The sequence below is a fragment of the Rutidosis leptorrhynchoides genome, chromosome 2, assembly GCF_046630445.1.
Source record: "Rutidosis leptorrhynchoides isolate AG116_Rl617_1_P2 chromosome 2, CSIRO_AGI_Rlap_v1, whole genome shotgun sequence".
Classification (NCBI taxonomy): domain Eukaryota; kingdom Viridiplantae; phylum Streptophyta; class Magnoliopsida; order Asterales; family Asteraceae; genus Rutidosis; species Rutidosis leptorrhynchoides.
The window spans coordinates 390225405-390369583 of record NC_092334.1 but is presented as its reverse complement, the minus strand read 5'-3'; positions in this window follow the sequence as shown (position 1 = coordinate 390369583).

Here is a 144179-nt window from a genome sequence, read left to right as displayed (position 1 = left end):
ATCGATTTCATTGCGAGGTATTTGACCTCTATATGATATGTTTTGTAAACATTGCATTCTTTTGAAAAGGCACACCATAAATGAATATTTAAATCAAAGGTTTTCGACATCTGATGATATCTACATATAGACAATCACCGTAAATAATAGTTTACAATGGTACTTCTGTTGACAATGCAGTCAAAATAAGATACATGGTGATGATTTGGTGAATGCAACGTTTCCTTGAAAAATATGCCATGTAAGACTCCATGCACATAGCTTGTCTAACATATAAGCAAACAGCGGAAGACTTCTAGGGAACCTGAGAATAAACATGCTAACAAGTGTCAACACAAAGGTTTGTGAGTTCACAGTTTTAATGTTTTGCATAATCTGTACATAAAGGTGGATCACAAGATTTCAGTTGTTTCATCCAGAAACGTTTATCAAAATTTTCTACAAGATTGAGCAGCGTGGTAACTAAACTTTAACGACTATATAATAAGTACCCCTGTTTTAACATACATGCAACCAACATGTACAATACACGCAAACCAACGTGTACTAAACTCAAATAGCATACGTCTGTTTAATAGTTCAGGCAAGGGTTTCTGTACCTGGAACAGACATGGATGTCAAGCCCTATAGATCCATATATAACTACTCGAGCCCACCAGTTCTTATAACCGGCAGTTACTAGTTACCAAAGCTAAGGGATTTTCGATTCAAACTCGGTGTAGAATTTAGTATGTACTTGTATCCATTGTGTTTGAAATAAAGTGCATGTATTCTCAGCCCAAAAATATAGATTGCAAAAGCAATTAAAAGGGGAGCAAATGAAACTCACCTTAGCAGTACATAAAGTTGTTCACCAAAATGTGATCGAAACTCGGAATACCAAATAACCGTAGATCTCAACCTAGAGAGCATATGTTGGTCAATAAATATCTACCAAGCTATGTCTGGTCATAGTGTATCATAATCCTAATGCTCGAGATCGACATACAAAAGTTATCCAAAGTTGTTTCAAAAAGTCAATTTTGACAATAGTTCAACAAAACGAGACGTGCTTTATATAAGAATTCATTTACTCGGCTGGTAATATTTAAAAATCCATTTTATCAATCTCGTAAACAAGTTGTTTAAATCTTAACTGCAGATTCAAAAGCAATTTCAATTAACGTCAATCATAATTCAGTTGATCATATCTTTTAATCCGTTCATCGAAACTATTCGATATCTAAATGAAAAGTTATTGATTTTTCGTCAGCTTTCCAAAAACATGTATATCATATACCTTTTACTAGTAATATATGTATTTAATTCGTGATTCATTATAAACTGTTTAACGATGAAATTTAGTATACAAGCATGCATAAACATATATACTCGAGCACTAGACATGGATACACAATTAATATATAAAAGATAAGATATGAATGCTCACGTATCAATATTGTGATTCAATATTACAGGAAAGTAAGTAGACACAACGGAGATGATAAACACTAGGTTTGACTTGCAAATAGTACCCATGAATATTACCCATAACCTTCATAGCTATAACCCAAAGTTTCCTTAGCTCTATCCCGCTTGAAAACCTATTTTGAAAGTGACACGCTTATGACCTCGTCGTAGTATTTTTTGTATAATACTAATTAATATTACTACTAATATTTCTAATAATAATATTAGAATTAATAATAATAATAATAATAATAATAATAATAATAATAATAATAATAATAATAATAATAATAATAATAATAATAATAATAATAATAATAATAATAATAATAATAATATAAATAATAATAATATAAATATAGAGAGTAGAGATACAGATGTGTGTGAAAAACATTCGCAGAAAACTAGAGAATTTATAGTACATTTGCTGAAACTGAACCCCATGCGATCGCATGGGTTTTATGCCTATTTCTCATGCGATCGCATGGCCCCAAAATCCAGCTCACAATTTTTTAACTTTTATCTTGTCGACATATTTTTATATAATATATTTAATTTAAATAATTAATTATATATTATATTAAATTCACGTGCATAGTTGACTTGTAATTTTTATTCCGATAAGTTGTACGTCATCACTCGACTCATGTCCCGGTTCCTGTTTCTCGAACGCATTTTCGTACGCTTAGAAAACTTGCATTTTACGTTTCGTGTCACGTACCTTTGTCAAAATATAGCCTTAAATTATCCCTAAACTATACTACTCAAAGTATATATTAAACTTTCGAGTGTTTTGGTCATTTACTTCTATAAATCATTGTCTCGCTATTTGTTAATATATATATAATAATAATTCGTTTTATGACCAGTTTAATATTATATTTTATATATTTTCAATATTAATATATACGTTTTAAAATACATATCACAAGTTATTCATATATCTAATTCCAACAGTTAATATTCCTTATTATTGTATGTCTCCAAATTACGTTATTTAAACAAACACTTTACCATTTATTTCGAATATCGTTAAAAATGAACGATTTCCCAAATCAACGTGGACCTCACAACAAAGACTCGTAATAATATCATAATCTTTAAGGGACTCGATAAATATCTTTTAATTCAATCGTTTGGCATAATCTTTTAACTTCGTAGTTAAATATATCAATCAGATATTCAAACCAATAAGGTTAATGCACAGTATTTTTTTTTTATAACACTTTGTTACGTTTTCAAGTTATAGTATATATATGTATCTATTAACATATATTTGTTCGCGAATCGTTGAGAACAATCGAAGGGTATTTGAATAGTTCAAGAATTTTAGGATTCAACTTCATAGACTTTGCTTATCGTGTCAGAAACGTTAAAGATTAAGTTTAAATTTGGTCAGAAATTTTCGGGTCATCACAGTACCTCCCCGTTAAAGAAATTTCGTCCCGAAATTTGAGTGAGGTCGTCATGGCTAACAATAAAAATGTTTTAATGACGAATATGTGTTGATAAATAGAATTTTTATCACCGTTGAATAATATGGATAAAAAAAATTCAATTACTCGAAGCGTATGAGGGAAGTTATCGTAATAGAGTGAAATGGAGAATAGAGATTCGTCTTATCTCTTGAGGTGGTAACGATTGATTTCTGGAATTTAAGGAATAGAAAATCTTCATAATTTAAATAAGATTTGATTCTTCAGAATTTAAGAAAATTAGGATTTCCTTTGATTAAATGCGTAATCTGCCTCGATTGCTATGTCTGATATTTTACTATAAATTGACCTCTTCCGTTTCATTTATTTTCATCACTCCTATAATCTTCTTCCCTATTTCATACTTACAAAAGATTTATGAAAATGCTTCATCCAGTTCTGATTCTTGATATTTTCTTGGCTATCATATCATTCATTCTTCTTTTTCATCTGCCACCAAAGGAGGTTATTTTCTTCTACTATTACCTTGGGGTTATATTGTTTTTCATTCTCCCGTGTCTTTATATTGCTATACGCATTGATATACACGGTTTGTAATTTCGGGATTGTTTTCGGGCTTTATATTTTTCATTATATTTCGGAGCTTCATGCTTTCGTTTTCTCTTCCCGACTTTAAGTCAAGCGAATAATGGTCCAGAATTCGTAGGTATGAATTTCGGAATGAACATAATTAATATACTAAGAAAGAAATGGTAATGGCACAATTTGACTTGTCAAATTACCAGAATACCTCGAAAAAGACCGAATCATCAAGAAAAATATTTTCTTGATATGTTTAGAGGTTAAATAGAATGAAAGAGTTATGTAACATGGTTCATGATGAGGGTATGATCTGTGAACCTTTATCACATTCCATTAGAAACTCAGCATGACTTACTGTAATATAATCACGTTGATCAAGTGTCATTATATTATACTAACTCATGCGTCAATTCCCAACATTACTTCAAAAACATCCATTTTTTGAAATTTTCATAAATTAGAAACTAAAATAGTTTCTTTTATGATGTAACACAGATAGCATGAAGAGATAAATAATTTCGGATGATAATAGTTATGAAGATATCTTCAGAAATATCGAAGATATTTATAATAAAAGATATGATAATATCTTAGAATTTCTAATATCGAAGGATGATGAAGAAGATTTGTTCGTAAAGTATTTTGAGTCAGGAGCAAGGTATTCGTTAATGACTTCAGCAGATACTGAATCATTTGTATTCTTTGAAGGCAGGTTTAGTCTTTGTGATTTGTCCACAGCCTCCTTCATGGTCTGCTCAATCCGTTTTCAGTTCCAAACCTTCTCTTTTTCTCAGCTTTACCACCATACTATTCTTTATCATCAAACTTTTGACTGTTAAGGTCGTTTACAGTTTTTGCTGCTTCATCAGCATTTTTCAAAAAAAATCGGAGAACTAGTTTCGCAGTTTGGGTGTTTTTCAGAAACTTCACCTTCGAAGTAAATAAGTCTAGGAGATAGAAATTATATGTATATATATAACTGTTGGCGTAGAATTGCTGCGAAATTCGAAATACTTATTACTTATTCCCGGTAGTTGGTATGGCAATTACCGTTACAAGATGTGGATGAGTACATGATAGGGTTTCAATGAACAATTATAATGGTTTTTCAAAGAGACTTTAAGTCACAGATTAATGAATTTGCTGGTACATTTACTGTTAATGTGGTGGAACATAAAAGGTTCCCAGTAACAAAAACGTATATGCCAAAGTTACAAGTCAGAAAGGTCGTCGTTGACTGGTTGAACGGTTGATAATACTGGATACTTTGAAAAGGAATTGCAAGGTTATTTTCGGTAAAAACAATGCTAATGGATCTTGCACAGATTTAAAGTCAAAGTATAGCTTTGAAAGATGTAGAGATCTAAGAATAATGTCACCGGTTCAGAGTTATGACTTGGATTCTGATCCGTCAATATCAGAATATGTAATTGAATTTGTATGAAAACAATTGTATATCATTGTGAGCATTGTTAATAATTTTTGAATCAAAGTTGAAGAATGTACAGTGTAACATATTAATTGCGAACTTATATATTTCCCGGGTATTACCTACCCGTTAAAGATTTCACAATTAATACTTTGTACAAAAGAATTTTTATTACCGTCTTTATGAAAATATATGTATGTATATTTTCTTCAGATTTAACACAAATTTAATGAGTTAATATCATATTAAGCTCATTTAATTTTTGGCTGGATTAAAAATGAATAATCTCTAAAACATTAAAGATTTCATAATCTTCGTGGAGTATTTTACTAATGTAATCAATACTTCATTATTCAGCTTTATTGATATTTCCTCAGTGAATCATGTTGGTGCTTATGGAACTCTTGCTAACTTCGCAAGGTAAAAATGATGTTTTCTGGAAAGTTTCGAGTATATCGAAAATGAAAATGTAAAATCAATTATGTAATTGAATAATACACTTGGTTTAATATGAAATGAAATTCATTAAGTTGAAACAGAGATTGTAGTTAACAATGGTTAAGTTGTTAAGGAAGGATGTACATCATTGCATATTAGTAATATGAACTAACCGAGTAGTACCTACCAGTTAAGATTCACACGTAATAGCTTAGTACGAAAAGATTTATTTTGATTTCAAAATTCATATATATTAAATATACATAAAATTTCTTCAGGGGAAATGAGTTAATACTTCATCGGTTGTTGTTGCTGGTATTTCTTGGTAACTACGGTGCGTATGACGTTGATGCTCGTGGAACAGATTGTGAAGTTGAGGTTTACGATGCGAATATTGTTGGTGGTGGTAATGGTACTGTTGGTGTTGTTGTCGGTGGTACTTTTGATGCCGGTGATACTGCTGGTGCTTGTAACCTTTACACCATATTCTCCAAAGCCACTACCCGAACGCGAAGCTCGTTGACTTCTTCTACTACACTGGGATGATTGGCGGTTCGGACGAGTGGATGAATAAGATCCAGAATTTGAGATAGTATATTATGGTGACGAGATACTCTGGAAATGAGAGAGAAAATGGTGTCTCGAACAGGTTCGCCGGTAAGTGTTTCAGGTTCTTCGCCAAGAGGGCAATGTGGTGGATGGAAGGGATCGCCTTCTTCTTGTCTTCAATAATTAAGTAGGCTACGAACCCATCCCCAATTCATCCAGAATAGATGATGGCTAATTGGTTGATCCATTCCGGTTACACTGTCTTCGGAATTCAGGTGAATATCCATATCAGAATAGCTGTCAGAGTTTAAGGAATTTGAACTAGATACGGGATCCATCTTGTATAATTAGGGAGATGATTTTTGATATGAATTAGATTACAGAATTTAGTTTGGTATTCTTCAATACATAAATTACATATGTATATATAATACCAAATTCCATAAATCATGGAGAAATTTTCGGAAGATGTCAGGAAAAGTTTACAGTAACAGATACGCTAAGATATGAATTTTGTCTATACACTATTCATGCAATCAATGTAGTAAAATGTGTCTAGACTAGGAATGATAAGCAGGTAATTTCTGACAAAAAATGATAAGCAAAACTTTTGACATGCAGACACGGTCGAAGTCCAGACTTACTAATGCATCCTAACAACTATCAGTTAGACACACTCATGCAAGACCTGGTTCGCTAGGACCAACGCTCTGATACCAACTGTGACGATCGCTCCAAATTCATATGGATGAACACATCATTCATCGATTTCATTGCGAGGTATTTGACCTCGATATGATACGTTTTGTAAACATTGCATTCTTTTGAAAAGGCACACCATAAATGAATATTTAAATCAAAGGTTTTCGACATCTGATGATATCTACATATAGACAATCACCGTAAATAATAGTTTACAATGGTACTTCCGTTGACAATACAGTCAAAATAAGATACATGGTGATGATTTGGTGAATGCAACGTTTCCTTGAAAAATATGCCATGTAAGACTCCATGCACATAGCTTGTCTAACATATAAGCAAACAGCAGAAGACTTCTAGGGAACCTGAGAATAAACATGCTAACAAGTGTCAACACAAAGGTTTGTGAGTTCATAGTTTTAATGTTTTGCATAATCTGTACATAAAGGTGGATCACAAGATTTCAGTCTTTTCATCCGGAAACGTTTATCAAAAAATTCTACAAGATTGAGCACCCTGGTAACTAAACTTTAACATCTATATAATAAGTACCCCTGTTTTAACATACATGCAACCAACATGTACAATACACGCAAACCAACGTGTACTAATTAATATTACTACTAATATTTCTAATAATAATATTAGAATTAATAATAATAATAATAATAATAATAATAATAATAATAATAATAATAATAATAATAATAATAATAATAATAATATAAATATAGAGAGTAGAGATACAGATGTGTGTGAAAAACATTCGCAGAAAACTGGAGAATTTATAGTACATTTGCTGAAACTGAACCCCATGCGATCGCATGGGTTTTATGCCTATTTTTATGCGATCGCATGGCCCCAAAATCCAGCTCATAATTTTTTAACTTTTAGCTTGTCGACATATTTTTATATAATATATATAATATATTTAATTTAAATAATTAATTATATATTATATTAAATTCACGTGCATAGTTGACTTGTAATTTTTGTTCCGATAAGTCGTACTTCATCACTCGACTCATGTCCCGGTTCCGGTTTCTCGAACGCATTTTCGTACGCTTAGAAAACTTGCATTTTACGTTTCGTGTCACGTACCTTTTTCAAAATATAGCCTTAAATTATACCTAAACTATACTACTCAAAGTATATATTAAACTTTCGAGTGTTTTGGTCATTTACTTCTATAAATCATTGTCTCGCTATTTGTTAATATATATATAATAACAATTCGTTTTATGACCAGTTTAATATTATATTTTATATATTTTCAATATTAATATATACGTTTTAAAATACATATCACAAGTTATTCATATATCTAATTCCAACAGTTAATATTCCTTATTATTGTATGTCTCCAAATTACGTTATTTAAACAAACACTTTACCATTTATTTCGAATATCGTTAAAAATGAACGATTTCTCAAATCAACGTGGACCTCACAACAGTGACTCGTAATAATATCATAATCTTTAAGGGACTCAATAAATATCTTTTAATTCAATCGTTTGACATAATCTTTTAACTCCGTAGTTAAATATATCAATCAGATAATCAAACCAATAAGGTTAATGCACAGTATTTTTTTTATAACACTTTGTTACGTTTTCAAGTTATAGTATATATATGTATCTATTTACATATATTTGTTCGCGAATCGTTGAAAACAATCGAAGGGTATTTGAATAGTTCAAGAATTTTAGGATTCAACTTCATAGACTTTACTTATCGTGTCGGAAACGTTAAAGATTAAGTTTAAATTTGGTCAGAAATTTTCGGGTCATCACATATATATATATATATATATATATATATATATATATATATATATATATATATATATATATATATATATATATATATATAGTGGTAGGATCAAGAGGGAAGTAACCAATCGGGGGGAAGCGGGGGAAGTAAAAACTTTTTTTTTTCGTTTTTTGAAAAAACTTTGTTCACGAACATTATAGATGGGATGAAAATATGAACATTTAGTAGAGACGCTTTGTGATAAATGTTTTTTTTTTGCGGGAAAACGCTCGAAGAAGTAATATATAACAATTATCGTATTTTTCGAGCGTATGTTGAGGTTTTAGCTATTGGGGTTTAGATATTAGGGTTTAGATATTAGGGTTTATAGGGTTTAGATATTAGGGTTTAGAAATTTAGGGTTTAGGGTTTAGATTTAGGGGTTAGATTTAGGATTTAGATTGAGTTTTTAACACGAACGGTTTAGAGTTTAGGGTTTAGGGTTTAGGGTTTGGTGTTTTGGGTTTATGGAATAAACCCAAAACACCAAACCCTAAACCCTAAACCCTAAACTCTAAATCGGGCTAAATTTTACTTCACAAAACATGAAGAAAAAAAACGTTCATATTCTTCACGAACAATATTATCTTGAATGTTATTTTTGTCGATCGTTTTTCCGCCTAAATAATAACATTCCTCATGAAGTGTCTCTTCTAAATGTTCATATTTTCGTGTGATCTTGATGCCGGAAAAAAAAATTCCAAAAAAAACGAAAAAAAAAAAATATATTTCTTCCCCCCGTTTTCCTCCGATTGGTTACTTCCCCATTGATCCTGCCCCCATATATATATATATATATATATATTCGACTTAAACAAACCGGATATAACATGGTATTTGTAGTTGTGTAAACTACTGGTTTTAATTCTATTGAAAAGTCTCTTTCCAAGTTCGATGATGGACCGTTCTTTTTAGGTTAGTTTAGCCTGGTAAGCAACATAAACCATAACTAGATTCTAATTTATTCGCTACTGTTTTAAGATTATATATAGCGTGTATGTGTATTGTGTAATGTGACGTAATGTACAGGTTGATATAGCATATGCTCCATTCATCGAAAGGTATCAACCATTCAACCATACTTGCTAGATGTAAGGAATTATGATATTAAAGTAAGCAGACAAGGACTTGCAGCATGGATTGGTAGACCAAGACATTTTGTTTATGAAAAATGCATTTTTTAAGGTAATCGCAATGCAATTTGTTATGCTATAAGAATAGTCAATCTTCACTTAAGACTAATTTTCTTTGTTAACTCATTAGAGCACTTTGACCTTTCACTAAAACAAACTGTCACACACTTTTAGATATAACAATTTATTAGGTTGTACACCACTTAGGCTTTACAAATTTGATTAGTTTGAATTATCATAATTGACCAGTTTTACTTAGAAATTTTGACTAATTTGTTGACCAATTTGGATAGTGTATAGAAAAAAATGCAATTTCATTTTAAAGTAGTTGCAATCCAGTTTGTTGTGCTATAATAATAGTCAATCTTGATTTCCGAATTATTATGTTTATTAAGCCATTTTACCAGTTTGACTATGCATATTTTAGCACCTTGACTTACCATATTTAATCACTTTTACCTAGCATACTTGACCTCTTTGATTTACCATCTTTGACCGCTTTGAGTTAGGTTATTTGACCAACTTGAACAGTGTATAGAAAAACAGGTGATTTATTGTTCATAGAGCTACAATGTAATTTGTTATGCTATAATTTGTTATAGCTGGTTAACCTATAAGGTTAAGAATATGTAGGATTTCGGTTATACATAATCTAAATCATGTAAAATGAAGTATCTTGAAAAGGAACAGATGAAATGAAGAAAAACTAACCCAAAGTGTACTTTAATCCATAATGCCACTTAACCTCCTAAATGGTTTACTTTTAGCTATATATTAGTTGTTTAATATCTTCTTAAATTGTGTTTTATTTGACCTGTTATGACTAATATGTGTATTTGTTTTATACTTCCAGCTTGGCCTATGTAGATGGCTTTTGTTCTATATACCAAATCAAATATGTATACTTACTTGATAATATGTTTTACAAAGAACTTAAAGAGTACCTAAGAATCTATGATATACTTATAAATGGATGGCTGGTGATGTATGATGCAACTGGTATACGATTGCATGCTGGCCACAAAGCAGAGGTTAGTCTATAGTAATTCATGCTAATGTCAGCTAATATTTGTAGGATTTGATCAATTTTTCATATACTATATGATATATCATAGGTTATAATAGTAAGTTAGTAGCTGATAAATTGATTATAAGTATGTTACAATTTTTAAGTTTGCAAATTTTCAGGTTCTGAATCAAATTGTATAAGTACTTCACGCTGAACATCCATTGGCTGAGTACGTGAACTTCTTGGTCACACTACCAGTGGTGATTCTAGGATCAAAACCCAATGGGGTCCCAAAAATTTATTCGATAACTTTCTTGCACAAATATTGAATGTGTCGGGTCAAATCAGGCCGGGTCGGCTCGCACCCAAAACATAAACATAAAATTCAATAATACTCGCAAAATATAAGGTTGTTCATATTAAGTAGCAATTAATGGCATATACAGTAGCAATTTTAAACCAACAATGACCTATACAAAATTGCAGTTCCCCTGACTTTTTAAAAAAATAAGTTAGATAGTTATGAGATTAGAGATTCATATACAATAACTATTACAAATATATTTACTACTACACATACATCTTACTTGTATCATATAATGAATTCACTATAAGTACTCACAATAAAACATGTATATCTTAACATAAAAAATTACACATTATTTGTCATAAAATAAGTTTGATAGTAAATTTAACAATTATATTTATTTTTAGACATACATTACAAATTCTGGTGGTAGAATTTTGCATTATGTCATGTTATATATATTACGTTTTTGTTTTCATTATATATTTGAAAATATTATAAGATTTCTTAGATATCCAATAGATATTGATTAGCTCACTTAATCCACTGGATATAAATATAGATGGATGAACTAAAATTAAATGAATATGGAAATAAATATGAATGAATAAAAACTAAATGAATATGGATATGGCCTCACGCTCTCACACGATCCATATCTGATCCATTGACATCCCTAGAATGAAGGAAGAAGATAGAACCGTAAGAAATTTTGATGTGGAAGAAAGTAAAAAAAATTGGAATTGGACATGGTTTGTTTATTTTTATATCTATTATATTCAATTGCTCATACTATAAAATTATAAGTGGGTTAATTTCAAATATTTTAGTAGTCTAAACTATTAAACTATAACCTCAAAAAATTTATGGGATCCCATTATTATATTTAGTGGTGTCCTATATAAAAAATAAATAAAAATTTTGTGATAAATTTCGAAAACTAGTGGTTTCACGGGACCCCGCTGGGTTAACTTAAAGCCGCCACTGAACACTACTCTGGTTCGTTTTAATGTATCTTATTTTATTATTATTATTTTTTATAAACAGCCAAAATGGTAATAGTCAAGTGGGTTATGGCAGCAAGTGAACACAAGTTGGGTCAGGGTTGTTCTTACTCCATTTTTTCAACGTTTTATAACTGAAATTGTTATGATTATAAACTGTATAATGAAAGTACAATGTTTCTTAAGTGGATAAAGCAATTGTGGTTTTAAACACTCACTGAATAAACGTTAGGTACACCTTTTGATCCATTTCATTATTGACAAAGGTGTCACATTTTACACGTTTGACCTGTTTATTAATCAAGTCAACCGCTTTTTAAGAAATGGGTCGGATTTTTTCATTGGAATAAACGTTGTCAATGGTGCTTGACTCATTCCATGTTCAACCGCTATATAATTTTTGCATGTGTACCCTATTATACACGTCTTTAACCTACAACTTTTGATATAATATTATTTTTAATTTTAATAAAACTGAACTTCTTCTTTGCATTTACGTTCTACGCTTGCTATTTGGTTGTTCATCAGGTATTTTTTTTTTTTTCCATCTGACTTAGGGTTTCTTAGTTGCTTGATATTCTTTTCTTCTGATAAGATTTAGGATTTTTTTTTTTTTTTTTTTTTTTTTTTTTTGTTTGTCTTCAATGGTTGTTTATTTGGAGTATTTGGCTTCAATGGTTGTTTAAATATTGTAGTGTCGTTTTAACTAGCTGAGCTATCTTCCATTGAATGAATAAATACAATGTGAATGATCCTTCCTCAACTATTCTTTATGATTAGCTAGCGATGGCAGAACAGGCGGTCCCAGTGGATTTGTTGCATGTCAAAATAATAATAATAATAATAATAATAATAATAATAATAATAATAATAATAATAATATTAATAATAATAATAATAATAATAATAATAATAATAATAATAATAATAATAATAATAATAATAATAATAATAATAATAATAATAATAATAATAATAATAATAATAATAATAATAATGTTGGTTGAATGTTGGTTAATAAACTAAACGACAAACTTAAGTATGATGATTAACCAAAGAATATGTTTTGATGATGACACACACATATGCATAAGTGACGACTGACATCTTAACATAAAACACGCAAGGTCACTAATCCATACTTTATCTTGCAAACGACCAAGTCAAACATAGGTTAAAGAATGAAATTAAAAGTTCAGCTAAACACACGGTCAAGGTACGGTCGACCGCATAGTCAACCGTGAAACCCCAAACTGAATTGCAAGGCAGTTTTATGAAAACAAGTTGCACGGTCGCCACCACGATCAACCGCAGTGCGACCACAGTTTTCTCTGTTACCGATTTTGACCAAATAAAGTTTGACTAGTTCCCGACATCTATAATTCATGAAACCTTTCTCAACATGCTTAGAATAGATGCCCTGCCCTCTCCATACTCAATTGAGTTTTGGTCATAAAAACACTAATTGTGGTTAATTACGTCTAATGACATCTTAATGACAAATTAACCAAGATTAGGCATAACACATAAGTGTTAATCAACAACTTGTGATCTTAATTCTTATCTAAATATCCTTAGTATGATCATCAAGTACCAATACACTTAAGCCAATGTCACTAGAACAATAATTGCTATTAGAAATGACTTAGTGATTAATTAAGACTAAATAAAGAACAATGCTCTCAAGGTTAACTAGTAATGAATTGTAATCCTAAAACACACTTAGATATATTTTGGATGATCACCAAGTTCCAACTAGAGATTGCTCTTCCCTTGTGCATGTATTGGACATTAATGTGTGCTTACACATTAATCAAGCAATATGTTATATTGCAATTAAACTTGTTAAAAGCTTGAATTATAAGTTGTGTAAGTATCTATATGATTGGTATCAGAGCGGTTGCTCAAATCATTGCTCTATAAACGATTTCGAAAGCGTTAAAATTTGTTTTGTGCAAAAACTTGAGTCAACGATTCTCGAATCAACTCAAACTATGGGATACTTGGAAGAATTGGTGAAAGAAGCATCAATCTTTGATAAGATTAATATTGATGTGTGGAAATTAAGATTTGAGTCTTATCTCAAATCCAAGGATTACTACTTGTGGAGAATAATCAAAGTAGGAGACTTTGTACCACAAGCTAGTTCAAGACTAGTGAAGTCAATATTTTAAAACAATGATGTTTTGAAACAATTTGATGCAATTTCACTACTTCATGAAATTCTTCCTAGTGAAGAAAGATTAAAAATAATTTCATGTGAAAGTGCAAAAGAATGTTGGGATTCACTATGTTCACAAGAAGAAGAAAACTCTAGGAGTTTAAAGGGTAAACGAATAGGGAAGGATTTGGAAAATGTTGATGATTCTCAAGCAAAAGGTTTGAATGGAAATGAAGACTTTTGCTTCATGAGTTCTTGGAATGATTTGGATCAAGATGGTCAAAGTGAAGAAGAGGTTGAATCTCCTTTCAAGGAAGATGATGTCTCAAGCATGGATTGTAATGAGGTACATGTATTCTATCCTTCTAATTATGAAGAATTGTTAGATGATATAACAACCCTCATATTTCCATGCCTGAATTGACTAATTTGACTATAGGGTTGTTATCCATACGTAATATATAATTAAATTCGACGTTGATCAAATATTTATTTTTAGTCGACACATTCTGTTAACTAAAGTTTACACTAATTATATAAAATAACTTTAGTTAATATTAATGTGTATTATATTTAAAACTATATGTAACATAATTATTAATTAAATGATAAGTTATTTTAATCAATATATATATATATTTTTAGCTTATAAAAAAAATAAAAATAAAAAGAAATAAGATTTTTTTCATAAATTAAATAATGAGCCCATGAATTTTGAATAAATATTTTCAAAAACAAAAACTTATTAAAAATATTTTTAACATGTTTTTATTATTTTGTCAAAATTGGCACCTTTATTTTATTTTTTTTTCTTTTCACCAACCATTTTTTACCTATAAATACATGGCTCCTCATTTATTTTTTCTTGCCAAACACAAAAACTTAAGTTATTCTCTCAAAACCTTGAAGAAAATTTGAGGTACTTTCTATTTTTATTAATTTTTTTCAATATTGTCATTTATATTTATATTTATTGTATATTCTTTGTAAAATTCGAAATTAATTATGTTTATATGTTATAATTAGTATTATAAGTGTTATGATGCATAAAAATAATTTTGATAATTTATGGAATATTATTTATAATTAAATACGAATTATGTAGTGTTTAAACGTAAAAACAATGTAAAATTTGTAATAAATACTTTTAACCAAAAATAAAATACATATAATTTTTTTCTGAGTTTTTAAAACTTATATAGATCTGAAAAAATTATAAAAATAATTACTTGGGTCGAATTGGTATATATTATATAATTAAACTCTATTATTATGTAATTTGAAGGTAAATTAAGAATAAATATAAAATAATAAAAAATATTTTTTTAAATATTTTTCTACAGGTTATTAGACTAATAGAAACTTATAAAAATTATAAAAATAATTATTTGGATTTATTTAGTAATTACGTAGAATTAAAATTGTTTTGTGAATACATTAAGGGTAAAAACAAAAATAAATACAAAAATATAATAAAAACGTTTTCTTAAATTTTTTTACTAATCTATATGATTAACTAAGACTATAAAAATTATGTATGTAATTTTTAGATATTTAATTTATTATTTAGACATTTTTGAATAATGTTCGAATAATAAAACACTATTATTTTTGAAGTAATTTAGGTATTTATTTAAAGGTAATTATATTTAATATATATAAGACATACTAACGTATAATAACTAAATATTAAATAAAACTTAGGTTATATTATCACATATATAATTATTAAGTACATTAATAATTCGTTGTGTGTATACACTTAAAGTGAAGGTTAATCAAAGATAATGTATAATTCATGTGAACTTCATCGCTACTCACGGTCGTAAGTGAATGATGTCTAGGTTGCCATTTATGGGTAAGCTTGTGGATCTCGAATGCCATGACTTAGATTCTGGTCATGAATCCTGGGCTCCCGGTTACATCTGGTCATTCCTGACTTATTTGATAGCAACGAAGTTTAAATAAAGTTATACAACGTCTTGCTAAAGATTAACCCGAACTTTCTAAAATTGGAAAATTACTATAAGTGGAAACTTTTCATAAATAGTAACCTTCCGAAAATGGAAATTATTTAGTGAACCATTACTATCAATATAGTACTATATACTATTGTCTGTTAGGCAATGTCTGATCATACGTTCTATCTCTAGGTTGAGATCTCGGTCACGTCCTTCCGTTCAATTCTTTCGTGGAATACTCTTTTGTGCTACTAAGGTGATTTTCATAGCCCCACTTTTACCGTTTACTTAACTATTTATAACTTTTGAGGTGAGACACATGCTTGCTTTATAACTGTTTTACACTTAGACACAAGTACTAAATTGTTAACTATGCTGTCATGCTTTGATTCATGCTAAATCCCCACCGTAATATTGTCAATTGCTACGTTTAAATGCAAACTTAATTATTGTGAGTAGGCCTATTGAGAGTAACGTCTCTAACCATTCGACCGTTGGTCTTTGGTTACATAATAATGATTCCACGACACTGACAGTACAAGGTGTCATAGGGTAAACTTGTTTAGTAGCGATATTACAAAATGCAGCAACACTTTTAGATTGATATTTCTATATCAATCAACTTTAAACTAAATCTTGTGGTCTAAAACTTTGGATATTATTTATAAACCTGTAAATTTTACTCAACCTTTTTGGTTGACACTTTAAGCATGTTTTGTCTCAGGTGATGATTGAGCTAGCTATTTGCAACTTTGTGATGATAGATTTGATGCTTGCATGGAGTCCACATCGCATATTATATTTTAGTTCATAAACATTTATTTTACGTTTTAATACTGCTTCCGCTGTTTTATTAACAAAGGTTTTATTTAAAAAGTCTCATATAGAGTCGTTCTCGTTTATACAACTGTGTTATGATATGATTGGTCACAATTACCCCTGGTCCATTTTGTGGGGTGTGACAGATTGGTATCAGAGCAGGCTGATGTAGAGAACCAGGATTGCATCTTATGTGTGCCTTATACAATTAGGCACCTTAGCAATGTAGGACTACAACTTCCTTTGACTATAGTGCCTTTAATTGTTGCCTTTAACTGTTAAATGCTACACTATACTTTAGAAACTTTACTTATCTTAGAATGCCGAGCCAATCTAAGAAGTCTGCTCATTCTCCTAAGTAGTTTTCAATTCCGCCACCACATTTAAATGCGACACCGTTCTCGACATTCCTATGTCATTTATCATGGTTTTGTGTATTACATATGTATTACATGAAATATTATCCATGAATTTTTGAAACTCCTATATTTGTTACTATTCATACTCAAACGTATATAACTCCCTGTTATATCACGTACCTATATGCTTTATCCCTTTATGCATCAGTTTGCAAACCGAAAAATGTCATTGAGTTATCGAGAATCTCAAAGACATTATAATGTCATCACTACTCATATTCATTACTTTTATACCTTTTATTTCTCGTTATTGAATTTTCTTGACGGATGGCGTCTACGAAACTCTAGAATGGAAGGGTTTGGATTACCGATTTAAAGGATCCTATAGCTCAAGCCCCTAGACCTGAATAGGCCATTACGAATTAAAAGTCTTTAATCGAAAGATTATCAGATTACATACTTATCATTTTATGATCTCGACACGTCATACTGCTATTATTGGATTATAGACACATCATATCTTATTATATCTTATCATATCTATCTTAATAAACTTTGTCTAACACTTTTCCTAAATTTCCTCCGTAAATTACGGAAATCTTTTTGCTATATATACGTATATCAAGAAGACAAATATATCATTCAATATTCAACACTCATCTCATAACAAAAACCCTTATTCCGATCAGATAATATGGATTTCTCACATGATTCCTCGAACTCCTCGAGCTCCAATGGCAGTGTAACCGGAATGAACCAACCAATTAGTCATCATCTATTTTGGATGAATTGGGGATGGGTTCGTAGTAAACTTAATCAATGGAGACAAGAAGAAGGTGATCCCTTCCACCAACCGAATTCACCTCTTGGTGAAGAACCAGAAGCACTTACCGGTGAACCCGCTCGGAACACTATTTTCACCCTCATTTCCAGGGTATCCAGTCACGAATATATAATATCTAAAATTCTAGATCTTATTCATCCACTTGTCCGAACCGCCAATCACCCCGGAATAATAGAAGAAGTCAATGAGCTTCGCGCATGAGTGGTGGATCTGGAGAATATGGTGCGAAACCTACGAGCACCAGCAGCAGCACCAGCAGCATAACCAGCATCACCACCAGTACCAACAGCATCACCACCAACAACATCAGCTTCACCAACAAAAAACACCATAATCTGTACCTCGGATATCAACATCATACGCCCCATAGATACCAAGGAATATTAGTAATAATGAGTTAAGATGTATTGACTCATTCTTCCTGAAAATTATATATATATATATATATATATATATATATATATATATATATATATATATATATATATATATATATATATATATATATATATATGGTTTGGAACAATAATAAATCTTTTCATATTAAGCTATTACGTGTGAATCTTAAATAGTATGTACTACTTGGTTAATTCATATCACTAATATGCTATGATATACATTCCTCGTTAATCACTGCTTCATCACAATAAACTCCATTTCATAATAAACTAAGTGTATTATTCAAATACATGTTTGGTTTTACACTTTCATTTTCGATGTACTCAAAACTCTTTAGAAAACATCATTCGTGCCTTGTGAATTTCACAAGAATTCCATGAGCATCAACATCATATACCGAGGTATATCAATAACAACGAACGATGGAGTATTGATTCATAACTTCATTAAAGAAAGATTCTGCGATGATTATGTAATCTCTCAAGTTTTGAAGATTATTTATTCTCGCTTCAACCGCAAATCAAATGATTTTAATAGTATATTAACTCATTAAATCTATATTATACGTGAAGAATACATATATGAACGTATATCTTCATAAAGATTGTAATTAAAAATCCTTTTGTACAAACTGTTAATTGTGAAAATATTTTAACGGGTAGGTAAAACCCGAGAAATATTTATATCTCACATCAATATCTTACATTGTATATTCTTCAAATTCTGATTCAATAATTAGTAACTATACTACTTACATCCACATATGTATCCGTTCACTAAAGAACAACCATTTTCATACAAATTTAATTACCTATTCTGATTTGGATATATCGGAATCCAAGTAAAGCTTTAGCAAGTGTAATCTTCCTAAATATCACTACATTCATGAATTATATTCATTTGTATTCTATGATGAATTATCACATCAAACCACCGAAATTATCGTTCATTACTTTTGAAATCAACAACGCCTATTCATCAACCATTAGATCCGTTGACGATTACAATCAGCGTTTAATCATCTAAAAATGAAATTTCTTGAAACCATCTCGGATTGATAACCGATGAATCAAATATGGCTGCATTAAATGCAGAGGAAACAGCAAAATTGTAGATGGTCTCAATGGCCAAAAGTTTGATAATAAAGAATGGTACGTTGGAAAAGTTCAAAAGAAAATTTGGAACTGAAAAACGGATTGAGCTAACCATGGAGGAGACCAAGGACAAATACAAGGACCAAACCCTATATTCAAAGAATCCAAGTAATTCTGGATCCGATGAAATCTTTAGAGAATATCTTGCTCCGAAGTTATGTTAAAAGCTTGCGGAAAATTTTTCTTCATCAACCTTCGAACTTAGAAATTCCAAAATGTCGTTATAAATATCCTCTATATTTCTGAAGATATTTTCATAACGATTCTTGTCCACAATTAAGTATCTCTTTGCGATATCTTTATAAAGGAAACTGTTTTAGTTTCTATATTCAGTAAAATTCAAGTTTAAATTATAAATGTTTTGAAGAAATGTTGGAAATTGAAGCATGAGTTAGTATAATATAATGACGTCAGGCCAACGTGATTATATTACAGTAAGTCATGCTAAATTTTTAATGGAAGATGATGATTCATAGACTTTATAATCATTATTTGCCATGTTACACGACTCTTACATTCTACTTAATCTCTGAACATATCAAGAACATATATTCTTGATAGTTCTATCCTCAGTAATTCTGGTAATTTACCAAATCAAATCGTGATATTACGCTTAGAACATTAGGTTCATTCGAAACTTCATACCTACAAATTCTGGACCATTACTCGCTTAACTTAGAGTCGAGAGTAGAATAAAAAGGTAAAGAGCTCCGACATATAAGGGAAAATACAAAGCCCGATAACAACACGGAAATTACAAATCGTGTATATCAATGCGTATAGCAACATAAAGACACGGGAGAATTAAAAACACTATAACCCCAAGAGCATAGTAGAAGTAAACAGATTCCTCTGGTGGTAAAAGAAAAAGAAGCATGACTGCATATATGGTCAATATAATAACAAATATCAATACGGGATTGAGCATATTAACAAATCTTTTGGAAGTATGAATCTAGGAAGAAAGTATAGAAGTGGTGAAGATAATGAAACGGAAGAAGCTAATTTATAGCAAAATTCTAGACACAACAATCAAGGCAATTTTAATTTCCTTAATTATCGGAGAATCAAATCTTATACAGATTATAAAGATTTCCTTTAAATCCCTTGAATTCCGGAAATCACCTTTAATTATGTCAAAAGTTAAGGCAAACTGATATTTCCTTATTTCAAACTTTTAAGATAACTTCATTTATACTCTTCCTATAATCGAATCGTTTTATCCATATTACCCAATGTTGATAAAACAATATTTTCAACTCATATTCATCATTCTTGTTGTAAAGAATGACAATCTCTATCAAATTTCACGACTATGATTTTCATGAACTCCTTTCTATTTTGTCTACCCTAGCGTGGTGGCATAAACGCTCAAGGTTTAAATGAGCTCGATATTATTCATAACACATTTTATATATCCAATTTACTGAAATGACTTGTATAACATCATCATTTTGAATGACACCGCATTAATAATAAAATGCACTTCGTAGAAGAACTTGTAGAAATTATGGTTTGTATGATTTTAATTCTTGAAACAGAACAATATTCTATCCGTTGGAATTCACGCAAGGCCCCGAGCATACCTGGGAACGTGAAAACCAAATAAAACGTAAATATCCTCGTCTATGTACGAACAACACTGATTAATGGCAACAACTAAATTTCGGGACGAAATTTCTTTTAACGGGTAGGTACTATAACAACCCTCATATTTCCATGCCTGAATTGACTAATTTGACTATAGGGTTGTTATCCATACGTAATATATAATTAAATTCGACGTTGATCAAATATTTATTTTTAGTCGACACGTTCTGTTAACTAAAGTTTACACTAATTATATAAAATAACTTTAGTTAATATTAATGTGTATTATATTTAAAACTATATGTAACATAATTATTAATTAAATGATAAGTTATTTTAATCATTATATATATATTTTTAGCTTATAAAAAAAATAAAAATAAAAAGAAATAAGATTTTTTTTATAAATTAAATAATGAGCCCATGAATTTTGACTAAATATTTTCAAAAACAAAAACTTATTAAAAATATTTTTAACATGTTTTTATTATTTTGTCAAAATTGGCACCTTTATTTTATTATTTTTTTTTCTTTTCACCAACCATTTTTTACCTATAAATACATGGCTCCTCATTCATTTTTTCTTGCCAAACACAAAAACTTAAGTTATTCTCTCAAAACCTTGAAGAAAATTTGAGGTACTTTCTATTTTTATTAATTTTTTTTTATTTTGTCATTTATATTTATATTTATTGTATATTCTTTGTAAAATTCAAAATTAATTATGTTTATATGTTATAATTAGTATTATAAGTGTTATGATGCATAAAAATAACTTTGATAATTTATGGAATATTATTTATAATTAAATACGAATTATGTAGTGTTTAAATGTAAAAACAATATAAAATTCGTAATAAATACTTTTAACCAAAAATAAAATATATATAATTTTTTTCTGAGTTTTTAAAACTTATATAGATCTGAAAAAATTATAAAAATAATTACTTGGGTCGAATTGGTATTTATTATATAATTAAACTCTATTATTATATAATTTGAAGGTAAATTAAGAATAAATATAAAATAATAAAAAATATTTTTTTAAATATTTTTCTACAGGTTATTAGACTGATAGAAACTTATAAAAATTATAAAAATAATTATTTGGATTTATTTAGTAATTACGTAGAATTAAAATTGTTTTGTGAATACATTAAGGGTAAAAACCAAAATAAATACAAAAATATAATAAAAACATTTTCTTAAATTTTTTTACTAATCTATATGATTAACTAAGACTATAAAAATTATGTATGTAATTTTTAGATATTTAATTTATTATTTAGACATTTTTGAATAATGTTCGATTAATAAAACACTATTATTTTTGAAGTAATTTAGGTATTTATTTAAAGGTAATTATATTTAATATATATAAGACATACTAAGGTATAATAACTAAATATTAAATAAAACTTAGGTTATATTATCACATATATAATTATTAAGTACATTAATAATTCGTTGTGTGTATACACCTAAAGTGAAAGTTAATCAAAGATAATGTATAATTCATGTGAACTTCATCGCTACTCACGGTCGTAAGTGAATGATGTCTAGGTTGCCATTTATGGGTAAGCTTGTGGATCTCGAATGCCATGACTTAGATTCTGGTCAAGAATCCTGGACTCCCGGTTACATCTGGTCATTCCTGACTTATTTGATAGCAACGAAGTTTAAATAAAGTTATACAACGTCTTGCTAAAGATTAACCCGAACTTTCTAAAATTGGAAAATTACTATAAGTGGAAACTTTTCATAAATTGTAACCTTCCGAAAATGGAAATTATTTAGTGAACCATTACTATCAATATAGTACTATATACTATTGTCTGTTAGGCAATGTCTGATCATACGTTCTATCTCTAGGTTGAGATCTCGGTCACGTCCTTCCGTTCAATTCTTTCATGGAATACTCTTTTGTGCTACTAAGGTGATTTTCATAGCCCCACTTTTACCGTTTACTTAACTATTTATAACTTTTGAGGTGAGACACATGCTTGCTTTATAACTGTTTTACACTTAGACACAAGTACTAAATTGTTAACTATGCTGTCATGCTTTGATTCATGCTAAATCCCTACCGTAATATCGTCAATTGCTACGTTTAAATGCAAACTTAATTATTGTGAGTAGGCCTATTGAGAGTAACGTCTCTAACCATTCGACCGTTGGTCTTTGGTTACATAATAATGATTCCACGACACTGACAGTACAAGGTGTCATAGGGTAAACTTGTTTAGTAGCGATATTACAAAATGCAGCAACATTTTTAGATTGATATTTCTATATCAATCAACTTTAAACTAAATCTTGTGGTCTAAAACTTTGGATATTATTTATAAACCTGTGAATTTCACTCAACCTTTTTGGTTGATACTTTAAGCATGTTTTGTCTCAGGTGATGATTGAGCTAGCTATTTGCAACTTTGTGTTGATAGATTTGATGCTTGCATGGAGTCCACATCGCATATTATATTTTAGTTCATAAACATTTATTTTACGTTTTAATACTACTTCCGCTGTTTTATTAACAAAGGTTTTATTTAAAAAGTCTCATATAGAGTCGTTCTCGTTTATACAACTGTGTTATGATATGATTGGTCACAATTACCCCTGGTCCATTTTGGGAGGTGTGACAGATGATTACAAGACTATTAAATTTGTGTATGATAGTATTCGTGACAAAGTAAAACTTTTAGAGAAAGAATTACACAATGTTAGACAACTTAACAAAACCTTAATTGACGAAAACAACGCTTTGAAAAGAAAATTTGAAAGTATGATTATTTGTGATTCATCAAGAGGTAAACGTGAAATGAATATATGTCACGACTCTAGGAAACACAAATCTTGTAATCAAAGTCCATTGTCTATTATTAGAAAAATTGAGAATATGGGAAAAATGGACCAAGCTAGCAATTCTATGGTAGGGATAAGTCAAGGATTGGGTAATCTTAAAATCAATCAAAATCAATGATCAAAATGCTAATGAGAATAACCTTCTCAAAAAGACTTTATATTAATGAAAGGTTTTTCTTACAAATGCAAAATTGTTGTTGAAAAATGATTTTAAAAGGTTAGTGGAGGAGGCTTACTTTCTTTAGGATTGTGTGTTTATGTGGAACTATGTATTGCATGCTAAATACAAGATTGATGCATTTTGTGTATACTATGTGAATAATTGAATATATATATATATATATATATATATATATATATATATATATGTGTGTGTGTGTGTGTGTGTGTGTGTGTGTGTATACACATATAGATATATATATATATATATATATATATATATATATATATATATATATATATATATATATATATATATATACACACACACACACACATATAGATATATTATATTACGTGTCATTGATGATTAAACATCGGGAGGATGTAATCATTCAATGTTAGGAAAAGAAAACTTGTCCTCGAGTATTCTATAGAACCTAAGAATCGTAAAAACGCGTTCAAAGAAAGAAGAAGTGAAGAAATAAGTGATCAGAAGGATCCACGGCAGCACCACGGCTGACTGTATACCTGACCGCAGATTCCTGTCCTGTACGCGTAAAAATTCCTGCACTGCTAACACCAAGGTCGACCGTGCTACGACCGTGCGTGGTCTGATTCTGTTTTAAATTAAACTAAACCCTCACTTTTATTTCTTTTCCACCCACTTCAAAACACACACTTTCACACGGCTGAGGAGATCGACCGCACGAAGAAGAACGCTCATTCCTTCAATCTCAATTCCTACTTTCGGTATGATTAATCCTTGCTTTCCTAGCATTCAATTGTGTTTGTATGATGAATTAGGGTTATGAAGAAACCCTAAATAGAATGAATCAAAACTTAAATTAATGCAAACAATCAAAATTGTTCTTGAAGAACAACTTGAAAATGATTGTAGTAGTACTTATCTATGCGTTAATTTAACATTGAATGATTATAGGGTTCATTATACATCTAGGTTAGATTTTCATAGAATCATTGTTCATATGATATGAATGACATTGTTGCTAATTGAGTGTAATAATGTTGAATGTCAAAACATGTGTTGATGTTGATCTCAAAAGTCTAGAACACATATGAACTTTGTGAAAATCTTAATCTAGTTGCAAACTCATTGACACTAATGAAGAGTGAAAATGTGAAGAATATTAACATCAAAACTTCTAAGTATTGATGATAATTAAAGTTTGCAAAACTTGTTGCCTACAATTGAATTATACACTTTGAACTAATTTAAAGTATCATCGTGTAGAAAATGGCGAGAGGAAAAGGCAAGACCGTTGTAGCAAAAAGAAAAGACTCATATGATCCACCATCTGATCTTAAAGAGAGAATTGCCTACAACATTGAATTTCTGACAGGCAGAAAAATTGCCAAAGGGAGAAGAGTTGCTCACACTGAAATGCCTAAACTGGTAAAGCAGTTTGAAAAACTCAAATGGAAATCCTTTCTCACTCTAAACGGTCCTATCCATCCCTCACTCATTCGAGAATTTTACACTAATTTTAACTTTGTGAATGATGAAGTATTCTTCAATCTTCTGGGCGTTAATTATCGTTATTCACTTAAGGATTTTGGGATCATGTTGGATATTCCCACTGAGGGAGAAAAATTCTACAACATGCACCATGATCTTTCGAATCTTCATGACTTCATTTCAGACAAAACTCCTCTAATCGATACACTGTGCAAGAATGATGCTCCAAGAGCCGAAATTGAGAAATCTGGTGTACAAGGAAAACACCTTCGTCATGAGTATGACACTTGGAACAAAATCATCATCCACAACATCTATTGCAAATCTGGTAATCACTCAAATGTCCATGTCACTCAATTTGCTCTGATGTGGTGCTTAGAAAATGACATCAAAGTAAACATGGCATATCTCATAGCATCGAGGATGAACGGAACTATTACGGAAACCACTCGTTCATTACCCTACGGACTAGATCTCAATAAAGTGTTTGACTATTTGGGTGTCACAAGTGATAACTTTCATCAACCTACACTTGCCATATTCAAAGGACCAAAAACCTCATAAGTAACCACCCGAAAACGAAAAAGGATGTCAAGTGAAGCAGGGACCAGTAGAGAAAATACTGTGATACCTGACAGTGAAGAGGAAGAAGCTGATGAACAAGAGTGTAAAATAATGGCAAAGATGGACAAAATCTACAAGGAACAAATTAAGAACCTCAAAAAGGAGTAAAAAACAATGAAGATGATGAAAGGGATAATAAAGAAGTTAACCTACAAGACAAGCGATACGGAGGATGAAAATTCAAGTGAATCAATCTAGGAATTCCTTGAAGAAGGATAATTGTGGTAAGGAATGTGTAAGACAGTTATGCTATGACTCTATGGTTGAATGTAGACAAAACGCATTCGAATATTGTAATGCCTTAATCTTACTCAAAAATACGAAAGATTAAATAACAAAAAAATGTGTTGCAGATAACATGCGGTCGCAGGCACGGCTGACCGTGACAGTGACCGCAGATTGACTGTAATTCATTCAAGGTTTATTAAATACACACCAATAGCAAATCAATACCACTAACTTACAAACAATATCCAAAAGCAATCAAATTTAACTCCTTCTTTAAAGTTCTTGAACAAAACAATTACTCAAAATGGATGAAAATCCTTTACTCAAGATTCTTTAAATTGAGAAATCTCAAAGAACATCTTGCACCCCAAAACAATCAACTCTTCAAAACCCTTTATCTTCTTAAACTCCAAACATCACTCAAATCTCAAAATGATAAAAGTTCTCAACAAAGTTCCATGTGATGAAAAGAAGAACTCTCAAGATGATTCAAGAGACATCTAAGAAGAACATGAATTGTTCTACGACTATCCTACTCTTCAAAAAGAGTTTGATAAAATTGGATGGGGATCATTTCTCTCACTCAAAACCTACACCTTTCCCTCTCTTGTCAAACAATTCTATTCAAAGTTTGAATTTACCTCTAACAAAAAGGTGAAATTTACCCTGTTTGATCAAGAACATGTGATGACACTCAAGCGATTTGGCTACATCCTTAGAGTGCCAACTAAAGGAGTTGAGTTTTATTACGAAGAATCATATACAACTCCTTCCCAAGTTCATTCCAAGAAGAGCACTAACCTCACTATTCATTGATCTCGAACTCAAACTGAGCACTCTCTGTCAAAAAGGCATCTTTGACAGTGATATTCGAGCAGAATATGGAACGTGCAAATCGATCATAAGTCACAACATTTTCTTCAGAAAAGAAGGTGACGATCAAATGTCCGCAACTGAACTTGGACTCATGTGGTGTCTAACCAAGTCCATACTAGTAAATCTTGCCTTTATAATGGCTTCAAGGATGCAAGATCTCAAAAAAGATCTTACGCAACCTTATCCCTATGGTCACCGCTTGACGTTCTTGTTCAAGCATCTAGACGCACTAAACCTCACATCTTCTACAGGAAACAAATGCACCATCACCCATGCTTAATTCCATCAAGATGTGTTCAAGCATTCTAGGAGGACTAATTTACTGTACTTTCCATGCATATTTTCATATATGCATCACTATGTTTCGTGCTTGCTTTGAATAAAATGTGTGCTTGTTATGTTTTAATAAATGTTTTTCCAACGTACACAATTTAAGGAGGAGTTTTGCTCTAAGGGCGAGCTTACTTCTAGGGGGAGCTAACCTTTTTGCTTCGACAAAAGGGGGAAGAAAGATGGATACAAGTGATTGTTAACACTTGCGTATTTATAGCAAAATGTCCCTCATCACTTGTATGTTTGTCATCATCAAAAAGGGGGAGAATGTTGGTTGAATGTTGGTTAATAAACTAAACGACAAACTTAATTATGATGATTAACCAAAGAATATGTTTTGATGATGACACACACATATGCATAAGTGACGACTGACATCTTAACATAAAACACGCAAGGTCACTAATCCATACTTTATCTTGCAAACGACCAACTCAAACATAGGTTAAAGAATAAAATTAAAAGTTCAGCTAAACACACGGTCGAGGTACGGTCGACCGCATAGTCAACCGTGAAACCCCAAACTGATTTGCAACGCAGTTTTATGAAAACAAGTTGCACGGTTGCCACCACGGTCAACCGCAGTGCGACCGCAGTTTTCTCGGTTACCGATTTTGACCAAATAAAGTTTGACTAGTTCCCGACATCTATATTTCATGAAACTTTTCTCAACATACTTAGAATAGATGCCCTCTCCATACTCAATTGAGTTTTGGTCATAAAAACACTAATTGTGGATAATTACGTCTAATGACATCTTAATGACAAATTAACCAAGATTAGGCATAACACATAAGTGTTAATCAACAACTTGTGATCTTAATTCTTATCTAGATATCCTTAGTATGATCATCAGGTACCAACACACTTAAGCCAATGTCACTAGAACAATAATTGCTATTAGAAATGACTTAGTGATTAATTAAGACTAAATGAGGAACAATGCTGTCAAGGTTAACTAGTAATGACTTGTAATCCTAAAACACACTTAGATATATTTAGGATGGTCACCAAGTCCCAACTAGAGATTGCTCTTCCCTTGTGCATGTGTTGGACATTAATGTGTGCTTACACATTAATCAAGCAATATGTTATATTGCAATTAAACTTGTTAAAAGCTTGAATTATAAGTTGTGTAAGTATCTATATGATTGATCCTAGAATAACTATCTCTTGCTATGTGAGTATTACTTGTTACTTGACAATATGCTTAATACTCATAAACTTGTCAACTTGATTAATATGTTTGCTATGTGCTCACTAGTTAGGATTCAAGTAACTAACCTACTCCAATAAATTAAGTGTAAAATGGTTCACAATGAAATCATAGTCAATTGTCTATTTGGTCTATTCTAAGTAACTAATTGTGATTTCTTATTCAAGAATGACTTAACTTTAATGTCTCTACATACTTCATGATTATCTTTTAGAGACATCACTCAATTAATCTCTACCTAAACTCAAATGGAACATGATTTGTGATTAATTGAAACTAGGAAGTTAATGACATAGTGACTAGTCTTTAGAATTGAACCAAAGGCATTAATTTGACTAACTAAGTCTTGACCAAACTGAGATTTCCCAAAATATCAATCAAGACACTTCTCCAAGAATATTGGGTTTGCTACTTTTGGAATGTTAAGTCACTTTCATACAATAGGACCAAATCTCACACACTTAATGCATATAGTACTTGTATAGGATGTTTGGTTTCTTTTGCAGGTGCTAGAAGGAGTAAAGGTGCCAAAATATGGTGTTCAAATTTGATTCAAACGGCTATACAACGAATACCAAATTTGGACTGGAGCACGCACGGTCGCACCACCGCCGTCCGTGCAGGCAACCGTGTGTCAACGGCTATTTTTTTAATCCCACTATAAAAGCAAACATTAAAGAGCATTTGAAGTTAACCCTCTTGCATATTTCAAAGGCACATTTCCAGATATCACAAGGGTTCTAATTACTACTCAAATGTGATCAAGCAAGAGAAGATTCTATGATCTTAGAGATATAGAATTTGGTTGTTGTAAACTTACTAATCAAAATCATTAATCTTGTGAGTTTACTTAGTGTAATGTATGTCCTAGTGTTATCTTAGGATCATCATTGCAAAGTGTATAAGTCTTGTAACTTCAATTAGTAGAAGCATAGGCTAGCTTAGTGATCTGCTTCCTTAAAGGGACTTAGAAAGTTGATTAATCTTATTTGGAGATTAATACTTGTCCAAGTTGAAGACAAGTTGATCTAGGTTAGAATTGATCTTTCAAAGGGATAGAAAGATTAGGTTTGTTTTCTACCAAAGAAGTTGAAGACTTGTAAATCGGATCTCCACCGGGTTTGAAGAAAAGTGCTTAGTGAAGCAACAAATCCCGATTAGTGAAATCGGGGAGTGGATTAAGGTGGATAAGTTAACATCCACCCGAACCACTATATGTAGCGACCCGGCAAAATCGTCATTGACGGCATCGTCTACTTAGGTCCCGTTACGTGGTCATAAGTCTTTAAAACAATGTTTGACCAAAAGTATGTCGCATTCATTTCAAAAGTAAAGATGTTTCAAGGTTTACAAAGTAGTTCGACAACTAGTTACATTACAAAGTTTAAAGTACAACTGAAACATATGCGACACAATTTAAAAGTAGAAAAAAGACGCTCCACGTATGCATGTATACTCGACATCCAAGCAAGTATCAAAAGTAATGAGCGGAAGCATGTATCACAAAACGTTCAAGGACCTGAGAAAAACATAGAAATCTATCAACGAAAACGTTGGTGAAATCATAGGTTTAAGTAAGTAAGTACAAGTGAACCACAAGATTTATATCATTGAAATAATAGTTAACTGTGACGACCCGGAAATTTCCGACCAAATTTAAGCTTAATCTTTATAGGATTCCGACACGAAAAGCAAAGTCTGTAAAGTTGAGTCTCAAAATCTTTGAAATAGTTTACATGAATTCATTTACCCTCTGACGGTGCCCGATGATTCACGAACAATTATGTGTAAATAAATATGTAAATATAAATATATATAAATATAAGTATATATATAATAATTGGAATTAATAAAATACACTTTAACCAATTGGAATTTAAAAATGTAAAAATAATATATAAAATAAATAAGTTGTAATTAAAATGAATATGTATATGATTTCAATAAACAATTATTATTATATTGTAATGTATGAATAATAAATATTCAACATACGTTATTATATATTACAAAATTGATAATAGGTAATATTAATATAATCAGTTGAGTACAGATTAATAATATAATTGTTATAGTTACTGTCATAAATATTATTACTATTAATACTAATAACAATGTTAGTATTATTAATATTATTATTTTAACTATATAACATATAAATATGAAATTTGAGATGCAGAAATTGTTATTACTTTCATAATTATTATTAAAATAGATATTAATAACAACATTCACATCAGTATTATGAAAGATACTATTTTAATAAAATATATAGATATGAAATTTGACACATGTAACTTATTACACTTAAGTTATTACTTGTATTGTCATTAGATATTATTATCATCAAAAATCATTATTTTTTTTTACCATTAATAATATTATCAATATCATTTTATGGTTATTAACATAATTACTATTAATTATTATTACTATTAGTATTAAGTATTATTAATAAAATTATTAGCATTATTAGTATTATTGAATGTATTATTATTATTATTATTACAAATATTATTATTAATAATATTATTATTATTATTAGCTATTATTGTTATATATCAATAACAATATTATTATTAACAGATTTATATATATTAAAGATTTATAGCTTGAATAAATTATAAAAATAGATATAAGGTACAAGAAAGAGTTCGATTACATCATGTAACTGTATTAGATTTTTGTCTGTGTCCCTTAAGTTGCTAACAAATTGAAATCGGGTATAGAAATAAAACAAAAGCAGTTATCCATTGATATCCTCTCTTTATTTTTATTTTTATTATTATTATTATTATTATTATTATTATTATTATTATTATTATTATTATTATTATTATTATTATTATTATTATTATTATTATTATTATTATAAACTTAAAAGTATTAAAACTAACAAAAAATTAGCGGGAAGCCTAGAGATAATCTGGGCCCCCACACCTCTAGCAATAGCAAAACCTATCCTAGTAAAAATATGAGCAGCAGCACCGACACCAATATCTTGCGCCATCGAACTCTTCTGAACCCGCTTTAGCAAAGAAACAGCCTCCTTCTCTAATTCCCCAAGAGAAGAAAATGAGAAAGGAATGAAACCATAACCAATGGCCTGACAGCTAGATTCGTACTTGACCCTCTTTCGACAAGCCACATCAACCACAGCACGTCCAGGGACAAAGTCAGAAAGCCCAGACTGTGTCAAAGGAGAAGACCCTGTCAAAAAATTATTATTATTATTATTATTATTATTATTATTATTATTATTATTATTATTATTATTATTATTATTATTATTTATTTTTTTTGTTTCCTGACTACCTGTTATGGCGTCGACCAGTTCATCATATATAAAACGATCGATACCCTTTGTCTTTGAAAAATTAATCGACTTCTCCATCCTCTATATCCATTAAAAACTTCCAGTGATTTATATTATATAACAGCGTAATAAATATTTTTTTTTAAACTAGTCGATACCCCTGCTTCTGAATATGAATTATCATAGCTCAATTCTGAATCGAATGTCAAAAATTTTAAATGCAGTTGTCTTAGAAATTAAATACTTAATCTACCTACAAAATCTCACACTCCAATTCTTTTTCATGATTTCTAATTTCTGAGTCAAAATTTCCATTTAAAAAGTCAAACAATTTGATTATGAGGAAATTCGAACTTGTTAAGGTGTTTTGGATTAAATTGATAATCCAGAGAGTTTCTAGGATTGATTTAGAACTAATTTTATTCAGGAAATATGAACTAAAACGTTTGAAAAATTCGAAATTGATTTTAAGTTCAACGTGTTCTTCAGCCGTTTTTATTTTTATTTTATTTTTTTCATTCTGTTAATTCAAACATCACAAGTAGTTAACCATCGATCCTATTTCGTTTATTTATCCTAAAATTTAGTACTTGATTCATAAATAATGGATTTGATTGTTGGGGTGGTTTCTCTGGTCGACTAATGTTCAAGGATGATGAACAAATGAAACAGACTATAGTTATTTAGAACTAGGAGTAGAACAGAAAACGAGCTTCAGCCCAACGGTTTAGAGTGTTGATAGGTGTTCAAGAGGTCACGGGTTCGAGCCCGGTTCGGGGCATTCTTTTTATTAAAGCTTCTAAGGTAGTTCTTGTTATTAAAAATTTTATTTATTTATTAGTATTGTCATTATTATTATTATTATTATTATTATTATTATTATTATTATTATTATTATTATTATTATTATTATTATTATTATTATTATTATTATTATTATTATTATTATTATTATTATTATTGTTATTATTATTGTTATTATGTTAGTTATTATTAATATTAAAGAAATGAATATTAATATAGTTTAGGATATTAACATCTTTATTATTATTATTATTATTGCTATTATTATTATTATTATTATTAATATTATCATTTTATGAATTAATAAAAATAAGTATCACTATTTTTTATTTTTTATTTTTATTATTATTATTATTATTATTATTATTATTATTATTTTTATTATTATTATTATTATTATTATTATTATTATTATTATTATTATTATTATTACTAAGTATTATGAATATTATTATTATTACTACTATTAACATTATTATTAGTATTATCGTCATTATTACTTTTAACATTAAAATTATTATCTTTAACATTATTATTATTAATATTATTATTATTATTATTATTATTATTATTATCAAAATCTATATTATTATTAGAATTATCAAAAGTATCAATATTATTATTATTATTATTATCATTATTACTCTCATATTAACAATATTATTATAACAAATAAATATTTTCTATATAAGAGTATATCATTTACAACTACCTCAATACATCTAATTATATATTAAGATTATTTATATAAATATTTACATATAACCAATTGTTGATTTTTTTGATATAATACTAATCATATGTATATATATAAAACTATATAAACATTAACTATATTAAATATATACAAATTAAATATATAAGATATATAATTTAGGATATAATATATAAATTTGTTCGATTACAATTATGTATATTAATAAATATATAAATGATATAGGTTCGTGAATCCGAAGTCAACCCTACACATGTTAAATGACGTCATATGTATTTTTACTACAAAATACAGTATGGTGAGTTTCATTACTCCCTTTTTATATATATTTTTGGGCTGAGAATACATGCGCTGTTTTTTAAATGTTTTACGAAATAGGCACAAGTACTAAAACTAATTCTATGTGGGTTTAAACCAGAAATATACCCTTAGCTTGGTAACATTAAACTACTTGTCTATGTACGGTAGGCGCGAATCCTAAAGATAGATCTATTGGGCCTGACAAACCCCATCCTGACTATGGGATGCTTTAGTACTTCGAGGTTATTCTAAACACACCTGATCTGGTGTACTTCAGAGGGTAAAACATGAATGTTAAGGCTTGTTACCGGGTGCCTATAACTTATAGAATACTTTTATACACTTGCGAGTGTACATATATTTATAAATGGAAATCTTGTAGTCTATTAATATACTGAAATGATTGTTATGATAAACCTATGAACTCACCAACCTTTTGGTTGACACTTTTAAGCATGTTTATTCTCAGGTATGAAAGAAATCTTCCGCTGTACATTTGCTCATTTTAGAGATATTACTTGGAGTCATTCATGGCATATTTAGGTTAGTACCTCGCAATGGGACCAAATGTTGATGAATTCGTCCAGATGGATTAGGACGGGTTGTTTCATGTGGTATCAGAGCGGTGGTCTTAGCGAACCAGGTCTTGCATTAGTGTGTCTAACTGGTAGTTGTTAGGATGCATTAATGAGTCTGGACTTCGATCTAGTAGTTGTTAGAATATATTACTAAGTCTGGACTTGAACCTGGTCTGCATGTCAAAAGTTTTACTTACCATTCCTTGTCGAAAAATATCTACCTATCATTTTCAGTCTCGACACGTCTTATTGCAATTATTGCATAGATGGTGTACAGACAATTCATATCCCATCACATTAGACCTTGTCTGACACGTTTCCTTAATTTCCTCCGTAATCCACGGGATCTTTGGAAGTATGTATAGATATTCTATATAATTTGAATATCATCTGATATCCAAAAATCATTTCGTATCGAAAATCCTTTAGCTGATCGTGTCAGATGGATCCTGTACTAAATTCGAATTCATATAATCCCGAAGGCGATTCTGAAGACTCTGAAGGTAGTGTGACCGAAGTGCCCCAACTGGTTAACTGCACTTCTTTCTAGAGGAGATGGGGATGGGTTCGAGACATACTCACTCGCTGGAGAAATGAAGAGGGAGAACCCTACCGTGAACCAAATTTACCTCCCGACATCGGAGAACTTAACGCACTCACCGGTTAACCAATACGCAATACCGTTTTTACACTCTTTGCCAGAATATTCCGCCTCGAAGAACGCATTCATAGAGTTATGTTGGTGATTCAACCTCTACTCCTGACTACTAATCAAATAGGATTAGTAGAAGAAGTCAGGGAGCTTCATGCTAGGTTTGAAGAAAGAATGGAGTATCTAGAAAGTACAGTACACAATTTGGAAGATAGACTTACGTCAACAACATCAGCATCAACAGCCCAAGTACCACCGACAGCAACATCCGCATCACCAGCCTTGACATCACAATCTATATCTCGAGCATAAGCATCATTCTACATATCGCTCTATATCATTAATCTACGTTCTGCATAACATTTTACATCAATTATCTTCGTTCGACATGGCGATTATGTAATCTCTAATGTTTTAGAGATTATATATTCTTATTCTAACGGTAAATCAAATGAGTCTAATATCATATTGACTCATTAAATCCATAATTACATCTGAAGAAAATATATATGTAAGTATATTTTCATAAAGATTGTAATTAAAAATTCTTTCGTACAAACTGTTAATGGTAAAAATATTTTAACGGGTAGGTAATACCCGAGGAATATTTAGATTTCACATTAATAAGTTACACTGTACATTCTTCAACTCAGATTCAGCAATCATTAACTATACTGCTCAAATCCACACATGTACATATCCGTTCACCAAAGAACAACTATTTTCATTCAAATTCAATTTCATATTTGGATTTTGACCTATCAGAATCCAACAAGTGGCATAATGAAGAAAACATTGGACAAAAATATAATTTGTTAGAAACAAACAAATTAACTATGAGAAATTTTGTTAAGAATCCACGCTAACAAAATCCTAGCTAACTGTTCCTAACTAACTGTTAATTCCTTATTACATTTTAATTATCGCAATTTATTTATCGCAATTTTAATTCTCGCAATTTTATTTATTGTCATTTACATACTGTTATTTATTTTACGCACTTTATTTATCGTCATTTAAATACTGTTATTTATTTTACACACTTTACATATCGTCGGATAAATCGGGACACATGTACACAATACGTCGGATTAATTCTAAGACAATAAGTTGTACAATGGGTCATGATACGTCGATTAATTCTAAGATTATATATTGAACTATATACGTACTACTAACTGTGGACTACTAACATTGGACTACTAATATTGGACAATTAAAACGTATTAAAATATTGATTATAATATATGAAACTAAACATTTCTTCAAGTTTGCCACTTGATTTCATCTTAAAGAATCTTTTGTATCTTGACGATTACAATCTGCATTAAAATCCTTCGAAATTCTTGAAACACCTCGGATTGATAACCAATGATTCAGTTATGATGACTTTGAATGCTGATGAAGCAGCAAAACTATAGATGGTCTTAATGGTCAAAAGTTTGATGATAAAGAAAAGAGTGTTGGAAACACTTAATAGAAAATTGATACTGAAAAACGGATTATGCAAGACTATGAAGGAGGTTGTGGACAAATCACCAGGGTTAAACCTGTATTTAATGAATCCAGATGATTCTGTATCTGATGAACTCTTTAGCGAATATCTCGCTCATTATTTATTCTAAATCCTTGCGAAAGGATTTTCTTCATCAACCTTCAATCTTAGAAATTCCAAAATATCGTCATAAATATCTTCGATATTTCTGAAGATATATGCATATATATTCTTGTCCGAAATTATCTATCTCCTCGTGCTATCTATGTTACATCATAAAAGAAACTATTTTGGTTTCTATCATTCTGTAAAATTTGAGTTTAAATTATGAATGTTTCTAGAGTATTGTTGGGAATTGAAGCATGAGTTAGTATAATATAATGACGCTCGGCCAACGTGGTTATATTATAGTAGGTCATGCTAAATTTCTAATGTAACGTGATGATGATTCACAGACCTTCTCCTCATCATGTGCCATGTTACGCGACTCTTTCATTTACTTAACTTCTGAACATATCAAGAAGGTATACTCTTGATAGTTCTATCCTTAATGATTCTGGTAAATTGACAAATCAAATCGTACCATTACGTTTATTCTTGTTTAGAACATCAAGTTCATTCGAAACTCCATGCTTTACGAATTCTGGACCGTTACTCGCTTTAATAGAGGTCGAAAAGATAATAAAAAAGGCAAAGAGCTCCAAAAATATAAGAGAAAATATAAAGCCCAATAACAACACAGAAATTACAAACCGTGTATATCAATGTTAATCGCAACATAAAGACACGGGAGAATTAAAAACACTATAACCCCAAGGGCGAAGTAGAAGAAAACAGATTCCTCCAGTATAAGTTGGAAAAGGAGAATGATTGTTGCAATAGTAAGGATAAGGACAAGGATTAGAACTGAATTAAGCATTTTCACAATCTTTTGAAATTGGGAATTTAGTATAGGAGTGATAAAAGTAATGAAACGGAAACGGTTAATTTATAGTGAAATATCTGATAAAGAGATCGAGGCAGATAATCGCATTTAATTAAAGAGATTTTATTCACCAAAGAATCAAATCTTTCAGATCTCGACGATTTTCTCTAAATCCCTTGAATTCCGGAAATCAACCATGACTACGTCAAAAGTTAAGACGAATCTCTAATTCTTTATTTCAATCTTTTGTGATAGCATCACTCGTACTCTTCGACTAATCGAATTATCTTATCCATATTACCCAACAGCAATAAAACTTTATTTATCAACTCGTGTGCGTCATGAAAACATACTTATTGTCAGCCATAACCATCCCAATCAAATTTCGGGATGAAATTTCTTTAACGGGTAGGTACTGTAACGACCCGGAAATTTCCGACCAAATTTAAGCTTAATCTTTATAGGATTCCGACACGAAAAGCAAAGTCTGTAAAGTTGAGTCTCAAAATCTTTGAAATAGTTTACATGAATTCATTTACCCTCTGACGGTGCCCGATGATTCACGAACAATTATGTGTAAATAAATATGTAAATATAAATATATATAAATATAAGTATATATATAATAATTGGAATTAATAAAATACACTTTAACCAATTGGAATTTAAAAATGTAAAGATAATATATAAAATAAATAAGTTGTAATTAAAATGAATATGTATATGATTTCAATAAACAAATATTATTATATTGTAATGTATGAATAATAAATATTCAACATACGTTATTATATATTACAAAATTGATAATAGGTAATATTAATATAATCAGTTGAGTACAGATTAATAATATAATTGTTATAGTTACTGTCATAAATATTATTACTATTAATACTAATAACAATGTTAGTATTATTAATATTATTATTTTAACTATATAACATATAAATATGAAATTTGAGATGCAGAAATTGTTATTACTTTCATAATTATTATTAAAATAGATATTAATAACAACATTCACATCAGTATTATGAAAGATACTATTTTAATAAAATATATAGAGATGAAATTTGACACATGTAACTTATTACACTTAAGTTATTACTTGTATTGTCATTAGATATTATTATCATCAAAAATCATTATTTTTTTTACCATTAATAATATTATCAATATCATTTTATGGTTATTAACATAATTACTATTAATTATTATTACTATTAGTATTAAGTATTATTAATAAAATTATTAGCATTATTAGTATTATTGAATGTATTATTATTATTATTTTTACAAATATTATTATTAATATTATTATTATTATTATTAGCTATTATTGTTATATATCAATAACAATATTATTATTAACAGATTTATATATATTAAAGATTTATAGCCTGAATAAATTATAAAAATAGATATAAGGTACAAGAAGGAGTTCGATTACATCATGTAACTGTATTAGATTTTTGTCTGTGTCCCTTAATTTGTTAACAAATTGAAATCAGGTATAGAACTAAAACAAAAGCAGTTATCCATCGATATCCTCTCTTTATTTTTATTATTATTATTATTATTATTATATTTTTTTTTGTTTCCTGACTACCTTGTCGACCAGTTCATCATATATAAAACGATCGATACCCTTTGTCTTTGAAATATTAATCGACTTCTCCATCCTCTATATCCATTAAAAACTTCCAGTGATTAATATTATATAACAGCGTAATAAATTTTTTTTTTAAAACTAGTCGATACCCCTGCTTCTGAATATGAATTATCATAGCTCGATTCTGAATCGAATGTCAAAAATTTTAAATGCAGTTGTCTTAGAAATCAAATACTTAATCTACCTACAAAATCTCACACTCCAATTCTTTTTCATGATTTCTAATTTCTGAGTCAAAATTTCCATTTAAAAAGTCAAACGATTTGATTATGAGGAAATTCGAACTTGTTAAGGTGTTTTGAATTAAATTGATAATCCAGAGAGTTTCTAGGATTGATTTAGAACTAATTTTATTCAGGAAATATGAACTAAAATGTTTGAAAAATTTGAAATTGATTTTAAGTTCAACGTGTTCTTCAGTCGTTTTTATTTTTATTTTATTTTTTTTCATTCTATTAATTCAAACATCACAATTAGTTAACCATCGATCCTATTTCGTTTATTTATCCTAAAATTTAGTACTTGATTCGTAAATAATGGATTTGATTGTTGGGGTGGTTTCTCTGGTCGACTAATGTTCAAGGATGATGAACAAATGAAATAGACTATAGTTATTTAGAACTAGGAGTATAACAGAATACGGGCTTCAGCCCAACGGTTTAAAGTGTTGATAGGTGTTCAAGAGGTCACGGGTTCGAGCCCGGTTCGGGGCATTCTTTTTATTAAAGCTTCTAAGGTAGTTCTTGTTATTAAAAATTTTATTTATTTATTAGTATTGTCATTATTATTATTATTATTATTATTATTATTATTATTATTATTATTATTATTGTTATTATGTTAGTTATTGTTAATATTAAAGAAATGATTATTAATATAGTTTAGGATATTAACATCTTTATTATTATTATTATTATTATTATTATTATTATTATTATTATTATTATTATTATTATTATTATTATTATTATCATTTTATGAATTAATAAAAATAAGTATCACTATTATTTTTATTATTATTATTATTATTATTATTATTATTATTATTATTATTATTATTATTACTAAGTATTACGAATATTATTATTATTACTACTATTAACATTATTATTAGTATTATCGTCATTATTACTTTTAACATTAAAATTATTATCTTTAACATTATTATTATTAATATTATTATTATTATTATCATCAAAATCTATATTATTATTAGAATTATCAAAAGTATCAATATTATTATTATTATTATTATTATTATCATTATTACTCTCATATTAACAATATTATTATAACAAATAAATATTTTCTATATAAGAGTATATCATTTACAACAACCTCAATACATCTAATTATATATTAAGATTATTTATATAAATATTTACATATAACCAATTGTTGATTTTTTTGATATAATACTAATCATATGTATATATATAATACTATATAAACATTGACTATATTAAATATATACAAATTAAATATATAAGATATATAATTTAGGATATAATATATAAATTTGTTCGATTACAATTATGTATATTAATAAATATACAAATGATATAGGTTCGTGAATCCGAGGTCAACCCTACACTTGTTAAATGACGTCATATGTATTTTTGATACAAAATACAGTATGGTGAGTTTCATTACTCCCTTTTTATATATATTTTTGGGCTGAGAATACATGCGCTGTTTTATAAATGTTTTACGAAATAGGCACAAGTACTAAAACTAATTCTATGTGGGTTTAAACCAGAAATATACCCTTAGCTTGGTAACATTAAACTATTTGTCTATCTACGGTAGGCGCTAATCCTAAAGATAGATATATTAGGCCTGACAAACCCCATCCTGACTATGGGATGCTTTAGTACTTCGAGGTTATTTTAAACACACCTGATCTGGTGTACTTCAGAGGGTAAAACATGAACGTTAAGGCTTGTTACCGGGTGCCTACAACTTATATAATACTTTTATACACTTGCGAGTGTACATATATTTATAAACGGAAATCTTGTGGTCTATTAATATACTGAAATGATTGTTATGAAAAACCTATGAATTCACCAACCTTTTGGTTGACACTTTTAAGCATGTTTATTCTCAGGTATGAAAGAAATCTTCCACTGTGCATTTGCTCATTTTAGAGATATTACTTGGAGTCATTCATGGCATATTTAGGTCAGTACCTCGCAATGGGAGCAAATGTTGATGAATTCGTCCAGATGGATTAGGACGGGTTGTTACATTAACCATTCCAAAAATTATTATCACGAGCACTCAATTATCAAGGCTTAACATTCCTTCCATAGAACCCCATCACAATAGTGTTAGAACATACACTGTTTCTCAAAAATATATTTCATTCGTAGACAGTAGCGAACCATCTGAATGAGGGTTTGTCAAACCCATATGGATCCATACAACATATGTTCTCGCTTACACCCGGAAAGTGTAACTAATGATAATCGAATTGAAGATTTTGTTCTAAACTCGTATGTAGAATGTTTGTTTTCATGTACTTGTGTTCACTTAGTAAAAGAAATGTTTATGTTTTCTCATCCCAAATGTAAGTTCAAAAGAGTAAAAGTGGGACTATGATCTCACCTTGAGTGCACGCATGTAAAAGTACTTCAACAAGTAAACGTGTGCAAGGACGAATGCTAGTCTTGACCTAAACAAATAGGTTTGTATCAATATCGGTAAACACGGTCGGTCAAAGTGTTCAATTAGTCCTATGGCTCATTACGACTCAATTACTATAGCATGTGAGTCAAGTTGTCACGTTTCATGCAAGACACAAGTATAAAAGCATGTTAGAACGATTGTACAAAGTCAACTTTGGTCGGGTTAAAGTCAACGAAAAAGTCAACACGTTCGGGTCGGGTCTCGAACTATTTTTCTGAGGGTTTTAATCATATATGAGAATGTTAGAACAAGTTACATGTGAATCGAAGGTGCGTAGCATAGCAAACATTTTTCGTAAAATGGCAAAACAAAACAGTCACGGGCAGTGCAACTGGACGGCGTCCAGATTTGCTGGACGGCATCCAACATTGAAGGACTGGACGGCGTCCAAGAATCTGGATGGCGTCCAGATTGGTATACAGGTCTGCTATGCTGCAAACATACAAGTGCACGAACCAAAACTTAATAAACACAATTTATGATCCGAAAACACTTAAAACATGAATCTTATATCATCGGAAAGGTATTTTGACGAGGAAAACAACTAAGCATATTTCATCAATCACTTTGACACTTACAACAACTAAAATCACATTGAATGCTCAACATTTATTACATTCAAGTTCATAAATGCGGTTTGGTGATTCGGGAACTTACTACCTACATACAATACGCCGTTTCGTAGGTAATCAAGCATACAATCCAACTAAACACTTACCAACAACAATTCATGGCATTTAATGCATCAAATGTTCACATTTAATTCTACCAAACCCTAACTAACATCACCAAAATCAATAATCAAGTTTATGAAGTTTTCTAAAACAACCTACACATCAAATTGAAGCTAGTGATAATAGTAACACAATTAAAATATGAACTTTTAACATCTAACAACTTTTGAGCAACTAAATCTCAAGAACAACACACCAAACTTTAAGTTCATGCTAGTTACTTCAAAACAACAAGATCGAGCATACAAATCATATATTCATGTTAGACTTGAGCCATAGACACTAATTAACACTTTTATAAGTTAAAAACATCAAGAACACAAAATCTAGTAATTTTAGAAAGTTACCCAAATGTAATGAAATCGGTATGGAATCGAAGAGGAAGATGCAAGGATTCCAAACATGTAATTTGTTTTGCAAAACACTTGCTAGATCGGATTTGGATGATGATTCTTTGGTTTTGATTTTGAGAGAAAAAGTTAAAGTAGTGAAGAGAAAGAGATGAAATGAATGGATGAGAGGAGGTTTGACTCTTTGACCTAGTAACATCTTTGGTCATTTGGCAAGTCTAGTCCCTCAAGTTTCATTCGGATGCGTGAATTACCTAAACGAGATAATTTAAAACGGGTATTAACGAAAAGTGTTATAAATACATAACGGACTTTAAAATAGTCTAACGGAAAATGCGGGATGTTACATTACCTACTCCTTAAAAGAAATTTTGTCCCGAAATTTAAGTAGGCGTAGTAGTTGTTGTTACTTTCTCGAGACCTTGTGTTTCCGAATTCGCGAATAATTGAGGGTATTTCTTTTGCATTTGATCTTGCCTTTCCCAAGTAAACTCGGGTCCCTTTTTGGCGTTCCAACGGACCTTGACAATTGGAATTCGGCTTTGTTTTAACATTTTGACGGAGGTGTCCACAATTTCAACCGGTTCCTCCACGAAATGAAGTTTGTCATCAATGGTAAGCTCCTCGAGAGGGATGACGATATCGGGTTCGGCAAGGCACTTTTTCAAGTTGGATACATGGAAAGTAGGATGAACGGAGCTCAATTGAGGTGGAAGATCTAAACGATAAGCAACGGTTCCAACATGCTCCAAGATTTCAAAAGGACCAATATACCGCGGATTTAGCTTCCCGCGTTTCCCGAAACGGATTACACCTTTCCAAGGTGCGACTTTTAACATTACGCGGTCATCGACTTGAAATTCGAGGTTATTGCATCGTTTGTCGGTATAGCTCTTTTGATGACTACAGCCGTCCTAAGCCTATCTCGGATTTGAATGATCTTCTCGGTTGTTTCATGAATGAGTTCGGGTCCGGTGATTTGTGTGTCGCCTACTTCGGCCCAACAAAGAGGTGAACGACATTTTCGGCCATATAAAGCTTCGAATGGTGCGGCGTTAATACTCGCGTGATAACTATTGTTTTAGGAGAATTCGGCAAGAGGCAAGTGCTTATCCCAAGCTTTTCCAAAGTCGGTAACACAAGCTCGTAGCATGTCTTCCAAAGTTTGAATTGTGCGTTTGCTTTGTCCGTCGGTTTGTGGATGATATGCGGTGCTCATGTCTAAACGCGTTCCCAACGCTTCTTGTAAGGTACGCCAAAATCTAGAGACAAAACGACCATCTCGGTCGGAAATAATCGATAAGGGTACACATGACGGGCTACGATTTCTTTAATGTAAAGTTGTGTGAGTTTCTCCATGTTGTCGGTTTCCTTCATGGCTAGAAAGTGCGCGGATTTGGTGAGACTGTCAACAATAACCTAAATAGTATCATAACCGCCAACCATCTTTGGTAGTTTGGTGATAAAATCCATCGTTATCCTTTCCCACTTTCATTGCGAGATTTCGGGTTGTTGAAGTAGTTCGGACGGTCTTTGATGTTCGGCTTTGACTTTAGAGCAAGTTAGGCATTTTCTAACGTAAGTAGCAACGTCTCTTTTAATGTTCGGCCACCAATATTGTTCCTTGAGGTCGTGGTACATCTTATTGGCACCGGGGTGAATCGAATATCTTGACTTATGGGCTTCGTCTAAAATAAGGCTTCGCAAGTCCCCAAAACTAGGTACCTAAATTCTTCCGGCAAAATATCGGAGTCCGGTTTCCTTAACTTCGAATCGAGAGATGAGGACGTTCAAGTGTTCGAGAGAGATGTTTTCATCCTTGAGAGCCTCGTCTTGGGCTACATGAATTTGACTATTGAGGTTGGTGTGAATGGTGATGTTTAAAGCTCGGACACGAAGAGGCACCACTCTTTCTTTTCGACTTAAGGCATCGGCTACTACGTTTGCCTTCCCGAGATGGTAACGAAGCTCACAATCATAATCGTTTAAAGTTTCAATCCACCGTCGTTGTCTCATGTTTAGTTGCTTTTGATCGAATATGTGTTGGAGGCTTTTGTGATCGGTGAAGATGGTACTTTTGGTTCCATAAAGATAGTGTCTCCACATTTTAAGTGCGAAGACAACGGCTCCGAGTTCGAGATCATGTGTCGTGTAGTTTCGTTCATGAATTTTGAGTTGTCGAGAGGCATAAGCAATGACTTTCTTTCGTTGCATCAATACGCACCCAAAACCATTTTCGAGGCATCGCAATATACAACAAAATCATCATTGCCTTCAGGAAGTGACAAGATAGGAGCGGTGGTTAGCTTTGTCTTCAAGATTTGAAATGCGGATTCTTTTTCGGTTGCCCAAATGAATTTCTTTTCCTTGTGAGTTAACGCGGTTAGAGGACGAGTAACCAAAGAGAAATCCTTGATGAATCTACGATAGTATCCGGCGAGACCCAAAAATTGACGAATGTGAGTAGGAGTAGTAGGAGTCTCCCATTTACTAATGGCTTCGATTTTCGTGGGATCGACTTTAATACCTTGATCACTTACAACATGACCAAGAAATTGAACTTCCTTCAACCAAAATTCACACTTGGAGAATTTGGCATAGAGTCGTTCTTGTCTCTAGAGTTCAAGCACAAGTCGAAGATGTTGTTCATGCTCTTCTTCGCTTTTAGAATAGACCAAGATATCATCGATGAATACAATAACAAATTTGTCAAGATACGGTTTGCACACGCAGTTCATAAGATCCATGAACACTGCCGATGCGTTAGTGAGACCAAATGGCATAACAATAAATTCATAACTACCATAACGAGTCCGGAAAGCGGTTTTGGAGACATCTTCCCCCTTAACCCTTAATTGATGATAACCCGAGGGTATATCGATTTTCGAATATACACGAGATCCTTGTAGTTGATCAAAGAGGTCATCGATGCGAGGAAGAGGATATCGGTTCTTAACCGTCAATTTGTTTAGTTCACGATAATCGATGCACATTCGTAGGGATCCATCTTTCTTTTTAACAAACAAAATCGGAGCGCCCCATGGTGAGTGGCTAGGTTGGATGAAACCACGGTCAAGTAGTTCTTGGATTTGACTTTGTAATTCTTTCATTTCGGATGGAGCAAGTCTATACGGCACACGTGCTATGGGTGCGGCTCCCGGAATAAGATCGATTTGGAATTCAACCGGTCAATGAGGTGGAAGACCCGGCAATTCGTCGGGAAATACATCGGAAAAGTCACTAACAATTGGCACATCATCGATATGCTTCTCATCGAACTCAACTTTCTTAACATGGGCAAGGATCGCAAAACAACCCTTACGGAGTAGTTTTCTAACTTTAAGGCAAGAAACGAGGTTGAGTCCGGAGCAACTCTTATCGCCATAAACAATCAAGGGTTCACCATTCTCGATAGGAATTCGGATTGCGTTAAGATCACAAAGGATGTGAGATTTCGTTTTGGCTAACCAATTCATACCGATTATTACAACGAAACTTCCTAGTTCCATGGGTATCAAGTCAATTTCAAACTCATTACCCAAAATGTTTAACGTACACCCCCGGTAATATGTGTCGGCACTCAATAGTTTCCCGTTAGCTACTTCAATGGTATAAGTGGTATCTAGTGGAAGTGGTGGAGTGCTAAAAGAATGAGTCAAAGTCTTGGATATAAAACTCTTATCGGCACCCGAATCGAATAAACAAGTAACATAAGTGTTGTTGAGAAGAAACGTACCCGTGACTAATTCATTATCATCTCGGGCTTCCTTGGTGTTGATGTTGAAAGCTCGGCCGCGCGTATTGGGGTTATCTTTCTTCTTCGGGCATGCATTTCTATAATGGCCCGTTTGGCCACATTCGTAACAAGTGACCGTCTTTGGTGCATTGGGCCCCTTTCGAGAGACGGGGGAGACACTTTTATATTCGTTGGCTTTATGACCAACTCCTTGGCACCGATGGCAAATTAACTTGCCAGATTCACCAAAGTGATGCTTGTTGCATTTGTTGTAAAGAGGTAGGTTTTCGGCATAACCCTTTTTGCCGTCGGAGGTGAAAGGCTTCTTGGCAAAGTTGTTGTTGCTTGATTGGGGGGCTTCCCATTTTCTTTTGTTGTTACCTGACTTATCCTCGGATTTAGGTGCCGGCACTACAATTTCGTCCACCGTTTCTATCAATTTGCGGGCCATGTTCAAAGCTTCTTGGTGATTAGCGGGTTTGGATGACATTACCCTGTGTTTGATGCTCTTTGGAAGACCATCCATGTAAAGTTCAACCCTTAGAGATTCGGGGTTCACTAGGTTTGGGCACATCAAGGCTAGTTCGGAAAATCGTTGATTATAGGCCTTGAGATCGTTTCCGACCGCTTTCAAAGTTCTTAGCTCTTGTTCGAGCCTTCGGGTTTCTTCACGAGGGAAGTATTCGACGATCATCTTTTCCCTTAAGTCGGCCTAAGAGAGGGCGTGAGCTTCATCGGTGCCCACCGATTGTGCATAGGTGTTCCACCATGTGAGGGCGACACCGGCGAAAGTGTGAGTGGAGTATTTGACCTTATCTTAGTCGCGACAACCGCTTATGCTAAAAACGGCATCCGTTTGTTCAAACCATCGAGTAAGAGTAACCGGTCCCCCGGTCCCATCAAAAGTATGAGGTTTGCACCCCATGAAGGCTTTGTAGGAGCACCCTTCGCTTGAGTTACCGGCTCCTTGTTGTTGTGGTTGTTGTTGTTGGAGGAGTGACCGGCCATGGCCGCATCACGGCGGTGGCTATCTATAACAACCCTCACTTTTCCATTCTGAATTTACTAATTTACCCTTAGGGTTTCTTTGTCTGATCCTGTATACTGTCACTAGGGTTGTTACTGAGATATTAAATGCTCGTAAAATATAAACCTAAACCCTAACCATAATTCATGGCATAAAACCCTAAACATTTATTAATATTATAAGCTTAACCCTAATTAGTAATCAATACTATAAACCTTAATTATTCAAAACCCTAACCCTAAATAGTAACTCATTATATAAACCCTAATTAAAAAAAAAATTATTTAAGTACATGAAGTATTAATAATATGTATATATATGAAACTTATATTAACTTTGTTAATAATGAAAGTGTTACATAACTAACTTAGTAAAAAAAAAAAAAAAAAAAAATAAGTAATGTGTCACAACTATAGATAATAAAAACTATAAGTTGATAATTTAAAAATAAAAGTTTAATATTGTTAATTACCAAAAATATAAATAAATATGTATAAAATTCTTAATTAATAATTAAATAAAAAATAAAAGTGGAATCCTAACAATTCTAGAATAATCCTAATCTTATCTAAAAAAAAAAAAATTTATATATATATGCTTATCTAAAAGTCACGGCTAAAAAAAAAGGGAAAGTACTTGTTTAGCTTTTCTAGGAAGATAAAATTTAAATATTTGACCATGTGTTTTTTTTAACAAACTTAAAAATCTATCCACCAAAAACTCGGCATCTATGCTGCATTTTTTATTTTTATTTAATTTATTTTAACAAGTTCTATCCTATAAATACTAGTACATACATAATTTTTTTTAAAAACACTTATCACTTATTCTCTCAAGAAAAAGACGTATCAAGTTGGAGGTATCTCCCATCCATCAATTTTTTTTTATTATTTTCGGTCTTATATTTTATTTTTATTTTTTTTATGCCGAGTATTTTATTTTTTTTTTGTTTCTGTTTTAAATTCGTAACAAATTGGAACACCAAATTAAGATTAACAAGAGTATAATACAATTAGTATTGTGTTATGAAATGTATTAAAATTATTTTTTTAATTAAATATTCTGAGTTTATTTAAATACAATTTAAAAAAAACGAATTTTTAGATATATACGATTGAATATTCAGAATTAAATTCAAAATAATTATAAAAATAATTTCTACAGGTTTTATAATTATAATATGATGTATTAGTAATCAAAAATAATTTTTGTGGAATTTGGGAATATTTAATTCGAATTAATAAAAATATATTGTATTATATGTATCGAATAACATGCAAAAATTAAAATTAATTGTTATAAATACTTATAATTTGTTATGATAATTTTTACAGATGTTATAAGAAATATAAAAATTATTGGATGAGAAAAATTATTTAAGATAACATTTTATAAATTTATTCAATAATTAGTTGTTTTAAACTGATTAAATATGTAAAAACGAATTTAATTTAAGTACAAATATTCATATCAGTTATTTTTGATTAGAAACTATTTGTAACAGTAGTAGTACTTCTAAAAATAATTATAATAAATTTTGTAATATTAATTATATTTAAATACGAATTAAGTAGTAATTAAACACAAAAACTATGTGAGATTCGTAATAAATATTAAACATAAATAAAAATAATTATAAATTTTTTTCTGATATTATTATACTTAGATAAAGCTGCGAAAATTATTAAAAAATATATATAGGTCGATCTAGTAATTAAATAGAAATTGTTTGTGTTTAATTGTAAACCGAGAAGGAAAAGAAAAAGAAATACAAAATAATTACCAAAGTGTATTAAATCTGTTAATATAAAATTTTTATATAATCAATAGGATGTATAGGTACTGTAAAAATTATAAAAATTTATTTTAAATTAATTTATCTTATTTATTCAATTATAAGCCTAATTTAATGGTTAAATGAGAAGATAATATTAAATAAATAATATATTTATATAAAATTTGTATTTATAATTTTTTAATATATTTTCAGAATATAGAACCTATAAAAAAATATAAAAGTTTTTAATTAGGTCGAATTAATAATTAATAACTAATTAACCTTGATTAAAATGAATCGAATATGTATATATAAAGAAAATACGAAAGAAATATAAAAATGAGCTATATTTATATTTATAAAATTTTACACAGTTTATAATACTTAAATAAACTTATAAAAATTTTATTTATATTTATTTGGTATTTATTGTAATTAAAAACGAATTTAAGGAAATAAATAATAAGTATAATGTTTATAATATAAGTTAATAATAATAATAATACATTATTAATAAATACTTATATTATAACTTATTAAAATACATTAGTTATTATATAATAATTAAAAGTTAATAATAATTAATAATACTAACCATAGTAATACATTAATAATGAATAATTATAATGTAACTGTTAATACTTTATTATAAGTATGATTTAAAAATGAATAATATGTCATTAATAAATAAGTATAATATAACTTATAATATAATAATATGACTTAAACCTAAAGTGAAGGTTAATCAAAAGATAACGTACAAGTCATGCGAATTTCACCGCTACTTACGGTCGTAAGTGAATGATGTCTAGGTTGCCATTTATGGGTAAGTTTGTGGATCTCGAATGCCATGACTTAGATTCTGGTCAAGAGTCCTGGGCTCCCGGTTACATCTGGTCATTCCTGACTTATTTGATAGCAACGAAGTTTGAGTAAAGTTGTACAACATCTTAAGAAAGATTATAACCCGAACTTCCTAAATTTGAAAACTTACTATAAATGGAAACTTTTCAAAAATAGTAACTTTTCGAAAATAGAACTCTTTTAGAAAACCGTTATCATTAGTATGGTTACTATACTTATGTCTATTAGACAATATCTGATCATGCATTCTATCTCTAGGTTGAGATCTCGATCACGTTCGTCCGTTCAATCCTCTCATTTGTGGAATATCTCTTCTGTGCTATTTAAGGTGATTTCATAGCCCCATTTTCTTTTACTGTTTTTATATATTTTGGGGTGAGACACATGCTATCTTTTAAATGTTTTACATGTTAGACACAAGTACAAAATCTTAAAATGCCATGTTATATGCTTAAGTCATATTAAATTCCCCTTAGAGTAATATCGTTAATTGCTATGTTTAGTGAGTTTGCTTATTATGAATAGCGCTGTTGAGGGTAACGCCTCTGTCCATTAACCTATGGTTGTGGACACATAATAATGATTTGGGGCCAGAAAGAGCCTTGGGGTTACCGTTTAGTCTCGATATTACAATTCGGCATATATTTTAAAGATTGATATGATGAATGTCAGTCTACTTTATTGAATTCTTGTGGTCTTAACAATTCATGAATAATTATAAACCTATGATATCACTCAACCTTTGTGTTGACTTTTTAAAGCATGTTTTGTCTCAGGTAATTAAGCTGCTGATAATATGGATTGCTAGCTTTACATGGAGTCTGCATAATATCATCATTTATTTTAGTTTCATATAATACATTGTTATTTCAATGTAAAGACAATATTTACTTCCGCTGCAAATAAAGAAGTTTACTTTTATAAAACGTCTCATATAGAGTCGTTCTCGTTTATGTACAATACTTGTTTTGATATAATTGGTCACAAATACCCCCGGCCCTATTTGGGGGTGTAACACTATCATCCGTTGAAGGGCTTGTTCGGGAGTCTCATGGCGTGGCACACGGCGAGGAGGCATTGTTCCTTCAAAACACAAGAATATCGTTGATTAGTATTCTTAATAATATTAACCGTGATTTGGAATGAGGATAAAGAGAAAATTTTCCTTGACTCGCCTTAAATTCTTTATGTCATAATGTCGTAACGTTCATATGAGTCACCGTAATATAATCCCGGAAATTATATTACCCTAATTCATATGTGCATTCGACATCATTTCGTATAGTAAAGGTGGCGGGTCAATCAAATTAAACAACGTGAGATTAAGATGAAATAAGAGTAGATATGAGTAGAAACGTTCGAGTATAAATGCACAAGTAGTCAAGTAATTCCTACTTCAAGTCTATATGCCAGTTGTAGTCTAGACTCACTAATGTACCCTATGACTCGGGGTTGACACCAATGAACTCTAAATCCCTATAACCTACGCTCTGATACCATCTGTAGCGACCCGGCAATATCGTCATTGACGGTGCCGTCTACTTAGGTCCCGTTACGTGGTTATAAGTCTTTAAAACAACATTTGACCAAAAGTATGTCGCATTTATTTCAAAAGTAAAGATGTTTCGAGGTTTACAAAGTAGTTCGACAACTAGTTACATTACAAAGTTTAAAGTACAATTGAAATATATGCGACACAATTTAAAAGTAGCCAAAAGACGCTCCACGTATGCATGTATACTCGACATCCAAGCAAGTATCAAAAGTAATGAGCGGAAGCATGTATCACAAAACGTTCATGGACCTGAGAAAAACATAGAAATCTGTCAACGTAAACGTTGGTGAAATCATAGGTTTAAGTAAGTAAGTACAAGTGAGCCACAAGATTTATATCATTGAAATAATAGTTAACCATTCCAAAAATTGTTATCACGAGCACCCAATTATCAAGGCTTAACATTCCTTCCATAGAACCCCATCACAATAGTGTTAGAACATACACTGTTTCTCGAAAATATATTTCATTCGTAGACGGTAGCGAACCGTCTGAATGAGGGTTTGTCAAACCCATATGGATCCATAAAACATAAGTTCTTGCTTACACCCGGCAAGTGTAACTAATGATAATCGAATTGAGGATTTTGTTCTAAACTCGTATGTAGAATGTTTGTTTTCCTGTACTTGCGTTCACTTAGTAAAAGAAACGTTTATGTTTTCTCATCCCAAATGTAAGTTCAAAAGAGTAAAAGTGGGACTATGATCTTACCTTGAGTGCACGTATATAAAAGTACTTCAACCACTAAACGTGTGCAAGGACGAATGCTAGTCTTGACCTAAACAAATAGGTTTGTATCAATATCGGTAACCACGGTCGGTCAAAGTGTTCAATTAGTCCTATGGCTCGTTACGACTCGATTACTATAGCATGTGAGTCAAGTTGTCACGTTTCATGCAAGACACAAGTATAAAAGCATGTTAGAACGATTGCATAAACATTTGGTTAAGTTTGATTAAAAGTCAACTTTGGTCGGGTCAAAGTCAACGAAAAAGTCAACACGTTCGGGTCGGGTCTCGAACTATTTTTCTGAGGTTTTTAATCATATATGAGCATGTTAGAACAAGTTACATGTGAATTGAAGGTGCGTAGCATAGCAAACATTTTTCGTAAAATGGCAAAACAAAACAGTCACTGGCAGTGCAACTGGACGGTGTCCAGATTTGCTGGACGGCGTCCAGCATTGAAGGACTGGACGGTGTCCAAGAATCTGGACGGCTTCCAGATTGGTATACAGGTCTGCTATGCTACAAACACACAAGTGCACGAACCAAAACTCAACTAAACACAATTTATGATCCGAAAACACTTAAAACATGTATCTTATATCATCGGAAAGGTATTTTGACGAGGAAAAAAACTAAGCATATTTCATCAATCACTTTGACACTTACAACAACTAAAATCACATTGAATGCTCAACATTTATTACATTCAAGTTCATAAATGCGGTTTGATGATTCGGGAACTTACTACCTACATACAATACGCCGTTTCGTAGGTAATCAAGCATACAATCCAACTAAACACTTACCAACAACAATTCATGGCATTTAATGCATCAAATGTTCACATTTAATTCTACCAAATCTTAACCAACATCACCAAAATCAATAATCAAGTTTATGAAATTTTCTAAAATAACCTACACATCAAATTGAAGCTAGTGATACTAGTAACACAATTAAAACATGAACTTTTAACATCTAACAACTTTTGAGCAACTAAATCTCAAGAACAACACACCAAACTTTAAGTTCATGCTAGTTACTTCAAAACAACAAGATCGAGCATACAAATCATATATTCATGTTAGACTTGAGCCATAGACACTAATTAACACTTTTATAAGTTAAAAACATCAAGAACACAAAATCTAGTGATTTTAGAAAGTTACCCAAATGTAATGAAATCGGTATGGAATCGAAGAGGAAGATGCAAGGATTCCAAATATGTAATTTGTTTTCAAAACTCTTGCTAGATCGGATTTGGATGATGATTCTTTGGTTTTGATTTTGAGAGAAAAAGTTGAAGTAGTAAAGAGAAAGAGATGAAATGAATGGATGAGAGGAGGTTTGACTCTTTGACCTAGTAACATCTTTGGTCATTTGGCAAGTCTAGTCCCTCAAGTTTCATTCGGGTGCGTGAATTACCTAAACGAGATAATTTAAAACGCGTATTAACGTAAAGTTTTATAAATACATAACGGACTTTAAAATAGTCTAACGGAAAAAGGCGGGATGTTACACTATAAATCCTTGTGTCTATGTTCTTTACATTACTTCATTTATCATTTTGAACATATACACTACACATATCAAGTTTGAGTTGAATTGGTTGATCAAAGTTAATCGAATTTGGTGATCAGTCGAAAAGTTATTAAAAATGTATTAAGTAACTATTCACCCCCCTTCTAGTTACTTACAATTGGTATCAGAGCGGTTGCTAAAATCATTGCTCTATAAACGATTGCGAAAGCGTCAAAATTCGTTTTGTGCAAAAACTTGAGTCAACAATTCTCGGATCAACTCAAACTATGAGATACTTGGAAGAATTGGTGAAAGAAGCACCAATCTTTGATAAGATGAATATTGATGTGTGGAAATTAAGATTTGAGTCTTATCTCAAATCCAAAGATTACTACTTGTGGAGAATAATCAAAGTAGGAGAGTTTGTACCACAAGCTAGTTCAAGACTAGTGAAGTCAACATTTCAAAACAATGATGTTTTGAAACAATTTGATGCAATTTCACTATTTCATGGAATTCTTCCTAGTGAAGAAAGATTAAAAATAATTTCATGTGAAAGTGCAAAAGAATGTTGGGATTCACTATGTTCACAAGAAGAAGAAAGCTCTAGGAGTTTAAAGGGTAAACGAATAGGGAAGGATTTGGAAAACGTTGGTGATTCTCAAGCAAAAGGTTTGAATGGTAAACAAATAGAGTTTTTATGTGTGACTAATTTGACTTTTCTCAAGGCTATTTTGGAGCTTTTCATGTTTGTTTTATTAGCCCGTTTCTTAAACTTTGAGCCTGCTATGACATATAGAGGTGTCAAGATGGGTGCTTTAATGGTTAGAGGAGTTGAAGAACTTGCAGATGTTGTTACAGTAACTATGGGTCGAAAGGTACCCGCTGATTATTGTATAAAATAGCACGGGAAAAGTAATTCTAATTAGCTATAAGTGTAGTTATTCTATTTACCAATTACTCGCTTCGTGTATGCTTACTGTCGACAGTTTCTCTCTGACTTCTTTCTATTTGCACTGTGTATGTGGTAGCATTTATACTAAAAGTGGTCATTTTTACCCATTAACTTTTGAAGGATGACAATGTGGGTTATGGTTTTTCACAGTATCTCACGTGACTCAAGTACAAAAATTAGCTGAAAGAGAATGAGCTTTGTTCTTGGTATTCGGATAAATCTTCGGACACATATGTATTTAGTTTTTGAGGCAGTTGATCACACTAGCAAAATGGTGTGATCTAATTGACAACAATTATTATTTTGTTAATTTTATATTTATTTATTAATAAGGTTTATTCATTTGTGCGACTAATTTGCTTTAAGTTATATCTAATAGATCATTTTTGCTTCTCAATGTTATATTAAAATGTTCTTTTTCTTTTGCAAAGAGTAGAAAGTGAAGTTTGGCCTTTCACAAAATGAGAGATTACCATTGGTAGCAACTTGGGCGGGTCGGCGATTTGTGTAAAGTGTCGAGCCTAAGTTGGTTTCAGCATTTGTATAAAAGTTTACTACATAGGTACATATTGTTCAAAATGTACTCGAGATTACTATAAACTTTTTTCGATTCAAGTATAATTACAATTGGCATTATAATTCAACACATAATCACAACTAAACTTTTGCTATACACGATTTATCAACTGAAAGTTGCATTCGTGCAGAACGGTCAATAATAAGGTAGACTCAAAACTTCAAATAGTTTTTACGGCATGAATATTTGAGGTTTTAAGGGCCAGTCGGGTCATTTGAGTAACGGGACAAAACATGTTTGAGCTGACTCATCTACCATCGTTGCCTATTTGACGCTATTTATAATCCGTAAAAAGAACTAGAACTAAAAGATTACTTTGTAGTTACCTTTTTGTGTATCTATCTTTTAGTGACCAAGCTTTGGTAGTTTGTTTTTTGGTTATTTGGTTTTGAGTGGTTTTGAGTGCTTAGTAATAATAAATCCACTTACATGTATAAATGTACTATTTCTAAAATTTATCCTTCACTTATACTTGTATTATGTATGTAGGTAATAAAAAGTTAGTCGAATGTGGATACTTATATTGTGGGAAAACAAAACCAAGGTATTAAGTACTTATTTTTTTTACTTAGGATTTGACAAAAAGAAAACATTCAATTTCTTAAAAGTTGTGTTGTTGCACAGCAAATGGGGCATTCGGGCTTTTAAATGATATAACGTTATGTTTATATCATGCACAACGATACTTGAGATATTGACTTTAACATACCGTTAAATAATATAACATTTTACTTTTCAATTTAGTATGATTAGGAGTCCTCATGCAACGGACTCTTAAATCTAGTGTGTGTGTATATATATATATATATATATATATATATATATATATATATATATATATATATATATAATAATAATAATAATAATAATAATAATAATAATACTTCTGATTTAGAAAAGGAAAACAATTTTATTGTTCATCATGGTACGAGCTTAGTATTCTGAAGAATGTCGAAGTTACAAAACATACAACGATCCGTTTGGTGTTTGTCTCACATTTCCCATATCGTTTGGGAGGTAAAGGGGAGGGGGTTTTACTTGACCTTGCCCTTGCCCTTGGATCGGTTTCAAGGTTTCCTTCCGGGTAGTGATGGGGGCGGGGTTATTATCGCTGCATCGACATAGTCGAAACGGGAGATGATCGCAACGGGTGATTTAGTCCCCCTCGGGTGATCCCAATCGCTGTTCTAAAATAAAAAAAAAAAAAAAAAAAAAAGCTACTCTTTAATAAGGAAGGAAACAACAATTGTATACAAATTTTTTTTTTTTTTTTTTTTTTTTTTTTTTTTTTGAAAGGCAAGGTTAGTTGTTAGTTGTTAGACTCGAACCTGGGTCATTCTCGAATCCATGAAACATGTATACAAATTTATTTAATCGGTGCTTTTTTAATCCTCATCATATTACTCGGTGGCAATTCATGATCCGAATTTAATGGAGTCTCAAAAAATATTTTCAGTACTAATTATATTTAAATGTTATTATAGTGGTTTTACAGTTAAATTGAGTAGTGTTTTATAAAATTTAAAAAGTATTTTTTACTAAAAAAATTTGAATTATTAGTTTTCGTGACCTCATGGCGTAATATGTGAAGTCGTTACTAAATTATTACTCTGTAATTAATTCACAAATCACATTAGCATTGAAAAAATTTACTAATTAAATGGTGCCATGCCTTCGACATATAACTTTATTTTTCTATATAATATAATATAATTAATCCTTTATATCGTAAAACTCATGGGTGGGGTTAGTGGTCATTTGCACAATGCAAAAACGACAATAGTACCAAACCCCTTTCACACTGATTTTACATTCTCCCCCCAAACTATAACTAACTTACAAAAATTAAACCAAATTTCAGGGGGTTAAAATGTAAATTCTTGAAATTAAAATAAAAAATTCACCCAAACACTTCGACAGCCCGTATCTTCCTCCCCGCTCCGAGTTAAATTCCACCGACCGCATCGTTAAACTTGAAATATTTTTATGAACAAAACGAGACTAACTACATTCGAAACGGACACTTTTAAAAAATGATAAACACAACGACAGCCTGTATTTTCGCGCTCGCCTCGAGTTAAATTTTTTCTACAGCAGCGTCATACTCGAAATAATTTTATGAACAAAACGAAAAAAAACTCGTTCGAAACGGACACTTTTTAAAAAACGTTAAACACAACGACATCACGTATCTTCCTCCTCGCCGCGAGTTAAATTTTTTCAACCGCACCGTTAGACTCGAAATAATTTTATCAACAACACGAAACTAACTACGTTCGAACCGGACAGATTTTAAAAAACAGTGAAGACGACGACACTTACAACGGCGCTTAACACATGGCCTGTTTTCTCTTCTGTAAATACATAAAGTTACGTTATATATGAACACGTAGGCTGAACGCCCCCGCCGCATCGCGCGACCTGGCCCGGACTAGTTAATAATATTCGTAATTTTTAATCCAAATAAGTAAACATAATTTGTGTTCATCCTTTATATATCAGAACATGCCAGTATTAAAAATAGATAAATATTACTCCTTCCGTCCCATATTAATAGTTCAATATTCTATTTTGGAATGTCCCAAATTAATAGTCCACTTCCATAAATAGAAAAGAATAAGAAACTAATTTTTTTGAAGCAATTTTTTGGCATCAGTATATCAACGACCCTCATCATTTGCACGTAACACACACGTTCGGGCGGAAACCCGAACCCGATCGATGGTACCCGGGAACACATCCATTCGGGCAGTGTTCCGGGGAGAGGTCCGTGAACGAATCCGGTAAAACATCTCTATAGAGTCAATATATAACATCATTATTGGTGTTCAATTGGTTTAAAGATAATAATGTCATCCCTAAGGATCGAACTCATGATCTCTCCCTATCACATGACACATAGTACATGGAAGATCAAACTTAAGTTCTATTATGCCCTTAATATATGTGGATATGATTAAAGGAGAAAAAAAATGTAAGAGTAAAACTGAAAAGTAACAAGAAAGTACAGTACTTTTATAACATTTTTTAAAACTGTATGTTTTTTTTTTTCCAATAGACTATTAATATAGGACGGAGTAAGTATTATCTTAATGTAAGTACCTCACTCAAAATAAGTGTTATGGTACCGCTTTAGTATGGTAACAATACAGCACAATAACGATATCAGAAATCCGATAACTGATGTTCATTCACCTCTAGTGAGTAGTTTAAGTAAACACTTAGCTAAAGTTTAGTAAAAATAAACATCATAGTATTTTCTATTGGATTTAACTCGAAAGTGGTGCTCTGTTAAACGCAAAGGTAAGAAAAAGAAAAAAAAAAAAAAAAAAAAAAAAAAAAGCCTAAAGGTGTACTCCGTAGTGATATTGACTAGAATCGTAGGCACACTACTCCGTAGTGATATTGACTAGAATCGTAGGCTCATAGTGTGGGTAGGAGAGAGTGGGCTAGCCGGCTAGGTGGGGTTAGTTTGAGGTGGATCAAAAAGGACGTGACCTTTCCGAACCCATCGGCACGTACCCGCAAAACCCCAAAGTGGATTTATTTAATTTATTACTTTTCAAAATTAGAATTAAATTAAAATAACATACGAGTAAATGAATATATACTGTAGAGACCAAATGATCCTCACGAAAATCATAAAACGACAAACGTCCTACCCTGCCCACCTTGTCCCCCACCCCAGCAGATCCGAGAAATCCGTTGATAAGTCCCTCCTACTGTAGCCTACCACCCCCTTTTGATACGCGCGTCAACTCCACGTCATTCTTTGTTTCTAATTTTCTATTGATTGGTTTAGTCTATTTTTTTATTTTTATATATATGTTTAATGTTTAATTTGTTTATTTATATTTATACTTATTTATGTTTATAAAAACAATCAATTCTTAATTTGTTTACTTAAACAAAAAAGTAAACTAGGAAAAAAAAAAAACCAAAAAAAATAATAATAATGTATATTGAATAGGAGTAGCATAACTTTAATTTTAATTTCAATTTTAAGTTAATAGGAAGGTAAATAAATGAAGACAAAATTACGCTCATCGTCCCTGAACTTGTATTCAACCTTCTCAAGTCATTCTTAAAATTTTTTCTTTGCTAGCGTAGTGCCTGAACTAGTACTTTATACCTCCGATCAACCCTCCGTCGATATCCCGTCTAATTTTTCTGTTATCTCATCCCATGCCATGTGCAAGACACATGAGGGTATTTTAGTCTTTCTATCAATTTTTGGTGTCCCCTTTTATCTTTATCTTTAACAAAACCTTTAACCAAATACTTTTAAATCAAAACCAAATCAATCTAATCTAATCTAATCTAAATTAAAGTAAAAAATAAATAAATCAAAACTTTAAGTAATTTGAAAAGAAAAAAAAAAGCATGAATTAAACCCATATAAAGATTCATATATCCTTAAACATATATCAAAACACTCTTTTATGTTGTACGAATCATTCTCAATACTTGTATATATCAAGATTCAAGATTTGTATAATCAGTAGAAATAAAGATGAAAAAAAAAAACTCTTTTCAACAATTCAGTTGCAAAATTTTTGTTACGGTGTAGAAACTAGTGCACAAAGATTAATTGCCTGGAGAAATCAACCATGATGTTACCCATATCTTCAACCATGATGCTACTGTTCCAAGAAATCAAAAACCTGATTGCTTCTAATTTTACAAATCCACCATGGTTCGTAATTTCAAGAATCAAACACATGATGTTACCTATATCTTCAAAAATTTAATAGGGATACCAACACAAAGTTAATCTGCTTCTGATTTTCGTTAGATCCTCGTTCATCCGATTCTGATTTTCGTTAGATCTGGAGGTGAAAGGAGACAGTGGTGGTGGGTTTGATTTTGTACTTTGGTGGGTTTGAGATCTGAACAGGAACCGAAAGTGGGTTTGATTTTGTACTTTGGTGAGTTTGATTTTGGTGGGTTTGATTTTTTTTTTTTTGATTTACTTGCTTTTGATTTGGAAAGATAGAAAGTGGGTTTAATTTAGATTTTTTAAAGATGAAGGTGGTAGGTTGATGCTGATGAAGGTGTTGAATGGATGAAGATGACACTCCATGATGAAGATGATGAATGGATGAGGATGGGGATTGTTGTGACGACCCGAAAATTTTCGACCAAATTTAAAAACTTAATTCGTATTTGATTTCGACACGATGAGCAAAGTCAGTAATGTTGAGTAACAAAGTTGTAAACTATATTCATAATATCATTTGACCTTTGACTACTCCCGATGATTCACGAACAAATTATTTGTAATTAAATAGGTAATTAAAAATATATATTTATATAAGTGTAAATGATAATTAAAAATAATAAAAAATGGATTAATCAATTGAAATTAAAAATACAAATTAATTAAGTTGTTAGTAAAAAGAATCTATATATAGATATATGATTTTTGGTACCTAATTAGTATCATATGTATATATATATATATATATATAAATGATATAGATATTACATGATGGAAATGATAATATTTAATTCCATGATGAAGTAACATAATATTTTAAATAATGATATATATACTTATAAACATAAAACAATTATATTTTTATACATAATATAATTAATGTTCAAACACATATTATATAATGATATATATTAAATGTAAATATTCATTATAGGTTAATTGTAATATTAATATATTAAATATAATTATAAGTTAAAAATATAGATGTTATAGTAATATTGTTATTACTTTCATTATTACTATTAATATTAATATCAATATTAGTACTATTAATATTATAAGTATTATTGTTATAATTATAACTAAAAGGTTATGATTATAAAAATAAAAACATTAAATATAAATATTATTATAAGAATAATTAAAACCATAATTTTAATTATTATTATTATGATTATTATTATTATTATTAATATTAATATTTTGAAAAATTAAGATCTTACTAAAGAATACAATTTAAATGAATTATTAGTTATAATGTACAAAATTATCATTTTTATTAAACATCATTAATAGTGAAATCATTCTTATTATTAGTACTATTTCGATTATTAACATTATTATTTCTATAGTATTAGTAGTATTTTCTTTTATTATTATTTTTTTGTAATATTAGTATTTTAATATATTTATATTTATTAATTTTTAATATTAATTATATATAAATATAAATCGGATAAAGGAACCAGTTTGTTATCTGTTCCTATCAGCATCGTAATTCTTTATTCTTCTATATACCTGTGATCAATTGTCGATTGCTATCAGCCAAATCTGGAACAATTTGTACAGCTGCATCAATTATTCGATTTCACTACATAATACATTATATTTTCATTTGAAAAATAAAACAAAAATATATACTCCCGCTCTGTTCGTAAACCTGAATAATCAATAGATCATTTTTGAAACAATCATCAAATTCTATTAATGCAGAAGTATTAGGAATCATCCAATTGATCTGTCTGTAAGTTTTCATTCCTTAATTTCTCAAATTGCTCATGAATTTTGAAGTCAAACTTAAATTTCAAAAAGTCAATATTTGTGTTCATCTTAAAATTCGAATTCATATTGATGTTTCAGGATCAATTTATGATTCAGAAAGTTTCTATTAATGATTTGTAACGCAATTCATGTTGTAATTATAATCTAAAACTCTCTAAATTTCAAAATTCAATTTAGTGTTCAAGGTGTTCTTGATAGGGATTAACAATAGCTTGAAATCAAATAAATTTTCAAAATTTAAAAATGCAATGGTGTTAGGGATCATTCATGTAAACTAAATGCAGAATATCAAACTCCAAATCATTATATCGAATTCTAATTTGAGAGTCAAAGTTTTGGTTTTTAAAAGTCAACTAAAGTTCTTCAATTAAATTCGTGTTATCTATTATGATTCCAGTTAAATTGACGGTTGATAATGTTTCTAGGGGTGATTTTAAACACAATTCGTGTTATAAATATTGTCTAAAACTTTCACAAAAATGAAATCATTTTTTTCTCTCTTTAAAACTTGCGACACAGCAGCAGCAGTCTTGTTGCTTTAATATTATTATTATTTTTCTTCCTCAATTCAATTAATCGCGATTATAATAAATTTATGTATCAAGTTCATTGTTAATTCAAACAATGTTTGTGTTATGATTTTCGAGTGATTTGATTTTGACAAAATGAAGAAGAAACATTCAGATAGTAATTCGGTTTATATATATGTAGATGGATATTAATTCAGATAAAATGAATTGGAGTGATGGTTTGAGTTGTTTTCGGGTATTCAAGAGGTCTTGGGTTCGAGCCCGGGTGGAGGCGTTTTCTTTTTTAAAAGAATTTTTGAGGTAGTTCTCCATTTTAAAATTTATTATTATTACTATTATTATTATTATTATTATTATTAATTGTTAATATTATTTTTGTTATTGTTATTATTGGTATTATAATTACTATTTGCTAGTATTATTATTAAGTATGGTGAACCTTAGAATTATTGTTATGATTATCATTATTAGTTATTATTATTATTACAAGTATTATAATTATTATTGTTGGTAATACTAAAATAAGTGTTAGTTATTATTATGAATATAATACAATTATAAATAATATTATTATCATTTGGTTATCAAGTAACATCATTAAATATTATTAGTATTAGTAATATTGATATAAGTATTATTATGATTAGGATATTATCATTATTATCATTAAGTATCAGAATTATTATTATTATTATTAAGTATTACGAATATTAGTTATTGCTGTTATTATTACTAATATAAGTATTAGTTAACATTTGTTATTATTATTATAACCCTAGTTACAATTATAATAATAATAATAATTATTATTATTGTTATTATTAATATTATTATCAAAATAAGTATTATTATTAAGTAATATGATTATCATTATTAATGAGATTTCTATTACTATTATTATAAGTATCAATATTAACAAAATCATTATTAGTATTATTATTAGTAAAATTATTATTATTATTAGTAAATTGTTATTATTATCAAAACTATCTTTTTAAATAAATGAATATTTTGTGCATAAAATATACTTATTACATATATTATAATTATATTAATATTTTACATAACTATATATATCAAACCTATTAATATTATTTATATAAATACTTATATATAACAAACTATTGATTTTTAAATATAACACTAAACAATTATATATATAAATATGGATATATTAAAATACCTATATAAATATTAATCATTTTGAATATATACACAAATTAAACATATATATAATATATAAATTAGGATATAATAAATAAATTTTGTTCAGTACGATTATATGTTTTAATATATATATATACAAATGGTATAGGTTCGTGAATCCGAGGCCAACCCTATACTTGTTCAATGTCGTTCTATGTATTTTTACTACAAAATACAGTATGGTGAGTTCATTTGATTCCCTTTTACTCTTTACATTTTTGGGACTGAGAATACATGCTCTGTTTTTATAACTGTTTTGTTAAATGCTTTTAAAATATATTTTGAACTGCGAATACATGAAATACTTTTATAACTGTTTTACAAAATAGACACAAGTAATCGAAACTACATTCTATGGTTGAATTATCGAAATCGAATGATGGTGAATTTATCATGTCCAAAGTTTTTCCGGAATGATGGCGAATTTATCATGTCCGAAGTTTTTCCGGAATGATGGCAAATTTATCATGTCCGAAGTTTTTCCGGAATGATGGCAAATTTATCATGTCCGAAATTGTCCCGAAATGATGAGGATATTCTATATGAAATTTGTTAAGGTCGATTACCAGGTGTTCAATTCATATGAATGAATTTTATGCATAATGGTTATGGGAAATGGGAATACTAAATCTGGTGGTCTATTAAAATGATGAATTTTATTGTTTACGATAAACCTATGAACTCACCAACCTTTTGGTTGACACTTTAAAGCATGTTTATTCTCAAGTTTTAAAAAAATCTTCCGATGTGCATTAGCTCATCTTAAGGATATTACTTGGAGTCATTCATGGCATATTTTGAAAGTCGTTGCATTCGAGTCGTTGAGTTCATCAAGATTATTATTAAGTCAATTATAGTTGGATGTATTATGAAATGGTATGCATGCCGTCAACTTTCAATGTAAAGAAAGTTTGTCTTTTAAAATCGAATGCAATGTTTGTAAAATGTATCATATAGAGGTCAATTACCTCGCGACGTAATCAACTATTGTGAATCGTTTATATTGTATATGAACGGGTCCTTTCAGTTGGTATCAGAGCGGTGGTCTTAGCGAACCAGGTCTGCATTAGTGTGTCTAACTGATAAGTCGTTAGGATGCATTAGTGAGTCTGGACTTCGACCGTGTCTGCATGTCAAAAGTTTTGCTTATCATTTTTGTCAAAAATTGTCTGCTTATCATTCTTAGTCTAGACACATCTTATTGCATTGATTGCATGAATAGTGTATAGACAAAATTCATATCTTAGCGTATCTGCTAAATCATATCTTAGTGTATCTGTTACTGTAAACTTTGTCTGACATATCCCGTAAATTCCTCGTAATTTATGAAACCTTTTACTCTCTCTCTATATATATAGATATTCTATATAGTTATAATATCATCCAATATTTGAAAATCATTTTATATCGAAAATCCTTTATTCAATCGTACAAAATGGAATTCGTCATTAGTTTAAGCCACTCGGATTCCGAAATGGAATCCCACTCAAGCTTCGAAAGCAGTGTGATCGGAATGGATAAACCAATTAGCCATCATCTATTCTGGATGAATTAGGGATGGGTCCGTAGCCTCCTCAATCATTGAAGACAAGAGGAAGGTGATCCTTTCCATCCACCACATTGCCCTCTTGGTGAAGAACCAGAAGCACTTACCAGCGAACCTGTCCGAAACACCATTTTCTCTCTCATTTTCAGAGTATCTCGTCACGATTACATACTACGTCAAATTCTAGATTTTATTTATTCGCTCGTCCGAACCGACAATCACCCCAGTGTAATAGAAGAAGTCAATAAGCTTCGCGCTCGGGTAGTGGCTTTGGAGAATATGGTGCAAAGGTTACAAACACCAGCAGCAGCACCAGCAGCATAAACAATACCACCAACAGCAACATCTGCATCCCGCACCTCAACATTACAATCAGTACCTCGAACATCAATGTCATACGCACCATAGATACGAAGGAGTACCAACAACAATGAACGATGAAGTATTAATCCATAACTTCATTGAAGAAATATTCTGTGAAGAATATATGTGGTTTCTAAAAGTTTTAGAGATTAATTATTCTAGCTCAAACCAAAAAGCAAATGAAATTAATATTATATTAACTCATTAAATCCATGATTACATCTGAAGAAAATATATATGTATATATGTTTTCATAAAGATTGTAATTAAAAATTCTTTTGTACAAACTGTTAATGGTGAAAATATTTTAACGGGTAGGTAATTGATAATGCTAAAAACGAACATATATTTCATAGCATTATTCCCCAAGAAAGACAAGCTTTTAGTTGCAATTGTTCTATTTACAAGTGATATTCGTTTAAATATTAAAAGGTGAAGACAAAAGACAGATTCGACGAATTGAAGACGCAAACGACCAAAAAGCTCAAAAGTACAAAATACAATCAAAGAGGTTCCAATTATTGATAAGAAACGTCTCGAAATTACAAGAGTACAAGATTCAAAACGCAAAGTACAAGATATTAAATTGTACGCAAGGACGTTCGAAAATCCGGAACTAGGACCAGAGTCAACTCTCAACGCTCGACGCAACGGACTAAAAATTACAAGTCAACTATGCACATGAATATAATATAATATATAAATAATTCTTAAAAATTATATATATATTATATTATTATTTAAAATCGTCGGCAAACAAAGAGTCAAGGTTGAATGAGCTGTAAAAACGAACTCCGCGACTTGCGGAGTTCGAAGGCTAAAAGAACCGCGACTCGCGGAGCCCCAAAAAATGAAAATGCCTATAAAAGCCAACGCAGTTCGACGAATTTTAATATCAATATATAATCAATCTCTCTATATCTATACGTAAATATTTATATTTATATTTTAATTTTAATTTTAATTTTAATTTTAATCCTAATAATAAGGGTATGTTAGCGAATGTTGTAAGGGTGTAAGTCGAAATTCTGTCCGTGTAGCGCTACGTTATTTTTAATCATTGTAAGTTATGTTCAACCTTTTTAATTTAATGTCTCGTAGCTAAGTTATTATTATGCTTATTTAAAACGAAGTAATCATGATGTTGGGCTAATTACTAAAATTGGGTAATTGGACTTTGTACCATAATTGGGGTTTGGACAAAAGAACGACACTTGTGGAAATTAGACTATGGGCTATTAATGGGCTTTATATTTGTTTAACTAAATGATAGTTTGTTAATTTTAATATAAAGATTTACAATTGGACGTACCTATAAATAACCATATACACTCAATCGGACACGATGGGCGGGGTATTTATATGTACGAATAATCGTTCATTTAACCGGACACGGGAATGGATTAATAGTCACTAGAATTATTAAAACAGGGGTGAAATTATGTACAAGGACACTTGGCATAATTGATAACAAAGTATTAAAACCTTGGGTTACACTCAGTCGACATCCTGGTGTAATTATTAAACAAAGTATTAAAATCTTGTTACAGTTTAAGTCCCCAATTAGTTGGAATATTTAACTTCGGGTATAAGGATAATTTGACGAGGACACTCGCACTTTATATTTATGACTGATGGACTGTTATGGACAAAAACCAGATGGACATATTAAATAATCCAGGACAAAGGACAATTAACCCATGGGCATAAAACTAAAATCAACACGTCAAACATCATGATTACGGAAGTTTAAATAAGCATAATTCTTTTATTTCATATTTAATTTCCTTTATTTTATATTTAATTGCACTTCTAATTATCGCATTTTTATTGTTATTGTATTTAATTGCACTTTTAATTATCGTACTTTTTAATTATCGCAAGTTTATCTTATCGCACTTTTATTATTCGCAATTTCATTATCGTTATTTACTTTATGCTTTAAATTAAGTCTTTTATTTATTTAATATTTTACATTTTGTTTTAACTACGACTAAAGTTTTAAAATCGACAAACCGGTCATTAAACGGTAAAAACCCCCTTTATAATAATAATATTACTTATATATATATTTGTATTTTTATAAAATTAAACTAATATAGCGTTAAACTTTGATTAAAAGATTTTCCCTGTGGAACGAACCGGACTTACTAAAAACTACACTACTGTACGATTAGGTACACTGCCTATAAGTGTTGTAGCAAGGTTTAAGTATATCCATTCTCTAAATAAATAAATATCTTGTGTAAAATTGTATCGTATTTAATAGTATTTCCTTGTAAAATTTAATAGCTATTTTATATACACCTCGCATAACATCAAGTTATTTTTGGCGCCGCTGCCGGGGAACATCTAGCTTAAAAGCCGAAAGCGCAACGCTAATATATATAAAAAAAAATTCTTATTAAGTTTTAATTAGTTTTTGTAAAATATATACTTTTTAAAATTTTAAAAATTAAAAAAATTAAAAACCGAAAAAATATATATATATAAATCTATTTTTAAGATTTTTTTTAAATTATAAAGTATTTCTATTTTTATTTTAGTTTTTAAAACATAAGTTTTTATTTAATTTATATAAATATTTTATATATTTATTAAAACAGAAAATTTAAACAGAAAAATAAAAAAAATAAAACAAAATATAAACCTGTCAAACGAAAGCTCCTGATCTGAAATTTGATGCCCCGCGACTCGCGGAGTTTCCAGCTTCGAGCACCGCAACTCGCGGAGCCGTCTGACACGGGCCACACAGAAACCCTAACAGCATTTATTACGGTGTAATTATTTATTATTATTATTATTAACCCTAATTACTTAATTATTATTATAAATAGTTTTAAAATTTTAAAATAAATTGTATTTTAAATTTTAATTAGTTTAATTAGTTTATAAAATTAATAGTTTTATAAATTAAATAATATAAAAATAATATTTTTATAAAAATTGTAATTTTCACAACTTTTAGTATATTTTTATATTTTGTCCCTTTTTAATTGTTTTAGCGTAATATTTGTATTTTTCGCTAGTTTTTAGTTTTAAACTTAGTTTTTGCCATAGTTATATTTTTATTTCTAGATTTTTAGGCTTTGCCGTAAAATCTCTTAAGTGCTTTTTCTTTAGACTAAGATTTAGGTGCTTTAGAATTTTGCGACGCCTTTTTAAGTTTTAGTTTCTTTTTAAGTTATTGCCATTTGGGATATAGTTTTACTTGTAAGCTTTAATATTTTTAGACACCTTTTACCTATGTATCAATTATCATTCCAATTAGTAATCTCAATTTGCGATTATAATTTTAAGTTAGTGATAGTAATAAGGTTGGGTTAGTCGAGTGTTTTTAAGTTCTATAAGTCACTCTTTTTCTTTCTTATTTTTATTTTTCGATCTTTTTCCGACACGCTCTTTTTCTTTCTTATTTCTCGCTATTCTAGTTTTTAGAACATAGATTTTTTATTCTACTTCTTATCTAAATTTCTTAAAATTACGAAAATTTATTTTAAGTGGTTAAATTGATAGACATCAAAATTTTCTGGTTCGTAGTAATAGTTGGATTTGTACGTGGACCGGGTTATTGGAGCCAAACAGTCCTCAATTATATTGAGACTAAACGAATCTTGCCCCTCTGCTGCATCTTTTGGCTATTCGAAACGTGGGCAAAATCAGAAAAGTCTATTAATTGGATAACTTATATAATTTTTCTTTCCTTTTTAAAAACTAATAGGATATTCAGTGAATGCACCGAGCAAGACGTTCACCACCTTTTGTACGTTCACCACCTGTAACTAGATCAAGACATTTAGCAAATATTACCGCCGTTGATTTTTCTTTAGAATCATCATCCAGTCGACCAAGTACTCCAGTTCAAATTTCCGATAATCCATTTTTTGAACCCGACCTCACAATTGAGAATCCAAAGAATATTCAGGGATGATTCATAGATCCTGAACCACTAAACTTTCCTCCGGAACTACCAATCATTCAAACAGAGATTGTTGAGGAACGAACCATTAAATCAGAATCCTCTAGTGATTCCGATTCAACAAATTCAATTATGGAGAATCTGGAACCTTTAAGTATGGAAGACCGAATGAGAGCTAAACGCACTGGCCAAGGTCACGCAATTACTCATCCTGACATTAATGCGCCAGATTATGAAATCAAAGGACAAATTCTACACATGGTGACTAATCAATGCCAATCTAGTGGTGCGCCGAAGGAAGATCCAAATGAACATCTTCGTACCTTTAATAGGATCTGCACTCTATTTAAAATAAGAGAAGTTGAGGATGAACAGATATATCTCATGTTATTTCTCTGGACTTTAAAGGGAGAAGCCAAAGATTGGTTGGAATCGTTACCTGAAGGGGCGATTGATACATGGGATGTTTTAGTTGAAAAATTTCTTAAACAATTCTTTCCTGCATCTAAAGCCGTAAGACTTCAAGGAAAATTGTTACGTTCACACAGAAGCCAAATGAAACTCTATATGAGGCGTGGACAAGATTTGGAAAGTTATTAAGAGGATGTCCGCAACATGGTTTAGATACCTGTCAAATAGTACAAATATTCTACCAAGGATGCGACATCACTACAAGGAAAGACATCGATATAGCAGCTGGTGGTTCTATTATGAAGAAAACCGAAACTGATGCTTATAAAATTATTGATAACACTGCTTCCCACTCACATAAGTGGCACCAAGAAAAAGATATCGTTAGATCATCTAAAGCAGCTAGAGCCGATTCTAGCCATGACTTAGATTCCATTTTCGCAAAGATAGATGCTGTCGAGAGACGAATGGAAAAGATGACTAAAGATATACACTCAATACGAATTAGTTGTGAGCAGTGTGGAGGACCACATTTGACAAAAAATTGTCTCAGTATTGAACTAACAATGGAACAAAGAGAGAATATTTCATACATAAACCAAAGGCCTGGAAATAATTATCAGAATAATTATCAACCGCCAAGACCGATTTACAATCAAAACCAGAACTATAACCGAAATATTCCATACAACAACCAACAAGGTCCTAGCAATCAACAAGTGTCCAACAATAATTACAATCAGCAAAGACCTAATTTTCAAAACAAACCACCACAACCAGATGATAAAAAGCCGAATTTAGAAGATATGATGACGAAGCTAGTTGAAACTCAAACGCAGTTTTTCACATCTCAGAAACAAACTAATGAACAAAATGCTCAAGCATTTAGAAATCAACAAGCTTCTATTCAAAATCTGGAACAAGAAGTAAGTAACCTAGCAAGATTAATAGGTGAAAGAAAACCGAGAAGTTTACCTAGTGATACAAATGCAAACCCCCGGAATGAAACAGCTAAAGCCATTACCACAAGAAGTGGTACAACACTTAAACCACCTAAAATACCTGTAAATTCTGATGAAGCTATTCCTACTCCACAAGAACCACAACCTGAACAAGATAAGGAAAAAGAACTGGTAGTTGAAAAGGTTAATGAAGATAACACAGTTAAGGCTAAACCTTATGTTAAACCATACCAACCACCACTTCCTTACCCGAGTAAAATGAAGAAAGAGAAACTTGAAGCCGAGCAATCCAAATTCTTGGATATGTTTAAACAAATAAATGTAAATCTTCCTTTCATAGATGTGATTTCAGGAATGCCTAGATATGCTAAATTCTTGAAAGATCTAATCTCAAATAGAAAGAAAATGGAAGAACTCTCGGCCGTTACTATGAATGCTAATTGTTCAGCAGTGCTGTTGAATAAGATACCAGAAAAACTATCTGATCCAGGAAGTTTCACAATTCCATGTTTTCTGGGTAGTCTAAGTTCAATAGAAGCATTGGCAGACTTAGGTGCTAGTATAAATCTAATGCCGTATTCACTATACGTTAAACTAGACCTTGGAGAATTGAAACCAACAAGAATAAGCATACAACTAGCCGATAGATCAATAAAATATCTTAGAGGGATAATGGAGAACATGCTAGTTAAAGTTGGTACTTTAGTATTTCCAGTAGATTTTGTTGTTCTGGACATGGAAGAAGATTCTCAAGTTCCTCTCATATTAGGAAGACCATTCTTAAACACGGCTAAAGTAATGATAGACGTGTTCGGTAAGAAATTGACCCTAAGTATAGAGGACGAGAGTGTTACCTTTTCAGTTGATAGAGCAATGCAATAACCGCAATCTGCAGATGATACATGTTATTATATTCAAACTATAGATGCACATGCAGAATTATTAGAAGAATTTCCAGAATTACAAGGAACAGGAGAATGTTCTTTAGGAGAAGGTAATGAACCAATTGATGAAGTTGAAATGTTAGCTACACTTATAGCTAATGGATATGAACCAATAACAGAAGAAATTCAAATGCTAAAAGAAGAAGACAGATATCGATATAAATCATCGATAGAAGAACCACCGAAATTAGAGTTAAAGCCACTTCCAAACCATTTGGAATACGCTTATTTACATGGTGAATCTAAATTACCTGTAATAATATCGTCTTCTCTTACTGAAAATGAGAAATCACAACTCATTTCTGTGTTGAAAGCTCATAAACCAGCCATTGCATGGAAGATTCATGATATTAAAGGAATAAGTCCTTCGTATTGCACACATAAAATCCTTATGGAAGAAGGTCATAAAACGTATGTGCAACGCCAACGAAGACTAAATCCTAATATGCAAGATGTAGTTAAAAAAGAAATTATTAAACTGCTAGATGCAGGTTTAATTTATCCAATTTCTGATAGTCCATGGGTAAGCCAGTTTAATGCGTGCCTAAGAAGGGTGGCATGACTGTCATTACAAATGAAAAAAATGAGCTTATTCCTACTAGGACTGTAACAGGATGGTGTGTATGTATTGATTATAGAAAATTAAATGACGCCACCAGAAAAGATCACTTTCCCTTACCTTTCATTGATCAAATGTTGGAAAGATTAGCCGGAAATAGTTATTATTGTTTTCTTGATGGATTTTCCGGATATTTTCAAATTCCAATAGCACCCGAAGATCAAGAGAAAACCACATTCACATGCCCTTATGGTACTTTTGCTTACAAACGCATGCCATTTGGACTTTGCAACGCCCCTGCAATCTTTCAAAGGTGCATGATGGTGATTTTTCACGACATGATAGAAGAATGCATGGAAGTTTTCATGGATGACTTTTCAGTCTTCGGTGATACATTTGAATCATGTCTAGTTAATCTGGAACGAATGCTTATTAAATGCGAACAATCAAATCTAGTTCTTAATTGGGAGAAATGCCATTTCATGGTTAAAGAAGGCATCGTTCTTGGACATAAAATCTCAAAGGAAGGAATTGAAGTGGATAGAGCTAAAGTAGATGTAATTGCTAAACTTCCACATCCCACCAATGTTAGAGGAGTTAGGAGTTTTCTAGGGCATGCCGGTTTTTACCGACGTTTCATAAAAGACTTTTCTAAAATTGCCACTCCTATGAATAAACTCCTAGAAAAGGATGCTCCATTCATCTTTTCAGATGAATGTATCAAATCTTTTAATATTCTTAAAGAGAAACTCACTAATGCGCCGATCATGATAACACCAAATTGGAATCTACCGTTTGAACTAATGTGCGATGCAAGTGATTTTGTAATGGGAGCCGTTTTAGGACAAAGGATTGAAAAACGATTTCAACCTATATATTATGCTAGTAAGACGTTACAAGGAGCACAAACAAATTATACAACTACTGAAAAAGAACTCCTTGCTATTGTCTTTGCTTTTGACAAATTTCGATCATATCTCGTTCTAGCTAAAACGGTGGTCTATACCGACCATTCTGCTCTTAGATACCTATTTTCAAAACAAGATGCTAAACCAAGATTAATCCGTTGGATCTTACTCTTACAAGAGTTCGATATTGAAATCCGAGATAAAAGAGGAGTAGAAAATCTCGCCGCTGATCATCTTTCTCGTCTTGAAAATCCTGAATTAGAAGTTCTAAATGAATCGGCCATACAAGACAACTTTCCTGATGAATATCTATTGAAGATAGATTATAATGAAATTCCATGGTTTGCAGACTATGCAAACTACTTAGTTTGCGGATTCCTTGAAAAAGGATTGTCGTACCAAAAACGAAAGAAATTCTTCAGTGATATAAAACACTATTTCTGGGAAGATCCACATTTGTTTAAAAGTTGTCCCGATGGAATAATACGCCGATGTGTATTTGGAAATGAAGCTAGTAAAATCTTAAACCATTGTCACACAGGACCAACAGGAGGGCATTATGGGCCTCAATTAACAGCAAGAAAAGTTTATGAAGCTGGATTCTATTGGCCTACAATTTACAAAGACGCACACCTTCTTTGCAATTCCTGTGATGCTTGTCAAAGGACCGGAAAAATAAGTCAACGTGATGAAATGCCACAAAATGTCATTCAAGTATGTGAAGTATTTGACATTTGGGGTATTGACTTTATGGGTCCATTTTCAAAATCTCATAATAATCTCTACATTCTCGTTGCCATTGATTATGTATCTAAATGGACGGAAGCACAAGCTCTCCCAACTAATGATGCACGAGTTGTAGTCAACTTTTTAAAACGTCTTTTTGCAAGGTTTGGAACACCGAAAGCTTTAATAGGTGATCGGGGTACTCATTTCTGTAATAATCAACTTGAGAAAGTTCTTAAAAGATATGGAGTAACTCATAAAATCTTCACTGCTTATCATCCACAAACAAGTGGACAAGTTGAAAATACCAACCGAGCTTTAAAACGTATTCTAGAGAAAACCGTAGGATCAAATCTGAAGGAATGGTCCATTAAGTTGGAGGATGCACTCTGGGCTTTTAGAACAGCCTACAAAACTCCAATTGGAACCACACCTTTTAGACTCGTTTACGGAAAAGCATGTCATCTTCAAGTAGAAATTGAACACAAAGAATTTTGGGCTTTGAAGACATGTAATCTTGATTTACATGAAGCTGGACGTCTACGATTAAGTCAACTAAACGAATTAGAAGAATTAAGACATGAAGCATACGAAAATTCGTTAATCTATAAAGAAAAAACGAAGAAATGGCATGATAAAAGAATCAGAAGTTTAAAAGAATTTAAAGAAGGAGACAGAGTTCTTCTTTTCAATTCACGATTCAAGCTATTTCCTGGAAAATTGAAATCAAGATGGTCTGGACCATTCATAGTCAAAAGAGTTTTCCCATACGGAACGATAGAATTAATAAATTCAAATGGGATTGAATTTAAAGTTAATGGTCACAGAGTTAAACACTACATAGATAGTCCAATGGAAGTCGACAATGAAGTTAATCATAATTTCGATACCACAGCTAACTAAGTGTGGGGAGAATCAAGTCTTTAAAGGATAATATGTATTTCTGTTAAAGTTAGATTGTCTGTTTTCGTGTAGTTTTCGAAAATGGAACCCGAATGGTCTTTCCCTAGCAGACCCTAAAGAACTAGTCTTCTCCCCCCATTCTGAATTTTTATTTTTTTTAGGTTTTTACGAAATGAAGACTGCCTGTGAACGAAACCATGGTCTAATGCTACACGCTTTGATCACTAAACGTAATAATGACACACTTCCGAGTGAAATAGTATCAGTAATCAGAAAAAGATTGGACGGAGTAAGAAAAGAATCCAGATGCGAAGATAATAAGTTACAATTTGGTAAAGGAAAATCAAAATCCGCAGCGAAAAGAAGAGCACGACACCTTGAAAGATGTCACAAATGCGGAAAATGGTCACATGGAGGTAAATGTTCAAATAATCAAACCTATTCAAATACCGAATTTGTTACTTTATGCAGAGACGGACCGTTCATATGTTTAGAAGAAAAAACACTGAATGCTCGAGGTTACGCCTATGTAGCCATGAAAAACCAATTAAACCGACTATCTTATGAATGAGATAGATCATATAACTAAGAATACTATCTCACAGGTAAGTCTGTACAGTTTTTATTTTTATTTTTAACCTTTTGATAATAAACGCTAATTTATTCGCTATAAAGTATTAAATTGGTATTGAATAAAATTAGGTTTGGCGACCGAAATTATTGATATCATTCAAAAATTTATTACATCACTGCGAAATTTAACGTTTATTCTTAAGGTATAAATATCTTTAATCAATCAACCCAAAATATTTCAAAAATTCGTCATGAGTTAAAATAGGTTATGGAACCGAAATTACTTTACCGAAAAGAGGGGCGCATATTTTTGATAATATTTGATTGATTAAAGTGGGATAAAAAGCCAAAAAGATTTTTAATTTTATTTTTACCATTTTAAAATTAATATATAAATCTTAAATTAATATTGTGAACTCTGTAAAATCAATATATTTAAGTTTGTCGATATTTGAAAAATTAATATTTTTAATATAAGTTTGTATGTATAAAAACAAAAATATAATATAAAGTTTGGTGTGAATTTTTAATATTATGCATTTTTAATTAAGTTTGGTGTAAATTTTTAATTTTATGCATTTTTAAATTTAAGTTGGAGTGAATTTAAAAACAAAAATTTACTTTATTTCGTTAAGTTAAAAATATGATTTTTAAAATTCATTGTAAGTTGAAGACTAGGTCTTTGAACCGAAATTGCTTTATCCGAGGGAGGGACGAGAACTTTTATTATCATTATTTTTAATCTTATTGAATTAAAGTATGCCAAAAACATTAAAAAAACCCAAAAATCTTAGCTTTTAAAACAATCACTACAAAAAGACAAATTTTAAAATTTTGTCGAAGGACGGACTAGGACATCGATCCGAAACGACCTCGTCATAAATAACAAGGGAAACAAAATTTTAAAATTAATTACTTAATTGTTTTAATTAGTATAAGATGTTTAAAAAAAAATACAAACTCTGCGACTCGCGGAGTTTGAAGGGTCAAACACCGCGACTCACGGAGGGACCAAAACCCAGAAAAAAAATAAAAATGTAATCAGCTCAGTCCACACACCACAAAAATAAAAATACTGCGAAATAACACCCGAAAAAACCCGAGAAAACACTCCCAAATTCACAATTTTTCACCGTTAATCATCAAATCTTTTACTAAAATCATGTTAAGAAGGATGCTATCAAGGAATTACTCAAGAAAAACGGTAAATTTCTACACCTAAACACCATTTAATCCGAAAATTAGTGTTCTTGAGCAATTGTTTATCCAATTCGATTTTGATGCTTTTTAGTGTAATTATGCTTAAATTGCTTATGTATTGTGCTTGTATAACCTAGATTGATGCTATTTAACATAATTAGAAGCCTTAAACTTCAAATTTTGAGTAATCTAGGGTTTGTGTTCTTGAGCAAATTTGGGGTTTTTTTGATATAAACAGGTTATGGTCGATTTTTGTCATGAATTAGTACTAAATTAAGTAGTGTAACATGTTTAGGTAGTTAAATGATCCAAACTTTGAGCCTAAACATGATTTTTAAGAATTAAAGTGGACTTTTTCAAGTCAAAAATTCATGAACTTGATTTATTTGATATATTTGCCAATTGAGACTTGTTTAATTGTTAGTAATGATTATTTTGACATGTTATTTGAGTTGAATGCTTATGAACTTGGCGTACATTTTCGTATATGCTTATTTGAAAAAGTGTAGATTTGATAAAAATATGAAAATGAGCTTAAGTTTGATATAAATTGAACATGTCATTGTAATTATTTTGATTGATGATTTTGCTGACACTAATGCATATTTGGATGCACAAAAATTGTGTTTGATGTATTTTGCAGACTGAAAGGGGTGAATCTTCATCCCAAGCTCGCAATGCTCCTCCTGAGAATGCAGAATAACAGGATGTTGATAGCTATTATAAACAAGATATACCTCATTCAGTTATGACATTTTCAGATATGCACTTGGAAGATTTGCACCCGAACTTGAGATTTGACAGACGTTGGATAGATTATCTAAAATACCAAAGGGGCTTGCATACTCTTCATTCTAAAGTTGTTGAAGTACCTAGGGTAATAGAATGGGGACCATTAGAAGCTGTAGAATTGGCCGGGCCAATTAGAGAATTACTTACACAGAGGTATGGTAATTCTACTTTTAACCATTGGGTACGATTATTCAGCATGCGTAGACCTGTATATAAAGTATGGTGTGAAGAATTGTTGTGTAGTATAGAAATAAATGATCGGGTAGCTAGTTTAACTGATCGATCTTTTATTAGATTTTTGTTAGGAGGTTCGATGCGCCACATGTCTCTACTAGACATGGCTCAGGCCTTACGTATATATACGCCTGAGGAGTTAGCATCTGCCGATTGTAGAGGGTTGATATTGAACGGTAGGAAAATTGATGAAAATTTTGATACACATGGTGTATGGAGTCAAATGACTAGCCATCACCGATTTAAAGGGGGAAATTACTCTTATTTGGATATAGATAGAGCAGAGTTAAGAGTAATTCATAGGTTTTTAGCCAATTCGATTACACAACGAGGTAAGAATAAGGAAAAGGTAAATGAACAGGATTTGTTTTACCACATGTGTATTCGAGACCCACAAAGCGCTGTAAGTATACCTTATTGTGTGGGTTATTATTTATCAGCTATGGTTAGGGGGATGAGACCGCATAGCATAATAGGAGGTGGTATATTTATTACTTTGATTGCTGAATATCTCGGTGTGGATATAAGTCGGGGGGGGGGATTATTAATCGAAGAACCAGAACCCCACGATACAATTGGTTTAAATGTATACCATGGTGCTAAAGTTTTGAAGAGGCGAAATAATGCCGCAGTACGATATAATGGTAGACATCCACAGGTTGAGAGAAACCAACAGCCAGGTAATGTGGGAGGGGGAAATGAAATGACAGAATTCCAAAGGTTTATAGCTTCACAAGAGTACGAAAATGCTAGACATCGAGCATTTGAAGATTGGAAAGTTCATCAAAACCAAATCATAGCTTATTGCCAACATATAGGTAGAAACTATATTCCTAACCCAACGCCCATATTTCCTCCCTGGTCTATAGAGATGCAACCACCGTATCCTACGTATAACCCAGCTGAAGCATTCTATAACACATACGGTTATGCATGGAATCCCTACTGGTATCAGTATCATCCCTAGTGTACTTAGTTTTATTTATTTTATAATTTGTAATGTTGATACATTTAATACTTATGTTAATATTGTAATAGTTTTTATAATTTTCTAACTTTTATTATTAGATTTTAATAATTTTTGAATGTGGGGTAATACACCAAACTTCAAAAATATGTATATATGTTTGCAGTTTATCTTATGTACACAACAGGGTAAAACAACGCATTTTCAAAGACTGGCATTAAGTTCAGCAAAAGTAACTAATTTTGACGACAAGATGCAAAATAAATGTGATATAACAACAAGACGGAATGAACAAATGATGTGCACCATTTATCATTCAACACAAACACAAATATGTTTGGAAACTTTGGTAAAATTTAATCATTTTCACGCAAATCACCCTCAATAATTTAAATTGTTACTGATTTCTTGCAAATGAGGGCATTGCAAGATCTTAAGTGTGGGAAGGGGTTAAATTCTTTCGGATTTTAAAATTTTTACTTTATACACTTGGTTACCATTAGAAATACTAGTAAAGTAGTAGTTGTATTAGAATCTAGTGCTCTCTGATAATAAAGAACAGCCCTAGTCTTATATACTGACTACCCAATTCTAGTAAAATTTTTCAAAATTTTCAATTAAATGAACTTAAAATAATGTTTATACATATTTATGAACGATAAAACTAGGTTTTAACACCGAAATTATTGTTACCTCGGAAAGGACATAAATTGAGAAACAAACCAAAATGTTAAAATTCATTTAAAATGGAATAGAGGACAATAAAAAGGAAAATAAAAGCCAAGTGTGGGAAAATTTACCAAGATATTTTAAACATATGTCACATATTTCTGTAACAAATAATTGAAAATACTTTTGTTTTGAACGATAATAAACTGTTTTACCCGATGAAAGAAAAGAAGAGATGGATCTACACGATGAATCAATTCCATCATTAAAAGGAAGTAAAGTCTTCCGAAAAAGAAACGCGCTTCTTGATTTAGGTCAGGGAGTTGTCGTCCAGACCAGCTGTAGGTTGATGAAAAATCTAGAAAAGTCATCACTAAAATCAGCAGGAAATCCACGGACCTTAGCATCAAACAGGGTCGCCATGTGGTCAGACTTATCCTAACCATGAGAGGATCTGTCTCGTAAAATGGGGAGGGCGCCGTGCAAATTAGCTGGATAAGACTAATGAATCAGATCCCCAGAAAGGATAATCTCCTTAAAAGATCAAAAATCAGCTTTTAAGCCTGATATTACTCAATCCTTGAGATTGACCTTAAAGATTGAGAATTACAAACTCATGGAATTCAATGATATCTAAACTCGAGCCTGAACGAGAAAATATTTTGATCAAAATTACAAACCGATTTGTTTTCTAAAAACCCATTTTCAATGCGTTCATTACCATTGAACGTAAAATCCTAGGAATTCACCTGGAATTCATTAGGTCACCTGAACCAAATCGGGTGTTAACCGTAAGAACGGTGGTTGCATAGCATGGTCAAAGACAGGACCTTGTGCCCGACCGGAAAATTATAAGGGTGAGCTTTACTATTTCTCCTACAAAGGATAGTAATTGCGTCCGACACGTTATAGACCAAAATTAAAAGCATGTCAGGGGACATTGCCTTAACAGTTGCTTATTCAACGCATTCCTTTACAACCGGATGGTAGTTTACCGAAAGGTAATATACGGGACAAGTAAACTGGACATGTTGCTTTCCAAATACAAGGTTAGCAAGTGGGTGACACAAAACCATAAGTTTTGAGCTAAAATTTTCAAATCTGAAACCCACCAAACCTACAAAAATATTTTGCAAACACCGGTGAAGGGTTATTCCGGAAAACTTATCTAGGGTAAAAGCTAGATTTAATTTTCAAAAGATCAAATGTTTTCATAAAGATCCAATTTCCTTAAAGGTTCTAAATTTTTATAGTCATATGGGACTGTAAACCACAACGTTACTACCATTGTTTATACCGCCGTAAAGAAATCACTGATGTACAAAGTGTGAAGAATAAAGAAGTGATTCTAGTATTTCAAGACTTTATTGATTGAGGACAAGCAACGCTCAAGTGTGAGAATATTTGATAATGCTAAAAACGAACATATATTTCATAGCATTATTCCCCAAGAAAGACAAGCTTTTAGTTGCAATTGTTCTATTTACAAGTGATATTCGTTTAAATATTAAAAGGTGAAGACAAAAGACAGATTCGACGAATTGAAGACGCAAACGACCAAAAAGCTCAAAAGTACAAAATACAATCAAAGAGGTTCCAATTATTGATAAGAAACGTCTCGAAATTACAAGAGTACAAGATTCAAAACGCAAAGTACAAGATATTAAATTGTACGCAAGGACGTTCGAAAATCCGGAACCAGGACCAGAGTCAACTCTCAACGCTCGACGCAACGGACTAAAAATTATAAGTCAACTATGCACATGAATATAATATAATATATAAATAATTCTTAAAAATTATATATATATTATATTATTATTTAAAATCGTCGGCAAACAAAGAGCCAAGGTTGAATGAGCTGTAAAAACGAACTCCGCGACTTGCGGAGTTCGAAGGCTAAAAGAACCGCGACTCGCGGAGCCCCAAAAAATGAAAATGCCTATAAAAGCCAACGCAGTTCGACGAATTTTAATATCAATATATAATCAATCTCTCTATATCTATACGTAAATATTTATATTTTAATTTTAATTTTAATTTTAATTTTAATTTTAATCCTAATAATAAGGGTATGTTAGCGAATGTTGTAAGGGTGTAAGTCGAAATTCTGTCCGTGTAGCGCTACGCTATTTTTAATCATTATAAGTTATGTTCAACCTTTTTAATTTAATGTCTCGTAGCTAAGTTATTATTATGCTTATTTAAAACGAAGTAATCATGATGTTGGGCTAATTACTAAAATTAGGTAATTGGGCTTTGTACCATAATTGGGGTTTGGACAAAAGAACGACACTTGTGGAAATTAGACTATGGGCTATTAATGGGCTTTATATTTGTTTAACTAAATGATAGTTTGTTAATTTTAATATAAAGATTTACAATTGGACGTACCTATAAATAACCATATACACTCGATCGGACACGATGGGCGGGGTATTTATATGTACGAATAATCGTTCATTTAACCGAACACGGGAATGGATTAATAGTCACTAGAATTATTAAAACAGGGGTGAAATTATGTACAAGGACACTTGGCATAATTGATAACAAAGTATTAAAACCTTGGGTTACACTCAGTCGACATCCTGGTGTAATTATTAAACAAAGTATTAAAATCTTGTTACAGTTTAAGTCCCCAATTAGTTGGAATATTTAACTTCGGGTATAAGGATAATTTGACGAGGACACTCGCACTTTATATTTATGACTGATGGATTGTTATGGACAAAAACCAGACGGACATATTAAATAATCCAGGACAAAGGACAATTAACCCATGGGCATAAAACTAAAATCAACACGTCAAACATCATGATTACGGAAGTTTAAATAAGCATAATTCTTTTATTTCATATTTAATTTCCTTTATTTTATATTTAATTGCACTTCTAATTATCGCATTTTTATTGTTATTGTATTTAATTGCACTTTTAATTATCGTACTTTTTAATTATCGCAAGTTTATCTTATCGCACTTTTATTATTCGCAATTTCATTATCGTTATTTACTTTATGCTTTAAATTAAGTCTTTTATTTATTTAATATTTTACATTTTGTTTTAACTATGACTAAAGTTTTAAAATCGACAAACCGGTCATTAAACGGTAAAAACCCCCCTTTATAATAATAATATTACTTATATATATTTGTATTTTTATAAAATTAAACTAATATAGCGTTAAACTTTGATTAAAAGATTTTCCCTGTGGAACGAACCGGACTTACTAAAAACTACACTACTGTACGATTAGGTACACTGCCTATAAGTGTTGTAGCAAGGTTTAAGTATATCCATTCTCTAAATAAATAAATATCTTGTGTAAAATTGTATCGTATTTAATAGTATTTCCTTGTAAAATTTAATAGCTATTTTATATACACCTCGCACAACATCAGTAATACCCGAGGAATATTTAGATTTCACATTAATAAGTTAAACTGTACATTCTTTGAATCTAATTCAACAGTCATTTACTATCCTAATTACATCCACAGATATACGTATCCGTTTACCGTAGAATAGTCATTTTCATTCAATTTTATATTTGGATTTTGATCTATCAGAATCCAACAAGTGGCATAATGAAGAAAACATTAGACAAAATAAAATTTGTTAGAAACAAACAAATTAATTATGAGAAATTTTGTTAAGAATCCACGCTAACTATTCCTAGCTAACTGTTCCTAGCTAACTGTTAATTCCTTATTACATTTTAATTATCGCAATTTATTTTATCGCAATTTAATTCTCGCAATTTTATTTATCGTCATTTAAATTCTATTATTTATTTTACGTACTTTATTTATCGTCATTTAAATACTGTTATTTACGCATTTTAAATGTCGAGACACGTATACAATGTTTTGACATATCATATCGATGCATCTATATATATTATTTGGAATAACCATAGACACTCTATATGCTGTAATGCTCGAGTTCGCTATACAGGGTTGAGGTTGATTCTTAAATAATATATATACTTTGAGTTGTGATCGAGTCTGAGACATATATACAATGGGTCACGATACGTATTAATTAATTCGAATATTATATATTAAACTATATATGAATTATTGAATTTCTAACTGTGGACTACCAATATTGGACAAATAAATGAATTAAAATATTGATTATAATATATGAAACTAAACAATTCTTCAAGTTTGCCACTTGATTTCATCTTAAACCTCAATTGTAATCTTGACGATTGCAAACTGCGTTCAAACCTTTCATGATTCTTGAAAACACCTCAATCGAGAGGATGAACCAACCGCACTTCATTTACGGAAGGAAGGATTTATGCATATAGTTATGCACCTGGAAAACTCTCGAAAACTAAGTAAAAGTTTAACATGAATCCGTATCAGATCCTTTAAGCATTATTATTACCCAAAATAACTTGGTAATTCCTTCCAAATTAGCCAATTTTGTCACAGCTTCAACAAATCAATTTCAACTTTTCATTCGAATAAGTCTTATTATAACTATGATATATACATTTGCCCCTTCATCATCGCACCAGAGAACCTCTTATATTCCACCACATTACCAGCAGAAGTACCAGCAACCTCATTGCTCTTTGACTTAAAAATCTCCGACAAATCACTATACTTATCTATTGAAGTCTTATCATGAACTCATCGGCATCTTGTAACGATAATTGCCATACCAATTATCGAGAATCAGCAATCAGTATTTTGAATCTCGCAGCATTCTACATCGATAGTTATATGTACACATATAACATTCATCTCTTAAAATTATGAGCTTTCATTTTGAAATTCTGAAAAATATCTAGCCTATGAATCATGTTTCTGAATTTTTGAAAAAGCTGATGAAGCAATGAAAACTGAAGACTGCCTTAACAGTCAAAAGTTTGATGATAAAGAATGGAGTGTTGGATGAAATGTCCCGTTCATATAGATTATAAACGTTCCATATTAATTGATTTCGTCGCGAGGTTTTGACCTCTATATGAGACGTTTTTCAAAGACTGCATTCATTTTTAAAACAACCATAACTTCTATTTTATCGATAAAGGTTTAAAAAAAAACATTACGTAGATTATCAAATAATGATAATCTAAAATATACCGTTTACACACGACCATTACATAATGGTTTAAAATAAAAATATATTACATCGAAATAAGTTTCTTGAATGCAGTTTTTACACAATATCATACAACCATGGACTCCAAATCCTGTCCTTATTCTAGTATGCAACAGCGGAAGCTCTTAATAATCACCTGAGAATAAACATGCTTAAAACGTCAACAAAAATGTTGGTGAGTTATAGGTTTAACCTATATATTATCGAATCATTATAATAAACCACAAGATTTCATTTTTATAACACATCTCATATCAGGAATTTCGCAAACTACATAGAGATAAAAATCATTCATATGGTGAACACCTGGTAACCGACATTAACAAGATGCATATAGAATATCCCCATCATTCTGGGACACCCATCGGACATGATAAACTCGAAGTACTAAAGCATTCTAAATTCTAGAATGGGAGTTGTTAGTTCCCGTAGATCTACCTTTAGGATTCGCGTCAATTAGGGGCCAGTTCCCTAATTCTTAGGCTACCAAGCTAAAAGGGGCATATTCGGTTTAATAATTCAACCATAGAATTTAGTTTCGATTACTTGTGTCTATTTCGTAAAACATTTATAAAACTGCATGTATTCTCATCCCAAAATATCAAATTTTAAAAGTGAGACTATAACTCACTTTCACAGATTTTTACTTCGTCGGGAAGTAAGACTTGGCCACTGGTCGATTCACGAACCTATAATACATATGTACATATATATCAAAGTATGTTCAAAATATATTTACAACATTTTTATTACGTTTTATTGATTTGAGTTTGTTAAGTCAGCAGTCCTCGTTAGTAAGCTACAACTAGTTGTCCACAGTTAGATGTACAAAATAAAGCAATATATATTATCTCGAATCAATCCACGACCCAGTGTCTACAAGTCTCAGACTCGATCACAACTCAAAGTATATATATTATTTTGGAATCAACCTCAACCCTGTATAGCTAACTCAAACATTACTGCATATAGAGTATCTATGGTTGTTCCGAAATATATATATATAGATGGGTCGATATGATATGTCAAAACATTGTATACGTGCCTATGGTATCCCAAGATTTCATAATATGTATAATACAATATAAATTAGTTAGGATATGTTTAGTCTAGATTTGTTACAAAAGTTTCGTAGCTAAAACTAGCAAATTTATCCAATTTTGTTTTACCCGTCATTTCTTCGTTTCAAATCCGTTTTGAGTGATTCAAGTTGCTATGGTTTCATATTGAACTTAAGTTTATGAATCGAAACAGAAAAAGTATAAGTTTATAGTCGGAAATACAGGTTACAAGTCAATATTATAAGAGGTAGTCATTTCAGTCGAAAGAACGACGTCTTGATGACTATTTTGAAAAACATACTTCCACTTTGAGTTTAACCATGATTTTTGGATATAGTTTCATGTTCACAAGAAAAATCATTTTCCCAGAAGAACAACTTTTAAATCAAAGTTTATCATAGTTTTTAATTAACTAACCCAAAACAGTCCCCGGTTTTACTACGACGGCGTATGTCCGGTTTTACGGTGTTCTTCGTGTTTCCAGATTTTAAATCATTAAGTTAGTATATTATATAGATATAGAACATGTGTTTAGTTGATTTTAAAAGTCAAGTTAGAAGGATTAACTTTATTTGCGAACAAGTTTAGAATTAACTAAACTATGTTCTAGTGATTACATGTTATAATCTTTGAATAAGATAGTTTTATATATATGAATCGAATGATGTTATGAACATCATTACTACCTCAAATATAGTAGGTAAACCTACTGGTAATAACAAGAAAAGATCTTGAGCTTCAAGGATCTTGGATGGCTTGAAAGTTCTTGAAGTAGAATCATGACACAAAAACAAGTCCAAGTAAGATTTCTACTTGAATTAAGATAGTTATGTGTATAGATTTTAATCAAAGCTTAAATATAGTTATTACCTTAATTTAGAATGAACACCTACTGATATAGATGAAGATTTCTTGATGTTGGATGATTACTTGAAATGGATTTCAAAGATAGAAAGTAATCTTGAAAGGATTCTTGGAGTGTTCTTGAAAATTTTTCTTTTAATGATTCTAACTTTGTTTTTGAAGTAGATTATGATGAAGATAATGAAGGTTCATGTGTTCTTGAAAGAGTGGAATATTAGAGAGATATTAGAGAGCAAAAATTGAAATGAAAAATGATGTAGAGATGTGTGATCTAGTCGTGATTTTGGTATGGCTATAAAGAGATTTTAGTTTGTAATTTAGCATAATAATTCAAGGTATAAGTTAAAATTAAAACCCCGCATGTTAAATCATATTTTAGTAGTCAATTATCGCTGATCAAGTGGTGTTTATTATTGGTATATACCAATAGTAAATACGTCTAGAAGCTGTGTATTGTACGAGTAATAATACGGTTGCATACGAGTAGAATTGTTGATGAAAATGAACGAGAATGTAATTGTAACCATTTTTGTTAAGTAGAAGTACTTTGATATATGTCATGAAGTCTTCCAAAAGTGTATTAATACATCTTAATACACTACATGTATATACATTAAACTGAGTCGTTAAGTCAACGTTAGTCGTTATATGTAAGTGTTGTTTCGGAACCTTTAAGTTAACGATCTTGTTAAATGTAATTGATCCATTGTTATTACACTTAAATGAGATGTTAAATTGTTATGTTAACATGTTAACATGGTATATTAATATATCTTAATATCATATATATATATGTGTAAAATACTATTACAATGATAATCGTTACATATATGTATTATTTTGAAATCCTTAAGTTAGTAGTCTCATCTTACTTGTATAGTTCATTGTTAATACACTCAATGATATACTTGATTATCATTTTATCATGTTAAATATAGTATATAAATATCTTAATACAATACATAAGTATTTAATAAGACATTGTTATAACGATAATTGTTATTTATATCATTTCGAGCTTCATAATTCAATATTCTCATTTTTAAATGTAATTGATCCATTGTTATTACACTTAAATGAGATGTTAAATTGTTATGTTAACATGTTAACATGGTATATTAATATATCTTAATATCATATATATATGTGTAAAATACTATTACAATGATAATCGTTACATATATGTATTATTTTGAAATCCTTAAGTTAGTAGTCTCATCTTACTTGTATAGTTCATTGTTAATACACTCAATGATATACTTGATTATAATTTTATCATGTTAAATATAGTATATCAATATCTTAATACAATACATAAGTATTTAATAAGACATTGTTATAACGATAATTGTTATTTATATCATTTCGAGCTTCATAATTCAATATTCTCATTTTTTTATGTATATCACACATTGTTAATATACATAGTGAGATTCTTACTTATCATAATCTTATGTTAACCATATATATGTCCATATATACATCATCATGTCATTTTTACAGTTTTTAACGTTCGTGAATCGCCGGTCAACTTGGGTGGTCAATTGTCTACATGAAACTCATAACAAATAATCAAGTCTTAACAAGTTTGATTGCTTAACATGTTGGAACATTTAATCATGTTAATATTAGATATCATTTAATATATATAATTATGGAAAAGTTCGGGTCACTACAGTACCTACGCGTTAAATAAATTTCGTCCCGAAATTTTAAGCTGTAGAAGGTGTTGACGAATCTTCTGGAAATAGGTGCGGGTATTTCTTCTTCATCTGATCTTCACGCTCTCAGGTGAACTCGGGTCCCCTACGAGCATTCCATCGAACCTTAACAATTGGTATCTTGTTTTGCTTAAGTCTTTTAACCTCACGATCCATTATTTCGACGGGGTCTTCAATGAATTGAAGTTTTTCATTGATTTGGATTTCGTCTAGCGGAATAGTGAGATCTTCTTTAGCAAAATATTTCTTCAAATTCAAGACGTGGAAAGTGTTATGTACAGCCACGAGTTGTTGAGGTAACTCAATTCGGTAAGCTACTGGTCCGACACGATCTATAATCTTGAATGGCTCGATGTATCTTGGATTTAGTTTCCCCCGTTTACCAAATCGAACAACACCTTTCCAAGGTGGAACCTTAAGCATGACCATCTCTCCAATTTCAAATTCTATATCTTTTCTTTTAATGTCCGCGTAGCTCTTTTGTCGACTTTAGGCTGTTTTTAACCGTTGTTGAATTTGAATGATCTTCTCGGTAGTTTCTTGAATTATCTCCGGACCCGTAATTTGTCTATCCCCAACTTCACTCCAAAAAATCGGAGACCTGCACTTTCTACCATAAAGTGCCTCAAACGGTGCCATCTCGATACTTGAGTGATAACTGTTGTTGTAGGAAAATTCTGCTAACGGTAGGTGTCGATCCCAACTGTTTCCAAAATCGATAACACATGCTCGTAGCATGTCTTCAAGGGTCTGTATCGTCCTTTCACTTTTCCCATCAGTTTGTGGATGATAAGCAGTACTCATGTCTAGACGACTCCCCAATGCTTGTTGCAGTGTCTGCCAAAACCTTGAAACAAATCTGCCATCCCTATCAGAGATAATAGAGATTAGTATTCCATGTCTAGAGACGACTTCCTTTAAATATAACCGCGCCAACTTCTCCATTTTATCATCTTCTCTCATTGGCAGAAAGTGTGCTGATTTGGTAAGACGATCGACTATTACCCAAATAGTATCATAACCACTTGCAGTCCTTAGCAATTTAGTAATGAAATCCATGGTAATGTTTTCCGATTTCTATTCTGGAATTTCAGGTTGTTGAAGTAGACCCGATGGGATTTCAGGTTGTTGAACACGTCAAACATTCTCCTACGTATTTAGCAATATCGGCTTTCATACCCGGCCACCAAAAGTGTTTCTTGAGATCTTTGTACATCTTCCCTGCTCCGGGATGTATTGAGTATCTGGTTTTATGTGCTTCCTTAAGTACCTTTTCTCTCATATCTTCAAACTTTGGTACCCAAATTCTTTCAGCCCTATACCGGGTTCCGTCTTCCCGAATATTAAGATGTTTCTCTGATCCTTTACGTATTTCATTCTTCAACTTTCGTTCTTTTACAACTCCCTGTTGTGCCTCCTTTATTTGAGTAGTAAGGTTAGTACGAATAATTATATTCATAGCTTTTACCCGCATAGGTTCTCTGTCCTTTCTACTCAAAGCGTCGGCTACCACATTCGCCTTCCTCGGGTGGTAACGAATCTCAAAATCATAATCATTTAAGAATTCAATCCATCTACACTGCCTCATGTTCAGTTGTTTCTGATTAAATATATGCTGGAGACTTGTGTGGTCGGTATATATGATACTTTTGACCCCATATAAGTAATGCCTCCATGTCTTTAATGCAAAAATAATAGCACCCAATTCCAAATCGTGAGTCGTATAATTTTGCTCGTGAATCTTCAATTGTCTAGACGCATAAGCAATCACCTTCGTTCGTTGCATTAATACACAACCGAGGCCTTGCTTTGAGGCGTCACAATATATCAAAAAATCATCATTCCCTTCAGGCAATGATAATATAGGTGCCGTAGTTAACTTTTTCTTCAACAATTGAAACGCTTTCTCCTGCCCATCCTTCCATTCAAATTTCTTCCCTTTATGCGTTAATGCAGTCAAGGGTTTTGCTATTTTGGAAAAATCTTGGATGAATCTTATGTAGTAACCAGCTAGTCCTAAAAATTGGCGTATATGCTTCGGAGTTTTCGGGGTTTCCCATTTTTCATCGGTTTCAATCTTTGCCAGATCCACCTGAATACCTTCTTTGTTCACTATGTGACCGAGAAATTGAACTTCTTTCAACCAAAATGCACACTTTGAAAACTTAGCGTACAGTTTTTCTTTCCTTAACAGCTCTAGCACTTTTCTCAAATGTTCTTCGTGCTCTTGATCATTCTTTGAGTAGATAAGTATGTCATCGATGAAGACAATGACAAACTTGTCAAGATATGGCCCATATACTCGGTTCATGAGGTCCATGAACATAGCTGGTATGTTAGTTAAACCAAACGGCATAACCATAAACTCGTAATGACCGTAACGCGTCCTAAAAGCAGTCTTCAGAATATCATCCTCCTTCACCCGCATTTGATGATATACGGAATTTAAATCAATCTTCGAATAAACTGACGAACCTTGTAATTGATAAAATAAGTCGTCAATTCTCGGTAGTAGGTAACGGTTCTTGATGGTAAGTTTGTTCAACTCTCAGTAGTCGATACACAACCTGAATGTACCATCTTTCTTCTTGACAAACAAAACAGGGGCTCCCCACAGTGACGTGCTTGGTTGAATGGAACCTCGCTCTAAAAGTTCCTGTAATTAGCTCTGGAGTTCCTTCATTTTGCTGGGTGCAAGTCTATATGGAGCACGGGCTATTGGTGCAGCTCCTGGTACCAAGTCTATTTGAAATTCAACGGATCGGTGTGGAGGTAATCCCGATAATTCTTTTGGAAATACATCGGGAAACTCTTTTGCGACGGGAACATCATTGATGTTCTTTTCTTCGGTTTGTACTTTCTAGACATGTGCTAGAACAGCATAGCAACCTTTTCTTATTAGTTTATGCGCCTTCAATTTACTAATAAGATTTAGCTTCGCGTTGCTCTTTTCTCCGTACACCATTAAGGGTTTTCCTTTTTCTCGTATGATGGGAATCGCATTTTTGTAACAAACGATATCTGCTTTCATCTCTTTCAACCAGTCCATGCCGATTATCACATCAAAACTCCCTAACTCTACTGGTATCAAATCAATCTTAAACGTTTCGCTAACCAGTTTAATTTCTCGATTCCGACATATATTATCTGCTGAAATTAATTTACCGTTTGCTAATTCAAGTAAAATTTTATTATCCAAAGGCGTCACTGGACAAATTAATTTGGCACAAAAATATCTACTCATATAGCTTCTATCCGCACCCGAATCAAATAAAACATAAGCAGAATTATTGTCAATGAGAAACGTACCCGTAACAAGCTCCGGGTCTTCCTGCGCTTCTGCCGTATTAATATTGAAAACTCTTCCACGACTTTGCCCATTATTTTTCTCTGGGTTCGGGCAATTACTCCTAATTTGGCCCGGTTTTCCACATTCATAACAAATAAAGGCGGCATTACTTGTTCCGACATTAGCTGTTCTTTTATTTTTGTTATTCATTGGGCCGTAGACCTCACACTTTCTCGCACCATGGCCAGTTCTTTTACACTTGGTGCAAAATGTCGTGCAGAACTCATTCGGGTGGTACTCTTCACACCTTTGGCATGGCTTTTACAGATTATTATTGTTATAGGAATTGTTGTTGTTGCGGTTGTTATAGATGTTGGGACGATTATTGTGGTGGTTATTGTTGTTAGGATGGTTGTTGTAGTTGTTGTTGGAACGATTGTTGTTGCGTTTGTTGTTGCGATAATTGGTGCGATTGAAGTTGTGATTGTTGTGTTGATTGTTAAAATTGTGACCCCTGTCACTGGTTTCTTCCCACTTTCTTTTGATTTGTTTCGTGTTGGCTTCTTTGGCCATCTGCTCTTTAACTCTTTCCTCAATCTGATTTATGAGTTTATGGGCCATTCGACTTGCCTTTTGTATGGAAGCGGGCTCGTGTGAACTTATATCCTCTTGGATCCTTTCTGGTAACCCTTTTACAAATGTGTCGATTTTCTCCTCTTCATCTTCGAACGCTCTCGGGCACAATAAGCACAACTCCGTGAATCGTCGTTCGTACGTGGTAATATCGAATCCTTGTGTTTCGTAATCCCTTAAGCTCTACTTTTAGCTTGTTGACCTCGCTTCTGGGACGATACTGCTCAGTCATCAGATGTTTGAATGCTGACCATGGTAGTGCGTACGCAGCATCTTGTCCTACTTGTTCTAGATAGGTATTCCACCATGTTAACGCAGTACCTGTGAAGGTATGCGTAGCGTACTTTACTTTGTCTTCTTCAGTACACTTACTTATGGCAAACATCGATTCAACCTTTTCGGTCCACCGTTTCAATTCGCTTGGACCCTCGGTTCCATCGAATTCCAGAGATTTACAGGCAATGAATTCTTTGTAGGAGCATCCTACACAATTTCTTGTGGCGTTATTTGCATTGCTAGATTCCGAGTTATTGTTGTTGTTTTGCATTGCAGCCTGTACTGCAGCTATGTTTGCTGCAAGGAAAACACGGAAGTCTTCCTCACTCATGTTTAAATTCTGACGAGTCGTCGGTACCATTTCCTTCAAAAATAGCCCAAAACAATTAAGTTAATCATATAGAATATTAAGAGTAGTCAATAGTATTTCGTAGCATAATATGAACTCATTTATAAAAGCTTTTTCTTCATATTAGCGTTTTATAGTTTTAATTCAGGTAGTACCAACCCGTTAAGTTCATACTTATTAGCTAATATACCATTCAACTACTACAATTCTATATGAAAAACTGATTATAATAATATTTCGCGTTCAAACTTTTATACAAAAATTTACAAACTTACAATACCGCTATTATACATAAAGCATGAAATATAGCACACAATCACTTTGATACAAAATAGTTGTGACAACAATCCTAGTTAATACGCAAGTTGTTCAGCAAAGGCAATAAAAACACGTAATTCATAAGTCCAGAAACAAGTCATGCATTATGGTTTTACTAAGACTACTTCCCATCCTTGGTCTTGTGGAAAATAACCGTTATGACCGTTGGCTAGGCAGCATGTTGTAACGTCGTCAAAAGGATGAGGGTTTCATAATGCCCAACAGCCTCGCAATAATCTAAAAACCTTGTTTCTCGCCCCAACTACTGAATCCGTCACTTGTGGGAATGTTTTATTTAACAGTCGTAATCCGATGTTCTTTTTCTCACTTTGGTGAGAAGCGAACATCACTAACCCGTAAGCATAACATGCTTCTTTATGTTGCATGTTAGAAGCTCTTTCTAACTCACGAAGTCCTAGGTTGGGATATGTTGAGTAAAAATAGGTTCTCAACCCGTAGCGTAAAATTGCATTTGGGTTCCCCGTATTTAACGCTTTAAAGAAAACACGGCGTAACTTACGGTCTCCCCAATGTGATATACCCCATCTTTCAAATGAAAGCCTTTTATAAACTAAGGCATGCCTAGAACGTTCATCAAATGTTCTACACACTAATTTCACCGTAAATAATTGTGCCGACGAATTCTGACCGACTTTAGACAAGATTTCATCAATCATGTCCCCGGATTGGTCTTCTAAAATTTTTGGTTGTCTATCCTTAACATCTATTTTTTTTTGTTTTTATACTGTAAAAATAGACGAGAGTTAGATTCGTAAAAGATAATTATCAAATAATACAAGCAATTTTCGCATACAACAAGAAAAATACAAGCACACTTATTTTACATATTTTACACCTCATGATTACAACTCTTTATTCCGACTCACTAGTTTCTTCTTCTTCGGACCTGTTTCGTTTTGCTAATTTTCTAGGGATATATGATGTTCCTCTAATACGAGTCGTTGTCTTCACAAATGGTTTAGAAAAACCTGATGGCTTAGAGGTTCCTGGGTTATTGTTACAACTTAAGAAATACGGGTGTTGACGATACATATAAAGTTCATCGGGGTTGGAATCAGGTTTCTCTATTTTGATGCCCTTTCCCTTATTATTTTCTTTTGCTTTTTCAAATTGGGTCGAGGTAATTTCTATAATATCATCGAAATCCTCATCGAGATCCGATTCATTAGAAAATTGGTAATCTTCCCAATATTTTGCTTCCTCGGCGGAAACACCATTGACCATTATTAACTTTGGTCCATTGATTGAGGATTTTCTTTTATTTATCTATTTTTCTGTGGTTCCTAATATTTCCTCCTTCGGAACCTCTTCTTCCGGTTCCTCTCCTTCCGGTTCCTCCTCTTCCGGTTCCTCTTCTTCCGGTTCCTCTTCGGGAATTTGTGAATCTTCCCAAAATATATTCAACTCTTCATTATTATTAGGTGAGTCGATGGGATTTGTACTAGAGGTAGACATCTATCACACAATATCAAACACGTTAAGAGATTAGTATATCACATAATATTTATATGTTAATAATATATAGTTTCCAACAAAAAGTGTTAAGCAATCGTTTTTAAAGAAAACACGGTCGAAGTCCAGACTCACTAATGCATCCTAACAAACTCGGTTAGACACACACTAATGCAATTTCTGGTTCTCTAAGACCAACGCTCGGATACTAATTGAAATGTCCCGTTCATATAGATTATAAACGTTCCATATTAATTGATTTCGTCGCAAGGTTTCAACCTCTATATGAGACGTTTTTCAAAGACTGCATTCATTTTTAAAATAACCATAACTTCTATTTTATCGATAAAGGTTTTAAAAAAAAAACATTACGTAGATTATCAAATAATGATAATCTAAAATATACCGTTTACACATGACCATTACATAATGGTTTACAATAAAAATATATTACATCGAAATAAGTTTCTTGAATGCAGTTTTTACACAATATCATACAAGTATGGACTCCAAATCCTGTCCTTATTTTAGTATGCAACAGCGGAAGCTCTAAATAATCACCTGAGAATAAACATGCTTAAAACGCCAACAAAAATGTTGGTGAGTTATAGGTTTAACCTATATATTATCGAATCATAATAATAGACCACAAGATTTCATTTTTATAACAAATCTCATATCAGGCATTTCGCAAACTGCATAGAGATAAAAATCATTCAAATGGTGAACACCTGGTAACGGACATTAACAAGATGCATATAGAATATCCCCATCATTCCGCGACACCCATCGGACATGATAAACTCGAAGTACTAAAGCATTCCAAATTCCAGAATGGGGGTTGTTAGTTCCCGTAGATCTACCTTTAGGATTCGCGTCAATTAGGGGCCAGTTCCCTAATTCTTAGGCTACCAAGCTAAAAGGGGCATATTCGGTTTAATAATTCAACCATAGAATATAGTTTCGATTACTTGTGTCTATTTCGTAAAACATTTATAAAACTGCATGTATTCTCATCCTAAAAATATCATATTTTAAAAGTGGGACTATAACTCACTTTCACAGATTTTTACTTCGTCGGGAAGTAAGACTTGGCCACTGGTCGATTCACGAACCTATAACAAATATGTACATATATATCAAAGTATGTTCAAAATATATTTACAACATTTTTATTACGTTTTAATGATTTGAGTTTGTTAAGTCAGCAGTCCTCGTTAGTAACCTACGACTAGTTGTCCACAGTTAGATGTACAGAATAAAGCAATATATATTATCTCGAATCAATCCATGACCCAGTGTCTACAAGTCTCAGACTCGATCACAACTCAAAGTATATATATTATTTTGGAATCAACCTTAACCCTATATAGCTAACTCAAATATTACTGCATATAGAGTGTCTATGGTTGTTCCGAAATATATATATAGATGGGTCGATATGATATGTCAAAACATTGTATACGTGTCTATGTTATCCCAAGATTTCATAATATGTATAATACAATATAATTTAGTTAGGATATGTTTAGTCTAGATTTGTTACAAAATATTCGTAGCTAAAGCTAGCAAATTTATCCAATTTTATTTTACCCGTCATTTCTTCGTTTCAAATCCGGTTTGAGTGATTCAAGTTGCTATGGTTTCATATTGAACTTAAGTTTATGAATCGAAACAGAAAAAGTATAAGTTTATAGTTGGAAATACAGGTTACAAGTCAATATTATAAGAGGTAGTCATTTCAGTCGAAACAACGACGTCTTGATGACTATTTTGAAAAACATACTTCCACTTTGAGTTTAACCATGTTTTTTGGATATAGTTTCTTGTTCATAAGAAAAATCATTTTCCCAAAAGAACAACTTTTAAATCAAAGTTTATCATAGTTTTTAATTAACTAACCCAAAACAGCCCCCGGTTTTACTACGACGGCGTATGTCCGGTTTTACGGTGTTCTTCGTGTTTTCAGATTTTAAATCATTAAGTTAGTATATCATATAGATATAGAACATGTGTTTAGTTGATTTTAAAAGTCAAGTTAGAAGGATTAACTTTATTTGCGAACAAGTTTAGAATTAACTAAACTATATTTTAGTGATTACATGTTATAATCTTTGAATAAGATAGTTTTATATATATGAATCGAATGATGTTACGAACATCATTACTACCTCAAATATAGTAGCAAAACCTACTGGTAATAACAAGAAAAGATCTTGAGCTTCAAGGATCTTGGATGGCTTGAAAGTTCTTGAAGTAGAATCATGACACAAAAACAAGTTCAAGTAAGATTTCTACTTGAATTAAGATAGTTATGTGTATAGATTTTAAGCAAAGCTTAAATATAGTTATTACCTTAATTTAGAATGAACACCTACTGATATAGATGAAGATTTCTTGATGTTAGATGATTACTTGAAATGGATTTCAAAGATTGAAAGTAATCTTGAAAGGATTCTTGGAGTGTTCTTGAAAAATTTTATTTTGATGATTCTAACTTAGTTTTTGAAGTAGATTATGATGAAGGTAATGAAGGTTCATGTGTTCTTGAAAGAGTGGAATATTAGAGAGCAAAAATTGAAATGAAAAATGATGTAGAGATGTGTGATCTAGTCGTGATTTTGGTCTGGCTATAAAGAGATTTTAGTTTGTAATTTAGCATAATAATTCAAGGTATAAGTTAAAATTAAAACCCCACATGTTAAATCATATTTTAGTAGTCAATTATGGCTGATCAAGTGGTGTTTATTATTGGTATATACCAATAGTAAATACGTATAGAAGCTGTGTATTGTACGAGTAATAATACGGTTGCATACGAGTAGAATTGTTGATGAAAATGAACGAGAATGTAATTGTAAGCATTTTTGTTAAGTAGAAGTACTTTGATATATGTCATTAAGTCTTCCAAAAGTGTATTAATACATATTAATACACTACATGTATATACATTTAACTGAGTCGTTAAGTCAACGTTAGTCGTTATATGTAAGTGTTGTTTCGGAACCTTTAAGTTAACGATCTTGTTAAATGTAATTGATCCATTGTTATTACACTTAAATGAGTTGTTAAATTGTAATGTTAACATGTTAACATGGTATATTAATATATCTTAATATCATATATATGTGTAAAATACTATTACAACGATAATCGTTACATATATATATTATTTTGAAATCCTTAAGTTAGTAGTCTCATCTTACTTGTATAGTTCATTGTTAATACACTCAATGATATACTTAATTATCATTTTATCATGTTAAATATAGTATATCAATATCTTAATACAATACATAAGTATTTAATAAGACGTTGTTATAACAATAATTGTTATGTATATCATTTCGAGCTTCATAATTCAATATTCTCATTTTTTTTATGTATATCACACATTGTTAATATACATAGTATGATTCTTACTTATCATAATCTTATGTTAACATATATATGTCCATATATACATCATCATGTCGTTTTTACAGTTTTTAACGTTCGTGAATCGCCGGTCAACTTGGGTGGTCAATTGTCTACATGAAGCTCATAACAAATAATCAAGTCTTAACAAGTTTGATTGCTTAACATGTTGGAAACATTTAATCATGTTAATATTAGATATCATTTAATATATATAATTATGGAAAAGTTCGGGTCACTACAATACCTACCCGTTAAATAAATTTCGTCCCAAAATTTTAAGCTGTAGAAGGTGTTGACGAATCTTCTGGAAATAGGTGCGGGTATTTCTTCTTCATCTGATCTTCACGCTCCCAGGTAAACTCGGGTCCTCTACGAGCATTCCATCGAACCTTAACAATTGGTATCTTGTTTTGCTAAAGTCTTTTAACCTCACGATCCATTATTTCGACGGGTTCTTCAATGAATTGAAGTTTTTCATTGATTTGGATTTCGTCTAGCAGAATAGTGAGATCTTCTTTAGAAAAACCTTTCTTTAAATTCAAGACGTGGAAAGTGTTATGTACAGCCGCGAGTTGTTGAGGTAACTCAAGTCGGTAAGCTACTGGTCCGACACGATCTATAATCTTGAATGGCCCGATGTATCTTGGATTTAGTTTCCCCCGTTTACCAAATCGAACAACACCTTTCGAAGGTGAAATCTTAAGCATGACCATCTCTCCAATTTCAAATTCTATATCTTTTCTTTTAATGTTCGCGTAGCTCTTTTGTCGACTTTGGGCGGTTTTTAACCGTTGTTGAATTTGAATGATCTTCTCGGTAGTTTCTTGAATTATCTCCGGACCCGTAATTTGTCTATCCCCAACTTCACTCCAACAAATCGGAGACCTGCACTTTCTACCATAAAGTGCCTCAAACGATGCCATCTCGATACTTGAGTGATATTGTTGTTGTAGGAAAATTCTGCTAACGGTAGGTGTCGATCCCAACTGTTTCCAAAATTGATAACACATGCTCGTAACATGTCTTCAAGGGTCTGTATCGTCCTTTCACTTTGCCCATTAGTTTGTGGATGATAAGCAGTACTCAGGTCTAGACGTGTGAAGACCCGTCCTAATCCATCCGGACGAAGTCCATATCGATTATAAACGATTCACAACAGTTGATTACATCGCGAGGTACTTGACCTCTATATGATACATTTTACAAACATTGCATTCGTTTTTGAAAAGACAAACTTTCATTACATCGAAAGTTGACAGGCATGCATACCATTTCATAATATATCCAACTATAATTGACTTGATAATAATCTTGATGAACTCGACGACTCGAATGCAACGTCTTTTGAAATATGCCATGAATGACTCCAAGTAATATCTATAAAATGAGCAAATACACAGCGGAAGATTTCTTTCGTACCTGAGAATAAACATGCTTTAAAGTGTCAACCAAAAGGTTGGTGAGTTCATTAGTTTACCTTAAACAATCGTTTCCATCATTTTAATAGACCACAAGATTTCAGATTTCCATTTCTCATTAACATACGTCCCATGCATAGAGACAAAAATATCATTCATATGGATTGAACACCTGGTAACCGACATTAACAATATGCATATATAAGAATATCCCCATCATTCCGGGATCCTCCTTCGGACATGATATAAATTTCGAAGTACTAAAACATCCGGTACTTTGGATGGGGCTTGTTGGGCCCGATAGATCTATCTTTAGGATTCGCGCCAATTAGGGTGTCTGTTCCCTAATTCTTAGATTACCAGACTTAATAAAAAGGGGCATATTCGACTTCGATAATCCAACCAAAGAATGTAGTTTCACGTACTTGTGTCAATTTCGTAAAACAGTTATAAAAGTTGCGCATGTATTCTCAGCCCAAAAATATAAAGGGTAAAAAGGCAAATGAAACTCACGATACTGTATTTTGTAGTAAAAATACATATGACGTCATTGAACAATGCAGGGTTGGCCTCGGATTCACGAACCTATATCAATTGTGTATATATTAATACGTATAATGTAAGTTACAAAATTTCATTTATTAATATGTATTATTTATATATTATAGTTTTGTAGAATTTATTCTAACCTTTATTTTAAAACGTATACTTATATTATATTTTAAGTTATATTTTATATATATATATCGATTTTATGTATATATCTATAATGATTTACGTTTATATAAATAGTGACATTAATATATTTATATACATATATTTGTGGTTAGTATTGTATTTATGAAATTTTATTAGTTTGTTATGTGAATTATTAATACAATCCTAGTATATACCATAAGTATATATATAGTGTACAAAAGATTTATTTGTTAAAATAATAATTTAGATAATAATGATTTACTAATAATAATAATAATTTTATTAATAATGATAATACTAATAGCAAAAAAAATGAAAATGATAACTGTTAATGATACTAATAATAATAACTCTAAAATAATATTAATACTAATACCATACTTATGTTAATAATAAGGGTTCTAATATTTATAAAATGATAAATGATAATCATAATAATACTAGTAAATATTAATGATGATACTGATAAATATGATATTATTAATTGTAAATGTACTGATGATACTATTATTTATAAACCGGTACAAATTCTAATATTGATGATAATAATATATTTTTATTTCCTTCATAATAATAATAATGATAATCATAATCATAATCCTAATGATGATAAAATACTAAAATGATAAGTTTATTACTAATAATAATATTATTAATACCTATCATAATAATAATAGTAATGTCTATAATACTTTCAAATATGATAACAAGTATGATACTAATAATAACAATAACAATAACAATCAAAACAATCACAATAATAATAATAATACTAATAATAATTAATATATAATAACAATAAAAAAATTAGAAAAGAAAACTACCTCACATGAAAAGAGTTTCAAAAAAAAAAAAAGAAACTACCGTCCTCTGGACTCGATCTCGTGACCACATGCTCACACGCAAACACTCTCGACCATCCCACCAATTCTGATTCTCTGTACTAATATCGAATTTAAATTTTATATATAAACTGCTTTTCTTCTATTCCTCTTCTTCTCCACAAGTCTCATGGATTCAACAAAACATCAATAACCAAAAAAAAAAAAAAAAAATCGGGGTTCCCTTTAAAGCTTCAAAACATTACAGAAAAAAAAATAATTTGGGTTCTAAAATAAAAAAAAAAAAACACTAAGGCCTACTGCAGCGTCGGTTCTTGGAACAAAACAAAAAAAATTGATTTCGTAATAGATAACATTATAGATAATGTTTATAACACGAAATAGTTTTCTAAACATGTATAAAAACTACTGGAATCGTCAATTTGATCAGAAACATATACACGAACGCGAATTTGTCTCAAGAACAATTGTTGACTTTTTTTAAACTAAACTTTGACTTCAAAATTCAAGATCGATATAAAGATTTGAGAGTTGAGATTTTGCAGATAGATTCAAAGAAAGATTTCTAACCTTTCTGCATTTTTAGATTTTGAAACTTTATTCGAAATTGAATTAAGAGAAAAAAAAATTGGAGCGTGCAGAGAAGAAGAAAACAAAAATATCGCTGTGCTCTTTAATCCCATTGGATTTCCTTTTTATTTGATTTGCAATTATTCATAATCATGTTGTAATAATAGAGATCGGTTGATAAAAAATGAAGAAAATGTCAACACAGGTTCACGAGTTGGGAGCAGGAAAGAAACAAAAAAAAAAATAATAATAGAGATAAAGGATACAGAGGTCAAGCGTATAATATAGATCCCTACTGCTTTTTTTTTAATTAATAATAATAATATATAATAACAATACTATTAATATCTAATAATATTAATAAAATTAATAATAATGATAAATATAATATTAATGATAATAATAATTGTAAAAATGATAATAATAATAATAATAATAATAATAATAATACCATACTAATTATGATAATATTAATATTTTATCGATAATAATAATATTAGTAATAATAATCTAATTTATACATCCAATTTCATCTTTATATGATATAAAGTGATATTATGAATACAAATATTGATATTTGACGATACAAATAACATTACTACAACAACTATATTTGTATTTAAATTTAATTTATTAATATCATCTATTATTATGTAATATTTAATAATTATGTAATATGTATTGTAACATATACTGAATATTATATATTTATGCATTTTAATATAAATATATTATAATATTTATTTACATACTAATTATATTATACTTATGTATGTAATTATGAAAAATATAAATGTTTTATATATGTAAGTATTATATATATTTATTAAAATAGTACATTATTTCATCATAGATATATTATAAATTTCTACATATACATAATATAATAATTATGTATAAAATCATATATATATATATATATAGTTATATTTATGTATATATGTATACTACCATATATATAAAATCATGTTTTAAATGTTGAGTAGATGATTAATTATGTATATTAAACAATTAACTACAAAGTATAACATTGTACATTTAATATTTTGATAACGTTGGTAAAATATGTTTGAATCATTTATATACAATATACTATATATATTCAAAATGAAAATATTTAGTTATTAAATGTTATCTTTTATAATAACAAAATTACTTAATAGTTCATTAATACTAATATAATTAGTTTTATATATAATTATTTATATTTACATTCTTAGTTGCAATTAAAGGTTCGTGAATCGTCGGAAATAGTTAAAGGTCAAATGTTATCATGAAATAGTTCAAACATAATGAGACTCGGTTTAATAGACTTTGCTTATCGAGTCGAATCATATAAGATTATGTTTAAATTTGGTCGGAAATTCCCGGGTCATCACAGTACCTACCCGTTAAAGAAATTTCGTCCCGAAATTTGAGTGAGGTCGTCATAGCTAACAATAAATATGTTTTCCTGACGAATATGAGTTGATAACTTGAGTTTTTCATCATTGAGTAATATGGATAAAAATAATTCGATTATTCGAAGAGTGCGAATGAAGCTATTCACAAAAGGATGAAATGAGAAACAAAGATTTGTTTTTAACTTTTGACGTAGTCAGGTTTGAATTTAGAAAATAAGGCGCGTCTTAACTTTTGACATTGCCTTGGTTGAATTCTGGAATTTAAGGGATTTAAAGAAAATCTTGAAGATCTATAAAATCTGATTCTTCGGGATTTATGGAAATTAAGATCTCTTTAATTAAATACGGTGATCTGCCCCGATTACTACGTCTGATATTTCCAGTATAAATTAAGCTCTTCCTTTCCATTATTCTCACCATTCTTATACTTTCTTTCTTAGTTCATACATCCAAAAGATTCTGAAAATGATTAATCCAGTTCTGATCCTTGTCCTCATCCTTACTATCGCAACAATCATTCTCCTTTTCCAACTTCCACCAGAGGAATCTGCTTTCTTCTACTTCGCCCTCGGGATTATAATGTTTTTAATTATCCCGTGTCTTTATGTTGCGATAAACATTGATATACACGGTTTGTAATTTATGTGTTGTTATCGGACTTTATATTCTCCCTTATATTTCAAAGCTCTATATTCTCCCTTATCATGAAATAGTTCAAACATAATGAGACTCGGTTTAATAGACTTTGCTTATCGAGTCGAATCATATAAGATTATGTTTAAATTTGGTCGGAAATTCCCGGGTCATCACAAGACGAGTCCCCAATGCTTGCTGCAGTGTCTGCCAAAACCTTGAAACAAATCTGCCATCCCTATCAGAGATAATAGAGATTGGTATTCCATGTCTGGAGACAACTTCCTTTAAATATAATCGCGCCAACTTCTCCATTTTATCATATTCTCTCATTGGCGTTATCTGCATTGCATCATAAAGGAAAATGTTTCAGTTTCTAAATTCTGAAAAAGTTCGAATTTAAAATACGAATGATATTGAAGTAGTGTTGGGAACTGAATCATGAGTTAGTATAATATAATGACACTTGATCAACGTGATTATATTACAGTAAGTCATGCTGAGTTTCTAATAGAACGTGATGATTCACAGACCATAACGTCATCATGTGCCATGTTACACGACTCTTACATTCTATCTAATTTCTAAACATATCAAGAACATAACTTCTTGATAGTTCTATCTTTTCTCTTGAATTCTGATAATTTAACCAATCAAGATCATGATATTACAATTTTTCTCTTAGAACGTTAATCATGTTCATTCGAAACTTCATACCTACGAATTCTGGACCATTATTCGTATGACTTAAAGTTAGAAAGAGGAAAACAAAAGTATGGAACTCCAAAATATAAAGGAAACGAAGGGAGTGGTTTATAGTGAAAATATCCGTCAAAGCAATCGAAATAGATCATCGAAGTTAACCAAATAGGATTCTAATTTCCTTAAGAATCAAATCTTATTACAAAGATTTCCTCTAAATCCCTTAAAATCCGAAAACCCACTGTGACTACGTCAAAAGTTAAATCCCCATCTCAATCTTTTGCGATAGTTTCACTCGTACGCTTCAAGTAATCGAATTTTTTTATCCTTATTACTTAATGGTGTTAAAACTCTATTTATCAGCTCATATTCGTCATGAAAACATATATATTGTTAGCAATGACCATCCCAATCAAATTTCGGGACGAAATTTCTTTAACGGGTAGGTACTGTGACGACCCGGAAATTTTCGACCAAATTTAAAAAATTAATTCGTATTTGATTTCGACACGATGAGCAAAGTCAGTAATGTTGAGTAATAAAATTGTAAACTATATTCATAATATCATTTGACCTTTGACTACTCCTGACGATTCATGAATAATTTGTTTGTAATTAAATAGGTAATTAAAAATATATATTTTAATTAAATAGGTAATTAAAAATATATATTTATATAAGTGTAAATGATAATTAAAATAATAAAAAATGGATTAATCAATTGAAATTAAAAATGCAAATTAATTAAGTTGTTAGTAAAAAGAATCTATATATAGATATATGATTTTTGGTACCTAATTAGTATCATATGTATATATATATATATATATATATATATATATATATATATATATATATATATATATATATATATTACATGATGGAAATGATAATATTTAATTCCATGATGAAGTAACATAATATTTTAAATAATGATATATATACTTATAAACATAAAACAATTATATTTTTATACATAATATAATTAATGTTCAAACACATATTATATAATGATATATATTAAATTTAAATATTCATTATAGGTTAATTATAATATATATATATATATATATATATATATATATATATATATATATATATATATATATATATTATAAGTTAAAAATATAGATGTTATAGTAATATTGTTATTACTTTCATTATTACTATTAATATTAATATAAATATTAGTACTATTAATATTATAAGTATTATTGTTATAATTATAACTAAAAGTTTATGATTATAAAAATAAAAACATTAAATATAAATATTATTATAAGAATAATTAAAACCATAATTTTAATTATTATTATGATTATTATTATTAATATTAATATTAATATTTTGAAAAATTAAGATCTTACTAAAGAATACAATTTAAATGAATTATTAATTATAATGTACAAAATTATCATTTTTATTAAACATTATTAATAGTGAAATCATTCTTATTATTAGTACTATTTCGATTATTAACATTATTATTTCTATAGTATTAGTAGTATTTTCTATTATTATTATTTTTTTGTAATATTAATATTTAAATATATATATTTATTAATTTTTAATATTAATTATATATAAATATAAATCGGATAAAGGAACCAGTTTGTTTTCTATTCCTATCAGCATCGTAATTCTTTATTCTTCTATATACCTGTGATCAATTGTCGATTGCTATCAGCCAAATCTGGAACAATTTGTACAGCTGCATCAATTATTCGATTTCACTACATAATACATTATACTTTCATTTGAAAAATAAAACAAAAATATATACTCCTGCTCTGTTCGTAAACCTGAATAATCAATAGATCATTTTTGAAACAATCATCAAATTATATTAATACCGAAGTATTAGGAATCATCCAATTGATCTATCTGTAAGTTTTCATTCCTTAATTTCTCAAATTGTTCATGAATTTTGAAGTCAAACGTAAATTTCAAAAAGTCAATATTTGTGTTCATCTTAAAATTCGAATTCATATTGATGTTTCAGGATCAATTGATGATTCAAAAAGTTTCTATTAATGATTTGTAACGCAATTCATGTTGTAATTATAATCTAAAACTCTCTAAATTTCAAAATTCAATTTAGTGTTCAAGGTGTTCTTGATAGGGATTAACAATAGCTTGAAATCAAATAAATTTTCAAAATTTAAGAATGCAATGGTGTTAGGGATCATTCATGTAAACTAAATGCAGAATATCAAACTCCAAATCATTATATCGAATTCTAATTTGAGAGTCAAAGTTTTGGTTTTTAAAAGTCAACCAAAGTTCTTCAATTAAATTCGTGTTATCTATTATGATTCCAGTTAAATTGACGGTTGATAATGTTTCTAGGGGTGATTTTAAACACAATTCGTGTTATAAAGATTGTCTAAAACTTTCACAAAAATGAAATCATTTTTTTCTCTCTTTAAAACTAGCGACACAGCAGCAGCAGCCTTGTTGCTTTAATATTATTATTTTTTTCCTTCTTCAATTCAATTAATCATGATTATAATAAATTTATGTATCAAGTTCACTGTTAATTCAAACAATGTTTGTGTTATGATTTTCAGTTGATTTGATTTTGAGAAAATGAAGAAGAAACATTCAGATAGTAATTCGGTTTATATATATGTAGATGGATATTAATTTAGATAAAACGAATTGGAGTGATGGTTTGAGTTGTTTGCGGGTATTCAAGAGGTCTTGGGTTCGAGCCCGGGTTGAGGCGTTTTCTTTTTTAAAAGAATTTTTGAGGTAGTTCTCCATTTTAAAATTTATTATTATTATTATTATTATTATTATTAATTGTTAATATTATTTTTGTTATTGTTATTATTGGTATTATAATTATAATTAATATTTGCTAGTATTATTATTAAGTATGGTAAACCTTAGAATTTTTATTATGATTATCATTATTAGTTATTATTATTATTATTACAAGTATTATAATTATTATTATTAGTAATACTAAAATAATTGTTAGTTATTATTATGAATATAATACAATTATAAATAATATTATTATCATTTGGTTATCAAGTAACATCATTAAATATTATTAGTATTAGTAATATTGATATAAGTATTATTATGATTAGGATATTATCATTATTATCATTAAGTGTCAGAATTATTATTATTATTAAGTATTACGAATATTAGTTATTGCTGTTATTATTACTAATATAAGTATTAGTTACCATTTGTTATTATTATTATTATAACCCTAGTTACAATTATAATAATAATAATAATAATAATAATAATAATAATAATAATAATAATAATAATAATAATAATTATTATTATTATTATTATTATAATTATTATTATTATTATTATTATTATTATTATTATTATTATTATTATTGTTGTTTTTATTAATATTATTATCAAAATAAGTATTATTATTAAGTAATATGATTATCATTATTAATGAGATTTCTATTACTATTATTATAAGTATCAATATTAGCAAAATCATTATTGGTATTATTATTAGTAAAATTATTATTATTATTATTAGTAAATTGTTATTATTATCAAAACTATCTTTTTAAACAAATGAATATTTTGTGCATAAAATATACTTATTACATATATTATAATTATATTAATATTTTACATAACTATATATATCAAACATATTAATATTATTTATATAAATACTTATATATAACAAACTATTGATTTTTAAATATAACACTAAACAATTATATATATAAATATGGATATATTAAAATACCTATATAAATATTAATCATTTTAAATATATACACAAATTAAACATATATATAATATATAAATTAGGATATAATAAATAAATTTTGTTCAGTACGATTATATGTTTTAATATATATATATATATATATATATATATATATATATATATATATATATATATATATATATATATATATATATATATATATATATATATATATATATATACACAAATGGTATAGGTTCGTGAATCTGAGGCCAACCCTATACTTGTTCAATGTCGTTCTATGTATTTTTACTACAAAATACAGTATGGCGAGTTCATTTGATTCCCTTTTACTCTTTACATTTTTGGGACTGAGAATACATGCGCTGTTTTTATAACTGTTTTGTTAAATGCTTTTGAAATATATTTTGAACTGCGAATAAATGAAATACTTTTATAACTGTTTTATGAAATAGACACAAGTAATCGAAACTACATTCTATAGTTGAATTATCGAAATCGAATAATGGCGAATTTATCATGTCCGAAGTTTTCCCGGAATGATGGCGAATTTATCATGTCCGAAGTTTTCTCAGAATGATGGTGAATTTATCATGTCCGAAGTTTTCCCGGAATGATGGTAAATTTATCATGTCCGAAGTTTACCCGGAATGATGGCGAATTTATCATGTCCGAAGTTGTCCCGGAATGATGAGGATATTCTATATGAAATTTGTTAAGGTCGATTACCAGGTGTTCAATTCATATGAATGAATTTTATGCATAATGGTTATGGGAAATGGGAATATTAAATCTGGTGGTCTATTAAAATGATGAATTTTATTGTTTACGATAAACCTATGAACTCACCAACCTTTTGGTTGACACTTTAAAGCATGTTTATTCTCAGGTATTAAAGAAATCTTCCGCTGTGCATTAGCTCATCTTAAGGATATTACTTGGAGTCATTCATGGCATATTTTGAAAGACGTTGCATTCGAGTCGTTGAGTTCATCAAGATTATTATTAAGTCAATTATAGTTGGATGTATTATGAAATGGTATGCATGCCGTCAACTTTCAATGTAAAGAAAGTTTATCTTTTAAAAACGAATGCAATATTTGTAAAATGTATCATATAGAGGTCAATTAACTCGCGACGTAATCAACTATTGTGAATCGTTTATATTATATATGAACGGCTCCTTTCAATGGTGGGCTAGGATATTATACAGAAAAAAGAAAAATAAAATAAAATTAATTAGTTATGGTAGGATAAAATGTCTAAAATGCCCTCACATGATTTGCACATGAGTCACTTTAACAGAAAAATTGGACGGAATGTAGACGGAGGGACGACTAGAGTTACAAAGTACAAGTTGAGGGACGACGCCAGCAAAAAAAAAAGTTTAAGGATGACCTGAGAAGGTTGGATACAAGTTCAGGGATGACGAGCGTAATTTTGTCATAAATGAAAAACAAAATCATCAGTGATTTTTCGATTAAGAATTTGCCAACATATATATATATATATAGAACTGAATGATAGAGAACGGTATATAAAAAAACAATTAATTAGATGTATTATATACACGATACGAAAATGATAATGAATGCAAAAATAGTGAATGTAAGCAAATAATTACCGCTGAGAATATATATAGGTATCAAATGAGAATGACGAAGGTAAAAAGTAATTTTGTTATAATTATATTAATTATATCAGTTATTGTAGAATTTTCCTTCATTTGTAATTATTTCATGTTTGACAAAAATCATCTAGAAAGCAAAAGGCCTTCATTTGTAATTGTTTGAAAAAATCAGATTCATTATAACAATTCCATCGAAAGTCTCATTTCTCTTAATCACTTCTCTCAGTGAGTCAGTTATGTGAATAACATCCGATCAATTCCAGAAACAAACGGTTTCTCCATCAAAACTTACACTCCGATAATCTATTTATAAAGGTTACTCATACTCTATCTCGACATTTGTCACGAACGAAGTTTCTACTCAGATTTATATCGAAATAGTTTAATGCATTATTCGGAAACACGCTAGAAATTTTTACACAACGTTGAAAGACTTAGTTCATCTGGTTCATAAAAATTTGCAAACACATTTGTTAACCTAACAACCCAGCTGAAAATTCACAAAATTGCAACACCTTCGGACAGTCATCTTAAGGCATCTGACTTTAGAAAAATCAACATAATAGTATCTCGCACGACTTTTAATTATTGTAAATATTAAAGCTTCCTAGCGTCAACCATACATTTTCCCATTGCGAAAAAGATGTCATATATTCCTCACCATATTCGTGTTGTACTCTCATCAACAATTATGCCTCAGAATGTCAATCACATTAGAACGTCCATAGCGAGAGACTCAGACGTATACATCACCTATTCAACAAGATCTTATTCACAAAGTTATTTCGTAGACTTTTGACGATACCACTCAGTATCCGATATCACAGCAATGACTAGCGAAAATCATCAACAAATGAATCATGAGAACTAAACTCCCCAAGATCACCATAGTTACAAGTAACCATCATGAAATGACAAATTCAGTTATTTTGTCTCCAGAGTACTCTGATTGTAACCAATCCATCACTCAACTCATTCCATGTCTTAACATTCCCAATGTAGATCATATATGAATCAAATCCTTGATCTAGGGTTTCTTAGATTTCAACAATGTCACAAAAGGTTTACCACACAACCTCAATCCCTATGGTCACTATGGGTGTCTCGTCAATCAGGAAATAAATATATTTCTTTGGGTTCTTATTACACTTATGTAACATAATCATATCGTGCAGAGTAATGAATCAAATTCAGTTGTACACATGTCAAAGAAATCATAGAGAATATGGCTTACAGAGAATACAATAAAATCACATAAAACAAGTTCCCAATATTACCAATGGTAACTCCAGTCACAAATGTTGTGATTGGAACCAGCAAACTATCGACTACTTCTACCTTGAAGGAAGAAGTAATTATTTCGATAAACAATTACAACTAATCATTAAAGATCTAAAGCATAACCGAGCATGTTGCTCAACGATTAAATAGTACACATGCATGTATAAAACTTATTAAGAATGTACCTTTAAAAGTTGGAGAAACTCTTTTTCTTCTGTCCAGATGATGATGTAGATGATCCTCCTGTTGATTCCATCCTTGTCCTTAACCTTGCTGCAGAACTAGATCTTTTTTGCATAGGGATATCATGCAGACCGATGACCCTCAACTTGACAATTCCAACAAACAATGTTAATATACAAACACACCTACGTATCATGTCCTCTTAACCCACAACGGAACCATTGTCTTGTCTCTGAAATACAAGGCCCAATATGAGATGATCAACACTGTCCACGCCACACTTATTGTTTAGACACGAATCTGCTTTGATCGGACTGCCTTTTCCCCTAGTTCCCAAATATATTTTTCCATTGGCCTTTCTGCGTTTTCTAGCAACTACTTTTCGTTCTCATATTGTAACAACAACCATTTTTTCAAACACGGCGGAATACATTAATTTATTAAATACAACACTAGTCACATTATCACATAAATCTACGTCATAATATTAAACGTTTACACAACGGTGTTACGTTATTATAAAATACATTTCACAAAAGTCCACATCATAGTTTATGAGTCAAATATGTCTTCAACACCTTCACCCATTCCCACTAGCAGTACTTAAACCTGCAAGGTTGAAAATGTGAGGGATTAGCATAACGCTAAGTGAATGGAATCTATCTAACAGATATCGCATAGCCACGACACATGCGAACAACATCAATAACATGCCATCAACCAACTAGCATACAACTTAAGACAATATAAGGATCGGCGGCTTGTACAAGCACATGACTCTTAGCTGATCGGGCTAGAGTCTACCGATAGTCCTGGCTACTAGATTCACAGTATAATTATCCAGACGCAGGGGATGTGTCATTCAAAGCTATACTCCACAATCAGTAACCCTTGGACCCAACCTCGTAAGACCCGGTTACGAGTCCCCATCCTCCTTCGGCATGGCTGGTGCCAAACACAGTGCGCAAATAATATTACATAACAACAATAAGCATGCAATCATCTAACTAGCATGGCAACCATCAACAAACATAGCAATATCACTAAATTAAAGCATGGTAATAGAATAAATCACAGTAGCATGGCATGCTACTTAAACTCTATCCGGAGATAGACCCACTCACCAATTACCAGCAATAACTCAAATGTCTATCTACAGAGCGTTTTCCTTGTTCTTAGCACCTGAAAACAACACAAAAGAGTCAATATACATCCCCAATCAACAACATAATCAATTCATATTATAAACTAGGTCATATCAACATATATTCATCATTTTATAAGTCCATAACATAACTCCATTCAATATCATCATACAAGTGCGTGAAAAATGGGACATACACACTAAAACCTAATTTACCGCCCAAAAACATATTGATCCAGTTTGTAAAAATTTTACCATTGAAAATTATTCTTCAATAATGAAGCAACCCGTCCTAATCTATCCAAATGAAGTCCATATCGATTATAAACGATTCACAACAGTTAATTACATCGCGAGGTACTTGACCTCTATATGATACATTTTACAAATATTGTATTCGTTTTTGAAAAGGCCATCTTTCATTACATCGAAAGTTGACAACATGTATACCATTCCAATATATATCTAACTATAATTGACTTAATAATAATCTTGATGAACTCGACGACTCGAATACAACGTCTTTTAAAATATGTCATGAATGACTCCAAGTAATGTCTCTAAAATGAGCAAATGCATAGCGGAAGATTTCTTTCGTACCTGAGAATAAACATGCTTTAAAGTGTCAACCAAAAGGTTGGTGAGTTCATTAGTTTATCATAACAATCATTTTTATTACTTTAATAGACCATAAGAATTTCATTTCCAGTTCTCATAAAATACGTCCCATGCATAGAGACAAAAATAATCATTCATATGGATTGAACACCTGGTAACCGACATTAACAAGATGCATATAAGAATATCCCCTATCATTTCGGGAAATCCATCGGACATGATATAAAACAACATCGAAGTACTAAAGCATCCGGTACGTTGGATGGGGTTCGTCGGGCCCATAGATCTATCTTTAGGATTCGCGTCAATTAGGGTGTCTGTTCCCTAATTCTTAGATTACCAGACTTAATAAAAAGGAGCATATTCGATTACGATAATTCAACCATAGAATGTAGTTTCACGTACTTGTGTCTATTTTGTAAATCATTTATAAAACCTGCATGTATTCTCATCTCAAAAATATTAGATTTTAAAAGTGGGACTATAACTCACTATACTGTATTCTGTGGTAAGAATACATATGACGATTCTGAACAATGCAGGGTTGGCCTCGGATTCACGAACCTATATCATTTGTGTATATATTAAAATGTATACTTGTAATTTGAACAAATATATATATTATTATTAGTACTATAAATAGTTTTATATCCATAACTTATGTATATTTCATTATATATTCATTATATATATTTTAAATAGATAAAATATTAATTTTGTCATATTATATGTATTAAATATATTTTTGTGTGTGTATATATATATATATATATATATATATATATATATATATATATATATATATATATATATATATATATATATATATATATATCATTTGTTTGTTAAGACGGTATTTTAATAATACTAAGATAATATTAATAGTGATAAAAGTAATAATAATGATAATAATAATAATAATAATGCTAATCTTCATAATACTTAATAATAATAATAATGTTAATGTTAATAATACTAATACTTTGTAATAATATTAATAATAATAATACTAACCATAATACTTAGATTTGTATTAATAATAGTAAAAATGATAATAACAATTTTTTTAACAAATGATAACATTAATAATACTACTTAATAATAATATTATTAGTAATGACAATAATAATAATCATCATATTTGTAATCCTAATAATAATAAATGATACTAATAATATTAATTATGTTACATAATAATAACTAAAGTGATAATAATAATAATCATATTATTAATTTTAACATAATGATATCAACAATCAATAATAACAATAATCATAGTAATAATATTAATAATAACAAATATAATAACAATAATAATAATAATAATAATAATAATAATAATAATAATAATAATAATAATAATAATAATAATAATAATAGTAATAATAATAATAATAATAATAATAATAATAATAATAATAATAATAATAATAATAATAATATCGAACAATAATAATAGAAATTATACCTCAAAAGAAAAAGCTTCTTAAAAAAGAAACGGCACCAGCAGGGCTCGAACCCATGACCTCTCATTTAACCGACACACACACAGCCAGCTGAGCTAACCTATTATCTAATTATTTTCTATAACCCAATTTCATTTAACCCTGTTATTTACTGTGTCCTTTTTCTCCTTCTCCTTCTCAGAACCATAATCGACCAAAGCCCTTTCATTATTCAAAACATGAATACAGAATTGATTTTAGGAAATTTAAACAAACAGAAACCGATTTGTGAAGATTGAAATTAACAAAGAACCATTAAAATAATTCAAACAGAGGTAAATGCAGTTTGAAGTCACGAAGAACAACCCATTTAATGATTTTGAAATTTAGATCGTTTCAGATAGTAATTATAAAATGAAAAAGGTCCCAAATTGTTCTTAGAAACTTTCTACACCATCAATTGGACCTGAAACATCACAATTAACTCAAATTTCTTGATGAACCAAAAGTTTGACTTTTGAAATTTAAGGTTTGACTTCGAAATTGGAACACGATACCAAAAATTTGGAGCTGTAAATTTACAGATAGTTTAAGAATAAGATTTCCAACAATACTTCAATTTTACAATTTGAAAAATTGATTCGTTTTCGAAGTTTTTTAAAAAAAAGGCAAGAACAGAGAGCGTGGTAAGTGTTCTTCAAATTTTGTTTTGATTTTTCATCCTTCAGCTCGAATTGTATTATTAGAGTATCATATAAAGTTTATCAGATATTATTACAACATAATTGACTCAATTACCTTTGTTTTGTAGCTTGGATTGCTCGACACTAAATATTCGATTAGTACGAAGATAAAAATAAAAAATAAAAAGTGAGGCCGACCTCTAATAGATTTTGTTTGGTATAGGTGATTGGATCAAGTTGATAATTCTAGCAGACAATTTACGGAGCTTAGACAGCGATTTCAAACAGAATTAGGTATTTTTCTTATATTTAATTACATATATACCGTATTTATCTATTTATATAATCGTAGTATATATGTATTTATATAAATAATTCTATAATCTGTATTTGTATGATTAGATATCAAATTTAAATATATCTGAATATTTACGTATACTAATTATTCAAATTTTTATATCTAATATTCATGAAACAATTAATAGTTATAATTATATTTATAATAATCTAAATTAATATTAATAATAACATTAATAACAATATCAAAATAATACTAATAAAAATAATGACAAAAGTAACAATACTAATAATAATACTTAATAATGATATTACTAATAAAAACTTTTAATCATAATAATTAAAATATATTAATAATAATCATAGTATTATTAACATTCACGATAATTAATTGAATGTTAATCAAAATAATTATACAACAACAATAATAAAATATTTTACACGTATCACATTTTTGTAAACATACGTAAACGTAACTTATAGTTATCACAATTTATAAATAACGTATCGTAAATGTTATTAATTATATCTATATACAAATAAAATATATAAATATCAATAAACTATATATTGTAAAATATATGTATAAATCATTAGTTATATATAAAGTATTAAATTAAACCAATAAATATATCTAAAACATATGTTTTATTTTATAAACATGTTATAGATAAATATACGTTATACATTATTATTTAAATATATAGTGAAATAATTAATTATAAGAATATATTAAATATAAATATACCTACTTTTAATATATAAATAGAAATATTAATATATTATATATTATTATTGTTACAAATAAACTATATATAAAATGTGTTGATATATTTGGTTATGTAGGTTCATGACAAAAACAAAAAGTAACAAGAGAGTATTATATTATATGTATGTTTGTATGATATATATATATATATATATATATATATATATATATATATATATATATATTAACATATCTAATTACAACAGTTGTTCGTGAATCGTCGGAATAGGTCGAAGGTTAAATGAATTCATGAAAACAGTTCGAACATTATAGAGACTCAACATTACAGATTCTGCTTATCGTGTCGAAATCATATTAAGATCAAGTTTAAATTTGGTCGGAAATTTCCGGGTCATCACAGTACCTACCCGTTAAAGAAATTTCATCCCGAAATTTGAGTGAGGTCGTTATGGCTAACAATAAATATGTTTTCCTAACGAATATGAGCTGATAAATAGAGTTTTATCATTATTGAATAATACAGATAAAATAATTCGATTATTCAAATAGCACTAATGAAGCTATCACCAATTAGTGAAATAGGAAAGTAAAGATTCATCTTAACTTTTGACAGAGTCAGAGTTGAATTCCGGAATTTAAGGGATTAAAGAAAATCTTCGAAATCTATAAGATTTGATTCTTCGGCGAATAAGGAAATTAAGATCTTTATAATTAAATACGGTGATCTGTCTCGATTACTCTGTCTGATATTTCCCTTATAAATCAAACTCTTCCGTTCCATTATTCTCACTATTTCTATACTTTCTTTCTTAGTCCATACATCCAAAAGATTGTGAAATGCTTAATCCCGTTCTAATCCTTGATGTTTTCTTAATTATCATTTCTGTCATCCTTCTTTTCAATCTTCCACCAGAAGAATCTGTTTACTCCTACTATTACCTTGGGGTAATACTATTCTTAATTATATCATGTCTTTATATTGTTATTCGTATTAATATCCACGGTTTGTAACCTCCGTGTTGTTATTGGGCTTTATATTTTCTCTTATATTTTGGAGCTTTGTCCCTTCGTTTCTTCTTCTTGCGATTAAACACCGCTTGTAATGGTTCAGAATTCACAGATATAAATTTCGAAATGAACATTGTTAATGTTCTAAGAAGGAAATCGTAATGGCACGATTTGATTTGTCAAATTACCAGAATCACTGAGAATAGAACTATCAAGAATATATTTTCTTGATATGTTCGGAGGTGAAGTAGAATGAACGAGTCTTGTAACATGGCACAAGATGACGTTATGATCTGTGAATCATCACGTTCCATTAGAAACTCAGCATGACTTACTGTAATATAATTACGTTGATCAAGTGTCATTATATTATACTAACTTATGCATTAATTCCTAATACTACTTCAAAAACATTCCTAATTTAAACTTGAATTTTAAAGAATTTTAGAAACTAAAGTAGTTTCCTTTATGATGTAATATAGATAGCACGAAGAGATAAATAATTTCGGACGAGAATATTTATGAAAATATCTTCAGAAATATCGAAGATATTTATGATGATATTTTGGAATTTCTAAGTTTAATGGTTGATGAGGAAGATTTTTCGCAAGATTTTAACATGAGTACGGAGCAAGATATTCGTTGAAGGTTTCATCGGATCCAGAATTTCCTGGATTCTTTGAATATATGATATGGTCCTTGTATTTGTCCTTGATCTCCTTTGTGGTTAGCTCAATCCGTTTTCCAGTTCCAACTTTTCTGAGCTTTTCCAACATACTTTTCTTTATCATCAAACTTTCGATGATTAAGGTCATTTACGGTTGTCTATGGTTTCTGCTGCTTCATTCAGCTTTTTCAACATTCAGAGTATTGATTTGTGACTGAGTGCTTTTCAGAATTTCAGATTGAGAGATCATAATTCTAAGAGATAAATGTCATACATATAACTGTTGATGTAGATATGCTGTGAATTTTCAAAGTACTGATTGCTAATTCCCGGTAATTGTTATGGCAGTTCTCGTTACAAGATGCGGATGAGTATATGATAGGGTTTCAATGAATAAATATAATGATTTGTCAGAGAGATTTAAGCCAAAAAGCAACGAGGTTGCTGGTACGTCTGCTGGTAATATGGTGGAATATAAAAGAATTCTCCGGTATCAAAAGGGTAATTGTATATATCAGGATTATAGTAAGGCTACTTGGAATGAAAAGTCGAAGCTGACTTGTTGGAGCTGTGACAAAATTGGCTACTTTAAAAAGGGATCGCAAAGTTATTTTTGCTAATAAATATCAAAGGATCTGAAGCGGCTACGTGTTAAACTTTTACTCAGTTACCAAGAGTTTCTCAGGTGCATAACTATATGCATAAATCTTTTCTTCCGTAGATGAAATGTGATTGATTCATCTTCTCGATTGAGATGTTTTCAAGAATCATGAAATATTTGAACGCAGATTGGAATCGTAAAGATACAAATGAGGTTTAAGATGAAATTAAGTGGCAAACTTGAAGAATTGTTTAGTTTCATATGTTATAAACAATATTTTAATTCATTTTAATTGTCCAATGTTATTAGTCCACAGTCGATAGTCCACAGTTTACAGTCCAACAATTCATATATAGTTTAATGTATAATATTCGAATTAATTAATACATATCGTGACCCGTGTACATGTCTCAGACTCGATCACAACTCAAAGTATATATATTATTGTAAAATCAACCTCAACCCTGTATAGAGAACTCGATCATTACTGCATATAGAGTGTCTATGGTTATTTCAAATAATATATATATATATATATATATATATATATATACATATCATATATGCGTCGATATGATATGTCAAAACCTTGTATACGTGTCCTGATATTTAAAGTGCGTAAAATAAATACAGAAATTAAATGACGATAAATAAAATTACGATAATTAAATTGCGTTAAATAAACTGCGCTAAATAAAATGTAATCAGTTAGCTAGGAACAGTTAGCTGGAACAGTTAGCGTGGATTCTTAACAAAATTTTCTCATGGTTAATTTGTTTGTTTCTAACAAATTTTATTTTGTCCAATGTTTTCTTCATTATGCCACTTGTTGGATTCTGATAAATCAAAATCCAAATATGAAATTGAATGAAAATGGTTATTCTGTGGTGAACGGTTATGTATATCTGTGGATGTATGTAGGATAGTAAATGACTGCTGAATCAGATTTAAAGAATGTATAGTGTAACTTATTAATGCGAAATCTAAATATTCCTCGGGTATTACCTACCCGTTAAAATATTTTCACCATTAACAGTTTGTACAATAAAAATTTTAATTACAATCTCTATGAAAACATATATACATATATATTTTCTTCAGACGTAATCATGGATTTAATGAGTCAATGTGATATTAAACTCATCAGATTTACGGATAGAACTAGAGTATATACTCTCTAAAATATTAGAGATTACATAATTGTCATGAAGGACGAAGATAGTTTATGTAGAACGATTCGTAGAACGATGATTATGCTTGAGATATAGATTGTGAGGTTGAGACGTGTGATGATGTTGTTGTTGTTGGTACTGGTTATGCTGCTGGTGCTGCTGATGGTGGTACTGTTGCTGTCGGTGCTACAAGTGTTGTTGGTGCTGAGGTTGATGATGATGTTGGTGTAATGAGTATAGCTTGTAGATCACGCACCATTCTTGTCAGGGTTTCTATCCTACCCTCTATCATTTCTATCCATCCACTCATCTGATTCGATAGATCTTGATTATCAGTTCGAAGTTCCCTAACTTCTTCTAATATTCCCCTTCGATTGGTATTCGGAAGTAGAGGTTGAATATTTTCTTAGATTGCAGTAATGTGACCTTCGAGGTGGAAAACTTTAGCAAGAAGGGTGAATACAGTGTTGCGCATAGGTTCACCGGTGAGTACATCATTTTCTCCGATGTTAGGAGGTAAGTTTGGTTCGCAATAGGGCTCGCCTTTTTCATTTCTCCATCAAGTGAGTAAGTCTCGGACCCACCCCCATCTCCTTCAGAAAGAAAAATAACTAAATGGTTGAGGCACTTCTGGTTCATTGACTTCGGAGTCTGCTTCAATATACATCTCGAAATTGCTTCCGGAACTAATGGAATCTAAGCTAGGTGTAGGATCCATCTCTCACGATCAGTTAAAGGGTTTTGATATAAAATGATTTTCGAATATTGAATGATATTCTAATTATATATAGAATATCTATACATACTTCCAAAGATCCCGTGAATTACGGAGAAAATTAAGGAAACGTGTCGGATAAAGTCTACAGTGACAGATACGCTAAGATATGAATTTTTTTGTCTATACACTATTCATGCAGTCAATGCAGTAAAACCTGTCTAGACTAAGAATAATGAGCAGGTAATTTCCTAAGAATGATAAGCAGATGATTTCTGACACGAAATGATAAGCAAAACCTTTTGACATGCAGACACGGTCGAAGTCCAGACTCACTAATGCATCCTAACGACTTATCAGTTATGCACACTAATGCAGACCTGGTTCGCTAAGACCACCGATCTGATACCAACTAAAGCAACCCATCCTAATCCATCCAAACGAAGTCCATATCGATTATAAACGATTCACAACAGTTAATTACATCGCGAGCTACTTGACCTCTATATGATACATTTTACAAACATTGCATTCCTTTTTGAAAAGACCATCTTTCATTACATCGAAAGTTGACAACATGTATACCATTCCAATATATATCTAACTATAATTGACTTAATAATAATCTTGATGAACTCGACGACTCGAATACAACGTCTTTTAAAATATGTCATGAATGACTCCAAGTAATGTCTCTAAAATGAGCAAATGCACAGCGGAAGATTTCCTTCGTACCTGAGAATAAACATGCTTTAAAGTGTCAACCAAAAGGTTGGTGAGTTCATTAGTTTATCATAACAATCATTTTTATTACTTTAATAGACCACAAGAATTACATTTCCAGTTCTCATAAAATACGTCCCATGCATAGAGACAAAAATAATCATTCATATGGATTGAACACCTGGTAATCGACATTAACAAGATGCATATAAGAATATCCCCTATCATTCCGGGAAATCCATCGGACATGATATAAAACAATATCGAAGTACTAAAGCATATGGTAAGTTGGATGGGGTTCGTCGGGCCCATAGATCTATCTTTAGGATTCGCGTCAATTAGGGTGTCTGTTTCCTAATTCTTAGATTACCAGACTTAATAAAAAGGGGCATATTCGATTTCGATAATTCAACCATAGAATGTAGTTTCACGTACTTGTGTCTATTTTGTAAATCATTTATAAAACCTGCATGTATTCTCATCCAAAAATATTAGATTTTAAAAGTGGGACTATAACTCACTATACTGTATTCTGTGGTAAGAATACATATGACGATTCTGAACAATGCAGGGTTGGCCTCGGATTCACGAACCTATATTATTTGTGTATATATTAAAATGTATACTTGTAATTTGAACAAATATATATATTATTATTAGTACTATAAATAGTTTTATATCCATAACTTATGTATATTTCATTATATATTCATTATATATATTTTAAATAGATAAAATATTAATTTTGTCATATTATATGTATTAAATATATTTTTGAGAATATATATATATATATATATATATATATATATATATATATATATATATATATATATATATATATATATATATATATATATATATATATATATATATATATATATATATATATATATATATATATATATATATATCATTTGTTTGTTAAGACGGTATTTTAATAATACTAAGATAATATTAATAGTGATAAAAGTAATAATAATGATAATAATAATAATAATGCTAATCTTCATAATACTTAATAATAATAATGTTAATGTTAATAATACTAATACTTTGTAATAATATTAATAATAATAATACTAACCATAATACTTAGATTTGTATTAATAATAGTAAAAATGATAATAACAATTTTTTTAACAAATGATAACATTAATAATAATACTACTTAATAATAATATTATTAGTAATGACAATAATAATAATCATCATATTTGTAATCCTAATAATAATAAATGATACTAATAATATTAATTATATTACATAATAATAACTAAAGTGATAATAATAATAATCATATTATTAATTTTAACATAATGATATCAACAATCAATAATAACAATAATCATAGTAATAATATTAATAATAACAAATATAATAACAATAACAATAATAATAATAATAATAATAATAATAATAATAATAATAATAATAATAATAATAATAATAATAATAATAATAATAATAATAATAATAATAATAATATCAAACAATAATAATAGAAATTATACCTCAAAAGAAAAAGCTTCTTAAAAAAGAAACGGCACCAGCAGGGCTCGAACCCATGACCTCTCGTTTAACCGACACACACACAGCCAGCTGAGCTAGCCTATTATCTGATTATTTTCTATAACCTAATTTTATTTAACCCTGTTATTTACTGTGTGCTTTTTCTCCTTCTCCTTCTCAGAACCATAATCGACCAAAGCCCTTTCATTATTCAAAACATGAATACAGAATTGATTTTAGGAAATTTAAACAAACAAAAACCTATTCGTGGAGATTGAAATTAACAGAGAACCATTAAAATAATTCAAACAGAGGTAAATGCAGTTTGAAGTCACGAAGAACAACCCATTTAATGATTTTGAAATTTAGATCGTTTCAGATAGTGATTATAAAATGAAAAAGGTCCCAAATTGTTCTTAGAAACTTTCTACACCATCAATTGGACCTGAAACATCACAATTAACTCAAATTTCTTGATGAACCAAAAGTTTAACTTTTGAAATTTAAGGTTTGACTTCGAAATTGGAACACGATACCAAAAATTTGGAGCTGTAAATTTACAGATAGTTTAAGAATAAGATTTCCAGCAATACTGCAATTTTACAATTTGAAAAATTGATTCGTTTTCGAAGTTTAAAAAAAAAGGCAAGAACAGAGAACGTGGTAAGTGTTCTTCAAATTTTGTTTTGATTTTTCATCCTTCAGCTCGAATTGTATTATTAGAGTATCATATAAAGTTTATCAGATATTATTGCAATATAATTGACTCAATTACCTTTGTTTTGTACCTTGGATTGCTCGACACTAAATATTCGATTAGTACGAAGATAAAAATAAAAACTAAAAAGTGAGGCCGACCTCTAATAGATTTTGTTTGTTATAGGTGATTGGATCAAGTTGATAATTCTAACAGACAATTTACGGAGCTTAGACAGCGATTTCAAATAGAATTAGGTATTTTTCTTATATTTAATTACATATATACCGTATTTATCTATTTATATAATCGTAGTACATATGTATTTATATAAATAATTCTATAATCTATATTTGTATGATTAGATATCAAATTTAAATATATCTGAATATTTACGTATACTAATTATTCAAATTTTTATATCTAATATTCATGAAACAATTAATAGTTATAATTATATTTATAATAATCTAAATTAATATTAATAATAACATTAATGACAATATCAAAATAATACTAATAAAAATAATGACAAAAGTAACAATAATAATAATAATAATAATAATAATAATAATAATAATAATAATAATAATAATAATACTTAATAATGATATTACTAGTAAAAACTTTTAATCGTAATAATTAAAATATATTAATAATAATCATAGTATTATTAACATTTATGATAATTAATTGAATGTTAATCAAAATAATTATACAACAACAATAATAAAATATTTTACATGTATCACATTTTTGTAAACATACGTAAACGTAACTTATAGTTATCACAATTTATAAATAACGTATCGTAAATGTTATTAATTATATCTATATACAAATAAAATATATAAATATCAATAAACTATATATTGTAAAATATATGTATAAATCATGAGTTATATATAAAGTATTAAATTAAACCAATAAATATATCTAAAACATATGTTTTATTTTATAAACATGTTATATATAATTATATGTTATACATTATTATTTAAATATATAGTGAAATAATTAATTATAAGAATATATTAAATATAAATATATCTACTTTTAATATATAAATAGAAATATTAGTATATTATTATTGTTACAAATAAACTATATATAAAATGTGTTGATATATTTGGTTATGTAGGTTCATGACAAAAACAAAAAGTAACATGAGAGTATTATATTATATGTATGTTTGTATGATATATATATATATATATATATATATATATATATATATATATATATATATATATATATATATATATATATATATATATATATATATATTAACATATCTAATTACAACAGTTGTTCGTGAATCGTCAGAATAGGTCGAAGGTTAAATGAATTCATGAAAACAGTTCGAACATTATTGAGACTCAACATTACAGATTCTGCTTATCGTGTCGAAATCATATTAAGATCAAGTTTAAATTTGGTCGGAAATTCCCGGGTCATCACAAATAAGATTCTAACGATATTTGATTCATCAAAAAGGGAATTACGGTTTGAAAGTTACGATCAAAATAAATTTCTCAAAATGCTAAAAAGACACACTACCTACTCGGTAGTGTGTGTCATAGACACTCGGTCGAGTGTCTAGACATAAGGCCGACTGAGTAGAGACACACTACCGACTGTCTTTTCAAAAGACACACGACCGAGTGAGTAGACACATGGCCCACTTTCGAAATACACATGACCGGGTGTGTTCTTGAGCTGCTGAAACTGAAAAAGTGATGGGGTTGAGCCAAAAATTACCAAATCTCGATCCTAAACTCGTTTTTAATCTCAAAACTTACCACATCTTGTTTATAAAACCTTTTAGGACATAAGCCCACAAGTATTACATCAAAACAACAACAAATTATACCAATTTGACACCAAAATCACTTTAATATAAAACTCAATTTGACATAAATTTAGGTAATGAAAATGGGTAATTATTACCTTGTTTGAACCAGTAAAACACAACGAATCAATTTCTAACACAAATCAGACTTCAAATCGAGATTTAGAGAATTAGGGTTTCAAGAATGAGAGGAAGTTAAGTACGGGGTGTTTGTGAATATTCTAGAAATGACCAAATGAAGCAGCCACATAGCTCTTATTTAGGTTAAAACCCCATACCTCACCTCATACGGGTATTTAACATTTATCTGGTATCTTTCGTATCTCGTTAGGTGGCCCTAACGAAGTCCAAATTAATCAAACAAACCTGTTCTGTAAGCATTGTCCCAAACTGGTCACAATCAAATAATAAAAATCACTAAACACATAATTAAAATAAAAGCATATAGAGATACATAATAAAACCCTAAGGGCAAAGATAGTCCACTTACAACTAGCCCGGGTTTCTATCTGTTACAAATCTACCCCTTAAAGAGATTCCGTCCTCGAAATCTGGTCTAGGTCAAGCAAATGAGGGTACGAGTCTTTTTCAACTCCTTTGTCGCCCACGTAAGATTCGACCTTATACTATGCTTCCACTCAATCAACACCATCAGAATCTGTTTCCTTCTCAACTTAGTTATCTTATGATCAACTATACGAATCGGATCTTCCACCAGCTTGTTGCTCAAATGAACCTTTAAATCTTTCAGCAGTAAAATTTGCGTCTCATCCTCTACCCTACACTTACGTAGGTAACTGTTAATGTATGTAGGCTTCTGTAATCGGCCAGAATATTACTTGGTGACTAAATTAGGGAATGGCCAACCCTAATTTAGTTTGGGCCGATTTAGGGTTACTTAGATTAGGTTTTTGCTTAAGCTTTGTCTATAAATACTCTCTCATATGTACTTGTAATGTATCACCTCCAAATTAATAAATACTCTCTAGTTCCAAAGTGGATGTAGGTTTCACATCGAAACTGAACCACTGTAATTCTCCTGTTGTTCTTTTATTTTGTGTTTATTATTCGGTTGCTTGTTTGTGATTGCTAGTCGATTAGAATTATATTCTGATAAGGGCAGGTTATAGCCTTAACAACTGGTATCTAGAGCTCAGGTTATTAACCCTAGCTGATCACAAGCTGCACCAAATATTCGCAAGTCTGCTGCTGTTTTTTTTTTCAGATTGTGGGATTGTTACAGATCAGATCTGCTACTATTTTCATTCTTTTGATCCAGGTTCTAACAGCTGCTGCTGTTACAGGTGCAATCGTCACCTTCTTTTCGATCAATCAAAGAAGCATTTACAGCTGATCATAGATCTGCTGCTATTTTCAATCCAGGTGTAACCCTAGCTGATCATCATAGTTGTTTGCAGATCAACCCTAGCCGTTACCTCTGCAGCTCATCACAGCCGTTGATGTGCGTAGAGGTGTATACGAAATAGTTATATTTTTGCTACGAAATACTATTAAATACGATACAATTTTACACAAGTTATTTATTTATTTATAAAGTGGATATACCTAAACCTTGCTACAACACTTATAGGCAGTGTACCTAATCGTACAGTAGTGTAGTTTTTAGTAAGTCCGGTTCATCCACAGGGAACTTCCAAGTTTAACGCTATATTTTTAAAACTATATTTGTATATATATATATATATATATATATATATATATATATATATTATATATATATATATAAGGAGGTTTTTACCGTTTAATGACCGGTTTGTCGATTTTAAAACTTTAGTCGCAGTTAAAACCTAATGTAAAATATTAAAAATAAATATAACTTAATTTAAAGCGTAAAGTAAATGAAAATAATTAAAGTGCGATAAATAAAATTGCGATAATTAAAAAGTACGATAATTAAAAGTGCAATAAATAAAATGACAGTAAATAAAAGTGCGATAAAATATGAAATAAAGAAATTATGCTTATTTAAACTTCCGTAATCATGATGTTTGACGTGTTGATTTTAGTTTATTACCATGGGTTAATTGTCCTTTGTCTTGGATTATTCGATATGTCCATCTGGTTTTTGTCCATAACAGTCCATCAGTCATAAATATAAAGTGCGAATGTCCTCATCAAATTATCCTTATATCCGAAGTCAAATATTTCAACTAATTGGGAATTCGAACTGTAACAAGGTCTTAATACTTTGTTTAATGAATACACCAGGTTATCGACTGCGTGTAATCCAAGATTTTACTACTTTGTTAACAATTACACCAATTACCCTTGAATGTAATCCACCCCTGTTTCAACGAGTCCATTGACTATTAATCCATCTCCGTGTCCGGTAAAATGAACAATTATTGGTATTTATAGATATCCCGCCCACCGTATCCGATTAAGAGTATGTGGTTATTTATAGATACATCAAATTATAAGTCTATATATTAAATTAACGAGGTATCATTTAGTTAATATAAAGCCCATTAATAGCCCATAGTCTAATTTCCACAAGTGTCGTTCTTTTATCCAAACCCCAATTATGGTACAAAGCCCAATTACCCCGTCTTTAATATTTTAGCCCAACATCACGATTACTTCGATTTAAATAAACATAATAATAAATTAGCTACGAGACATTAATTTAAAAAGGTTGAACATAACTTACAATGATTAATTATAGCGTAGCGTTACACGGACAGAATTTTGACTTACACACTTACAACATTCGCTAACATACCCTTATTATTATTAATCTTAAATTAAAATTAAAATTATATATATATATATATATATATATATATATATATATATATATATATATATATATATATATATATATATATATATATATATATATATATATATATATATATATATATATATATATCGTGAGAGAGAGAGATTGAAAAATTGTGTGAATTTCGGCCAAAACAAGCGAACTTTATAGGATCTGACCTCACTGTTGCTGCCATGCGATCGCATGGGTTTATAACCGCCAGGCCATGCGATCGCATGGCCCCCTGGGACAGCTCACATTTTCTTGTTTTCTTGTATTCGACGGTTTTAATATATAATATAATATATATAATTTTAAGAATTAATTATATATTATATTATATTCATGTGCATAGTTGACTTGTAATTTTTAGTCCGTTGCGTCGAGCGTTGAGAGTTGACTCTGGTCCCGGTTCCGGATTTTCGAACGTCCTTTCGTACTATTTAATATCTTGTACTTTGCGTTTCGCGGCTTGTACTCTTGTAACTTTTAGACGTTTCTCATCAATAATTTGAACCACTTTGATTGTACTTTGTACTTTTTAGCTTTTTGGTTGTTTGTGTCTTCAAATCGTCGAATCTGTCTTTTGTCTTCACCTTTTATTATTTAAACGAATATCACTTGTAAATAGAACAATTGCAACCAAAAGCTTGTCTTTCTTGAAGGATAATGCTATGAAATACATGTTCGTTTTTAGTATTATCAAATATTCCCACACTTGAGCGTTGCTTGTCCTCAAGCAATATAGTCTTGAAATAAAAATACTAGAATCACTATTTTATTCTTCACACTTTGTACATCAGTGATTTCGATTTGGCGGTATGAACAATGATAGTAACGTTGTGGTTTACAGTCCCACATGACTATGAAAATTTAGATCCTTAAGGAAATTGGATCTTTATGAAAACATTTGATCTTTTGAAAATTAAATCTAGCTTTTACCCTAGATAAGTTTTCCGGAATAACCCTTCACCGGTGTTTGCGAAAATATTTTTGTGGGTTTTGTGGGTTTCAGATTTGAAAATTTTGGCTCAAAACTTATGGTTTTGTGTCACCCACTTGCTAACCTTGTATTGGGAAAGCAACACGTCCAGTATACTTGCTCCGTATATTACCTTTCGGTAAACTACAGTCCGGTTGTAAAGGAAAGCGTTGAACAAGCAACTGTTAAGGCAATGTCCCGTGATATGCTTTTGATTATGGTCTATATCGTGTCGGATGCAATTACTATCCTTTGTAGGAGTAATAGTAAAGATCACCCTATAGTTTTTCGGTCTGGCACAAGGTCCTGTCTTTAACCATGCTATGCAACCACCGTTCTTACGGTTGACACCTGATTTTGTTCAGGTGACCTAATGAATTCCATGTGAATTCCTAGGATTTTACGTTCAATGGTAATGAACGCATTGAAAATAGGATTTTCAGAAAACAAATCGGTTTGTAATTTGATCAAAATATTTTCTCGTCTAAGCTCGAGTTTAGATATCATCAAATTCCATGAGTTTGTAATTCTCAATCTTTAAAAGTCAATCTCAAGGATTGAGTAATATCAGTCTTAAAAGCTGATTTTTGATCTTTAAGGAGATTATTCTTTCTGGGGATCTGATTCATTAGTCTTATAAGCTAATTTTCACGGTGCCCCCCCGATTGTACGAGACAAATCCTCTAATGGTTAGGATAAGTCTGACCACTTGGCGACCCTGTTTGATGCTGAGGTCTGTGAATTTCCAGCTGATTTTCGAGAAAACTTTTCAAGGTTTTTCGTAGACTCTACAACTGGTCTGGACGACAACTTCCTGACCTAAATCAAGAAGCGCGTTTCTTTTTCGGAAGACTTTACTTCCTTTTAATGATGGAATTGATTCATCGTGTAGATCCATCTTTTCTTTCAAATATATTATAAGAAATTGGGTAAAACTGATAAAATTGTCCAAAACAAAAGTATTTTCAATTATTTGTACAAAAATATGTGTCATATGTTTTAAATAACTTGGTAAATTTTTCCCACACTTGGCTTTTATTTTTCTTTCTTTGCCTTTTTATTTTCCTCTATTCCATTTTAAATGAATTCTAACATTTTGGGTTGTTTCTCAATTTATGTCCTTTCCGAGGTAACAATAATTTCGTGTTAACACCTAGTTTTATCGTTCATAAATTTGTATAAACATGATTTTGAGTTCATTTAATTGAAAATTTTGAAAATTTTTACTAGAATTGGGTAGTCAGTATATAAGACTAGGGCTGTTCTTTATTATCAGAGAGCACTAGATTCTAATACAACTACTGCGTTACTAGTATTTTTAATGGTAACCAAGTGTTTAAATTTAAAATTTTAAAAATTCGAAAGAATTTAACCCCTTCCCACACTTAAGATCTTGCAATGCCCTCATTTGCAAGAAATCAGTAGCAATTTAAATTATTGAGGGTGATTAGCATAGAAAAATGATTAAATTTTACCAAAGTTTCCAAACATATTGGATTTTTTTAAACCTTTAACTAATAAAACATAAATTAATAAATTTTAAAAATTTGTTTCTTTTAAGAATGAGGGCGTTTCGGATCGTTGTCCTAGTTCGTCTCTCGACAAAATTTTAAAATTTGTCACTTTTAAGCGTCGTTTTAAAAGCAAAGATTTTTTTTGGGTTTTTTTTTTTAATGTTTTTGGCATACTTTAACTCAAATAAGATTAAAAATAATGATAAAAAAAATTTCTCGTCCCTCCCTTGGGTAAAGTAATTTCGGTTCAACGACCTAGTCTTCAACTCACGACGAATTTTTAGAAATCACATTTTTAATTTAATGAAATAAAGTACATTTTTGTTTTTAAATTCACACCAAATTTAAATTTAAAATGCATAAAACTAAAAATTCATATAAATATAATTAATATTTTTATACATTAATTTTACAAACTTATATTAAAAATATAATTTTTTAAAATATTTAAAAACTTAAATATATTGATTTTAAAAATTTACATTAATAATTTAATATTTATATATTAATTTTAAAAACAAGGTAAAAATTAAAATGAAAAATCTTTTTGGTCTTTTATCTCACTTTAATCAATCAAATATTAACAAAAATATACGCCCCTCTTTTACTCCTGACGAATTTCTGAAATATTTTGGGTTGATTGATTAAAGATATTTATACCTTAAGAATAAACGGTAAATTTTGCAGTGATGTAATAAATTTTTGTATGATATCAATAATTTCGGTTACACATGCCTAATTTTATTGAATACCAATTTAATACTTTATAGCGAACGATTCAGCGTTTATTATCAAAAGGTTAAAAGCAATAAATAAAAAAATAAAAAGTGTACATATACTTACCTGTGAGAAAGAATTCTCAGAGACATGCTTTAGCCGACTCATAGGAGAGTCGTGTGATTTGGTTTTCCATAGCTACGTAGGCCTAACCTCAATTCTTCAATATCTTTTCATCTAAACATATGAATGGTCCTTCTTTGCATAGAGTAACAAATTCGGTATTTGAATATGTTTGATTGTTCGAACATTTAGCTTCGTGTGACCATTTTCCGCATTTATGACATCTTTCAAGGTGTCGTGCTCTTTTTTTTGTTGCGAATTTTGATTTTCCTTTACCAAAATGTATCTTATGATGATCTTTTCTGAGTTCTTTCCTCACTTCGTTCATTTTGGCTCTTATGAAGGATACCACTTCACTCGAAAGTGTGTCATTATTACGTTTAGTAATCATAGCGTGTAGCATTAGACCATGGTTTAAATCAAAGGAATTCTTCATCTCGTAAAACCTAAAAAAATAAAAATTCAGAATGCAGGGAGAAGACTAGTTCTTTAGGGTCTGCTAGGGAAAGACCATTCGGATTCTATTTTCGGAAACTACACGAAAACAGAATATCTAACTCTAACAGAAATAAATATTATCCTTAAAAGACTTGATTCTCCCCACACTTAGTTAGCTGTGGTGTCGAAATTGTGATTAACTTCGTTGTCGACTTCCATCGGACCTTGTATGTAATGTTTAACTCTGTGACCATTAACTTTAAATTCAATTCTATTTGAATTTATTAATTCTACTGTTCCATATGGGAAAACTCTTTTGACTATGAATGGTCCAGACCATCTTGATTTCAATTTTCCAGGAAATAGCTTGAATCGTGAATTGAAAAGAAGAACTCTGTCTCCTTCTTTAAATTCTTTTGAACTTCTGATTCTTTTATCATGCCATTTCTTCGTTCTTTCTTTATAGATTAAAGAATTTTCATATGCTTCATGTCTTAATTCTTCTAATTCGTTTAATTGACTTAACCGTAGACGTCCGGCTTCATTTAAATCAAGATTACATGTCTTCAAAGCCCAAAATGCTTTATGTTCAATTTCTAATAGAAGATGACATGCTTTTCCGTAAACGAGTTTAAAAGTTGTGGTTCCAATTGGATTTTTGTAGGCTGTTCTAAAAGCCCAGAGTGCATACTCCAATTTCATAGACTATTCCTTCGGATTTGATCCTACGGTTTCTCTATAATACGTTTTAATGCTCGGTTGGTATTTTCAACTTGTCCACTTGTTTGTGGATGATAAGCGGTTGAGATTTTATGAGTTACTCCATATCTTTTGAGAACTTTCTCAAGTTGATTATTACAGAAAAGAGTACCCCGATCACTTATTAAAGCTTTCGGTGTTCCGAACCTAGCAAAAAGACGTTTTAAAAAGTTGACTACAACTCGTGCATCGTTAGTTGGGAGAGCTTGTGCTTCCGCCCATTTAGATACATAATCAATGGCAACGAGAATGTAGAGATTATTATGAGATTTTGGAAATGGACCCATAAAGTCAATACCTCAAACGTCAAATACGTCACATACTTGAATGACGTTTTGTGGCATTTCATCACGTTGACTTATTTTTTCGGCCCTTTGACAAGCATCACAGGATTTACAAAGAAGGTGTGCGTCTTTGAAAATTGTAGGCCAATAGAATCCAGTGTCGTAGACTTTCCTTGCTGTAAGTTGAGTATCACACCCCCAAATAAGGCCTGGGGTATTTGTGACTAATTATATCAAATCACAGTTGTATAAATGAGAACGACTGTATATGAGACGTTTTATTGAATTTTGCAGCGGAAGATAAATAGATTACATTGTATTTAGAACATTAAATGTCTTTAATTGATATGATATGTAATGAAGACTCCAAGTATAGCAAGCAATCATCATCAAAGCAGCTGATATACAGCGGAAGCAATACTTAAGTACCTGAGAATAAACATGCTTAAAAAGTTAACACGAGGTTGAGTGAGTTCATAGGTTTGTCATAAATAATGATTTCAGTAATAGTGTTAGACCACAAGATTTGTTTTCATAAGTAGATCACTCAGATCCAGTCAAGTTGATCTCCCGCAGGATCAAAAAGTTATGCCAGTACGTGATATTTAGACTAAACGTTGTTTGCCCCGTGACAAGTTGTTCTGTCCTTGTCGTTTAATTCATTATCAAGTAATATAAAGACTTAGTCAAATGTATCGGGGACGTTACTCCCGATAGGCCTATCCTCAATAATTAAGAACGCCGCAGCAATTAAAAATATCACTGTAGGGACTTAGTCGGTCATAGCCGGGTATAGCATAGTTTAACAGTTGGTACTGATATTTAGACTAGACTTTCAAGTTTACCCCGTACAAGTTATCGTTTATACTTGTTGGTAGGGGACTTGCTGGTCATAGCCCAACATATCACAGTTTAATAGTTGGTACTGATATTTAGACTAGACTTTGAAGTTTGCCCAGTACAAGTTATCGTTTATACTTGTCGGTTGGGGACTTACTGGTCATAGCCCAACATATCACAGTTTAATAGTTGATACGTGTAAAACAGTTATAAAAGTTGTGCATGTATTCTCAGCCCAAAAATATATATAAAAAGGGAGCAGATGAACTCACATTAAATAGCAGTTGAAGTATTCCACGCAAGAAGGAAAGTAAAGCAAGTAAGTGATCTGGATATCAACCTTGAGGTATAACGTTTGATTAGTTAATGTCTAACTTGACATAAAGTATGTTTATTAATATAGCAACTATATTGACAGTGACGGTTTTCGAGAAAAGTTCCTATTTCTCAAAAGTTTCTATTTTTGGAAACCTACTATTTATGAAAAACTTCCACTTATAGTAAGCTTCTAGTTTAAGAATGTTCGAGTTATAATTCTTAACAAAGATGTTGTACAATCTCGCCCAAACTTCATCGCTAACATGCAAGTCACTCGAATGATCTATTGTTACCCAGCGGCCCAGGATCTCTTGACCAGAATCTAAGTCTTGGCATTCGAGATCCACAAGCGTCCCATAATGGTAACAAGGATCACCCTAGGCCACAAGTAGCGGTGATGTTTGTAGTCTTTGTACGCTATCTTTAATTATAACCTTCACGTTAGGTGCGTATATACATATATATTCATTAATTCGATTTTAATTATAACTCCTATATATTAATTCATAAAAATACTTTTATAATTTTTTGTAACATATATTACTAATCATAACATGTTATTTATTTTTATTTTAATTGCATATAATTTATAACATTATTTACATGTTTCGGTAAAAAAAATAATAAATCGAAGTAAAAAGTAAAAAGTAAAAAGTAAAAAGTAAAAAGTAAAAAGTAAAAAGTAAAAAGTAAGAAAAGAATACTTACTAGTAGTAATTCTTCAAAGAGAGAATGAGAGAAATTTTGGTGTGAGTTTGAATGAGAAATGAGGGGTATTTATACTTGAAAAAATTAGGTAAAAAGAATAAAATAATTAAAAGAAAAAGAAATATTTTAATTTTTAATGGGATTTTAAAATTCAAAAGTATTAAATGTTAGGTCATGGGATAATGCACAAAATAAAATAATAAAAGTATTTTTCCATTATAATTTTTAATTAAAAAGTAATTTATTTATTTATTTATTTATTTTATTAAAAAAAATCATTAATTTTAAGGATTTTTTTATATATATATTTTTAAAATAAACAAATTGATCTACTACTTTTCCAAGAATATTTGTCAATATTTTTTTTTATTCATAATAACAATACTGATAATAAAGATATTACTTATTGATATCTTGTTTAAAAAGGATATTAATAATAATAATATTAATATATCAAATTAATGCGTAATTATTTACAAATAATTGTTCGTGAATCGTCGGAATTAGTCGAGGTTAAATGAAATCATATAAAGATTTTTGTTTAAATTTTTCCGAAAATTTATGGGTTGTCACAGTATCCCCCTGTTAATAGAAATTTCGTCCCGAAATTTAGTTGTTGCCATCAGTCGGCGTTGTTTGTAAACAGGTGAGGATATTTTCATTTTATTCGATTTTCACGTTCCCAGGTATACTCGGGGCCTTGCGTGAATTTCAACGGATAGAATATTGTTTTGTTTTAAGAGTTTAAGTCTTACGATTCGTAAATTCTACGAAGTGCATTTTATTATTAATGCGGAGGTTATCTAAAGGATTTAACAAGAGTGTCATTGATTAGGTTTTCCTCAGAAAGAGATGATGACGTTATACAAGCATTTCAATATACATGAAATGTGTGATGAATAATAGTGAGCTTATTTAAACCTTGAGCGTTTATGCCACAATATTAGGGTAGACAAAAAAGAGAGGAGTTCATGAAAATCATAATCATGAAATTTGATAGAGATCGTCATTCTTTACAAGAAGAATGATGAATATGATTTGAAAAATAGAGTTTTATCGACATTAAATAATATGGATAAAACGATTCGATTATAGAAAGAGTATAAATGAAACTATCACAAAAGAGTGAAATGAGGAAATTAAATGTTCACCTTAACTTTTGATATGGTTAAAGTTGATTTCCGGAATTCAAGGGATTTAAAGAAATCTTCATAATCTTTATAAGATTTGATTCTTCGGTAATTAAGAAAATTAGGATTTTCTTTAATTAAATGCGGTGAATTGTCTCGATTGCTGTGTCTAGAATTTCGCTATAAATTAGCTTCTTCGGTTTCATTATCTTCACCACTTCTATACTTTCTTCCTCAATTCATACTTCCAAAAGGTTTCTTAATATGCTCAATCCAGTTCTTGTTCTTGACCTTATATTGGTTATCGCCACAATCTTCCTTCTTTTCTAACTCCCAACAGAGGAGTGTGTTTACTTCTATTATGCTCTAGGATTTATCGTGTTTTTAGTTCTCCCGTGTCTTTATATTGCTATACGCATTGATATACACGGTTTGTAATTTTGGTATTGTTATTGGGATTTATATTTTCCCATATTTGTCGAAGCTCTTTGCCTTTTTATTCTCCTCTCGACTCTAAGTAAAGCGATTAATGGTCCAGAATTTGTAGGTATGAAGTTTCGAATGATCATAATGTTCTAAGCAGGAAGGAACGTAATATCATGATTTGATTTGTTATATTACAAGAATTACTGAGGATAGAACTATTAAGAATATATGTTCTTGATATGTTCAGAGATTAAATAGAATGTAAAAGTCGTGTAACATGACAAATGATGATCATAAAATCTATGAATCATCATCTTCCATTAAAAATTTAGCATGACTTACTGTAATATAATCACGTTAGCCTGACGTCATTATATTATACTAACTCATGCTTCAATTCCCAACACTACTTCAAATCATTCGTAATTTAAACTTGAATTTTACAGAATATAAAAACTAAAACAGTTTTCTTTATGATGTGATAAAGATATCGCAAGGAGACAGTTAATTGCGGTCAAGAATCATTATGAAGATATCTTCAGAAATATAGAGGATATTTATAACGAAGGATACGATGATATCTTAGAATTTCTAATATCCAATGACGGGGAAAATTCTTTTGTTTCCTCTGCATTTAATGCGACCATTTCTGAATCATTTGTTATCAATTCGAGATGGTTTCAAGAAATTTTATTTTTAGATGATTAAACGCTGATTGTAATCGTCAACGGATCTAATGGTTAACGAATAGGCGTTATTGATTTTAAAAGTGATGAATGATAATTTCGGTGGTTTCATGTGATAATTCATTGTAGAATACGAATGAATATAATTCATGAATGTAGTAATCTTTAGGAAGATAACACTTGCTAAAGCTTTACTTGAATTCTGATATGTTAATTTCAGAATGTGTAATTGATTTTGTATGAAGATGATTGTGTATCATTGTGAAGGTAGTGCGTATAATTAATGATTTATGAATCGAAATTGAAGAATGTACAGTGTATTAATGTGAGATGTAAATATTTCTCGGGTATTACCTACCCGTTAAAATATTTTCACAACTAACAGTTTGTACAACAGAATTTACAATCTTTATGAAGATATACGTTCATATATGTATTCTTCAGATATAATCATGGATTTAATGAGTTAATATATATTAAACTTATCTGATTTGCGGTTTGGAACGAGAGTAAATAATCTCCAAAACCTTAGAGATTTCATAATTGTCGCGAAATATTTCGCTAATGAAGTTATGAATCAATACATTCATCGTTACACTTGATTTATTATGAAATGGAGTTTATTGTGTTGAAGCAATGATTAACAATTGTTAAGTCATTAACGAAGGGTGTACATCATAGCATATTAGTGATATGAATTAACCAAGTAGTACATACTAGTTGAGATTCTCACGTAATTACTTAGTACGACAAGATTTATTATTGTTCCAAATCATATATATATATATAAGGTATACATATATAATTCTTCACGAAGAATGAGTCAATACATCTTAACTCTTTATTGCTAATATTCCTTGGTATCTTTGGGGCGTATGATGTTGATATCCGAGGTACCGAGTGTGATGTTGAGGCGTGGGATTTTAATGTTGTTGTTGGTTTTGATGATGGTACTGGTGGTACTGGTCATGCTGCAGGTGCTGCTGCTGGTGTTCGTAGGTTTCGCACCAGATTTTCCAGAGCCACTACTCGAGCGCGAAGCTCGTTGACTTCTTCTATTATTCCGGGATGATTGGCGGTTGGAACAAGGGGGTGAATAAGATCTAGAATCTTCTATATTATATATTCGTGACGGGATACCCTGGAAAGAAGAGAGAAAATGGTGTTTCGGACTGGTTCACCGGTAAGTGCTTCAGGTTCTTCGCCAAGAGGTGAATTCGGTTGGTGGAAGGGATCACCTTCTTCTTGCCTCCATTGATTGAGTCGGCTACGAACCCATCCCCAATTCATCCAGAAAAGATGATGGCTGATTGGTTCGTTTGTTCCGGTTACGCTGCCGTTGGAGCTCGAAGAGTTCGAGAAATTCATATTATGTGTTTGGAATAGGGTTTGATATGAAATGGGTATTGAATACTGAATGATATATTCGTCTCCTTGAATACGTATTTATAGCAAAAAGATTTCCGTAATTTAGGGAGAGAATTTAGGAAAAGTGGTAGACAAAGTTTACTGGGATAGATATGATAAGATATGATAAGATATGATGTGTCATCCATTTATGTAATAATGGTGGTATGACGTGTTGAGATTATAAATAAAAAGTTTGTAACCAGATATTGATTAAAGAATTACAATTCGTATACTGTGATAACCCAATGACATTTTTCGATTTGCAAATCGATGCATAAAGGCATAAGGCATATAGGTACGTGATATAACAGGGAGTTATATACGTTTGAGTATGAATAGTAACAAATATAGGAGTTTCAAAAATTATGGATAATATTTCATGTAATATATATGTAATACACAAAACCATGATAGATGACATAGGAATGTCAAGAATTTCAGAAATTATGGTGTCGCATTTAAATGCGATGGCGTAATTGGATAATACTTAGGAAAGTGAGCAGAGTTCTTAGGTTGGCTCGGCATTCTAAGATAAGTAAAGTTTCTAAAGTATAGTGTAGCATTTAACAGTTAAAGGCAACAAGTAAAGGCACTACGGTCAAGGAAAGTTGTAGTCCTACATTGCTAAGGTACCTAATTATATAAGGCACACATAAAATGCAATCCTAGTTCTCTACAACAACCTGCTCTGATACCAATCTATCACACCCCCAAATAAGGCCTGAGGTATTTGTGACTAATTATATCAAATCACAGTTGTATAAACGAGAACGACTGTATATGAGACATTTTATTGAATTTTGCAGCGGAAGATAAATAGATTACATTGTATTTAGAACATTAAATGTCTTTAATTGATATGATATGTAATGAAGACTCCAAGTATAGCAAGCAATCATCATCAAAGCAGCTGATATACAGCGGAAGCAATACTTAAGTACCTGAGAATAAACATGCTTAAAAAGTCAACACGAGGTTGAGTGAGTTCATAGGTTTGTCATAAATAATGATTTCAGTAATAGTGTTAGACCACAAGATTTGTTTTCATAAGTAGATCACTCAGATCCAGTCAAGTTGATCTCCCGCAGGATCAAAAAGTTATGCCAGTGCGTGATATTTAGACTAAACGTTGTTTGCCCCGTGACAAGTTGTTCTGTCCTTTTCGTTTAATTCATTATCAAGTAATACAAAGACTTAGTCAAATGTATCGGGGACGTTACTCCCGATAGGCCTATCCCCAATAATTAAGAATGCCGCAGCAATTAAAAATATCACTGTAGGGACTTAGTCGGACATAGCCGGGTATAGCATAGTTTAACAGTTGGTACTGATATTTAGAGTAGACATTCAAGTTTACCCCGTACAAGTTATCGTTTATACTTGTTGGTTGGGGACTTGCTGGTCATAGCCCAACATATCACAGTTTAATAGTTGGTACTGATATTTAGACTAGACTTTCAAGTTTGCCCCGTACAAGTTATCGTTTATACTTGTCGGTTGGGGACTTGCTGGTCATAGCCCAACATATCACAGTTTAATAGTTGATACGTGTAAAACAGTTATAAAAGTTGCTCATGTATTCTCAGCCCAAAAATATATATAAAAAGGGAGCAGATGAACTCACATTAAATAGCAGTTGAAGTATTCCACGCAAGAAGGAAAGTAAAGCAAGTAAGTGATCTGGATATCAGCCTTGAGGTATAACGTTTGATTAGTTAATGTCTAACTTGACATAAAGTATGTTTATTAATATAGCAACTATATTGACAGTGACGGTTTTCGAGAAAAGTTCCTATTTCTCAAAAGTTTCTATTTTTGGAAACCTACTATTTATGAAAAACTTCCACTTATAGTAAGCTTCTAGTTTAAGAATGTTCGGGTTATAATTCTTAACAAAGATGTTGTACAATCTTGCCCAAACTTCATCGCTAACATGCAAGTCACTCGAATGATCTATTGTTACCGAGCGGCCCAGGATCTCTTGACCAGGATCTAAGTCTTGGCATTCGAGATCCACAAGTGTCCCATAATGGTAACAAGGATCACCCTAGGCCATAAGTAGCGGTGATGTTTGTAGTCTTTGTACGCTATCTTTAATTATAACCTTCACGTTAGGTGTGTATATACATATATATTCATTAATTCGATTTTAATTATAACTCCTATATATTAATTCATAAAAATACTTTTATAATTTTTTGTAACATATATTACTAATCATAACATGTTATTTATTTTTATTTTAATTGCATATAATTTATAACATTATTTACATGTTTCGGTAAAAAAAAATAATAAACCGAAGTAAATAGTAAAAAGTAAAAAGTAAAAATTAAAAAGTAAAAAGTAAGAAAAGAATACTTACTAGTAGTAATTCTTTAAAGAGAATGAGAGAAATTTTGGTGTGAGTTTGAATGAGAAATGAGGGGTATTTATACTTGAAAAAATTAGGTAAAAAGAATAAAATAATTAAAAGAAAAAGAAATATTTTAATTTTTAATGGGATTTTAAAATTCAAAAGTATTAAATGTTAGGTCATGGGATAATGCACAAAATAAAATAATAAAAGTATTTTTCCATTATAATTTTTAATTAAAAAGTAATTTATTTATTTATTTTATTAAAAAAATCATTAATTTTAAGGATTTTTTTATATATATATTTTTAAAATAAACAAATTGATTTACTACTTTTCCAAGAATATTTGTCAATATTTTTTTTATTCATAATAACAATACTGATAATAAAGATATTACTTATTGATATCTTGTTTAAAAAGGATATTAATAATAATAATATTAATATATCAAATTAATGCGTAATTATTTACAAATAATTGTTCGTGAATCGTCGGAATTAGTCGAGGTTAAATGAAATCATATAAAGATTTTTGTTTAAATTTTTCTGGAAATTTACGGGTTGTCACATTGAGTCCCATAATGCCCTCCTGCTGGTCATGTGTGACAATGGTTTAAGATTTGACTAGCTTCATCTCCGAATACACATCGGCGTATTATTCCATCGGGACAACTTTTAAACAAATGTGGATCTTTCCAGAAATAGTGTTTTATATCACTAAAGAATTTCTTTCGTTTTTGGTACGACAACCCCTTTTCAAGGAATCCACACACTAAGTAGTTTGCATATGAAATTTCATTATAATCGATTTTCAAGAGATATTCATCAGGAAAGTTATCTTGTATGGCCGATTCATTTAGAACTTCTAATTCGGGATTTTCAAGACGAGAAAGATGATCAGCGGCGAGATTTTCTGCTCCCTTTTTGTCTTGGATTTCAATATCGAACTCTTGTAAGAGTAAGATCCAACGGATTAATCGTGGTTTAGCATCTTGTTTTGAAAATAGGTATCTAAGAGCAGAATGGTCGGTATAGACCACCGTTTTAGCTAGAACGAGATATTAACGAAATTTGTCAAAAGCAAAGACAATGGCAAGGAGTTCTTTTTCAGTAGTTGTGTAATTCTTTTGTGCTCCTTGTAATGTCTTACTAGTGTAATAAATAGCTTGAAATCATTTTTCAATCCTTTGTCCTAAAACGGCTCCCATTGCAAAATCACTTGCATCGCACAAGAGTTCAAACGGTAGAATCCAATTTGGAGTTATCATGATCGGCGCATTAGTGAGTTTTTTTTAAGAATATTAAAAGATTTGATGCATTCATCTGAAAAGATGAATGGAGCATCTTTTTCAAGGAGTTTATTCATAGGAGTGGCAATTTTACAAAAATCTTTTATGCAACGTCGGTAAAAACCGGCATGCCCTAGAAAACTCCTGACTCCTCTAACATTGGTGGGATGTGAAAGTTTAGCAATTACATCTACTTTAGCTCTATCCACTTCAATTCCTTCCTTTGAAATTTTATGACCAAGAACGATACCTTCTCTAACCATGAAATGACATTTCTCCCAATTAAGTACTAGATTTGATTGTTCGCATCTAATAACCATTCGTTCGAGATTAACTAGACATGATTCAAATGTATCACCGAAGACTGAAAAGTCATCCATGAAAACTTCCATGCATTCTTCTATCATGTCGTGAAAAATCGCCATCATGCACCTTTGAAAGGTTGCAGGGGCATTGCAAAGTCCAAATGGCATGCGTTTGTAAGCAAAAGTACCGTAAGGGCCCGTGAATGTGGTTTTCTCTTGATCCTCGGGTGCGATTGGAATTTGAAAGTATCCGGAAAAACCGTCAAGAAAACAATAGTAACTATTCTCGGCTAATCTTTCCAACATTTGATCAATGAAAGGTAAGGGAAAGTGATCTTTTCTGGTGGCGTCATTCAATTTTCTATAATCAATACAAACACGCCATCCTGTTACAGTCATAGTAGAAATAAGCTCATTTTTTTCATTTGTGATGACAGTCATGCCACCCTTCTTAGGTACGCATTGAACTGGGCTTACCCATGAACTATCAGAGATTGGATAAATTAAACCTGCATCTAGCAGTTTAATAATTTCTTTCTTAACAACATCTTGAATATTCGGATTTAGTCTTCGTTGGCGTTGCACATACATTTTATAAGCTTCTTCCATAAGGATTTTATGTGTGCAATACGAAGGACTTATGCCTTTAATATCATGAATCTTCCATGCAATAGCTGGTTTATGAGCTTTTAACACATAAATGAGTTGAGATTTTTCATTTTCAGTAAGAGAAGACGATATTATTACAGGTAATTCAGATTCACCATGTAAATAAGCGTATTCCAAATGGTTTGGAAGTGGTTTTAACTCTAATGTCGGTGGTTCTTCTATTGATGATTTGTATCGATATCTGTCTTCTTTTTTTAGCATTTGAATTTCTTCTGTTGTTGGTTCATATCCATTAGCCATGAGTGCGGCTAACATTTCAGCTTCATCAATTGGTTCAGTTCCTTCTCCTAAAGAACATTCTCATGTTCCTTGTAATTCTGGAAATTCTTCTAACAATTCTGCATGTGAATCTATAGTTTGAATATAATAACATGTATCATCTGCAGATTGCGGTTGTTGCATGGCTCTATCAACAGAAAAGGTAACACTCTCGTCCTCTATACTTAAGGTCAGTTTCTTACCGAACACGTCTATTATTGCTTTAGCCGTGTTTAAGAATGGTCTTCCTAATATGAGAGGAACTCGAGAATCTTCTTCCATGTCCAGAATAACAAAATCTACTGGAAATACAAAAGTACCAACTTTAACTAGCATGTTCTCCATTATCCCTCTAGGATATTTTACTGATCGATCGGCTAGTTGTATGCTTATTCGTGTTGGTTTCAATTCTCCAAGGTCTAGTTTAGCGTATAGTGAATACGGCATTAAATTTATACTAGCACCTAAGTCTGTCAATGCTTCTATTGAACTAAGACTACCCAGAAAACATGGGATTGTGAAACTTCCTGGATCTGATAATTTTTCTGGTATCTTATTCAACAGCACTGCAGAACAATTAGCATTCATAGTAACAGCCGATAGTTCTTCCATTTTCTTTCTATTTGTGATTAGATCTTTCAAGAATTTGGCATATCTTGGCATTCCTGATATCACATCAATGAAAGGAAGATTTACATTTATTTGTTTAAACATATCCAAGAATTTGGATTGCTCGGCTTCAAGTCTTTCTTTTCTCATTTTACTCGGGTAAGGAAGTGGTGATTGGTATGGTTTAACATAAGGTTTAGGCTTAACTGTGTTATTTTCATTAACCTTTTCAGCTACCGGTTCTGTTTCCTTATCTTTTTCAGGTTATGGTTCTTGTGTAGTA